The sequence below is a fragment of the Carcharodon carcharias genome, chromosome 2, assembly GCF_017639515.1.
Source record: "Carcharodon carcharias isolate sCarCar2 chromosome 2, sCarCar2.pri, whole genome shotgun sequence".
In the NCBI taxonomy this organism is placed as follows: domain Eukaryota; kingdom Metazoa; phylum Chordata; class Chondrichthyes; order Lamniformes; family Lamnidae; genus Carcharodon; species Carcharodon carcharias.
Genome location: NC_054468.1, coordinates 49738069 through 49882247, shown reverse-complemented (window position 1 = coordinate 49882247; position 144179 = coordinate 49738069). Strand labels below are relative to the sequence as shown.

At 44.0% G+C, this 144179-nt stretch overlaps 2 long non-coding RNA genes across 2 annotated transcripts; one reads left to right on the top strand and one right to left on the bottom strand.

The window, feature by feature from the left end:
• Positions 1–49306: 49306 nt before the first annotated feature.
• Positions 49307–69057, bottom strand: LOC121289723. Its single transcript, XR_005945632.1, has 3 exons — positions 69011–69057; positions 68719–68844; positions 49307–49754 (listed from the first exon to the last, which is right to left on the bottom strand). It is a non-coding gene; the product is annotated as an uncharacterized LOC121289723 (long non-coding RNA).
• Positions 69058–69685: 628 nt separating this feature from the next.
• On the top strand, positions 69686–90929 carry LOC121271980. Its single transcript, XR_005941830.1, has 3 exons — positions 69686–69802; positions 70003–70029; positions 90241–90929. It is a non-coding gene; the product is annotated as an uncharacterized LOC121271980 (long non-coding RNA).
• The last annotated feature ends 53250 nt before the right edge of the window (positions 90930–144179 follow it).

The following is a 144179-nucleotide window of genomic DNA, read 5'->3' as shown; positions in this document are numbered from 1 at the left end:
CGTTTAGATAATATCACCAACTTTAACTTTAACACCTATGTGTTCTATTGTACTATTGTTGTTGACATCTTTTGATGATCTGCTTCTATCACTGCTTGTTTGTCGCTACAACCACACCAACCCCCTCCACCTCTCTGTCTCTCTATCTCTCCGCCCCCCACACACACACCTTAAACCAGCTTATATTTCAGCTCTTTCCTGGACTCGAACTCAAGTTCTGTCGAAGGGTCATGAGGACTCGAAACGTCAACTCTTTTCTTCTCCGCCGATGCTGCCAGACCTGCTGAGTTTTTCCAGGTAATTCTGTTTTTGTTTTGGATTTCCAGCATCCGCAGTTTTTTTGTTTTTATCTCTGTGTTTAATTGACTGCCACTGCTCTTCAAGAAATGCCTACCTCCTTGAAGAAGTTCTGTTCCTCTCTGCGACAAGATTTCCGGATTTCTCTGTTGCCTTGTTCACCTTCATTGCTTTCCATTTCTCTCCTAGTGTTTGACAAGGTGTTTACTAAAACCCGCTTTCACAGCCATATCTCCTTTCTCAGTGACTGTCTCCGTCTCCGACTTACCCCACATGGATTTCAACTGAAATTCCACCCCTCATGTTTCGAACCCACCCAGGATTACAGGTATCTCCGGGACATAAAACGTTTCTCGGACTGCTGTTCCCGTCACATTCTGAAATCCACTCTCAGTGCCATGCGCCGCCATATGAACACACTCGACCTCTCCCTCCAGCAGCACCGCCGTACCCTTTTTCAAAGCTGCGCGTGCCCCCAGTTTTATTTTATCCTTCGGCTCATCCGACGCCTCAACAAGAAACTTTTTCTCTTTCTCTCAAGTGCTAAGGAACGCAAGCTCCAACAACTCATCGACACCAACACCCATCTAGGACCCTCCACCCCTGCCTGTCCCTCCGTCCCCACCCCATCTTCCAATCCCAACCCCAGCCGTGTATTCACTATACCCCCTGACCTTCCCCTCTCCGATGCTGAACGTTCAGTGCTCAGCAAAGGACTTAGTTTCATACCCTTACGCCCTCACCTCAATGAACTTCGGGCTCGGCATGATACTGAACTCTTCTTCCGCCGTCTTCGTCTCCGGGCTCACTTCTTTGGGCAGGAGTCCTCTCCCAGTTCAACGGATCCTTTTACCCATCTTCAATATTCTCCCTCCACCTGGACCCCTCCCTCTGGATTCTTACCTTCTCTCGATCTTTTCATTGAGAACTGTCGGCGCGACATTAGTCGTCTCAATTTCTCTGCTCCTCTCACCCATTCTAACCTGTCTCTCTCTGAACTTACTGCACTCCATTCTCTCAGGTCCAACCCTGACATTGTCATCAAACCCGCTGACAAGGGTGGTGCTGTTGTTGTCTGGCGCACTGACCTCTACCACGCGGAGGCTGAGCGTCAACTCGCAGACACTTCCTCCTACCTCTCCCTGGACCATGACCCCACCACTGAACATCAAGCCATTGTTTCCAGGACTGTCACTGACCTCATCTCCTCTGGGGATCTCCCTCCCACAGCTTCCAACCTGATAGTTGCCCAACCTCGGACGGCCCGCTTCTATCTCCTACCCAAAATCCACAAACAGAACTGCCCCGGTAGACCGATCGTCTCAGCTTGCTCCTGCCCCACAGAACTCATTTCTCGTTATCTTGACTCCCTTCTCTCTCCCCTTGTCCAGTCCCTTCCCACCTACATCCGTGATTCCTCTGACACCTTACGTCACATCAACAATTTCCAGTTCCCTGGCCCCTACCGCTTCCTCTTCACCATGGACGTCCAATCCCTCTACACCTCCATCCCCCACCAGGATGGTCTGAGGGCCCTTAGCTTCTTCCTCGAACAGAGGCCCGAACAATCCCCATCCACCACTACTCTCCTCCGTCTGGCTGAACTTGTTCTCACGCTGAACAATTTCTCCTTCAACTCCTCTCACTTCCTCCAAATAAAAGGTGTGGCTATGGGTACCCGCATGGGCCCCAGCTATGCCTGTCTCTTTATGGGGTATGTGGAACATTCCTTGTTGCAGTCCTACTCCGGCCCCCTTCCACAACTCTTTCTCCGGTACATCGATGATTATTTCGGTGCTGCTTCATGCTCTCGTCAGGACTTGGAAAAATTTATTAATTTTGCTTCCAATCTCCACCCCTCCATCATTTTCACGTGGTCCATCTCTGACACTTCCCTTCCCTTCCTTGACCTCTCTGTCTCAATCTCTGGTGATAGACTGTCCACCAATATCCATTACAAACCCACCGACACCCACAGCTATCTCGACTACAGCTCCTCACACCCCACTTCCTGTAAGGACTCCATCCCATTCTCTCAGTTCCTTCGCCTCCGTCGCATCTGTTCCGATGATGCTACATTCAAAAACAGTTCCTCTGACATGTCCTCCTTCTTCCTTAACCGAGGTTTTCCACCCACGGTCGTTGACAGGGCCCTCAACCGTGTCCGGCCCATCTCCCGCGCATCCGCCCTCACTCCTTCTCCTCCACCCAGAAACATGATAGGGTCCCCCTTGTCCTCACTTATCACCCCACCAGCCTCCGCATTCAAAGGATCATCCTCCGCCATTTCCGCCAACTCCAGCATGATGCCACTACCAAACACATCTTCCCTTCACCCCCCTTATCGGCATTCCGTAGGGATCGCTCCCTCCGGGACACCCTGGTCCACTCCTCCACCACCCCCTACTCCTCAACCCCCTCCTATGGCACAACCCCTTGCCCACGCAAAAGATGCAACACCTGCCCCTTCACTTCCTCTCTCCTCACCGTCCAAGGACCCAAACACTCCTTTCAAGTGAAGCAGCATTTCACTTGCATTTCCCCCAACTTAGTCTACTGCATTCGTTGCTCCCAATGTGGTCTCCTCTACATTGGAGAGACCAAACGTAAACTGGGCGACCGCTTTGCAGAACACCTGCGGTCTGTCCGCAAGAATGACCCAAACCTCCCTGTCGCTTGCCATTTTAACACTCCACCCTGCTCTCTTGCCCACATGTCTGTCCTTGGCTTGCTGCATTGTTCCAGTGAAGCCCAACGCAAACTGGAGGAACAACACCTCATCTTCCGACTAGGGACTTTACAGCCTTCCGGACTGAATATTGAATTCAACAACTTTAGGTCGTGAGTCCCCTCCCCCATCCCCACCCCCTTTCTGTTACCCCCTTCTTTTTTTTTTCCCAATAAATTATAAAGATTTTCCTTTTCCCACCTATTTCCATTATATAAAATATAAAAAAAAAACCCACTAGAGCTATACCTTGAGTGCCCTACCATCCATTCTTAATTAGCACATTCGTTTAGATAATATCACCAACTTTAACTTTAACACCTATGTGTTCTATTGTACTATTGTTGTTGACATCTTTTGATGATCTGCTTCTATCACTGCTTGTTTGTTGCTACAACCACACCAACCCCCTCCACCTCTCTGTCTCTCTATCTCTCCGCCCCCCACACACACACCTTAAACCAGCTTATATTTCAGCTCTTTCCTGGACTCGAACTCAAGTTCTGTCGAAGGGTCATGAGGACTCGAAACGTCAACTCTTTTCTTCTCCGCCGATGCTGCCAGACCTGCTGAGTTTTTCCAGGTAATTCTGTTTTTGTTTTGGATTTCCAGCATCCGCAGTTTTTTTGTTTTTATTTTTTTGTTTTTAACAGAATATTATTGTTAACTTTATGTGACCTAATAATGGTTAAACTATTGAGTATTTCATATTTACCTTAAAAACCCAACTTGCATTACAACTAATTCAAACTCGCGTTACTGTTTTTATATGACCTAGTTTATACACATGACTTCTTGCTGATTATCTTACATATGTGAGTTTCAGAATCTATTCCACACATAAGAGTTAATAAACTGAAATGCTGGCAGTTAAAAATAAAAGTGCTGGCATCCTCAGGAGTATGTGCTAACTGTAACCATAGTAGCTCATGCCCAATAAATGCCATTTGGCTTTATGTTGTGCCAGTACTGCAACAGAAACATTGGGACTATGACCAATACCTGAGGAGCAAATCTGATCAAGATGGCAAGCATAAGAATGGGGTCAGAGCAACAAGAAGCCTGCTGACTGCAGCATTGGGAAAGATTTGCTGGAATTTAGAATCCAAATAATATTGGCATCAAGTTAAAAGTGTGTGTTTCTGATCTCACTGCCTTAATAAGTGAGTATATCAGGTGATTGCAGGATAACACTAGCTGTGAAATTCTCCATGGTTAAAAATACTTGCTAATGCACACTGTCTGGACTCCAGATAAAAATGCCTTTGGGTAGGGCACCTGAAATCTGCAGGGCCTTTGGAACATTATGGCAGTAACAGCTTTTTCAGGAAAAGAGGCAAAAATAAAAAAAAAGGCTTTTGCACATACTTCTCTTACTTAAGTGAAACATTTTCATTAAAAGTTGCAGAGGGCAATTAATGCTGGTGTTTGAAAAACTGTCCATCCTGGAATGTCTTACAGATTCCATGTAGAGCACCAATCAGAAGTGAAATAATAAGGCTGCTCATCCATGGCAAAGAAGACAATTTATATGTAGAGCATGCATCTATGAATGTTATACTGGTCTGGACACTGTTTCAAACTGCTACCAAGCAGTAGCAACACGAGTGGTATTTTCCAATAACAAGATGCTGCCATCATCCCAAAAAGATGTTCTGCCTACCACACAAATGAGTAATGTGGTATATGAATTTCAGTGCTGGTGTGATGCCAGATATGTAGGCTATATATCCCAACGACTGGCAGATCATATCAAACAGCATGTTCCTTCATCTGTTCACCATAGGAAGAGTACTGACTGTACTCAACCAGCCCATGCTTGCAAAACTCGAACATAATTTCTAACATTAGATGTGATTCTGTGATTGGATAGCACTTGCTGAATAATCCCATGTGTGCTAAGAATTACACTAAAAACCAATTTAAGGTTATCAGTTAGGCTTGCAATGTGGCTTACTTGCTAGAAGCTTCATATATTCATCTCTAGGGCCGTGGCTTCTGCAGGAAAAAGGAACATGTTCAGGCATTGCACCTTTTTTGAATTAAACAAAAGCGTGGGGGCAATATTTCCCTGGTGCATTCTCCATGGCAACATCTTGACCAATCAAAGCTGACTTGCCAACCAATCAGCACACTTTTCTCATGCAGCGTAAATTGTTGCTCCCTTCGAAATTTGGCATTCTTGCATCTCTCCCGGTGAGCGCAAGATGAGAAGCTTCAACAGCATTTCTCTTTTTTCAGCAATACTCAAGTTCTGTACTACCAAGCGACAATTAAAAAGGAAGTGATTTATTTTGTAACAAAATTTAATGATAAATTTTATGAATCAAAAGTTTACAGAACTGAAGAATCTCCATCTTTTTGATTGAAACCATATTTCTCTTTTGATTTTCTACGTAGTCATTTCCGGAATGAATTTTCTATTGGCTTATATATTACATTTTTTCCATAGTTTATGTCCATAGATCTGCTATTAATCAGTTATAAATTACCCCCTAAGTAAAAATTTACATTTAACTTTAATAGGAAGGACTTTTAAAAGCTAAAACTTGCATTATAAAACTTAACCTTCAGGGAGAGAGAAATGACAACAATTTGATTCTAAATAGAAATAAATGGATAGATCAATTGAAACAAATTGACAAAATAATTACCAAGAAAGAATGCATTTTGGAAGCTAAACTAAAATCAGTAGTCATTTACCTTGTCAATTACCTTGAGAACTTTTCCAGGAAAAATATAAAACCCAAAGACCTGTAGCCCAGTTGATAAGATGAGAATAATTTCCATTGCCAGAATCCAACCTTTACAATGTCCAAGAGATATGGGGCTGAATCTTCGGCTCGGCAAGTGGGGGCGGGGCCCGCTTGCCGAGGCATAAAATGACGCGTGGTAACATTGGGTATGCGTCCTGACATCACGGCACGTCATTCAGACTTTCAGTTTGTTGGGTGCGCACACGAGTCGGCTGCACACCTGCTGCGCTGACAACTGCCTATTAAGACCATTTAACTCTCAATTAAAATAATTAATGGAGCTGCCCATTCAACCTTAAGGTTGGCAGGCAGGCAAAGAGCCCAGGCGGCCTTCGCATTTCTCATGGACCCTCATCCACGGGCAGAATGAGGTTTCATGAATGATTTTAAATTTTGACAAAAATTTTTATTGAAATTAATGCATGTGTCCCTGCTCGTGTGACAGTTTCACATGAGGGGCATGTCATAAAAATTTTCTTGCCACTTTATTAAACTTTTTGGACTTAAAACTAATCTCCCTGAGGCACAGAGGTGCATCAGGGAGATTTCTGCATTCTTGCGCGCACATGCACACAAAAGAGCGCACTCCCGACTCAGGCAACCCCCACCACCCGCACAGGGAGCGCTTAGCACTTCCGGATGCGCGTCACGCTGGACAGGCCTTAATTCTGAAAATTCTGCCCATGATTGGGCTGTCGGGACCTTCCGTGTAGATCAGCAGCACAAGGAATTGCTTAAACTTTGTTTATGCCAGGAACAGATAATCTGCACTTGCATCACTTGTTTTTTATTGAGCCAACCACATAACACAAGATTTGACCTACTGAGGAAATCTTTCCCGATAGTGTCAGCTGGAGTTCTCTTGTTATCCAAAGTGCAGATTTAACATCAACTGTTACACAGAGATTGGTGTTAATGTGAAACTCGCTGTCACATGGAATGGCTGGAGCAGATAATATAGATGGATTTAAGGAGAGCCTTGAAGCACGCATTTGGGAGAAAGGAACAGAGGGATAAAGGGTGGGGAGGTAATTGGAATGGGAGGAAGCTAATGTGAAGTATTAACACCAATTTGGCCAGTTCTAGTGCTGTAAATTCTATGTAGTTCTGTGTAACTTGGTGAACCAGGATGCTGAAGACTGTACTGGTCCCTTGCAGATTTGTCCCTGTCACCAATAGACAAGATCAATTTCAGTAATTATTCAATGTGTTATAGTTACTGTATGTTTATCAGCCGCAGCCACGTGTTTCCTTTTGGTGTGAATGGTAGTTGCACATTTTTCTTCTGTCATCTAATATAAATGGTCTTTATCTAGAATCTTGTTCAATTTGAAATAAAGACTTGCATTTATATAGCATCTTTCATAATCACCAGATGTCACCAAACACTTTACAGCTGCTTTTGGAGGAGTTGTAATTAGGAAAGGCAGCAGCCAATTTGCTCACAGCAAACTCACACAAACAGCGATGTGATAATGATCAGATAATCTGTTTTTTTGTTACATTGATTGAACAATAAGTATTTGCCAGGACACTGAAGATAACTCCCCTAAGCTTCTTTGAAATTATGCCAATGGACCTTTTATGTCCACCTGAGAGTGCAGACAGGGCCTTGGTTTAACAACTCACCTGAAAGAGGGCACTTCCAACAGTTCAGCATTCCCTCAGTATGGCACTGGAGTGTCAGTGTTGTGCTCAAGTCCTGGTCTACTCTCCACCTTCAGTGCCATTGCAGCCTGACAAACTTAGCTGAGGAACATCTCACAGGGCACACCCAAGTCGCAGCCCTTAAGCCGCAAGGCACTCAGTCCCAGCAGCCAGGTCCCACCCCCTTGGCTAGCTCTGGGGTCACTGACAGTTGGCACTCAGATTCTAGCACCCCTGAGGTCCACGGCGAGGGCGGAGGGGAATGGCCACACCTTAACATTTCTGCACACTGACCCATGCCAACACGGTACTCACCCTTCCTGAGCGCAGCAGGTCATTGAACCTCTTCCGGCACCGCACCCATGTGCGCCGCACCAGGTCATGGCCGCTAACCAGCGCTGTAACTCCTCCCATGGCCTCTTTGTGAGGTGTGGTGGCCTCCTCCTCCCAACTCTGGGGACAAGGGTGTCTCTCCTGGCAGTCAGCTCCTCCAGGAGCACCGTGCGGCACTCATCCAAAAAGCGGGGGGTTGAGTGCCCACCTGACCTGCCCTCCCACCTGGCATCTCCAGCTACACTTGACTCCATAACTTGAATACTGAGAACGCAGAAGAGATGTTCTTCCATGGTAGCCTTCCAGAGGCTGCCTTTGCCATTTTTAAACCAGCTGTGCGGTCGCCATTGGACTTGGCGGCCAACAGGCACCTGAGCCCACCCACCTCTTCCCGACCATTAAGGAGCCGTGTTTCACACTTGGCTGGCCTTAATTGGCCCACCAGCATGAACAGGCAGTGGCCTGTTTCCTGACCGATCCCGGGCCCAATGATCACGCCCACCCGCTGACCTGAAAATTCTGCCCCTGGAGTGGGACTTAAACCCAATACCTTGTGACTTGGAGGCAAGAATGCTAACAACTGAGACATGGCTCTTAATGGGAGTGCTTTTACTTAACACTCAGGTTTTGTCATTAGTGCCATTATAGTACTGTCAACATGGTGCCTTTTCCTCATCAACTTGAGTCAAAGTCCATTTATGCCGATTTCTCTCTCCAGAATAGTGAGTCGTGCTGGTGCAAACAGCTCTCCAATATTTTACCCAATTGGTTTTCCTTCATATGTGAGCACCTGAGCTTGGAAAGCAACGTTGCCTTGCCAAATGCTGTCATTGCCTTGCCCAATGCTGTCATTGCCTTGCCCAATGCTGTCATTGCCTATTATCCACACAAGTTGTACTCTCCATTTTTCGTCATTGAAATGATAGCCATTTGCCGTGGATGATAAAAAAGCAATAAAGGGAAAAGATTTCAGCCTCTCATTAATGACACTAATTAAAATAGCTGGGCCTTAGATTCCAAAAGAGTTAGTATCATTATTTTTCGTTTTTTATTGAAATTCAAGACTGACAACCTATTTTACCAAAACCTAAGCAGTATTACTACAGAATGCACCTTTTGCAATACCTCAAAGCAAAACAACATGATTGCAACTATTTCCATCTAACTGGAGTGTACTTGACACAGACCAGCTTAAGGGCCTTTTATTGCTTATTAAGGTCTGATAAAATTTGAAGCCAGCAGCTACAAGGTAAATTCAGTACTCCTGAGAAGTCATGTTCATTGAGGACATAAGTCAGGAATAGCATGAAGTAAGATACATTGTCCAGTGAGTAAAGGCGCCATACACCGAACCAAGTGAAATAGAAAGGACCCAGGGTTGATCCTTGAGGCTATTTTGGTATAGCTGGGATGGTGATGGTCAGCATTAAAATTGGACTTCCCATCCCCGACTATGAGGGGAAAACTGGCCATAATTTCTACTTGTGATTATTATCCAGTGCCCCACCAGGAAGTGCAGAGTTGAACTTGGCTGTGATGACAAATGGCCCACTGACACTCACATTATGTCAAAAATAGGTGCTGGAGGGTCACCAGCATGCACGGAACATACTCCAACACGAGTTACTGCCTTCAGGAGAGGAGGGGTAAAAGGAACAAAAAATTGCAGGGAAAGTTTCCTGGAACATTTGTTTATAGCACAATACTAAACAAAAATAGGCAATAAGAATATTAACTATGGTATGATATGATTATGATCAGTGAATACAAAAATTCCTTGTCAATTTTTAAAGGGTACTTGTTTCACCACTAGAGGATGGCAGAGTGTAGGAAACGGAAAGATACTCTCTGTTAATGGTCCTCGTGTATAGGGGAAACAATTGGCTAAAACATCAGTCTGACTGTTAAAATTTATTAGTAAGTATGTGGCTTTGTAAATAATCATTTTCCTAGAATGCAGTAGAAGAACATTCCTTCTGCAAGATATTGCTACCTAGGTCTTTTAAAAGCTATATATGAACAATTTGTCCTGAATTTTTAATCAGTTACTCATGTTTGCTTTTAAGAAAATATATACACATGACTATTATTGTTGTTGAAAAATAACCATTGGCAGATCTAGGCTATTACCAAACTCCATCTCCTGATGACAACCCTCTTCCTGACCACACTCTTGTTCACATTCAATACAGTCAAATGTATGAATTTGAAGTTTACAATTCTGCTACTCTGAGGGTAGGTTGGGCTGGAAGGTTGGCCAAATATAGGGAGCTAAATTACAAAATTCAGCTTTTTAAAATGTGAATTATGTGACTTAAATTTTAATACAGTCCGATGAATGATTGAATCATTGATTCAATGGGAAACGGCTTTGAGCGATTAAGGCAGAAACTGGAACCAGAATTTTACCTGCACACAACCGGGACCAAATGCGGGTCCTAAGCCTGCACGGGTGAATGGCAGGGCTACAGAGGAGACTTTGTTGGGTTCCACAAGGACCACTGTCCAATTAAGGATGGCAGCCTGCCTTTTTGAGCTGCCAGGCCAATTAGAGGACTGGCAGCTTACTTGCATCCTTAACAGCGCCACTGATAAGGATGGCCAATGGTGAGGCTGCAGAGAGGAGAGGGTAACTCTATATTGAGGTGCCTTCAAAAGGCTTGTGAGAAACTTTTTTAATGTGCAGCGGTCAAGCAGGAAGGCCCCAGCGATCAGAGGAGTGAACGCTCCAGCGGCAGCATTGGAGCCATGGGTTGGCCATTGTCACTGGGTAGCCCTCCATGGAACATAGTGCCTGGGGAAAGGAAGGACAACATGGGAAGCTGCTGGGAAGCTGCCTAAATGTACCCGGCGGACTCCATTCCAACACTGGTAAAATGCCAGTGGGGGTATATAATGGCCATTAATAGGCCACTCAATTGGATTAATTGCCCACCCACCTCTGGTCGGTGGGCTGCGAGCTGCTGCTGTTCCTGCCTTTTGAAGTATCCTGGTGGCGGGGAAATGTTGGGCTTCCCTCCCCACTCCTTCTGTTGCCATTTTACCAATCCTTCCACCTTCCAGTCCGGTTCCAAAGAGTTGATAAAATCTAGGCTTGGATATTGTTAGGGTTACAGATTAACAACGTTTAAAGTGGCTCAATTAGAGGTATTTTAGTCAGATTTTCCAGATAAATGCAAATTTATTAGCTTGAGAAATGTGAAAACTGCATCATCTCAAATAAGTTATGATTGGCCAGTTTATTGATGTTTTCCAATTCAGTTCATATTTCACAAATTTGAAGGGAGAAAATGTTGGCAGTCCCCATTTCAATTGGTAGGCGTTAAAATGTCTAAATGGAATCTAACTGGACTAATATCCAATAAAAAAAATCTAAATAGAATACTTTTCTTGCTAATAGGACATTATGCATTTGTGCATTTATAAGTTATGATGCCGAATTGATATTTTTATTTACTCAAAGTGACATTGTATACTGTGACTAAATTTGCATACAATAATCCATATGGGACAAGATGATATCACAAACGTACTGCATATGTGTAAATGAAATTTGAAATATATTCATGGTTGATCCAGGAACCACAAAGAATATTTGAGGATAGACTAATTTGATATACATCCTTACATTCAGCCTATTCCCATTATTTTCTTGCATGTGAGGTACAACTACAGAGATTACACCAGCTATCAAGACTGTAAATTGTAGGAACTTCTTTTAATTAAGTCTCACTTAGGATATACAAGCGGCAGAATCATCCCAGATTTGTACCAAGTTCGGTGGCAAGCGGGAAAAATGTCGCTTTACCCGTCGGCCACAAAGGCAGCTTCTAACGCCATATCATCCCAAACCCATCGCATTAGTTATGCATTCCCGGGAAACACGCTGTTTCGATGGTGGGCATGCTCTCATTCGGCAGCAGCTCGCTGCTTCATCATGCCGGGCGCCACATTTAAAGTGCAGCCACCCGCACACCTCTCAGGGCTTCCAGCCCAGGACTGCTGGAGTTAAAGGACTTGCGATTTCTGGAATGCTTTTTTTGAATGCTGCACAGAAGACAGGATGGCCCCGAAAGGTTAAAAGACTGCAGCCCCCCGGTTTAGTGCCACATCCCTCGAGCGCCTTTTGGATGCCATGGAGGCCTGCTCTGGCTGCAGGATGGGCAGCAGCATCATCAATCCAGTATGGGAGGTGGTGGCAGTGGTGGTCAGTGCCAATGCCCTGCAAAAGAGGACAGCCACCCAGTGGCGCAACAGGATGAATGGCCTCATATGTTCCGCCAGGATAAGTCACTCTTCTCATCACACTCAACTCACACACTCACAAACCCATCACACATCCACAGGGATCTCACACCTCAAGGGCAACACAACTAATTTTCATACACACCCTCGCATCCCCATTAAACTCATATCCTCTAGAGCTCATGTCCTCATCCCGGGCTAGCCACACAAACATTCTATTCAGTGCCATGTGTCCTGCTCACACACTGTCCATCTGTTCCCATGTAGGAGAAGCTGGCTCACAACAGCAGGGAGAGGTCCCAGACCGGGGGGTGGAGTGGCCCACATTAGGCCCCTCACTCACTTTGAGGAGTATGTAATTATGCTAGCTGGTGAGGACGTGGACTCTGTGGCAACAGTGAGGTTGGTGGTGAACACCCTTGTCAGGAGCCTGCACCATGTCAACCCTCTCTTAATGCAAATCTCTCTTTCCTGCTTTTGACTCTGCTGCCATGCACTAATTATCTCTACTTTGGTTCACAGGGAGCTCTACCAAGTGACCGACACGCTCAGCCAGCCAGTCCCTCAACTCCATCCAGCTCCGCACCTCCAGCCAAGAGGACACCTCCTTCACTGAAGAGTTTGAAATAAGCAGCCTGGAAAACCCATCACAGTGCTTACCCATCCTCTGCACCAGCATAGAGACATACACCTCAGTGGGACCTAGATCTAGAGCAGGCTTGGGTTCACAATCTGGTGGTCACTGCATGGGCACATGTCCACAGCAGGAGGAGGCAGGTTGAGCGGAACTCCTCAGCACTCAGAAGACTGCTGAGGTCCGAGTCAGATGACGAACCTCTGGATTTGGCCTTTCAACTCTTTGTGAGGAGTCAGCAGGCAGTGGGGGAACATTACACAGAGCTGTTGGAAGCCCTCACAGACTGGCTCACGAGCCAAAGGGTGCATCGGAGGGAAGCAATCTCCCACACGCACGGATCCTTCCCATCCTTAATGTCCTGAGCACTTTCAATGCTGCTTGCTAGGATTCACTTTCAGTTGTCCACCTGAGCTGACCTGCACCTCAGCTCACCCAATGATCACACTCCCATGCAGCACCTGATCTCGCCCACCACAACTCTTGTTTTACTTTTGATTTAGACAGCATGGTAGTGATACAGTATTTTATTCACTCCCCCATCCTTTTCCCTTTCCCAGTCACTGTTGAACCCCTGGCATCACCTTCCACCTCCCCTCCAAGACCTACCAGGTAGAACTCTTTTCTCTCGGTGATGTCCAAGTGAATGTGCACATTCCCTTCCTTCCAAAAATCCCACCCCCATCCACTTTAACTTCCCTGACCTCCTCGTTCCCACCCCCAGGGCCCTCCGAATCCCCACCAACCACCCTCACTGTCCCTTCTACCGATACCGTTCAACCCTCACTCTCCCACCCTACCGCCTCACTCTGACAATGGTCATTCACCATTCACTCGTACCACGCCCACCCTCAGTTCGCTACCCAGGAGGCAGTCATGGACGGAACAGGGCCCTCCCTTGCACGTTCATTTTACTATCCCCTCTTCTGGATGCTTACCCTCCTTGGAACCTCTCCCCCCTTGCAACTCCTTCACCCCCAGAACCCTTCCCCTCACCCCGACTGGACTCCTCCCCTCCCTAGTCCTTCCACAACAGCCCCCCGCCCCACCCCCACAGATTACTCCCACCCCGCTTAGTCTTTCTCTTTCCTGATTCTTTCAGACACCCTTACTTTTTCTGCCACCCATAGTCCTTCTCCCTTTCTAACTCCTTCCTCCAGCCTTACTTCTTCCTCCAGCCTTACCCCCTCCTCTCTCTGCACTCCTTCCTCCCCCTGGATTCCCTCCCCTCTTCACACTCCTTCTTTCCCTGGACTCCCTCTCTAACCACACTCCTTCCCCCCTCCAAACTCCTTCTCTTATATCTTTCACACCCCCTTACGCCTACCTCCCCAGTTGTAGTCTTCTCCCCTGTTACAGTCTCCTCACCTGTACTCCCTCTCCCTCCCCCTCCCGCCAAAACATTTGTTTCCCCCCTCCCTCCCCCCAACACCTTTGTTCCCCCCTCCCAACCTCACCGCCAGCACCTCTTCCTCTCCCAGTCATTCCTAGACCCTCCTCTCTCACCACACCCCCAGCCCCCAGTATATCTTCCTCTTCCAAAATTAGCTGGACCTTCTTCTCCATCCCCTCAACCATCATCTGTTATGAACAGACCCTCAACAGTGACTTTCCACCTTCCGCAAGCTGACAAAATATCGGTAGAAGCTAAAGTAATGAATGGGGTGAAAATAGATAGACATGATGTATTTAGAGTGGATAGGTTGCCAGGTCCAGATGCTTTGCATGTCAGATTGCTAAGGGAAGTGTGTGGAGATAGTGGAAGGGCTTACCATAATCTCCCAATCTCCCATGGGGGAGATGCCAGAAAATTGGAAAATGGCAAATGTGACTTCATTGTTCAAGAAAGGGGAAGAAGATTCCTAGTAACTACAGGCCAGTCAATGGTGGGTGAGGTTTTAGAAACTATAATCAGGGAAAAAATTAACAGGCACATGAGAGCTATGAGTAAATGAAGGAGACCCAGCGTGGATTTGTAAAAGGCAGAGCTTGTTTATGTAGTCCAGTTGAATTTTTCATTGAAGCAGCAAAGAATTGGTAGGTGAAGGGAATGCAGTGGATGTTGTCTATATGAACTTTAAGAAAGCGTTTGACAAAGCGCCACATAAAAAGCTGGTTCACAAAATTGATCCGTTGGAATAGGACAGTCAATGTGAACTTGGATAAAAAATTGGCTTAAGGACAGAAAACAGCGAGTTGTGATAAATGGTTGTTATTCAGACTGGAGGATGGCAGACTTTGGTGTTTTCCAAAGATTAGTGCTAGGACCCCCCACTATGTTTTTTGGATATATATAAATGACTGGAGAGTCAAGTTTCAACAGTTGCTGATGATACTAAACTTGGGGGTGTGGCAAACAATAAGGATGATATCAGTAGACTGCAACAGGACACAGAAAGGCTAGCAGAATGGGCAGACAAGTGATGGATGAATTTAGTTCAGTAAAATGTGAGGTCTTGCATTTTGGCAGAAGGGATAGGGAAAGAGAATATAGACTTAATGGCACAGTTGTAATGAGTGTGCAGGATTGGAGACACCTGGGGGAGGGGGTGATGGGTTTCATATGATGAGATTGTTGAGGGTGACAAGGCATATAGAGAAATTAGTTGTCTATGCAAATGGGATCTTGGGCATTATCAAGAGAGCTATTGAGTACAAAAGTGGGGAGATTATGCTGAAATTTTATTAAGGTCTAGATAGGTTACATCTAGTGAGGCTGCAGATTAGATTTGCCAGATGGTTCCAGGTATGGGGTATTTTAGCTACAAGGTTAGGTTGGAAAAGCTGGGGTTGTTCTCTTTGGAGTAAAGGTGAGATTAGATAGAGGCTTTAAAGATTATGACAGATTTAGAACAGACAGACAAAGAAAAGCTGTTCCCATTCATTGATAGAACAAGGACAAGGGGAAACAGTTCTTAGGTTTTGGGCAAGGGATGCAAGGGGGATCTGAGAAAGAACCTTTTTACACATCAACGGCTAATAACCTGGAACTCGCTGCCTATGAGGGTGGTGGAAGCAGAGACAATCAATGACTTCAAAAAGGAAAGTCGATAGGTACTTGGAAATAAACTTGCAGGCCTACAGGGACATGGTGCTCTACAGAGAACCCACATGGACTTGATGGGATGAATGGCATCCTTGTGCCATAATGATGCTATAAGCTGAATTTTATAGCCCCATCCCCGAAGACAGGATGGTAGGTGGTAGAGGGGGGGAGGGTAGGGGGCATTGGGTGGCCTGACCACCCATGGGGTAATTGAGGCCCTTAAGGACATCCTTCCACCATTGTTGGGATTTTTCTCACAGCGGGATAGGCCCACGCTGACTATCAGGTTTTACAGGAACGCTGTGCCAATCAGAGGCCCCCTAAGATCCCACATTTCCCCACCCCCCACCCTGTAGATCCACACCCCACATGCTTGTCTGACATAACCCTGGACATACATGAATGTCTAGGCTCCATTGAAGTATCTTCTTCAGGAGTGCATGCAGTCTCAGCAGTGGCTAGTGCTCCCAGTGGTGCTGCTGGGACAAGGAAGCATCTGGCCATTTGATTGAGCTGCCAGCTCTTGGAGATGGAACTTCCACTCCGATGGGGGCAAAAGTCCCGTCTCAAGCCAACTCAAGGCTTGGTAACCATTAAATGGCTGCAGGACGAGCTGTCCAAGCCCAGACATCCCCAACTTTTACGCTGGCAGCGGTGCTCTCCCAGTTTGTAAATTTCAGCCTTATGGCTCTATGACCAAATGAGAAGTGATAGATGAGAGTTGAGAAATGTAAAAAAAGGTGTAAGAAGCAATGCGCAGTGAAACAGAGATTAAGGTCAAGTGAGAAATGAAGCTGGAAACTAAAGAAAGGAGGAGTAGAGGAGGAGAGCAGGAAGTGATGCATCACTCCTGCACAGCCCATAAAACTGACCTTTCCAATAAGGTAACATTTGAGTGACCATGAGCTATGGCACAGGTCCAGGACCACAATTTGCATATTTAAACAGTCTCCCATCTATTTTGGATGGGCATGCTATGCATTCTTTACAGACATGCTTGAAAATTGTATCAGGTGGGCCTTGGGCATCCAAAGGATGGTCAAATTGGCAACTCAGGCTTTCACTACTAGCCATCCATTTTTCAGGATTGAACTGCCTGAAAACCACTTTCATATAGCAGTCATGTCATTCATTGGGGATTTTAAAACTTATTTTTCCAAGGCCAGGATTTTATGGCCCCTCCCGCCTGGTGGGATATTATGGTCCTGCTGAACTGAATGGAGATTTAAATGGCTTGCCGCATCCGCCAGGGGGAAACATGCCATGGCGGGGCTGGAAAATGCTTATGATAGGTAAATGAAGCTTTAGTCACCTCTTTACTTAAGGGACTGATGAATTATGAAACACGCATATGTATCAACAATGAGGTGAGATGGAATAGTGTGTGTGTGTGTGTGTGCGTGTGCGTATGTATGTGTGTGTGTGTGTGTGTGTGTGTGTGCGAGCGCGCATGTGTAACTCAGTCATAGTCTGAAAGCGCAATAATATTTTTAGTATTTTAATATAGAAACTACTAAATATATTTGGTAATATAGTTTAAAAAACATATACAAGCCCAAGACACCATCTGGCAGAAATGACCTACAATCTTATTTTTTGTACGGGAATGTGTGAATTTAATTTTGGTAAATAATTTTTGCATTAGATTTAATCAGCGTAGCATAACATGATCTGATATCACAGTGAGCTAAAATGAGAACATAAGAAATAGGAACCTAAGTCGGCCATATGGCCCTTCCAGCTTGCTCCCCATTCAAATATTGAAAAAAAAACAAGTCTGATCTTTGGCCTCAACTCTACTTTTCTCCCTGATCGCTTATCCCTTGATTCCCTTAGATCTCAAAAGTCTGTCAACCTCAGCTTTTAATATATTCAATGTATGAGAATCCATAGCCCTTTGGGGTTGAAAATTCTAAAGATTCACATCATCCTGAGTGAAGAAATTCTCCTCATCTCAGTCCAACATGGTCGACCCCTTTATCCTGAAACTATGCCAGAGTTTAGACTCTCCAGCCAGGGAAACAAGCTCTCAGTATCTGCACTGCCAAGCTCTCTGAGAATCTTATATATTGTTTCGTGTTCAAGAGCAATTTCTCTTTTTCAAATGTGTTTTTTTTATATGGTTAGCAAATTAAGGATGTGCTGAAGAATGGGGCAATTTTTAAATTCAGTTATCCAGTATTCATTCTCATTCTTCTGAACTCCAAAGAGTATAGGCACCTTCTGCTCAATCGCTCCAGAAAGGAATCATCCTAGGAGTCAGTCTAGCGAATGACTGTTGCATTGCCTCACAGGCAAGTATATCCTTTCCTAGGCATGGTGACCAAAGCTGTACACAGTACTCCAGGTGCACTGTGTATAAGCACAGACTCCAAAGTAATTATTAAAAATAACTAATAAGTTATAAGCTGAGAGACCAAGTACAACTATTTCATCTTTGGTTCACTGACATGGAAAAGTCACAATGATACAGTATGAGTGCTTTTTTGAGACTAGGGCAGAGTAACTAGTTTGATTATAATACTGGATAACTGAATTTAAAAATTACCCCCTTCTTCAGCACACCCTTAACTTGCTAACCACATAAAAAGAACACGTTTGAAAAAGAGAAATTGCTCTTGAACATGAGTTGCTACTTCCTTCATTAATAGGACATATGACCTAACTGTTGTGGTACAATTCTCTCTTCAGCTGCAATCAAAAGGAAACAGATGCAGTTCTGTTTATTCATAGCCCATGTGTATATCAGAATGATCACCAACAAAAGACTTCCACTGTTCAGACATCAAAACAGGATCTTTTGTGAATTTTTTCTCTCACAATCAAAAATTCTGATCACTTCCTTCAGTTTAGCAATACATTAAATCATGGTTAAAATAAGCTTAAAAGGAAACTTTCACCCTGCACTTGATGTCAAGATAGCCAAGTGAGTAGCAGAGTTTTACTTTTACCACAAAAAGTAATCTGATTTCTTTCATGTGAGATAATTAAGTAGTTTTCACATGCTAACACAGGTAGCATGCAATTCTAGCCAACATTCAAATCTTATGGATAATTGCTCCAGAGTGAAGGCTTGTGTGGCAAACTTGATTAAAAATGCTTTCTGAACAAAGCTCTCAAATCATTCGAGCCTGATTATCATGTGGGTAATTTGCCAGTGCTGCCTGCTGTTCATCTTTTATGGCCTTTATATCTTTCAGTTGCTATTGGGTGCCTACGTTTGTAGCTAGCAGCAGGGCTTTTGTGGCACCATTTGAATTTGGAGTTACTTCAAGGTAAAAGTACTACTGTCTGCTTGTGCCAACTGCACAGTTGCATGCTGTGCCCCATTAAGTGGGCCACTAATGCCTTATTTGCCAGAACTAAGCAATACATCACCTTTCCCATTGTTCTCTACAGTCAACATGATAGCTTGGGGATTTGCAAAAGTGTTTAGCTCCCCAAGGCATTATTGACTGCACATATATTATGGGGCACCAGCCAGCACCATTCACAAATGAAAGTGGCTTCTACTCTAGGAATGTGTAGTTAGTGGATAATTATTGAAGCAGGATCTTGCATATTTCTTCAAGGCACCCAGACAGTTGTCAGAATGCATTTGTTCTGCACTAGCTACCATGCCCCGAAATATTTGTCATATTAGCAGCTGGGGGTCAAAGGATAGTCACTGCAGACATGGCTCATGACACAATCGACAACACTGCCACTCCCAAGGAACACAGATACAATCAAAACCAGGGAACCACCAGAATCAATACTGAAGCAAAGGTCCAGTTGTCTCAAATGTACAGGGGACTCCTAAGCTATATCCCACAAAGCCTTCCACATTGTGCAGAATGCCACTACAATCTTGATGTACAGGGAGGCCTTCATTTTGAGGAAACACAACAACAGCTGTCCACATTAGACAAGGAAAACCAGGTGGAAGACAAGGAAGTAGCAAAAGCAGGAGAGTCACCTAAACACCTTTCAGCAAGAGATGTGAGGGAGCAGCTAATTGTTAAGTGATGCTGCTGACATGTTTGTTCCCCTGCCCTGAGAATTTACATGGAGGTCCCCTGCATAACATTCCTGGTAACCGTCTTCACCCAGGATTAATGAACATTGAAACCATTCAGGTAACTTCTATATCAACAATGGAAAATGCAGACACAGAAATTACTATGAAAATACACTGCAGATCAAAGTACCAAAAGTGATAAAGGTGATTTATTTTAATGCCAAACATAAGTAATTACTTTCATTCATTTCTCACATGAGTCTCAATCCATAGCCTTTTCTTTGGAGACAATTTCCTAACTCAACTATTCCTCCTAAGAGGTGTTTCCCCATTACCCTTCACCAAGTTGGCGGAAGGCTGCTGTATCTTACATTGGGAGTCTTGAAATGCTTGCAGCCAGTGATCTTGGAGTGTCCCAAGCTCTGTGCTGCACCATGGCTGCTGCTAGGACAGTCTGGCCCAGCTGCGCATAGCAGATGTTGTTTGAAGGGGCGGCGAAGGAGCAGACGTGCGGACATCTTGAGAGAAGGTAACACATACTGTTGACATCATGCAGTTGCCACTCCTCTGGGACTGGGTCTCATCACTTCTAAGGCAGAATCATCCCAGATTTGCACTAAGAGCGGAGGCGGGTGGGAAAAAGAACGCTTTTCCCACCAGCCGCAGTGGCGGGCTTTTGTGCCATAGCATCCCAATCCCGCATTAATCATGCATTCCTGGGAAACACGCCATTTTGATGGCATCAGGCTCTCATTTGCCTGCCATGCCATCACCTCGCTGCTTCATTACGCCAAGCACCATATTTAAAGTGCACCTCTCAGTGCTTCCAGCCCAGGTCCAAAGTGGATGTCTGCGATTTCAAGCTGGAGTCTAGAACTTGCAATAGCAATTGTTTCAGCTTCTACAAAGCTGCAAAGTGAATATGGATTCCTGCTTTGTGAGATTGGCTGCAACATTCCAGGAAGTAACCACACTCACCAGAATCCACTGATACCACGCAAGTTGATGTCATACAGACCGGAAGTAGATTCCTCTATACTTTCAGCCACAGTGATGAAGCATTTTGGCAGGTCTTCCAATATCTTGTACATCTGCTTCTATAATGCCAGTTTTCTTTACATGGCTCTGCATTGACATCTTGTTGCTGTAAGCTGCCAAGCTTGCCTTTCCAGATGCTCATGGCGCTCCCTGGGCTCTTGATCTCTATGATGTCCTGCTTGGATAAGGCTGGTGATATTGCTGACTTCTCCCCCAATTTTGTTCCTCTGCTTCACATTATGAGCTGTGATCTCCTGCAGAAAAAGAGGGTAACATTGAGTGGTGGTTGAAAAGATAAGTGGAGATAGGGCTTGTGCATATAGTGATTGTTTTAAAAGATGGCGAAGAAGAAAAATAGACTGAGAATGGGGAGGTGATGGGAAGTGTGTGTATTATGAAGTGAGGAAATAATGTTTGGAGCAGTTGGTAGTTGCAAGTGGTAGCATATGAGAAGAGAATGGTGTAAGTGTGTAGGGTGAAGAAAGAAGAGGAAGATGTGAGTGTGTTTGCAAAGAGAAAGTCTGTGTGTTTACATACCTTTCCAACCTTCCTGAATTAGCTGCTCCACCACAGCCTTCTGTGCAACCCTAACTGATACTATCTGAGAAGAGTGCACCTCATAATCAAAAATGGCAAAGCTCTTTGTAATATTTGCATAAGCTTACTCCTGTGTTCTGTCCAAAAAGTGTGCTATCCTTCTCCTATTTGCGCATTTGCATTCTTCTGGATCATCCTGTGAAATATGCTACAAGTTACGAAAGCAAGCAAGAAAAGCATTCTACTTTGTCAGCAGCCCACATTGGTTTATGAATGTATTGATTTTCAAATCACAGCTTGACAATGGAGACACTCAGTAGACGGAGAGTAAACTCAGAGGCACAGTGTTCTTGTGCACCTATTGGAAGTAATCGGAGATGCAGAACAGACATTCCTCCTAGAAGCTCCATCAGCGACCTATTAACAATATTTTGACGTGCACCAGGTGCACGTATGATAGAATAACAGAAACCCTACACGGTGGGAAGAAATGAAAGTTTATCGCCACAGTGCTATTGACTTTTTTTTGTGAATGTGTTTATGTAAATTATAATTTGGTATAATAAACAACAACTTGCATTTGTTTAGCAATTTACCTTTCAACAAACAAATAGATCATTTTGTGAACAGAATGATAATGTTAGAATATGAAATCAAGGTATCTCTTACACCCTACAATGCAAAAAAAGTTATCAGTAGCTTCTGAAATGCATGTTAGTTGTTCTAATTGGACAATATAAAAATAGTCTATTGGAATATTATATCAAACAGAAGTAAAAGGTTCAATTCTTCTGGTTTTAAGAAAGGAAGAAAAATTTTACCATACTCTAAATCATATCTTAAATCTGGGCAACAGATCTTAAATGAGCAAATATGCCCTTATAACCACAATAATCATTGTAATATTTTTGTAATAACTATTAATGAACTCAGAGCCAAAAAGCAAGATAGCACACAATTACAATTTTCTACACCTAACAAGAGCAATCAATTTATGGGCTATTGGGATAATAAAATGCTTTACATAGCACATTAAACTTTGTTTTCCTTTAATTTCTTATGGCTATGTTTTGGTATGGAAGAAGAGATTCAAGGGTCCCTGGTAAAATTATGTGAGTGAATAATTTATATGTTAGATTTTTTGTAGTTTAGAAGGCATTGAAGATTCCATTAAGTTTTATTGAAGTACTCAATGCGCTTTTATAAAACCATGATATTTCATATTGAAAATGACTTTATTTATTGAGTGGGCTGAAACCACCAGATAAGCTTAAAAAGACTGAACAACAGCATTTTAAGTGATTTAATCAGTAGCTACTAAGATGGCCGGACATTTACCTAGCTGTACCCTACAAATTACAAAGCCATCAGAAAGGATGGGCTGTCTAGAAGTAGCACACCAGAGACAACTTAGATGAGTGTGAATGACCCATCTCCTGTGTATTCAGTTGGGTGTGGACCAAACATTTGGATTCAATCACTTTGGACCCTGGCTGAGAAAGGAACTCCCATAATCAAATCATTTTTAAACAATGGACCTGGACCTGGAATCAGCTTGCTATGACCATGTTTTTGGTAACTGGCCAGTTTGTGAGAGGAGGTCATGTTATAAGCAAGCTAACCCTTTTTGTGTTTTATGAAACTGTTTCCAGGCCAATTAGAGTGAGACCAGAAAGACTCTCTGGGTTGGCACTCTGTCTCTCCAGCCATCTTGCAAGTTTGTGGCCGAATTTTTGACCAGCCACATGCCGCAGACAGTGTTTAAAATATCAACCCAGCAGGTGCTAACTCCAGATGAAAAGACAGAAATTATCTAACAACAGTTTTAAGTTGTCTGGACGCAGAATCCAGAAAGACCATCGAGCCCACTTTGAAACCATACTAGTCATCAAGCACCAGGATCTGTATATAATTGATTTTTTTTTTGGACTCAAACAATTTAACCTACGCTCCCACTTTGTAATTTATTTCTGTGTATGACCTCTTGAATGAATATATTAGTGAGAGTGAAGAATTTTATTATTTTATTTCAACTGGGTGTTAAGTAACATAAATACTATTCCCTTTCTTTAAAAGATTCAAAAATACCTGCCTATAGGCAGAATCATCCTGGATTTCCATTACATGCGGTAGTGGGTGGGAAAAACAATGTTTTACCCGCTGGCCACAATGGCAGCTTTTCACGCCATTGCACCCCAAACTTGCGGCATTAATTAGACATTCCCAGGATACATGCCGTTTCGATGGTGGGCGGGCTCCAATTTTCCTGCCACACCATCACCTCACCGTTTCATGACACCAGGCACCACATTTAAAGTACAGCCGCGTTCAAGGTTTCCAGCCCAGGACTGCAGCAAAGAAGACATGGTCCCGAAAGGCAAGAAGACTGCAGTTCTCAAGCACCTTTTGGATGCCATGGAGGCCCCGTTGTGATGTCCTCTACCCCTGGTCTGGCCGCAGGAAGGGCAGTAACATTACCACTCCAGCTTGGTAGGTGATGGCTGTGCTGATCAGTGCCAATGCTGCACAGAAGAGGTTGGCCATACAATGCAGGTAGAAGATGAATGATCTCATCTGTGCAGCCAGGGTAAGGCAAGCATCTCATCAGTCTAAAGTCACACACTCAAACCCATCACACATTCACTGGCATCTCGCTCATTGCCAGCTCAAGGGACATCACCACCTATTATCACACACATACCCTTACATGTCAATCTGGCCTCATCTCTTCTGGAGACAGCCTCCTCAGCCATCACCATCTTGGAGCCACTTGCACAGATCAACATGTGCCCCCACACACACCTTGGGTTACCCTCCTTCCCCAGTACTGCAGCCTCTTCCCTTGCCTGAGGCCACTTCTCTCCCTTCCCCAAGCAAGCCCTAGCCCTGCAGCCATTGAAAAGCCACCCACATGTTGCTGATCTGGTAGTTAGAAACTTGCCTGTGAGCCTCACTAAAAGTGATGTGGTGCTGTAAAGCCTGATGAAGCCTGGCACTGATGACTGCGACCAAAGCAAAGCAGGCAAACAAACCTTGAAGTCCCAAGTGAAGTGCAGCCCGCAAAAGTACACGCCTTATATATGCTGCTGTGAAACACATTGGTGTGTGGCAGACGATCCAGCCGGAGGGCAGGGTTGGGGGATGAAACTGGCAGGCTGGCCTTAGAATGATATGCATATGTATTACAATAAGGTTCCTGAAATCTGGTGGTGGGAAACACAGCCCAGCATCGACGGGCTGAGTGGATGATTGCAAACTGGTTTCACGATATCAAGAAACTGATTATTGGCCTTCTCGCCATATTGTCTGCTCACCCTACCCACTGAACACGCCCGATGCCAGCGGGCATGAAAAATCCCTGCCTATGTCTGTCTTTTACAGTCACTGCACTTAAACAGTTAAACAATTATTGACTTAGCATGTAAATCATTAAAACAAAAACACATGTTACGGTCAACCAAGGGCTGGAAAGAGAGGGGAGCCATTCTACCACCTCTCACCTGGACATAACAGTGTAAAAACCATGGGGATCCGTAGAGTTTCTCCCACTCGTCTGCTTTTGTTATTTTTTTCTAGAACTTCTGCAGCTCTTCCACACAGGTGAAAGGAGATTTGTCACGTTTTCTCACACAGAGGGATATTAGAATTTACAATGTATTGGCAGAATGGATTTCAATGCAGGCAAGTGTGAAGCCACCCATTTTGGACCTAGCAAGGATAGAATTGGGTAGTTTCTAATTGCTGAAAAGCTAGAAGCAGTGGAGGTCCAAAGAGTCCATGTACATAGATCATTAAAATGTTGTGGACAGGTACAAAAAAAAAATCAAAAAGGCTAATGGAATGCTGGCTGTTATATCTAGAGAACCAGATTAGAAGGGGTAGAAATCATGCTGCAGTTTATACAAGGATCTGCTCAGAGCACACCTGGAGTATTGTAAGCAGTTCCAGGCACCACAGCTTAGGAGTGATAGAGAGTCTTTGGAGACAGTGCAGTGTAGAGTTGCCAGAATATAATAGTCATGCCAAGAATTAACTTACATGGAGAGATTGCACAAACCAAGTTTGTATTCCCTGAGGTTTAGAAGATTAAGTGGTGATTTGTTAGAAGTTTTTAAGATATTAAGGGGAACTAATAGGGTAGATAGAGAGAAACCATTTCCGTTGGTTGGGAAACAGAGCTGGAATATTAGAAACAAAAACAGAAAATGCTCAAAAAACTCAGCAGGTCTAGCAGCATCTGTGGAGAGAGAAACAGGGTTAACATTTCGAGGCCATATGACTCTTCTTCAGACATATGGATTCGTCATGTGGACTCGAAACGTTAACTCTGTTTCTGTCTCCACTGATGCTGCTAGACCTGCTGAGTTTTTCCAGCATTTTCTGTTTTTGTTTCCGATTTCCAGCATCTGCAGTACTTTGCTTTTATTGCTGGAATATTAGAGTTAGGCCCCTCAGGAGTGGAGTTAGGAAATGCATCTACATGAAAAGGATAATAGAAGTTTGTAATTATTTTTTGCAAATAACTGTGATGCTGGGTCAGTTGTTAATTTTAAATCTGAGATTGATAGATTTTTGTTAACTAAAGGCATTGAGGGATTTGTGGCAAAGGTTGGGTGGGTCACAGATCATCTATTGTTTCACTGAATGGCAGAACAGGCCCGAGGATCTAAATGGCCTACTCCTGTTCCTATGTCCCTAAATGACTATTGAGCAAAAACCTATAACATAATTTAAACAGAATTACCTGGAAAAACTCAGCAGGTCTGGCAGCATCGGTGGAGAAGAAAAGAGTTGACATTTCGAGTCCTCGTGACCCTTCTACAGAACTCAAAGGGTCATGAGGACTCAAAATGTCAACTCTTTTCTTCTCCGCCAATGCTGCCAGACCTGCTGAGTTTTTTCAGGTAATTCTGTTTTTGTTTTGAATTTCCAGCATCCGCAGTTTTTTGTTTTTATAACATAATTTAGGTAAGTATTGGACAAATATTTGAAGAAAGAATATTTAAGGAAAAGGGAAGGAAATGGAAGCAGTGCAGCTGAAGACCAAGCTCCAGCATTGACCAGGAGCCCACTTGCTTCCTCAGTGCACAAGGAGGTAAATCAATTTCAGTGGAGACACAAAATGAGCAGTAGTGAATTGGCTGCTTGTTATATACTAAGCCTAAGATTCATTTCCATTGACTTCAATGGAAAGTAAAATTGGACAGGGTTTAAAAGAGGCAGCCAATCTGATCCTGTTAGAATCTTGCCTGGTGGTTTGAATAAATTTATCCCCATAGATAGGTTAATAGATTGGGCAGATAGATGTTGAATGAAATTTAAGCATGATGAGTAAGGAGATGCCATATACATGAATGGTTAGAACTTTGAAAGAAGAGAAGCAGTGAGTTTTTGGGAGGAAAAAGTTGCTAAAGTTTTTAAAAATAGAGTCAGATCTCAGAGTTTATAAATCGAGGCAATGAGAACAAAAGCAAAAAGGCATCCAAGTAATTGCTTAAAGTCTAAATAAAATATTATGGCTGTAGAATTTGTCTCTGTAAGGCTGTCAGTTTTGGTTACAGGTGTTGGTTCGGTGGAAAAATGGCATCTGTGCCATTTCTCTGATCAGTTCCAGCGTGGCCTGTGCTGAACATGACTTTGATGAGGGCAAGAGCTACATGCGGTGGAAGAATGCAGAATAGATAGATTGTGATGTCAGTCAACGTTTAATACTGATTTGATGCCAGAGCCGCCACTCTAGTTAATGCCCTCATTTAAACATGTACAGTCGAATATATGTGCAGCAGCATGAAGGAAACTTCCAAAAACACTTTTAAAAGAATCTTCAACTTTCTAGTTAGTTCTGATTACTTTCTACTGCGTCTATTTGATTTTGTGGAAATGCTGGGTATTTGGAAGATTTGATGACAGTTGGTAGAGTCTGTGGGGAATGGTGCTACATGTGGGGAAAGCTTGCTTGTTACTGCAAGAGCTCTGAGCACACTGCTTGTTTGCAGTCATGGCAACAACGGTTGCAGTTCCCCTTGGGGTGCAGCATGTAAGGAAGATGGAGCAGAGGCAGCAAAGAAAAGCTGCTTGGAGAGGGAGGGGAAAGGGCTTTTATCAAGAAGCCTTACCTCACTAGGACCTTCTGGGAGCTCTTCTCCTATGTCCACTGGTGCCTGATGCAATGTGTTCAGTGTCCGTGCTTCACAAAGGTAAGTGGTCACAAGAGATCTATCACATCTTGGATTCAGACCTGCAGCCACAGAGCAGGAGGGTGCTGCCAGTGGACATGAAGGTGGTTGTAGTCCTCAATTTCTTTGATACCAGATCCTTCTGGATGAAACAAGGTGGAACAGGCAACATATTTCACATCTCACAGTTTGCCTTCCACCCAGGAAGTGACAGAGGCTCTGCAGGCACAGAGAGGGGACTTTGTTGTCTTCTCTTTGAACAGAGAAGTAGGAGAAATACATACGTGGGTTTGCCAGAATAGTGGGCTCCTCATGGTGTAGGACACCATCGACTGCATACATGTGCAGATGCTGCATCTTAATAGTGAGATGTACTGCAACTGCAAAGGTTACTTGCTACTCATCAGTGTGCAGCTTGTGTGTCATCATGCCTAGCACATTAAGTCACTCTCCTGGCAACAGTCATGATGTAAAAATCCTGCATCAGTCTGCAGTTCCAGAAATCTGCCAGCCACCATGCCTAACAAAAGCATGGCTGCTTGGCAACAAGGGTGATCCACTCTACACCTGGCCAATGATTCTCCTACACAATCCAAAAACATTTGGTTAGCATTCATACAATGCAAAGCATGCTGTCACCAAGCAAATTCCTAAAACAATTTGGCCGCTGTGCTAGTGCCTGGCTGACTCGGTTCTACACAAGAATCATCAGCTCAAACTCACTCCGTGGTGTATGGCAAGAATCATTTCCATTCCAAAATCTGGAAAAGATCTCTCATTGGCAGCCAGCTATTGATCGATTTTGCTACTTTGTGTGCTTTAAGATCTTTGAGCATCTTATCCTGCAACGCATATCTCTGGAAGTCGAGACCATCCTTAATGTCGATGAAGTTGGTTTCGGTAAGGGGCGCAGAGCATATGATAAAGTTCTGGCTCTCTCCACCTATATCGAAAATGGCTTCCAAAAGAACCAGAAGACAGGTTTGGTACTACAAGACCTAACAGCCACATATGATAGAGTGTGGCATGTTAGCATCTAATAGATTCTGTTGATGGGTGTTAAATACCTTGTAGTTTAAGTTAATAAGATGAACAGGGGTTGGGTATTGATGTGTATATAAAGAGTCAGCCAGCACTGGCGGAGATTGTGTTAGAGTGGGGAAGTAAGCTTTGTGGTGAGCAATAAACATTCTCTAACAAAAATATAGGGTAGGATTTTCAGGCTATTGGGTGGGTGTGGTGGGTGGGTGTGGTGGGTGGGCCCGTGAATGGCCCCGAAATGGGCCGTCACCCATGATCGACCCCTGACCACAATTTCACACTGGCTGGCCAATTAACTGTCAGCCAGCATGAAAGGCGTGCTGAAACGCTCAGTGCTGCTGGGGTGGGGGGCGGGAAGAGGGCGAGCGCTGAAGTCAGCGCAGGCACAGGGGAGGGCACAATGAAAGCTCCCTGAAGGCAGAGAGCTGCCTCAGGGAGCTGAAGAATTTTAAATCCAAAAGTAAACATTTTGAAATTCAAAAAAAAATTTCCACCCATAAGAATTACTCATAAGCATATTGATAATAAAAATTCTGCCCAAACATTTTTTTTTAAATTAATATCAGAAATCTCATCCCACCCTTGGATGAGGTTTTCTCAAAAATCCAAAGGCCACTTGGCTGAAGCGTCTGCCCACCAACCAGGAAGTTGGACTGGCAGCAAAAAATCCAGGTATATTACTACACTTAATGGGCCACTTGATTGTCGTTGGGTTCAACTGAGAGAGTCTTAATTGACTTTGGCATGCACCCACCAACTGAAATATTGCGTGAGTGTGCAATGATGTCTGGACACTTGCCCAACATCATCATGCACTATTTTACATCTGTCTGGGCCTGGCGTGCGCCCGCCTGTGAGATCCAAAATTCTGCCCATAGTCTCGGTGTCTTCTTTACCACCAGGCTTGGGACTTGGTAGCAAGGATGGTTGCCTGAAAGTGAAAATTGGAGACTAATATCCGCTTCTAGGCAGAAGGATGGAATTAGGTTTTTTTTTGAAAGAAGACTACAGGTGGAGATCCTTTGAAGAGAGATGACTTAAACCAGGTGTAGGGTGCCAGGCTACTATTTTCCACCACTGCTTTGCAAAACGGAACCCTATGGTCAATGGAAAAATACAGTCGATGTATGGACACAGGTTACGTTTCTATTGAAATGAAAGCAGGGGATGGCTCTGGCAGTTTCGCTTCCTGCCAGGAGCAAGATCCACTCCTAAGTGTTCTCGGAACTGTACGCTCAGGAACTGGACAGTGGAAAAGATTTGGGCATTCTCTTAAGATTCATGGATAAAATTCATATGAAAAATGACTTATTGAATGCCTATAAGGCTTGGTGGGACTTTGATAAATTTAGAAAAATGGATGATTCTTCCATAGATGAATACATCATGGAGTTTAACCAACTATATACGAGATTGCAGCGATTCCACATGGAAATTCCAAAATCAGTACTTGCCTTTAAATTACTGGACAGTGCTATGATATCAAACATGGATAGGCGCTTGGTTTTAACTGGAGTTAGATTCAAAGAGAGAGAAATGCTTTTGGATCAACCGTCCTAAGCCTTAAAGAATTTTCTGGGAAAACATTCATTTCCAGCTGCTTTTATGGCACAAATGGGCTCTTCAGCAGTGACACCAAAGATCGTGGGTACAATGTTAGCAGGATGTTGAGACCATTCGAATACAGGGCCCAAATGTCTGTATGAAAGAAGAATTACAATCGAAAAGTATGAGGACAGAGACCCTTTTGGGAGCTTTAACTGGCAGCAGAAGTTGGGCAATTATGGAAGGAGGATGAACCCCAGGAATAACCAAGGGGTGGTCAACAAGTGCTTCAGATACAACTCTATATATCATTACGTGTTGAATTGCCCAAAAATGAAAAACACAGGGTTTGAGACAACACATGACATGGAAGGTATGGAAGGCATGGAGGATGATACCGATCTATCAGAAGGAGTCATATTGGTCCCTTCAGAAGCTTCAGTCTGCATGCGATGAGTATCCTAGTTGCAGATTCATTCAATTGTGCAGTTTTAGATAATGGATGTAGAGCATGGTATGTAGAGTGGTCTGGCTAAACTGTTACATTGATTCTTTAAAGATGACTGAAATAAGTCAAAGAATATGACAGCTCTGCTTATTTCATGTTTGGTGATAGTAACACATTGGAATCACTAAAAAGAATAGTAATTCCATGTAAGATAGCAGGGGTAAATCGCTTTATCAGTATCGATGTATTGAGTGAAATATCTTTATTGTTAAGTAAGCTTTCATGAAAAAGGCCAAAATGAAGTTGGATGTAGAGCATGATAAAGTGATTGTGTAAATTGCAAATCTACAAATCACAGTCAGGACATTACTGTATTCCTTTAAGACCTATCATCTCTAGACAAAATGTTAAAGAGATATTAATGGCAGCTGTGGATAAGGATTTAAGGGAGAGGAAGCAAATTACTATAAAGCTACATCAACAATTTGCGCATCCCTCTGGCCAAGGGCAGGATTTTCTGCTTATCGGGCAGGCAGGTCCTACCCAGTCTCTGGCGGGCGGGGAGCCGATCCCCGCTGGAAAAGCGGGCCCCACCGCCCAGTGTGATGCCCAGCAGGGGGGAGTGGGGGGATTCCCCAAATGCGAGAGTGCGCTCTTTTGTGCGCCTGAGGCTAAGTGCTGCCTCAGAGAGATCGCCTGCACTTGTTCAAATATTAAAAATAGAAAAATAAAAAAATCCTTGACATGTACCGCTCATGTGACAATGTCACACGAGATGGGACATGTTAATAAATTTCATCAAAACTTTATTAAAGTTTTTTAAGCTCTACATGAAACCTCATCCCGCTGGTGGATGAGTTTTCATGTTTTTTCAGGAGCCCGCTGGGGCTCCTGGCCTGTCCGCCAACCTTAAGGTTGGACAGGCAGGGCCTTTAATTGTTTTAATTATCCTGTCAATGGCCTCAGTTGGCCATTGACAGGTCGGCGGGCACACAACTGATTTCGCTGAGCCCCCGCCTTCCTGAAAATTTAAATGGGCGCGGTGATGCCAGGAGTTCCCCCCAACGTCATTCCGCATCATTTTGCAAGTCGGCAAGCGGGTCCCGCCCCTGCTTGCCAACGGCAAAATCCAGCCCCATAGGTTGAAGCTTCTGTTAAAGGATGCAGGAGTACTGTATGAGGAATACACTAGACTTATCAAGGATATTAGTGAAAAATGTGATATTTGTAAAAAGTACAGGAGAATGCCATCGTGACCAGAACAAAGTTTTGCATTGGCGTGAAACTTTAATGAAACCGTAGTGATGGACCAGAGCATGGGATAAAGAAAAAAAAAAATTCTTCTACATTTTGTCGGCATAGCAATTAGATTTAGTCTGGCAGTGGTAATTTATAATAAAGACAAAAGTTAATTATTGTTAAGATAATAGAAAGATGGATAGGGATGGGGCTGGCAGCACCAGCTAAATTCTTAATGGACAATGGAGGAGCTTTTGCCAATGATGAACTCAGGAGTATGTGTGAAAATCTGAATATTGTGACAATGCATACAGCAGAAGAAAGTGCTTTAAGCAATGGGATGTGAGAGAAATCACGCTGTGATTGATGAAATGCTCTGAAATATTTTAACTGACCAAGTGAATTGTAAATTGACAACTGCTCTCGTATTACATACAAAAACCACATTTCAATGGTTGGGGGCCGCAGCCCCTACCAATTAGTTCATGGCAGGCATCCAAAGATACCTTCAATAATGTGGGACTATCCCCCTAGCTTTGGAGAGGACAATCATTAGTTCAATTTTTGGGGAACATTAGAATGCCATCCATGCAGGGAGGAGAGCATTTATTAAGGCAGAAGTTACAGAAAAAATCAGGAGAGCTTTAAGGTATTGAATAAGACCATCAGAAATGAATTTTAAGCCCAGGGACATGGTGTATTATAAAAGAAAAAGGGAGAAAGAATGGAGAGGTAAAAGCAAAATACTGCGGATGCTGGAGATCTGAAACAAAAACAAAAATAGCTGGAAAAACTCAACAGGTCTGACAGCATCTGCGGAGAGGAATACAGTTAACGTTTCGTATGACTCTTCATCTGAAGAATGGAGAGGCCCTGTTCTTGTACCAACTGCCATTTCCAGTCAGCAATGCAAGTATCCCACATGGGCCTGAAAGACATCCAGGCCAACATGGTGGACTGAGTGTGGGAAGAGAAGTGGAGCATGATTGTTCAAAGAAGGGATTCTCCCCTCGCCTCACCCTGCCCCACAATTGCTGTGCTCACTGATCATCCCCTGGTGGCCCCTCCAGGATCATGGCCAGGCAGCTGTGACTTTTTAAATACTGAAATAAACCGACCTGCCCTTGTCCCTCGCTGTCTGCATCCTCATATGTCAGCAGCTCCCAGCTTGACTAGAGTGGTTGCTGATCTTTAAGTGCTGGAGGGTTTCCCATTGGCCCTCCAACATTTTGACCCACCTGCCTTCCCTGATTGGATGATGATCCCTCTCCCTTTGGTTGAATCTTTAAGGTGGGCCTGTCTAAAGCAGATTGTGCAGGGTCAGGACCCAGAACTAGACCCCATGTTCTGTTCCTGACCTCAGTTAAAAATTCAGGCTCAAAGCTCTGGGGTCAATCTTAACACAGAAGCAGGATCTGAGTGAGGGTGGAAGGAAATTTAGAGGATAGAAGATTGGTGGAAAATCAGCTGCTGATTTGTTACTAGCCTGTCTTATGATGCTGCCATAGGCCAATTTCACCCCCATTGTTTCCTTTAGCTTAACATTTCATATAAATCCTTTAAACTGCTGAATTATTTCTACAAAAACCTGCAGTAATGAAGACATGCTTTTTTGTGAACTTATTTGAGTTGTCAAATAATTCTGAAATTCAGGACAGAATTAAGAAGTGGAATGTTAGCCCAGGCAAGAATAACCAACTTTATTAACAAAATATCACCTAGTATATTTTCCAAAAATTACTAGAAGAAGATAGAGAAATTCTAGGCTGCAATCTCTTATCAGGATTCAGATAATATTCATAAACCTCTCGACCTCTCTTGTGTTTCTGGACACTCTTACAAGCCTCAGTCATATTACAGGATGTATAGTTCACTGCCTATTATCTGTTTCTAGACCTGAAATTGGCTCTGCAATTACTGAACATTTATAAACTGTGATGTCAAATTTTGGAATTTTATCATTAAGTTGAGCAATGTATTTCATCTTCATTGAAACTAGGCAACTAGCAGTTTTACTTTTAGAAGTTAAATAAAGGTACCTTGTGTCAGCTCTTTTTCCATATTTCTAAAAATGTGTGGGGGATGAGGCAGGGAGGAGAAGAGGAACTCTGTCTTATTAAAGAACATTTAGTGTAGGTTGTGAATTGGAGAAGGAAAATGTGCTGCTATTAAATCAGGAGTGGAATAAGAACAGAACACCAAGTTTAATGTGCTGTTGCCCGATAATGAATGAGAAGGTGAAGGAGGGGAAAGGGCAGAATATGGAAAATGCAATGGACTCTTTGTGAAGGGAAATCCTCAGCTTCAGAAGAAGGAAGGCGTTTCAGAAGCTTTGGAGTGGAAGGTGGTATTATCAGAGCAGATCCGATGGAGATGAAAAAACTGGAAATGGGGAATAGAGTGCGTTCAGGAAGCGGAATGGGAAGACATAAAATTACTTAAATTTTCTAGGTAAAGGAGAACAGGCTTCCTTGCTGGGAGGGCACTGGGGAGTCTGGGATGCTTTATCAACCCCTTTAATCACATTTTGATTTGATGTTTGTAAGTTTCCTTTAAGATTTTGTTTTCTCGCTTTGCAGTACCCCTTTGAGGGGCTGCCTTTTAATTTGTCCGTTAATTTGTTGATTTAGTCTATTTGGTTTTCAATAAGAGTCATCAAAACAGTGTAAAGGAGAGCAGAACACAACATTATCAGGTTTTAGCTCTTAACGGTGAACCCCACTCTCTTTATGTGCACCGTAGCATAGCAGTAATGTTACTGGACTGGTAATCCAGAGGCCGGGATTGATGGCTCAGAGACATAAATTTAAATATCACCATAACAGTTGGTGGAATTTAAATTCAATTAATAAAAATAATCTGGAGTAAAATGCCAGTCTCATTAACAATGATCTTGAAACTGCCTGATTGTTGTAAAAACCAGTGTGGTTCACCTGTCCTTACCTATTCTAGCCTACATGTGACTCCAGACTTTTAATAATATGGTTGATTCTTAACTGTTCTCTGAAATGGCCAAGTAAGGTGTTCAGTTCAAGGGCAATTAAGGATGGACAATAAAAACTGGTCTTGCCAGCAATGCTCACATCGCAAGAACAAAAAAAAACCTTCTACTTTTACTTCCCCTTCCTGGACTTCTCACTTTCTATCTCAGGAGATGGGCTATTCATTACTAGCTAATACAAGAGCTCAGATTTCCACAACTGCTCAGATTATACTTCTTGGCAATAGATCCCGTTTACAGTTTGTACAAACAAATATTACTTGTTCTCTAACATATGCTCTAAACTCAGATTACAAGGATTCACATTTTAAATTTTTCTTCTTCAATCCATCCTTTAAAATGTAGTTTCTGGATCAACTACATAACCAGTGTTACATTTCCCTTCATCTCACCTCAGATTACCTAGTTTTTGTGCATCATTAGACTTCTCTGTGAGAGGAAAGCTGTGTGATTCACACCACTGGCTCCTGCCACAGATGTTTTAGTGCTGGGCTTCTGTTTGTACAGTTGACAAAAAGCCTTTTCATAAACATTAGCTGGATAAAATTGTAAAATCCCACCAAGTCTGGAATTTGTGCCAACCATTCACTGTTATTGTACTCAAGCGTTTTTTTTTCTAATATATTATTCAGGGTTTGAGCTAATACTCCAGTGCAGTACGGAAGAAGTGATTGTTAGACGTGCAATTTTTCAGATAACATGTTAAACCGAGGCTCCACGTGCCCATGTCCCACTTCCTGTGTTTTAGTTGGATGTTAAAGATCAAATGACACTGTTTGAAGAGAAGAAGGGAGTTTCCCAGGGTCCTAAACTACATTCCTTCCTAAACCAATAGCAACAAAAATACACATTTTAGTTTGCCATTCACAGAATCATGGAATCTTACAGCACAAAAGCTCTTTGAAAGAGCTGTCTAATTTAGTCTCACACCCTGCTGTTTTCCAGTAACCCTTCAGTTTTGGAGTGATTCGATTCTCTATTAATAACCCCACACCAAACTAAAGAAAATGTAAAATAAGAGGTGTAGTTTATTTTACACAGGCACGCAAAACAAGAGACGGGGTTTCGCAACGTTCGTCTCTTTTGCATTCATGCAATAAACGAGGGATGAGGGGAAGAAAGGGGTTCAGGGCAAAGACCATGATAAAAATAAGAATTATGGGCCAGAATTTTTCCGTCGGCGTGCGGAGGCGGACCTGATACGCCAACACGTAAAATGACACGTAGTGAGGTCGGGCATGCGTCCCGGCGTCACTGTGCGCCATCGTGATAGTTCGGTGGGCGGGGGTGGGGTGCTAGGAGCTCTGATGCATGCCTGCCATTAATTAACAGGCCGCTTAAGGCCCTTGAGGCATTAATGGATGGAGATTTTTCAGAGCCAGTGGGATCTTCAGAGCGTCGCATGGGCACAACAGACAGGCAGGTAGGCCACATTCTTAAGAACCTCATCTGCAGGCGGGCTAAGAGGGGTGAGTGGGCTCGCGAGTGGTATTTGTTAGACATTTAATTTTAAACTTGCTGCCACTTGCTTGTGTGAGCAGGAGAACTTCAAATGTCTTCACAGCTGCTTGTACAGGAATAACAGGCTTCAGTTCAGGACTCTGGAACAAACATCATTCTTGGGGCCTTGCTGGTTTCAGGCAGCCTTCCCTTACCATGGGAATGGGAGTTGTGCTCTCCATTGGAGGCATCTCCTCTGAGGAGGAAGAGAGGGCCATAAGGGGGAGGAGTCCAGGTGTCCATATTCAGCCTCCAAAAGGAGCCACCTTTGGGGGGGATAGATGCAGGCACAAGGGGCGCAGGGTCAACAGGAAGTGCAAGGCAGAAGGGGCAGCAGAAGTCACCACTATCCTGCTGTCAGTGTTTACAGGTGGCAGAGCAGCTACCTCAGTATGTCTGAGGTGCATTGCCAAAGGAGGCTCCGTCTCTCAAAGGAGACAGTGACCTCCATTTGTCAGATGATTGATCCTGAGATCTGTGCCAATTGTGTGGGTGGGGACTCCATGCCAGTGGCAATGAAGGTGACGGCTGCTCTCAACCTCTATGCCTCTGGATCTTTCCAGGCGTCGGTGGGTGATCTTTGCAGTGTCTCCCAATCAACTGTCCGCAGTTGTGTCAAGCAGGTGACAGATGCTCTGTTCAGGCGTGCATTGACTTTCATTCATTATGGTTGGGACGAGGCCAGCCAGATACAGCGAGCCAGAAGCTTTGCAGTGATTATTGGGTTCCCCCACATCCAGAGTGCAATCGACTGCACACAAGTGGCTATCAAGGCACCAGCAGGTGAGCCCGGTGCCTTCGTCAACAGGAAGGCCTTCCACTCCATGAACGTTCAGATAGTGTGTGATCACGGGATGCAGATTCTGCAAGTCTGTGCAAGGTATTCAGGCAGCTCCCATGATTCATGCATCCTCAGACCTTCCCAGGTTCCAGGGCTCTTCAGCGCTCCAGCCTGGTTGGAAGGACGGCTGCTGGATGACAAGGGCTATCCCCTCAAAAGGTGGCTCATGACGACTCTCCACCTTCCAAGAACAGATGAGCAGCGGTACAATAGGAGCCACGGCTCCACAAGGGCTGTGGTAGAGAGAACCATCGGTCTTCTCAAGATGCGCTTCCAATACCTGGACCGTTCAGGGGGCGCATTGCAATACCCACCAGATCGTGTGTCACTGATAGTGGTTGCATGTTGTGCTCTCCACAATCTGGTGCTGGAAAGGGGGGACACATTGGAGGAAGATGATGTAGACGCAGATGTTCTGGCTGCACATGATGAGTCCAGTAGTGAGTCTGAGAACAAGCTCACTCAGGAGAACGTGGGGGAGATAAACAATGACCCGGGAAACCTCCAGGGAGGCAGGGATGCCCAGGAGGCTTTAATCCAACGAACCTTCAGCTAGCCCACCACAGATGGATCTCCAACACACTACAGGGCTGCAGGCTCCATACTCGATACCTGAGAGCAATATCTGCATGGATAGGAACATTAACTATGTGCCTTGTCAATAAAGCTCATTGACAAACAAGTCACTCACAACATCATGGGTTCCTGTGCACCTGCAGAAGTAAGGAAACACCCTGAGCCTTGTTCACAACTGAAACATTTAATGATTTCACAAAACAAAACAGAAAAGAAACTTCATTCACAGGTGTTGAGCTGCACACCGACTAATAATCAACTAATACCAGGGCAACAGAAAACCACCAGGGGTAAGCCCGTGGTGTGCCTCAGGTGCCTTAGGCTTACGTTTTCGGATGCTACATCTAGGTGCTCCCCACTCGGTGACACTGGCATTGGAGACAGCCTGCTGACTCTGCTGTCCTGTTGGCCTTGATGACCTTGGCGGGCGTCCTCTGGCCTGTGGAGCCTGCGATGGCCTCGCCTAGGACGGAGCGATTAGTGGCATAGCTGGCATCTCCCCAGTCGCCGCAGCCTCATCAGATCCCACAGTCACTGGCAGAGGGGCAGAGGAGCTACTGCCCGCATCCAGAGCACCCAGGCGAGCCCGCAGAGATGACAGGCAGCTCGTGTGCCAATGTAAGGTCACTTTGGACCTCTCTGCTCACCATTAATGGATGGGTACCTAGCTGGGATCCTGGGTGCCCAATCCATCTCCCACACTGACACTGACTGACTGAGGCCAATGCCACTGTATTGATTTTTTTGAGTTGTCTTTTTGTATTATGAATTTATTAATGCACTTTCTTGTGTAACCATTTTCATTGAGCAATTATATTTTGAATCTAGAGATTATTCCACTCTAATCCAAATTTTTCTAGTTAAATGCGAATTAGCTTCTAACTTGCAGGAGGATTTAATTTGTTAAAATTTTTCTAACTCTTTTGTAATTGCTAGTAAATATAATTAAGAATATTTAATGACATAGTTTGCATAGTTTGTGAGGGTTTGCAGGACCAAATGCATCCCCAGGAAGCCCTGATTGTTCTCCTGGAGGAGCCTCTCCATGAGAGTTGCCATTCTCTCCTTGGAGGAAGCATAGCGCTCGGCCATGAGGTTCAATGCATTGCTGTTGCACCGAATGGACTCCTCCATCACGGAGGCCACAGCACACATTGCCTCATGTATCTCCGCCGGATCCTCCCGCAGACTCTGCTGGACTTTCAGCATCTGCTTCCTCAGGGACGACTCCAGCCACTGACTGAGCATGTTCCTGGTCCCCTGCAGTCCTCCGACTGCTGATGCCATGAGCATCCTCTGTCTCCACCTGCACCTCAAGCGAGTGTGAAGTGCTCTCACCACTGTTCCCCAGGACACTAGCCGATGATCTAATCCCCACCAAGGTACTCGTATCTGCGCTAGTGTCTGCCTGGCTGAGATGATGTGATACTGGTGTTTGTAAATCGTCAGGGCCCTCAGGTGTTAGTGGCGGGTCCTCTGCCTCCTCGTTCCGGGCCTGCTCCAGTGAGGCTGAAAGGAAGAACAAGGACATTTGATTCGTTGAAGTGGAGACAATGTCAATGTGCATGCCTGGCCCCCGGAGCAGGATGCGCTTCTCCTTCCATTAGCAATGGGAAACTCATGTTGGTTGCTGAATTCACTAAACTGTCAACAGTGGAATGGTTGCAAGACAGACATTGTAACCTCAGTGCACTGTGCTTTTACCTCCCCCGGCACCCCAACCTCACCGGTAGTGGTTGACCTGGGCGCATGGTGCCTCTCCAGCTCGAGAGCTTCCTGCTCGAATCTGATGAGAATTGGCAACTGTGCCTGGCCTCCGCCAGTCTGCATCCGCTCAGAGTTATTGTGTGCAGTCTTCTCCTGAAAAGGAGAGAGGAGCATTGATTAATCCACCCTGTACCTGGATTGCCATTGCAGCCCTGCCACCCCCACATGAGTGAAACATTGCATGGCTCATGTGACCCTGGTGCAGCTGTACACTCACACCAAACAGCCAGGGCTGACCCCCTTGCCCAGATGCTGCCTCCATCACATTTATCACCCACACTGTATGACCTTCCAAAGCAAGGAAAGCCAAGGGCAGCAGATGGATGGGTGCCCCACCGCCTGGAAGTTCCCCTCCAGTCAGTCATCATCCTGACTTTGAAATGTTTCAGAGTTCCAGCACTGCACCTGATACAGATCCTTGGGGTCGCCCCCAAAGCAGTACTGTGGGTGTAAGTGTACCACATGCAGTGGATACAGAAGCCAGCTAAGCACCACCCTCTCGGGGTGAACTAGGCATCGGCAATAAAGCTGGCCCACCCAGTGAAGCCCAAATGCCGTGAATGGTTCAATGCAGTAACTATATTCAGAGTTTGGGTGGTGGGGGGTGTGGGAGGGTGTGGGGGTGGGGTGGGGGGTGGGGGGAGGTGGAGCAGGGTGGCCAACCTAACTGTGGTGCTAAGTGACCCTTCAAATTGCAACAGGTCATTGAAGCACTTGCAGCACTGAACCCAGGTGCGTCGCACTACATTGTGTGCACTGACCCTTTCTGCCACCTCCTCCCAGGCACATTTCATCATGTGGGAGGGCCTCCTCCTCCTGTCCCTCGACACAAGGATTTCACGCCGTGCTGCCACCTTCTCGAGTAGGGCAGCAAGGCACTTATCTGAGAATAGAGGGGAACAGTGCCTCACCGCCTTGCCCAGCCTGCTCTCTAACAGCGCTCTTAAGAGCCCTTTTGCTGGCCTTTGGAAGGTTGCCTGCGCACTCTTTAAACCGGCCACTGGGTTGCCATTGGACCTGGCAGTCATTGCAGTCCCGCTGCAGTCTGCCTTCTCCTACTGTCCTTGGGAGCTGCAAATCACACTGGGCAAGCCTTAATTGGCCCACCCGCATAAAATGATGGTGCGGAGCCAATCGTGGGCGGTGATCGGCTCCACACCCGCCTGCGTCCACTCCCGACCGGCCCCTCCGACATGCAGGAAATTCTCCCCATGGTTTCACGTGAGTCCAGAGTGCAGAGTCAAAGTCCAAGGAAGGTTCTTTCAGGTGGCTTTATCTGGCAGAATTCCTGATCTTGGTCCTAGGAACTCGGCAGCAAGTATTCTTGTATCCTGGGTATTAGTTCACCCTGTTGGCGAAATGCAGGATTCTTTCTGGAAATCGGAGTTGGAGAGAGATGGAGGTCAAGGGCAGGCTGCTCTGGAGTCTAGTTCCGTTCAGAGGTTAAACTGCAATTGAGGATAAAATTCAAAAGCTGTATAATTAAAGGAATTCAAATGGCTCAAGTCTCGGTCATGTGGCAGGATGGATTTTGGTTCAGCTATTCAATTAATTCTTGTTACAACTATGGACTGAATGTTTTGTTGATTGGGTGGGCACACGACTGACCCGATTGGGCGTGAAATCGCGCGAGACGACTTCGGGCGAGCATCCTGACATTATAGCATACTCGCGTGATATTTTGCTTGGCTGGCAAGTGCAAAAGTCGGAAGCACACCTGCCGACAATTAAGAGGACAATTAAGCCCATTAACAGCGCAATTGTCTGCTATTTTTCATCGCCCGTCCAACCTTACGGCTGGCAGATGGGTGAATTGGCCAGGCGGCCTTTACGTTTTTCATGAAACCTCATTCAGGGGTGGGATGAGGTTTCCGCTCTGAAATAAAATAAGAATAAAAATCTGTGGGCGGCCTTTTTATCGTCTATATTTTCAGGTGCCTATTGTGATGCTCAGACATTTTTTTTCTGCTTTTTAAAACGTTATTGGGATATTTTTGGGTTTGCAGCTCCCTGAGGCAACTCTCTGCCTTCAGGGAGCTTTCTCTCAGCACCTACCTGTGCCCACGTTGACGTCATTGCCCATCCTCCTCCCGTCTACATCCCGGCAGGGCTGAGCTTTTCAGTGCACGCTTTGTGCTGGCTGGCTGTTAATTGGCCAGCCAGCGTGAAATCGTGGTTGGCGGTTCATTTCCCGGTGATCCCGGGCCCGCCAATTGTGCACCAGTTATGGTCGGCGGTCCCTTTCCCGGTGATCCCAGTTCTGCCAATTGTGCCCAATCGGGGACCCCAATAGCTCTACCTTTGTCCAGCACTGGCTAGTGCAGATGCCTTGTCTACTAGCCCCATGTGTTGGCTTGGCTGGACTGTTTATACAATGCAAGAAGTGTTACATTCCAGGAGTTTGATGAGTTAGCCTTTGTCCATGTTTAAACTGCTCAGAAGCTTCCAGAACTAGCATCATGTGGTCAGCTGCGGCCATTTTATCAGTCCAGCCATTTGTCCATTTTTAAAAAAGTAATAAAGTTTATAAAATAGCCAGGACATATATATTTTCCTTCCTGTCTTCTGATCATGGCACAAGATACATGTTGCCGAAGATTTTTGTCTTGCACTCATTAGGACAAAATCAAGAATGGCAAATTTCAAATGATCGCACCAATTTATACTATAGGAGAAAAGGTGCTGATTGGTTGGCAAGTTGACTACAATTGGCTGAGGCATTGCCCTGGAGAAAGAAACGGGGAACTATAGACTTCCCCAAGCTCCCAGATCATAAAAATCGGCATAAGGCTTGAACTGATTCATTTTGTTTGCGGAGATAGGGTCCCTGTGTGTGAAGATATATCGCTTCTAGCAAGCATAAACAAGCCATGTATTATTGTGTTCAACACCCTTATTTACAAAGCCATGTATTCCATACACTTTATTACCCACCTTATTAGCTTGCCCTGTCACCTTCTAAGATTTGTGAATATTCACTCCCAGGTTCTTCTGATCTTGCACCCTCCTCAAAATATCTATATTTGTCGTTGCTGTTTGTGGGTCATTTCCACTGTCACAAACCAACTAAAAAATGGCTGCCACATTACCCACAAAACAACACTCACTATTTTAGTAATTATCATTGTATTTAGTGTGTAATGCACCTTTAAGCATAATACTTGTTAGAAGAGATCAAATTATCTGTATTAACCAATAGGAGAGTCGCGCGGGCTACCTCTGCAGTCAGTGTAGAGAGAGAGTTGGAGTTGAAAGCACACGTGTAATTGCTGCTGAGTATATTGTAAATAAACTTAATGTTTCTACCCAAGAAGTGATCTCCAGATCAACTCTATCACTAAAAGCACAACTTGGCCACCGTATAGTAAATTGGCAATGAGGATAAAATAGGATTGAACAGAAGAAACCAAGTTAGAAAGAAATCGGCACTGTACCTTGACCAGCGATTGTAAGTAGCAAGCTCCGTTAGAATTGAACAAGTTATCCCCTCTCAAAATGCCACAATTTGGGAGAATTGATCCTTTTGAACCAACCACAGATGATTGGTCTCAATACATAGAACGCCTCACGTTCTTTTTTCAAACAAACAAGATTACGGGGGAAGAGAAGAGGCTGGTGATCCTCTTGAGTATTTGTGAGAGCAAAACCTACAGTCTGATTCAAAGTTTGACAGCACAGAGTGCCCCAGATTTGAAGAATTTTGATGAATTAGTGGACCTCGTGAAAGGTCATTTTCAACCAAAGCCCTCAGTCATGATGCAGATGTTCAGGTTTAATTCTCAAAATATAAGCCCGGGTGAGACAATTGCATGCTACATGGCAAATTTGAAGCAGTTAATGGAGTTCGGTATGGCTCTGAACGACATGCTCAGAGATTGTTTAGTGTGTGGTGTGAAAGGGGACACTATTCAGAAAAGATTATTGGCTGAAGTGAATCTGGATTTCAAGAAGGCGCTAGAGATAGCGCCGGCCATGGAAAACGCTGTAAGAGATTCAAAAGCAATACAGGGTGCGCAAAATGGCACTGTACTCCACATTGGGCCGAAAACCTCAGCCGAGACTGGCGCAAGAAAGCAAGACTCTGCTGAGAAGCAGGAAACAGCCCTGCTAGCCGAAGAATACAGAAAAATAACTTAGTAATGAAATTGAAGAATAATTTTAATAGAGGTGGGAACAACCAGTCTTTTAGTGATTGGCAGTTTAAAAAAATCTAATGCAACTATTGTCACAGAAATGGACATATGATGAGGCAATGCAGGGAAAGATACAAACAGGTTTGTAAACAAAAGAAGCCCAATGAAATCTAGAATGTAGAAGAACCTGAAACAACAAATTCTAACATTTACTCGTTTAATCTGAAAGTTGGAAATACAGAACGAATATTTGTCACAGTGAAAGTAAATGGCAAAATTGTTAAAATGGAAGTAGACATGGGAGCTTCCACTACAGTAATTGGGGAACATACCTTCAGATATCTGAATAATGTTAAATATCAATTAAGTTTAGAACAAACAGTTGCCAAGCTAAAAACATATACTGGTGAAGACATCCAGTAAAAGGCATAAGCAGAGTAACTGTCCATTATGGAAGCCAATCGGCACAGCTACCCATGATGGTGGTAGCAGGTGAAGGGCCAATCCTTCTGGCGTCGAATTGGTTAAAGGAGATTAAGTTAGAATGGTCTGAAATCTTTCAGTTGAGAGCAAGTGGGCTACCAGAGCTACTTAGAAAGTACGCCACTGTCTTCCAGGACAAACTGGGAAAAATCCAAAGCCTGCAGGCCAAGATTTATGTGGATCCGGAAGCAACACCTCGCTTCATGTAGGCAAGACCTGTGCCATACGCCCTGTAGGAAAAAAATCGATGCTGAACTGAACAGACTAGAGAAACTGGAGGTTATACAAGCTGTGCAGTTTTCAGATTGGGCAGCACCCATAGTCCCCATCCTTAAACTGGACCAAAGTGCCTGACTTTGTGGGGACTACAAATTGACGGTTAACAAAGTAGCCAAACTGGACAGGTAACCTATTTCAAAAATTGAAGACCTGTATGCCAAGCTGGCAGGATAGACAATGTACACAAAGCTTGACATGTACCATGCTTGTCAACAACTAGAATTGGATAATGCCTCCAAGGAATTTGTCACAATTAATACCCACAAAGGATTGTACCAATATACATGATTACCTTTTGGTGTCTTCTCAGCTTGTGCCATCTTTCAGAGAACAATAGAAAGCTTGCTGCAGGGACTGCCCCAGGTTGTAGCCTATTTAGACAATGTATTGGTGACAGGATTCACTGAAAAATAGCATTTGGCAAACTTAGAAGAAGTCTTAAAACGGTTCTTGCAAGCTGAAGTGTGTCCAAAAAAAGGTAAGTGCAAGTTCCAAGCGAGGGAGGTAATCTATTTGGGTCACTGGGTAGGTTCACAGGGCCTCCACCCAGTTGAGGAGAAAGTCAGAGCCATAATGGAGGCACCTGCACCAAAGAACGCCTCGGGGCTCAAATAATTCCTAGGAATGATCAAATATTATGGGCAGTTCTTACCCAATTTGTCCACAGTGCTGGCCCCCCCCTGCATTCTCTACTCAAAAAGAACCAACCTTGGTCTTGGGAAATGCCCCAGAAAGAAGCTTTCATAAAGGTGAAACAAACATTGCACCCATCCAACTTCCGGAAGAAAGAATTGACTTTGACATCTGACGTACCTCCGTACTGAGTGGGAGCAGTGCTATCTCAACGGATGGACGACGGCATGGGACGGCCAATAGGTTACATATCAAGGATGCTCAGCGCAGCGGAAAAGGGATACTTGCAGATGGAGAAAGAAGGTCTGTTCATCACCTTTGGTGTCAAGAAATTTCATCAGTACGTACATGACCACCATTTTACAATCATTTCAGACCACAAACCATTGTTTGGATTGTTTAGTGAGGACAAGGCTATACCCCCCATAGCCTCAGTAAGAATACAACAATGGGCTTTAATTCTGGCAGCGTACAAATACATTTTTGTACATAGGCCTGGCAATCAAATCACAAATGCCGATGCCTTTAGTTGTTTGCCTTTACAAGAAAATGATAAGTATGACCCAGTCCCAGTAACTTGTTTTCCTGTTAAATTTCTTAGATTCCTGGTATGTGCTCAACAAGTTGGGACCCAGCCCTATCTCAAGGACAAGAACAAGTGCTGCATGGCTGGTGTCAGGAGCCCGTCTCTGATGAAAATAAACCGTATTTCAACAGGAGACATGAAATAATTAGTCAGGGTGGCATCCTATTGTGGGGAGTACGAGTGATAGTTCCTCCAAAGGGAAGGGAGCCACTTTTAATTGAACTACACAGTGCCCATCCAGGAATTTCCGAACGAAGACCATAACACACAGCTATCTATGGTGCCCAGGGATGGATGGCAAAATAAACAGTATGGTAAAGCACTGTGCAATATCAGCAACTGCAAAAGTTGCCAGTGACAGTTCCATTACACCCATGGGAGTGGCCGGATAGACCCTGGGTGCGGATACACATTGACTACATTGGGCCTTTACTGGAAACAAAGTTTCTGCTCATTATCGATGCCCATTCAAAATGGTTGGACGCATATGAGATGAAGTCAACAACATTGGGTATTATAATTGAGAAACTACGCCAGAGTTTAGCCATTCGCGGACTACCAGAAGTAGTTGTTTCCAATAATGGCACGGCATTTACGAGTACTGAGTTTCAGCAGTTTCAGCCTCAATGGTTCCCTCATATGAAAATTTCACTGTACCACCCTTCCTCAAATGGACTGGCTGAAAGGGCAGTTCAAATGTTCAAGGCAAGCATGAGAAAGCTAACTGGTGATTCCTTGGCAACCAAGCTAGCACACTTTCTTTTTCATTACATGACAACAACAGGTGTCACGCCTGCGGAGTTATTGTTTAAATGCCGCCTCAGGATGGGATTGAGCTTAATAATGCCGAATTTAGAGGGGAAGGTGGAAAGGATTCAGGAAAGCCAGAAAACTAGACATGACTGGCATAGTCATGAGAGGAAATTTACCTTGGGAGAGCCGGTATCCGTGAAGAACTTCGGGGAAGGATCAAAGTAGTTACCGGGTGAAATATGTGCGTTGACTGGACCTCTATCTTACCACATGGAGGGGGAAGGCCAGATCATCCATGTGGACCATTTAAGGAAGAGAGAGACAAATCACCTGGATTTGTTTCCATCAGTGATCATGACCGGGTCTGCATTTCCTGTTGAGGATACTCAATCGAAGATTGATATGTCTGATGTTCCTGTAGGAGTTGAGGGTACAGAACTACAACTGCCCACCAAAGCACCTGATGTTCAGGCAACTCCGGAAAAGGAGGTTCCTGACAAAGAATCTGAACTTATGGAGCTGCTATGTTCCACACGTACCAGGATATCACCTGAAAGACTGAACTTGTACATTCCTTATCCAGTGTAAACATTATGTTGTCTTGAAAAATATGTCTTTGTAAATATATTATGTAAAGCTGAGTTCGGAATGTATTAATTATACTTTTATTTAGTGTGTAATGTATCTTTAAGCATAATACTTGTTGGGATAGAACAGATGGGGCAGAATTTTTGCCCGGTCGGGGGGGAAGTTCAGGAGTGAGTGCGTGCGGGCACATGCGCATGAAAGAGTGCACTCATCTCCCTGAGGCTAAGTGCTGCCTCACGGAGATCGGCGCCAAATTTAAAAATGTTAAATGTAGAAAAATAAAATTTCCCTGACATGTCCCCTCATGTGACAGTCACATGAGTTTGGACATGTCCATCACTTTTAATTAAACTTTTATTAAATTTTTAAAAACCTACGTGAGACCTCACCCTGCCCATGGATGAGGTTTCATGCTTTATCTGAAGCCCACCAGGGCTCCCGGCCTGCCCGCCAACCTTAAGGTTGGATGGGCAGGTCCTTTAACTAGCTCAATTAGTTTTCAAATGGCCTCAATTGGCCGTTGACAGGTTGGCGGGCGCACAACTGATTTGGCTGCACCCCCGCCAACCTGAAAGTTGAAATGATGCGGGGTGATGTCTGGAATTTTGCCCGGCATCATCCCGCATCATTTTACGCTTTGGCGAGCGAGTCCCACCCCCCCCCCACCGTTCGCCGACCTCAATATCCTGCCCATGATCTGTAGTAACCAATAGGAGAGTAGTGCGGGCTACCTCCGCAGTCAGTGTAGAGATAGAGTTGGGGTTGAAAGCACGCATGCAGTTGCTGCTGAGTATATTGTAACTAAACTGATGTCAGAATTTAGCCCTTGTTGGGCGGGCTTGGCAGGGGTGGGCGGGGGTAGTCAGGAAGCCAACCGCCACCCGTCATCGAAGCCGGAAAGCAATTTCACATTGGCGGGCCAATTAAGGCCTGCCCAGCGTGAAATGCGAGCGACAGTGCTCAGCGCTGCCTGTGTGGATGAGGGTGGAGGAGAGAGTGCGAACGCGGCATGCGTGAACTTCGCACGAGTTCGCACTTGAGAATCTCCCTGAGGCACAGAGCTGCTGCCTCAGGGAAATGAAGAGTTTAAAAAGAAATGAAGATCAGAAAAATGTTATAAACATGTCCCCTCGTGTGACTGTCACATGAGTAGGGACATGTTGTGAGTGAAATTTGAAAAATTTTATTTAATTTTTATTTGATGTTGGAAACCTCATCCCACCCCTGGATGAGGTTTCCAAAAAAAAAATGCAAAGGTCGCTTGACCTTTTTTGCCTGCCCGCCAACCATCTGGTTGGATGGGCAGCGAAAAATTTATTTCAATTATTACTTGAATGGCTTTAATAGGCCTTTTAATTGTCAGCGGGCATGCTCCCAACTCTGGTGTGCGCCCGCTGACTGAAATATCGCAAGACTGCGCATTGACTTTGGGATGCTCGCCCAACATCAACTTGCATCATTTTACGCTCGAGCAGGTTGGGTGCACGCCCGCCCACCGAGGTAAAAATTTTGCCCTTAATGTTTCCTCACAAGAAGTGATCTGCAGATCAACTCTAAGACTAATAGTACAATTTGGCCACCCTACAACAACTATTGTTACGGCTAAGAGGGGAGGGGTGCAATGACTTCTCTCTTTTACTATTCCTCTAGTTGTAGCAGAGGTTTTGAATTTTAAAAGGATGTTTTATTGCCAATTCAGTATGTATTTGACTGTGTGCAGTTTGTAAGAACTAAGCCAGACAGGGATTCTTGAGTTAAACACACTAGTGGATGGTTTTATTGTACTAAAATCATCCCGGATTAAGATATTAAAAATGTTAAAAATGTACCAATACATTCCTACTTCCCAGTAACACGCACAAACACACTCTCAAACCCCAAGCATGCAGAGAAGAATACAACTTTACAGAGTATTACTTGACCAAGTAGATTGCAGATAAAAAGGTAAAGCCAATAAAGTTCACTGATGAAGAGTCATATGGACTCAAAGCGTTAACTGTATTGCTCTCCGCAGATGTTGCCAGACATGCTGAGTTTTTGCAGCTATTTTTGTCTTTGTTTCAAAAGTTCACTGATTGTGTCCAGACCCTGGTTCTTCACCGAAATAGTTGTTTTTCAGACCCTGGTTCTTCACCGAAATAGTTGTTTTTCAGTCATGGCTGGTAGGACCTTTTATCCTGGAAACACTGTTGTAAAAAACCTACAGGCCTTTTAGTATTGTCTCTGTTTGCTGTAGGTTGTAGAAACTTTTCACAGCAAAACGGGTGCAGACTTGGGTGAAATTTTGTAGAGAAAGAGGGAAACCCCTGTTGTAATATTTCATTAAGGGATAGCAGCATGTTATCATTAGAAGGGAAATTTGTCATGTGATCCAGTCTTAGTTTTGCTTTTGCTTTGAGCAGAGCAGACACACAGTTCTGATGTCTTCAAGCTTTATACCTGTGTATAAATGTTCTCATAAACTTAATCTTAAATGAACCCACAAGGTGTTTACCCTATCCCTTATGAGTGATTGGTGTCTTGCGCCTTGTACAATAAATAAGCCCAAGGATTATACCATTTTAATGACATGACAACACCTGCTCCCTGTGGCAGCCTGTGTGTTCTCTGCTTAGATCCCAATTCTAGCATCCAGGCCAAAGGTTGTATCACATGATTTTTCTCCATGTCAGTTGTGTTGTCTCACATAGGTTCCCTTTAGCCATTGTTTCATAGCCAAGGTGATTAATATTTAATATTCCAGCCATTAACTCCTGAATGATCCATCCTCCATCTTGATGAGATAGGAAGGAGCTGTTCACATGTCCAGGGGATGCCATTGTTGGGGTATCTGTAGACTTTGCGTCTCCATGGAATGGATGTGACTTCACAGCTGCAAATTAGCAGCTACTTCAGGTCAGTGTCCTTAGTTTAGCAAAAAAAAAGGCCCAGTATGACCAGCTGATGAAATTACAAATTAACATACCGTATAGCACATCTTAGTAACACTATTTTAAAAGTAAATTGCCAGTACAACATTGAAGCGTCAGCCTGGCTTATGTGTTCACTTCCCTGGGGTGTGGCAGCACTGAGCCACAGCTGACATCTAAGCTATTTGTAAGATACCTAAAACATTCAGGTTATCATGTACTGTGCTTAGAGTTGCTATTTAATATTATCATTCTTACAAGAAAAATATTTTAAAGTAGAGCTTTTTTTCTTAAGATTACCCTTCCCATGACATGAAATTGCTGTTGTGTTAAAATAAAGATTATTCCAATACACTTGAGTATTAAAAACCAGTTAATCTGTGCTGAAAAATTACAGGGGGAAATCACAAACCAGTGAGCAAAATTCTAATAAAGCTTTCCAATTCTAATAAAGCTTTCCAGTTTCAGTCAACAATATGTGTTCCTTAGAACTATTATAAATCCTATTTACAAAGAAAATGGAGAGGCAACCTTTAGCTAATAATACACAAATCCCTACTCATGAATTCTCTTTATTAGATAGGAAGTAGACTGCTGTTTATCAGAGCCAAATTTGCATCTTCTAACTATAATATATTTGTATTGGTACTTAATAGACTTCCTTTTAAATCTCTTTGCCTAAGGCATTTTATTAGTGTACATGAATCCATCCTTAATGGACCACTGAGCACAAATTGCCAGCAGCTAAGACCCCATTAAAAAATTACCTTCGCCCTAACCACAAACAGATTTCAGTAACACTGCACTTACATAACGGCTCTTCAGAACAGAATATATATTGCATGTCTTTCTGAATATTGATTGTAAAATTGTTTTTAATGGATACCATTCCCTACTTAAAATTGACATCTTTCTCTGCCCCCATGTTGGATACAAACACAATAATTCCCTAACGGTTACAAAGGAACACAATAGCAGTGAGATAATTACTGGTTAAGGGAATGCCCTTTAGATTTTGCATGTGTTACAGAAATGTAATCATATGCATGAATTTAGTTTACTTATAAGTAAGATGGCTCTCCAGTCTTAGTAGAAAAGTTTTCCTCACAAAAAAAAATTAGTGAGTTAGAAATTTGTCGGGGTGCATTTTAGTAATAAAATGTTTTCTGTTACAAAACCTAGTTCAACTTTCTTTCTTCAGCCATCCAAATAACCATGAGTGTAGTGGTAACAACCAACAGGCACCCAGACAACGAGCTTTACAACAACAAACTTTATAGCTTAAATCCTTTGAAGACTATTCTCTTCCAGCTTCCAGAGTGCAGAGATAATTTTTTTTAATTTGTTCATGGGATTTTGCTGTCAACGCGTGGCCAGTATTTATTGTCCATCTCTAATCACCCTTGAGAAGCTGGTGGTGAGTCACCACATTGAACTGCTTCAGTCTGTGTGATGTAGGTTTGTCCACAGTGCTGTTAAAGGACTTCTAGGATTTTGACCCAGTGACAATGAAGGAATGGCGATATTTTTTGAAGTCAGGATGGCATGTGACTTAGAAGGGAACTTGTAGGTGGTAGGGATCACAAGTTTAGAAGGTGTTGTTAGAGAAGCCTTGGCGAGTTGTTGCAGTGGATCTTATAGATGGTACACACTGCAGCTACAGCATGCTGGTAGTGGAGGAATTGAATGTGTAACGTGGTGGGTGGGTTGCAAAATAAACAGGCTGCTTTGCCCTGGATGGTGTCGAGCTTGAGTGTTGTTAATGCAGCACTCATTCTGGCAAGTGGAGAGTATTCCATTACACTTGCAACTTGTGCCTTGTACATAGTGGACAGGCTTTGGGGAGTCAGGAGATGAGCTACCCACTGCAGAATACCCAGCCTCTGATCTTCTCTTTTAGCCACAGTATGTGTATGAATGGTACAATTAATATTCTGGTCAATGGTGACCCCTCAGGATGTTGAGGACTCCCAGGTCCCACTGGCTGTTAATCGGCTGGTGAATTTATCATTTTTGGGATCACAGAAAGGCAACACCGAGATAGGGTCATCCATTTTTATAGAGTAGTGGCTTCATAAGGCCAGGTGCAATCAATGGCATCCATAATGCTTTGCGGACTCCCACAGAAAAGTCCTTCAATAATTTCAACAGGAAGGGCTTCCACTCCCTCAATGTGTGTGACAATATGCAGTGGAATCCACATTGCCAGCTGTTAACTAGGTCTTGCTGTGCAGGTGATCCTTAAATTTATATGGAAAGAAACAATCTACTTGGCCTGTGTCAGTTGTCGCACTTTCTGAAGATAGACACCACATTAGCCTGTGTGCAAAGACAACATTATAATGATTTTCAGCGCTTCCCTAATCTGGATCTCACATGAATTTACCAAAGATCTATCCTCAACCCCTCCTATTTCTCATCAATTTATTACTTCTCAGTGACATTATCTCAAACACAACCTCAGATTCTACCTGAACTCTGACAACACCCAGCTATACCACACAACCACCACTTGTAACTTCTTCAATGTCTGATTTATCATAGTGCTTGTCCAGCATGCAGTGTTGGATGTACAGAAATTTCCTTCAGTTAAGTTATAGGAAGACTGGTGTCTCTTGGACCTCACTAGAGACTCTGTGCCCTAGACAGTGACTCCAGATACCTTCCTGGCAGCTCGCTGAGACTGAGCCTGAGTGTTCAGAATTTCAGTGTCTTATATGACCCTGAACCAAGCTTCTAACCCAATATCCTCTTCATGCTTGTGTTCGTATTTCTCCATTGCTTCATCCCTCCCTATCTCTGCAACCTTCTCCATTGTCCAAATCTCTCAGATTTCTTTGCTCCTCCAATCCTGACCTCTTGCGGATCCCTGATTTCCTTCTTCCCACTATTGGTGGTCATGCCTTCAGCTAGTCTAGACAATAAGCTTTAAAATTCCCTCCCTAAACCTCTCCACCTCTCTACTTCTCTCTCCTACTTCTAAGTTGCTCCTTAAAACTACCTCATTGACAAAGCTTTTGGTCAGCTGTCCTAATATCTCATGTGGCTTGGTGTTAAATTTTGCCTCACTGGAAAGTGTCATGTTTTAGCACATTAAAAGCACTATATACATGAAAATTGTTATTGTAATCTCTTCGTTGGCCTCTTACAGCCATTATAGGATTGATATCTTCTATTTATGGGGAGTTTATTTGTTCTGAGGTCAGTTAGCCTGTTCATGAATTCCAATTATTCATTTATAACAAAAACATTGATTTGATTTGGAATATCTTTGTTTAGAGAGTACATGTTGCACATTTTTCTCCTTGTGAATACTTGGAGATAGAATTTTTTTTACAATATTTACTATCTTCTGCTTGTCTTCAGCTTTAAGCCCTTTGCATCATCATGGTTCTCACCTCTCCTCTGCCAGCCATTTTGCAACTGACTAAGCTTTCTTCGATAGCATCTTCTAAACCCATGACCTCTACCACCAAGAAGCACCAGCGGAGCAGATGCATGGTGTAGTAATTATGGTTTTATTTAGTGCAATGTACCTTTAAGAATAATATGTTAGGCAAGATCACATGATCAGTAGCAACCAATAGGAGAGATGCGTGGACTACCTCAGGAGCCAGTGTAGACATAGAGTTGGAATTGAAAGCCCAAGTGTAGTTGCTACTGAGTATATTGTAAATAAGCTTAATGTTACCACCCAAGAAGTGTCTGAAGATCACCTCCATCATTAATAGTACAGCTCAGCCATCCTACAACAAACTGGCGATGACAATAAAACAGGATTGAACAGAAGAAATCAAGTTAGAAAGAAATCGGCACTGTACCTCGCCCAGTGATTGTAAGTGACAAACTCTGTTAGAATTAAACAAGTTATCCCCTCTCAAAGTGCCACAATTTGGGAGAATTGATCCTTTTGAACCTGCCACAGGTGATTGATCTCAATATATAGAATGCCTCATGTTCTATTTTTCAAACAAACTAGATTATGTGAGAAGAGAGGAGGTGAAGTGGTCCTCTTGAGTAATTGTGGGAGCAAAACCTACACTCTGATTCAAAGTTTGATGGCACCCAGTGCCCAAATTCGGTGAATTGGTAGACCTCATGAAGGGTCACTTTCAACCAAAGCCCTCAGTCATGATGCAGAGGTTCAGGTTTAATTTGCAAAATAAAGGCCTGGGTGAGATAATTGTGTGCTACGTAGCAAATTTGATGCAGTTAATAGAACATTGTGAGTTCAGTATGACTCTGAAAGACATGCTCAGAGATTGTTTAGTGTGTGGTGTGAAAGAAGACACCATTTAGAAAAGATTATTGCCTGAAGTGAATCTGGATTTTAGGAAGGCGCTTGGATAGCGCTGGCCATGGAAAGCATAGTAAGAAATTCAAAAGCAACACAGGGTGAGCAAAATGGCGCAGTTCTCCACATCAGGCAGGAAACCTCAACTGAAAGAGACGCAGAAAAGTGAGATTCTGCCGAGAAGCGGGAAACAGCCCCTGCTAGCAGAAGAATAAAGAAACATAACTGCGAAATCGAAGAATAATTTTAATAGAGGTGGGAAAAAATCAGTCTTTTCGTGATTGGCAGTTTAAAAAGAATCAAATACTACTATTGTCATAGAAATGGACACACGATGAAGCAATGCAAGGGAAGATTCAAGTTGACTTGTAAACAAAAGAAGGAGTCCAATGAAATCTACAATGTAGATGAGCCTGAAACAACAAATTCAGACATTTACTCATTGTTTAATCTAAAAGTTGGAAAGACAGAACCAATATTTACCACTGTGAAAGTAAATGGCAAACCTGTTAGAATGGAAGTGGACAAAGGAGCTTCTGCCACAGTCATTGGGGAACATACCTCGTATATTTGAATAATGGTGAACATCAATTTAGTTTAGAAGAAACAGCTGCCAAGCTAAAAATATATACGGGTGAGGACATTCAAGTAAAAGGTATTAACATAGTAATTGTCCATTATGGAAGTCAATTGGCAAAGCTACCAGTGTTAGTATTGAGAGGCAGAGGACCAAGCCTTCTAGGGCAAAATTGGCTAAGGGAAATCAACCTTGATTGGCCACTGAGATTCCAAAAGGAAGCTAGGACCGTTCCTGTTTTGAAAAAAGGTGTGTTTAAGGACTCAACAACCAGAAGAAATGAAGAGAAAAAAACAAAAACAGAATTACCTGGAAAAACTCAGCAGGTCTGGCAGCATCGGCGGAGAAGAAGAGTTGACGTTTCAAGTCCTCATGACCCTTCGACAGAACTTGAGTTCGAGTCCAAGAAAGAGTTGAAATATAAGAAGAGATGAAGGTTGTCTGAAGCTAAAACCTGGAAGAATAGCAAAAGGATCTTGAAGAGACCCTTCTTGATGATACAGTTCGAGACAAGGTGAGTAATCTTTGAAGGGAAAAAGAAAATCTGTTGAAATATTTTCACACATTATAAGATTCCCTCAGGTCAAAGTTTGTACCTCTGGAAAAGTATGAAGAGAAACAAAAAGAATTCAGCATTTCTCTGAACAAACTGAAGAATGAGTTGGCAGAGAAGACACAACAATATTTAATTTTCCAGGGGACAGCAAACAAATACAAAAAAGAGACAGAAGAGCTGAAGAATCAGCTAAATGAAACCAAAGAAGCTTTGGAAACAAAAGTTGCAGAATTTTGCAAGAAGCAGACAGAAAGTGACGTTTTGGGAGATTTAGCCACCGAGCTCAGACAAATTGAGCTTGTATCTGAGAGAAGTCTGGCCAATAGTGAAATCAAAAAGAAGGTCGAGATTAAAGTCTGCACTAGAAAGAAGAAGGCACGTAGAGAAAAGATACAGAAATACTAATAGGGCCTTAATCCTGGCACCATATGAATACACTTTTTTACATAGGCCTGGCAATCAAATCGCAAACGCCGATGCCCTTAGTCGTTTGCCTTTACAAGAAAATGTTGAGCACATCCTAGTTCCACAGGAACTTGTTTTATTGTTAAATTTCTAACATTTCCTGCCAGTATGTACTCGATAGATCAGAGACGGGACAAGTTGGGACCCAGTCCTATCTCAGGTATGAGAACAAATGCTACATGGTTGGTCACAGGAGCCCGTATCCGATGAAATAAAACCGTACTTAAACAGAAGACATGAAATAACCAGCCAGGATGACATCTTATTGTGGGGAGCCTGAGTGATAGTTCCTCCAAAGGGAAGAGAGCTACTTTTAATTGAACTACACAGTGCCCATCCAGGAATTTCTCGAATGAAAACCATGGGCAGAATAGTACCCTTGGTGTGCGGGCTCGGCGGGGGCAGTTGGGAAGCTGATCGCCGCCCACAATGGGCGGCACACCGGGATTTTACACAGGCGAGCCAATTAAGGCCCACACAGCGTGAGACATGGCCTTTCAATGAGCGCGAAGGGCCGGGCAGGGGCAGGGGCTTAATGTCTGCTGGGTCGAATGACGACCCAGAGGTCGATTCAAGTGTGGCCTCAGCAGCCCCTGGAAGGCTGCCACCGAAGGACATGGAAGTTGTGTGCATGGATGCCGCAGCGGGTGGACATGCAGGCAGGAGGGCAGGCCGGTGAGGCAATTGGCCTCGCATTTTTCGGACAAGTGCTTCGGTGCCCTCCTGGAGGAGGTGGCAGCTAAGAGACAAACTCTTGTCCCCAGGCACAGGAAGAGGAGGCCCCCACGCCTCACCATAATGACCTGGGATGAGGAGGCATCCATGGTCAGCAGCCACGACATGATGAGGTGCACATGGGTGCAGTGCCGCAAGCACTTTAGCAATCCCCTGCGATCAGGAAGGGTGAGTACTATGTTGGCATGGGTCAATTTGCAGAATAGGTAAAAGGTGCCCATAGACCTCAGAGGTATTACAGTGTGAATGGCAAATGTCAATGAGGCAGGATCTGGCCAAGGGAGTGAGCCCTGGCTGCTTCGACTGAGTGCCTTGTGACTCCAGGGTCACGAATCGGCTGAACCCTACGAGGTGTTCTTCAAGTGGGATTGGCCAATGGTGCTGCAGGTACAGGGTGGACTAATCAATGCTCCTCTATCCTTCCAGGAGAAAACATCCCATAACAATGCTGAGTGGTCACGGACTGGCAGGGGGACCCCACACTTCCTCATCCTCAGTTGATATGAGCAGGAGACCCTGAAGCTGGAGAGACACCATGCACCTCGGTCAAGCAGCCACAGTGAGGTTGGGGTGCCAGAGGGAGGTAAGAGTGCAGTGCACTGAGGTGAGAATGTGGTGTTTTGCAACCATTGCAGTGTAGTCTGTATATTGATGTGAGCCTCGAACCTGGAATCCCATTGACAATTGAAAGATGAGGGCACCATGCTGCAGATCTCTGTCTCATCAGTGTGCCAGGCATGCACCATGACAGTGTAATGTCTCAAACTAATGACGTGACCTTCTCCCTTTTATGCTCACCAGCAGCCCCTTATTATGAGGAGCCTGAAGGCCCATTCCTAACCCCTGAGAACCAGCATGTTGATCGCGCACCAGCGTCACACCCTCTCTGTCAAGCATATACCAGCAGCTCGGTGGGCATTAGATCGACGTCTAATATCTCGGTGCATAGTGATGAGGGCAAGTCGCACTCGCTTGCAGTGCAGGTGGAAGCAGAGAGTGCCCAGGGCCCCGGCAGTCAGAGGACTGCTGGGGAACAGGACAATGTTCAGTTGATGGCTGATGATCTGTCTCTGGAGTCGTCCCTGAGACCGCAGGTGCTGGATGTCCAGCAGGGTGTGCAGGAGGATCTGGCGAAGATACATGAGGGAATGCGTGCCATGGTGTCCATTGTGGAGAAGTTCTTGTGGAGCATAAGCACTGTGTTGACCCTCATGGCTGAGTGCAATGCCTCCTCCATGGAGAGAGTGGCGACTCTCTTGGAGAGGCTCCTCAGGGACTCAATCAAGGGTTCCTGGGGTTGCGCTCGGACCTGCAAGCCCACACACAGGCACTGACCTCAGCTGGTCAGTGTCAGTGTGGAAGATGGATTGGGCACCCAGTATCCCAGCTAACTGCCCATCCATCAATGGTGAGCGGGGAGGTCCAGAGTGGCCTGATGTTGGCATACGAGATGCCTATCGTTTCAGTGGGCTCCTCTCAGGGCGCTGTGGATGATGGCAGCAGCTCCTCCACCCCTCTGCCAGTGACTGTGGCATCTGATGAGGCTGTGGCGACTGGGGAGATTCCAGCTGTGGCACTGGCCGCTCCCTCCCAGGCGGGGCCAGCATAGGCTCCACAGGCCAGAGGACGACCGCCAAGATCATCAAGGCCAACAAGACAACAGACTGTCTCCAATGCCTATGCCAGTGAGAGGGGAGCACCTAGGTGGATCACGGGTGATTTTTGTTTTCATGATTTTTCTGTGTTTTTTTAACGGTGTGATGTAAAATACCAGTGAATGTTAATTTCTGATATGTTTGTCACTCATAAGTAAATGAGATTTTTTTTGCAACTGGCCTCTGGATGCTTCATTTGCTCTGTGGTGCGGGGTAGGCCGTGATGTTATGATAGATGTTTGACTCCTTACACTATGAACCATTGCAATAAAGTTTGTCGTTGACCAAGGAACTGGTCCTATCAGGGATCGAATAAGCAGCCTGCAACCCTGCATGTGTTGGTGTTCTTATTTGGTATATTTGGTAAGCTGGTTGAAGGACCGTTGGATCAAAACGTCCCAGGTTTCCTAGCCTCCCTGGAGGTTACCCAGGTCAGCATCTATGCCCTCAGTGTTCTCCTGAGTGTGCTCGTCCTCGGACTCACTACAGGACTCATCATCTGCTTCCTGTGCAGCTGAGTCAAGATATTCTTCCTCCACTGGGTCCCCCCTTTCCAGTGCCAGATTGTGTAGAGCCCAGCATGCAACCACTATCAGTGACACACAATATGGGGGGTATTGCAGTGCTCAGCCTCTGATCTTGGATGGTGGAGAGGCATCATGAGCCACCTTCTGAGGTGATAACCCTTGTCACCCAGCAGTCATCCATCCAGCCGGGCTGGAGCACTGAAGAGCCCCAGAACCTGGGAGTGTCTCCGGATGTAAGCGTCATGGGAGCAGCCAAGGTACCTTGCACAGACTTGCAGAATCTTCATCCTGTGATCACACACTATCTGCACGTTCATGGAGTGGAAGCCCTTCCTGTTGACAAAGGCACCGGGCTCACCTGCTGATGCCTTGGTGGCCACATGTGTGCAGTCTATTGCACCCTGGATGCGGGGGAACTCAGCAATCGCTGCAAGGCCTCTGGATCGCTCTGCCTGTCTGGTCTCAGCTGTACGATAATGAATGAAAGTCAATACACGCCTGAACAGAGCTTCTGCCACCAGTTTGACGCAACTGTGGACAGCTGATTGGGAGACTCCATACAGATTCCCCACCGACCCCTGGAAAGAGACGGAGGCATAGAATTTTAGGACCACCGTGACCTTCAGGACAACTGGCATGGGGTGTCCATTCACACAGTCGGAGCTGATCTCAGGGCCCATCCTTTGACAGATGGAGGTCACTGCCTCCCTTGAGAGATGGACCCTCCTCCAGCACTGCACATCAGACATATTGAGGTAGCTGCATCGTAGCCTATAAACCCTGGCAGCAGGATGGTGGCGTCTTCTGCGGTCTGTTCTGCCTTGGCCTTCCTGTTAGCCTGTGCCCTGTGCCTCCCACAGGTCGGTCCCCTGGAACCTGGTCACCTCCCGCTTCTGGCCCTCCCTTCCTCAGGAAGAGGTGCACCGGAGAGCACAATCCCCATTACCAGGGTAAGGGAATGCTGCCTGATACCTGGAAGGCCCCAAAGTGTTATGACTCCTCCGGGGCCTGGAAGACAACACTGAATCCTGAACTGAAGCTACTAAATGCTCTGAATGCAGTGCTGAAACGAAATGAAGCTGTTCTGTTTACAGAAGCAAGTAGCAGCAAGTGATATCCCAAACTACTCACTATTCGCTTTGTGAAGCCCATTGTCCTCTCTTATCCCACTCATGGTTGAGGTTTTGCAAATTGTGGCCTGCCTGCCTGCCCGATTTGTCCATGCGATGGCCTGAAAATCGCACAGGCTACGTAAACTCGGAGTCAATTGGTTTCTCAAGGGCCTTAACCGGCCACTTAATTAATGGCGGGCGCACCTCCGTCTTCATCATGTGCCTGCCTAGCAAAATTTCGTGAGAGTGCACGTTGATGTCGGGATACTCATCCGATGCCAATGAGCTTTATTTCACACACGGGCTTGTTGGGCGCATGCCCGCACGCCAAGGGTAAAATTCTGCCGCATAGCACGCAGCTACCTATGGTGGCCAGGGATGGATGGTGAAATAGAGAGTTTAGTAAAGCCCTATGTGCAATTTCAGCAACTGCAGAAATTGCCAGTGACAGCTCCATTACACCCGTTGGACTGGCCAGGTAGATCTTGGGTGCAGTTACACATTGACTACATTGGACCTTTCCTGGGAGCAATGTTTCTGCTCATTGTCGATGCCCATTCAAAATGGTTGGGTGTATATGAGGTGAAGTCACCAACGTCAGGCACTACAATTGAGAAACTACGTCAGAGTTTTGCCATTCACGGACTACCACAAGTAGTCATTTCCGATAATGGCATGGCATTTACGAGTGCTGAGTTTCAATGGTTTACCAGCCTCAATGGTATCACTCATGTAAAAACTTCACTGTATCACCCTTCCTCAAATGGACTGGCTGAAAGGGTGGTTCAAACATTCAAATCAGGCATGAAAAAGCTAACTGGTGATTCCTTGGCAACCAAGTTAGCATGCTTTCTTTTTCATTACAGGACTATACCTCACACAACAACAGATGTCACACCTGCAGAGTTATTGTTTAAACGTTGTCTCAGGATGAGATTGAGCTTAATAATACCGAATTTAGAGGGGAAGGTGGAAAGGAGTTAGAAAAGCCAGAAAACCAGACATGACTGGCATAGTCGCAAGAGGAAATTTACCGTGGGAGAGCTGGTATATGTGAAAAACTTTGGGGAAGGATCAAATTAGTTATCGGGTGAAATAAGTGCAGTGACTGAGCCTCTATCTACGTGGAGGGGGAAGGCCGGATCATCCATAAATATGTGGACCATTTAAGGAAGAGACGGTCAAATCATCTAGATTTGTTTTCACCAGTGATCTTGACCAGGCCTGCATTTCCTGTTGAGTATACCCAACCCAGTACTGACATGTCTGATGTTCCTGTAAGAGCTGAGGGTACAGAACTGCAAGGGCCCACAAAGCCCCTGATGTTTAGGCAACTCCGGAAAAAGGAGGTACCTGACAAATAATCTGAAGTTATGGAGCTGCTATGTTCCACATATACCAGGAAATCACCTGAAAGACTGAACTTGTACATTCCTTATCCAGTGTAAATATTATGTTGCCTTGAAAAATATGTACTTGTAAATATATGTATAGCCAAGTTAAAGAGGGTGTATTAATTATGGTTTTATTTAGTGTGTAATGTACCTTTAAGAATAATACATGTTAAGCAAGATCACATGATCAGTAGTAACCAATAGGAAAGTAGCACGGGCTACCACAGGAGTCTGTATAGAGATAAAGTTGGAGTTGAAAGCACAGGTGTAGTTGCTGCTGAGTACATCATAAATAAACTTAATGCTTCCGCCCAAGAAGTGTCTGCAGTTCAACTCTATCATTAATAGTACAACTTGGCCACCCTACAACACATGGGAACATCACCAGCTGCAAGTTCCCTTCCAAGCTACATGCAATCCTGACTTGGAACTATATCGCCATTCCTTCTCTGTCTCTTCCTAACAGCTCTATTTGTGTACCTACACTATTTGGACTGCAGCAGTTCAAGAAGGCAGCTCACCATCACCTTCTCAAAGGCAATTAGGGATGCTTAATAAATATTGGCCTTGCCAGCAAAGCTCACATCCCATGAAATAATTAAAAAAAACCTTGCTTTTCCAGTACTGAAAAAGATTCCTAAGTGCTAAGCTTAGTCTCAGCTGCCACATATTTTTATAGTTCATATTTATTTTAACTTTGATCATCTTTTTAACAGTTTGCTGTAAGTTCTTGCATTCATCCCAGGAAGGTTCTTTTTCTTTGCAGGGCTTGCAAATACCATTGAATTGCACTTTTTTTCTATTTGCAAATCCATTTAAGGTCATGTTTATTTAGGTTGTGTTTGTTGATTTTCGGAATGTACTGATCCTGCATTCTCAGCACTATACCTTTTAAGAATGTTGCAATCGTCTTCTACTGAAGTGTTGTTGATCACCTCCCAAGAGTGGGTCCAAGACTAGCATTTTAAACTTAAGTAATGGCAATTATGAGGGCATGAAAGCAGAGCTAGCTAAAATGAACTGGCAAATGAGGTTAAGTGATAGGTGATTAGAAATGCAGGGGCAGACATTTAAAGGGATATTTCAGAATATACAGAATAGATACGTTCCGATGAGAAGAGAAAATTCCAAGGAGTGATCCCACCATCCACGGTTAACTAAAAAAGTTAAAGGTAGTGGCTGGGGTTTTCTGCCCCCGTTGTGGCGGGATCCACCGCGGCGGGTGTGGCAGGCCAACCAAGTGGGGGACCGGATGATCCTGGCGGTGGGTGAAGCTGGCAAGTCCCATCCAGTATCAAACTTAAAGATAAAGCATATAATTGCACAAAGACGGGTGGCAGATCAGAAGATTGGACAGAATATAAAGAACAGCAAAGAATAACAAAAGATTAATAAGGAGAGAAAATTAGAGTACGAGAGAAAGCTAACGAGAAATATAAAGATGGGTAAGAGTTTCTATAGATATTTAAATAAGAAAAAAGTTAACAAAGTTAGCATTGGTCTTACAGAAAGTGAGTCTGGGGAATTAATAATGGAAAATAAGGAGATGGCAGATGCATTGAACAGGTAAACTAGGGTTCACTGTTTAAAAATAAGGTGTCACCCATTTAAGACAGAGATGAGGAGAACTTTTTTCTCTCAGGGTAGTGAGTCTTTGGAACTCCCTTCCTCAAAAGGAAGTGGAAGCAGAGCCTTTGAATATTTTTAAGGCAGAGGTAGATAGATCCTTGATAAACAAGGGGGTGAAAGGTTATCAGGGCTAGGTGGAAGGTTACAATCATATCAGCCATGATCTTATTGAATGGCGGAGCAGGCTTGAGTGGCCAAGCGGCTTATTCTGGCTCCTAATCCACATGTTTGTATGTTCTTAATCTATTTGCTTTTGTTATTCCTTCATTTCCTTGAATGTAGCTGCCTTAAAATTCTGAAACTCACTGTCTAGGGCCAGGATTTGAGTAATGGAAACTCCCATCCTCATCCAAAATGGCAGCAGGACCCTGGATCCGGGAGACCTGCCCCCATTTCCTACAGATCCTATTTTTTCCGGGAGGGGAAAGGGGACGGGAAGTGGTTCACTTATGAAGGAATCCCGAACCCATCAGGACCATTTGAACTCAGTGCTGATTTCAAATAGACCCCATTTTTACTGGAGTGAGGTTCGTTTCCCGCAGTGTGTTACTTACGATTTTTAAGAGTAGATGTGAATGCTCATAAAGGTGGATAAGGACTATGTGGGACTATGAAGCTGTCAAGTTATTTAAATCCCCTGCCCTTTCGATTACGATAAAAATTGTCTACTGTGTCTCTGAGTTGAAAAATATTGGTGCTTTCAGTTTCAATAGTTGTTTGTTTACAAAACCCTAAGGTTTATTATTATAGTATTATTACTGCTCGACAGCTTCCACAACCTATCATTATCACAGCGGAGGTCAATCAAAGTTCACAATTTGAATGACAACTCCTTTTTAATAAAATATTTTTTCAGGGGAGGTAGACCAGCATTTATTGACCATCCCTGATTTCCACTGAGAAGGTGGTGGTGAGGCAACTTCTTGAAACAATGCAGTCCATGTGGTTAGCTACACTCATGGTGCTATTAGGGAGGGAGTTCCAGGATTTTGACCCACCGACAGTGAAGGAACAGTGATATAGTTCCAAGTCAGGATGGTGTGTGGCTTGAAGGGGAACTTGTGGTGTTCCCTTGCAGCTGCTTCCCTTGTTCTTTTAGATGGTATAGGTCACGAGTTTGGAAGGAGCTGTCAAAGGAGCCTAAATGAATTGTTGCAGTGCATCTTGTAGATAATTGGCACTGCTTCCACTGTGTGTGGAAGGTGTGAATGTTGCAGGTGATGGATGGGATGCCAATAAAAGGTTATTAAAGGATCAGGTGTTTTTGATGTGGGGCTATGAATACAAATGTTTATTTTTTTTATAAGGAATGAAATACTTGAGGGGATTAAAATGTGTTGAATGGGCTTTTATCAATAAGGTTTTTATGCAAAGATACCAGTAATAGATACTGAGAACTTTATTTTATTTGATCTTAGCATTGCTCCTGAGGTCTCCCCATGGTGGATACTGGGTGAGTTGGCATGGAGGGTGTAAGGGCAAAGGTTGGTAGGTGGGGTGCTTGAGTTGGCATGCTTTGGCACTGATTTGGCATAGGGGCTATAAGGGCCATGAGGATGAGTGGAGTTCATGACTTGGTATGAGTTGGCACTGTTAGCATAGGCGCTATAAGGGGTCATGGAATGCGTGCGGGACATAGGTTTGCATGGAGTGTGCTAGGGGCCATGGGAAGTGAGGGGTGACTAGAGGGGCTTGAGTTGGGATGATTTGGCATGGATAGAACATGGGGAGCGGGTAGGGGGAGTGAGAGAGTGTGAGGGATGATGGCTAGAGATCTTAGTATTCAACCACACAATTGGGACAAGGTCCTAGAGGACTGAGGTGGGTCTTTTAACCAGCCAGCCTTGGTACTTAGCTGCCCCTGTGGCTGATTCCAAACTGTTTCCAGTAGCAATGTGGCCGACTCCAGCATACACCTGCGCCCCCCAGAATAAAATGCCATTAATCGGGGCACTTTTTTCCCCAAAGTATTGCAGTGAGCTGGAAAATTTCCAAACCCTGCACACCCGCCCCAGGAGTGAAAATCCAGGCCTAGGTATTCCTAATTCCCTGATCATGTTCAACTTTATCATTCTGGATGAGGTGAGCATTGCCTCTTGTGGCTTCCTTTGTGGACAGTCTCAAGGAGTAGTCAAACACTGCATAGACTAAGATCAAAGCAAAATACTGTGGATGCTGGAAATCTGAAACAAAAACAGAAAATGCTGGAAAAACTCAGCAGGTCTAACAGCATCTGTGGAGAGAAAAACAGAGTTAATGTTTCGAGTCTGTATGACTCTTCTTCAGAGCTGTACATAGACTAAATTGGGCTCTGTAGTGCACATTTTTAGGTGCTTTATGGCAGCCCAATGCTCAAAAGTGGAGCCTAAGAAACTGGCTTCAGACTGAAGTGTGCAGGGTGCCATCTCAATAAAGGGCTTTGCATGCATTTGCCTAGCGATTACCAGCAGCAGGTAGTTTATGATGTCAATCAGTGTGCAATGCTGATTTGACCCCAATGCTGCCATTTGCAAACTTCACCCAGTGCTCTGTCTTAAACTCACAATTGAACACGATAATAAGCAGAATGAAACATCCTGCTACCAGACCTATTTAAAGGAATCACTTACAAGTTAGTTACTGGATTATTTCTTCTGGCTGCTGGAATGATTTTACATGATTTTGGTGAATTCCTATACTTGGCCAAAGTGTGAATATGCTTCAGAGTGTTTTGGATGGTCCCAAAGTATTTTTCTGTTCATTTACATGTTTGTCCTGAAACAAGGTCCTTCCAGACATCGGTAGCTTGGTAGACCTTCGGTTGGGAATTGAACATGAATGGGAGAATGAAGAGAGGCCACATAGAGCAGGACAGGTTGCTGGAGAGGGAGAAGGAGGTCTCAGCAGGTGGTCATATCTGCCCAGGATCTTTAGGGAGGAGGTTACTTGCCTCAACCTCATTGAAGATAAATACATGAAATGTCTTCATTTCACAACAGAGATCATGACTGCAATTTCTACCTGCTGTAGCCAGAACTGCAACCTCAAATTAGGGTAAGGACAATGCTGGATGTAACTATATAGTTGAACACCTGCCAGTATATGCAAGCTGTGAGTCCTAGGTATGAAACTTGCAACAGTGCAAATATGAGGGTGAGGTAAAACAGATAAATTAAAGGCTTGAGTACTTATTAATAGAGATCGTTTTTAGGTAGGTAATGGGGTTGTAGGGAACTGACCAGAGTACAAGGCTAGTGGTGCAGATGGTAGGACCTGTCATTTGAAGATGAACTCACACACCTTGACAACTTATATCAGATTGTTAAACTTCTTCATGCCCTGTGTCCATGTGCTTGGAGCAATAATCCTGGCATTGGCCTCCACTGTTACTTCTTCCCACTACTTCCTGAGCATACGTCTTGAGGGGGTCCTATACTGCTGCAGTTACTGGAGATCTCTCCTCTCCATATCTTGCACCAAGACCTCAGTGCAATGTCAGAAAACGTTGACACTTGCTCTCTCACATGTTAAGCTGTTCCTCAAAGTATCACAGCACAGGCACACTTTTGAAAAAGACTTCCACAACTTCTTTCAGCCACAATGCACCTCCCCTTTAAAGGTGCAGGTTGCTTTTAAGTAGTTCTCAAGAAGAGTTATACGGACTCAAAACGTTAACTCTGTCTTTCTCTCCACAGGTACTGTCAGACCTGCTGAGTTTTTCCAGCAATTTTTGTTTTTGTTTCAGATTTCCCCATCTGTAGTATTTTGCTTTTAGCTTTTAAGTAGTGCTAGTTACTCACGATATAGGGCCCTCTCTGATGCATGCAGCCAATCAACATCGCCTGTCATGCTGGCTCGATGCAAAAATCATTTAAAGCAGTTGGTGATACAAATTTAATCTATTAGCTGTGACACAATGAACAACTTCAGTTTAATTGCCACACCTGTTTTCAGGGATTAGCTAATTTAATCCCTTAAATCAACCACATCTAACTCTAATCAACTTAGATTTTCCCAGTTAATGTTTGGTTAATTGAAGTCTTCATTAAATTTACTTTCCTTTTCTCATATACCCTCCCTAAGTCTTCAAAGAGCAAATTGTTCCTCCTTCTTATGCTCACCTGGTGGTCTATAACATGCCATGGGGTGTTAGCTTTCAAGTGTATCACACCAATTAGTTTACCAGATGTGCCCAGTTAAAAAGATTAGGCTGCAGGGCACAGAAAAATGAATCTGCATTGCTCAGAGTGAGCATGAATGCACTTGCTGTGATTTAAAAACAAATAAGTTTGTAGGTAGTGGAAGTAAAAGCAAAAGTTTATTTTATAGGTCATTAGTGGCAGATTTACACGAACATAGTATACTTGTTTTGGCACAAAGGGGCATAACAGATTGAGTTGTGGAAGACTGCTATATTAGTGACTTAATCCGATCAGAGTTTATGGACTTACAAAATTGGTGAACTAAAAGTTAATTTATAAACAAATCAAAATTTCTGTCTTTAATACGTATTTATGGTGTACTTTTGTAATCATGAAAGGTAAAAGCTGGTGAGAAAATCCACTTCTGGTATTGTAGAGCAGATTTTATAAATATGTGTAGTCTGTGGGCAAGGCAGTTCACCAAGGTAGTGTGCATTTGTTAAATAGTGCTCTGAAATTAAGCTTGAAGCTGAGTACAACTCTCTCTAATCTAGTGTCAGATTGTAGGGAAGGGGAATCATTTTGCAGGCACACATATTGTTTGACAGCACACGTATATGTATTGCAGACATTCACCAGCAAGCAGTGAATGCAATTGGGCCATAAAAAGTATGGCTGTTCTGCGGGGAGGGGGGGAGCTGGTGTTCACTGTGGGCAATTTACCTTAAACTAAAGAAATCATGACTGCTACCTGGAAAGTGGGCATTCACCCATATGATTTTGTGCAGTTGCTCAAAGGTCAGCTGCAGGTTGATGGAGTGAATGCCTGGGAGCGCTTTCCATACGTGATTTCCATCTAGACTTTGGAAAATCCTGCAACTGCCAATACCAATTAACCACAGCACAGGAAGAGACAATGATAGATATTTGGATGGTCTCAGTTTCTAGGAAAAAACATTTCACTCAATACTTTTCATACCAGTCTGCCATTATTCTCTTCGGGGACTTATCAACTTTCTCCTGAAGTTGCTGATATCATCAGCCTCACTTCCTCTCTTGGTAGTTCACCCTATACATTCATCACCCTTTGCATGAAGCACTTGAATCTGAGGGGCTTTTCACTGACCTTCTTCCAATTTTAAGGCAATCCCCTCTTGTAATAGAATTTGTGTCCAAAAATCCAGGATGCTTCCCAAACAATTCCAACATAATTGTAGCAGAAGTGTGCTAGAGAGACATAAGTTCGGTCTGGACTTGCATGTGGTGAGCTCAGCCTTATTTCAGGGATTCCACAGACCTTGGAAGGTGTAAAGTCACCTTCCAATCTCTTACAAGGTCAGTGAGGGAAGATTCTCTTATGGGTAGGAGGGGGCATTGGGGAGCCATACTCCCACTGGAACTGACAAATTAAGCTATAAATTGTGATGCAAGGGAAAGTGGGCACATGCAACTAGAGGGATCACAGGTCAGTAGCATAGTTCCTGGGTGGGAGTACCTCAGCATTTACATTAAGATGTGCCACCTAACCGATTCTTAAACTTGTTGATATTTATCTTGCCTGTACCCTATATTGACTACTTCCATAAATCCACTCCCAAGCCTGCTTTTCACCAGTGGAAATATTTCAGCTCTTGGAATACATCTTCAGAACTAGGTTGGGTAATCCCAATGCGCAATTTAATTACTCCTTTCCCTATGCCTGGATGTCTTTCTCCTGGTGTAATAATCAGAACTGCTCTAGTGTTCTAGTTGGGGCTGAACCAGACCATACCTAAATGTAAAGTATTACCAGAGTACAGCACAGAGAAAATTGGGTTTGGAGGATTTCATGCCCACAATGAAGCCTATCTGATTTTCCTTCTATTAATTTAAATAGACACGTTATCCCTCCTACCTGACTCTTGTCTCTATGTTGTGTTCACATGTTGTCCTCCCCAAATGAAAGAAAACAGTCTGCCTAATGCTGTTCCTCTGACAATCCAGCTTCCGTCATTCCTCTGAGATTTCTACAGCCCTCCTGCTGGAAAAGTGGAAAAACCACTGTGGAAATTCATCCCCTTAAGGTATTCACTTATACATGGTTAACCTTTTTCAAAAATATAACAAAACATTAATAAAGTTAAAAATGAAACAAATACGAAATGCCCTCTGATGTGTATCAACATAAGGCATGAATAGCTAATTACATCCAACAAGAGACATCTTTTGTACTGCAATAAGTGGTGAAACTGTTTGACCATTTTGACGGAAGGTATATGAGTAAAAGAATTCCCATAATTCCATAACAGTTGTGTAATGCTTTCAAGGTGTGTCAACATATATACACACACACACACAAACATACACACACATCTATGTTCATAAAACTTTATCAGTGCCATTCAGGCTGAGGATTAAGCCACATAACATTAACTTGTTACTTCTGATTTTTACTATTTCATTGGTTGTATTTTTCTGTCAAGTTTTCCATTAGAAAACATAAACTTTAAAATAAAATGATTCTCTTCCTTCCTAAGAATCAGTCTGGCACAAATCCTGAGTAATACTGATGGAGTGTACCACGAGCAACTATTTTTGGGGTGGAAGATGGGTGGTTCTCTAAGTCATCCAACTGTGGTGTTACTCTTTTAAGATTTAAGAACTGAGAAATTCCACTGATTCTTAGCCATGCTGTGATTTTTAAATATTAACCGATTCAAAAATTGAAATGATTTGGTCTCAATGTTTATTGTTTTGTAATGTAATCATTTTATGATCAGTCAGAAAGGTATTTTTATTAAATGAATGTACTGTAGCTTTTGGTATAGTCCTTGAAAAAAGTTGCAGTCTTGAAAGTTATCTGGCAAACTTTCAGAGCCTTCAGACTAAGAGACGACAGCCAGCAGTGCAAAAAATAAACTGAAGGGAAAATTTTGAGCTCACAGCACAGAAGGACTAAACCCACAGAATGGGAAATGCATTTCTTTGAAAATCTGGAGGTAGGAATCACTGATGCCATTTGGAATACATTTTTGTTTAAACTGATAAAATGTGGATTGGTGGTAAGTAGACAAAGACAAACTGAATAGTCAATAATAAAATTAAAATACTTTTATTCATCTAAAATTAATGATCTGAAAGCAATGGACACAATCTTTCTGGTCACTCTCCTACATTTTTTCAGTTTGTGTATCAGCAGGTGATGTCTGGGACCATCTGCTGACCTGTGAGTGTTTTATGCTAATTATTTTACAATATCTTTCAATAAAATTAGTTAAATAATAAATTATGGACAATTTTGATTTGACAAACAGAATGTAGCAATTATAAGAACTGAAACTTCATAATTTTAGAACAAAAAATGGAAAAGAGGATTGTTATATCTTGCATTGTATTTTTAAAAAAAATATTCTGTATCAAAATTTATAACTGGAAATTAATGATGGAGTGAATAACTGATTGTTTAACCATAAGCAATGGTCTTGTTAATTTATATAATAAACTCCATATAGTTACCCCATATGAGCACTGATGTCAGAAATTTAACCTATTTAAATCTCGGCCTCAAGAGTAACTGTTTATTAAAGTAAATCACTGTGTATCTGTCTTGTACAAATTTAGTAGTCCTAAATTTGAGACTTGCCTTTATGATATAAAAACAGACTATATATGTAGAAAATAATTTAAGAATTAGAGTTAAAAGAGTTGATGGTACAAACCCCTAAATGTAATATTTTTTGTTTGTACAATGTGTAAAACACAAAATTAAGGCAGTTTTGTAGCTAGCTTTTGCTATTGTAAATGTGTACAATGTAATATTAGGAAATACGGTAGGTAGTTCTAAGTAACACAACTGTTCAGTGCTTCTTCATGTCTTTATGATTATGTGTTTGTAGCTTTGTTGCAGCCTGACACACAAAGCTAAAAGCCAGATATGTGTTGACTTTCACCACAGTTGCCCTAGATGTCAGGTGGATAGCCTCAGGCAAATGCTTTACTTTGGGAGAAAAAGCCATTACTGCCCATCGTGAACAACAGCTAGGGGGAACCAATAGGCTGACAAAAAGCATCCTGTTCTCCTAGCTAAAGAATGATGCGTGGGGTCCAGGACTGACATGGGCTAAAGGATTGGAAAAGAGAGATCAAATGATGTGTAAATAATAATAAAGAATTTATTGCTGAAATTAAAATTCAAGAGTCAGACCAAAAAGTCACCATAATGTTTCTAAGCATGGTGTTACATAGAATTATATAGAGTTTAGAACATCTGGTGTTTATGCTTCATATGAACCTTCTCCCATTTTATTTAATCTCCCTATATCAACATAACTTTCTATTCTTTTCTGTCCCATATAATTATCTAAATTTCCCCTTAAATACATCTATAGTATTCATCTCAAACTTTCCATGTAGTAGCGAGTTCCATATTCTTACCTTTGTCTGGGTTGTAACAACCAGATGAGGAGAGGTTGAATGGCCCCCCTCTTTGTCCTCTTCTTATTTGACCACATCAGGTTTTTTTGTTTGAAAAAGATACACTTGCCAATTCAGTGAGCACTTAACTATTTAAATCCTGTGATCATGAAAGAACCAATCGGACAGGTTTTCTTGAATTTAATAAAGAAAGAGATTAGAGCTATACTTAAACCAATCTGACTAAAACAATAAAACGTGCACCAACTTTCACACACACACACGTTCGAATTTCCCACATTCACAAATACAGATTACAGAGTGGGGAAGGATAGGCTGGTCAAATTAGAGTTCATAAAGAAACTAAAAGAGTATACAGTCTGTAGTTTGGTGACTGGGCTGGCTTCCAGCTGAATTTTATGGTCTTGATGCTCCAGATTTAAAGATGAAGATGATTGAGTTGGTTGTTCTCTGGGAAATTATAGTCCTGGGTTCTTTTAAGAAATATCTCCCTGCAACAGGGCATCCCTGGGTGATCATCATCAGCAAACAGGGCTCAAAGCTTACCAGGTGGGTTGGAGAAAGGAGGAGGCCAGTGGGATCCCACTTAGGTCTTCTCCCTAAGCTGCTTGTCCTCAGTTCTGCTGAGAAAACACGTGCTTAAGACATACAAAGGGTTGGCTTGTCATGTGACCGTCCTTCTCCAACTTCCAGGGGGATTAAAAAATTGTCAGTATATTCCAAAGGTGACTTGATTAGCTCATGTCTGGTAACTAACTTAGTTAGACTATGTTCCAGTGAAGCTGACGCAAACTGGAGGAACAGCATCTCATCTTCCGACTAGGCACTTTACAGCCTTCCAGACATAATATTGAGATCAACAATTTCAGATCATAAATTCTCTCCTCCATCCCCACCCCCTTTCCGATCTCCCCTTTTCCAATAATTTATAATTTTTTATTTTTTTATTTTTTTTTATATATTTTTCTTTTCCCACCTATTTCCATTATTTTTAAATGTATTTCCTTCCATTGTTTTATCTCTACCTTTTAGCTTCCCCCCACCCCACCCCCACTAGGGCTATCTGTCACTTGCTCATCCTGCTTTCTACCCTTAATGTCATCATTAGCACATTCCTCAGCTAATATCACCACCGTCAACACCCCTTTGTCCTTTTGTATGACATCTTTGGCAATCTCTTCTTTGCCTCCACCTATCACTGGCCTTCTATCCAGCTCTACCTGTCCCACCCCCCCTCAACCAGCTTATATTTCACCTCATTTCTATATTTCTTAGTTCTGCTGAAGAGTCATATGGACTCGAAACATTAACTGTATTCCTCTCCACAGATGCTGTCAGACCTGCTGAGTTTTTCCAGCTATTTTTGTTTTTGTTTTGGATTTCCAGCATTCACAATATTTTGCTTTTATCTTAGTTAGAGTCCCATTGTCCAAGCGATTAGTCTCAGTGGCCTGTCTCCAACAGTTGAATGCCTCAGGCGATTGCCTTAGATGCCTTGCTAGTGAGACAGGAGATCTGAGTCCTTCACACTCCCCTGAAGACATTGTCTTTGATGGGTTTTGCGGGCAGATAGGCTCCAATGAACTGGAATGCTGAATGTGTACTAATGAAAATTTGGTCTATTTGCCTTGGGCTGTGAGTTCAAGTCACTTCAGTCTCTGTGTTTTTAAAAAGTCTGTTTTTAAAAGTTCGATTCAGGTTTCCAGCAGGTGGATTAAAAATCATTGTCTGGCATAAAACACATCTTCATGACAGGGCAAAGAAGTTTCTCCTGAATTTCTTCTTGGATTTTTTAGTGACTGTCTTGTATTTACAGCTCCCAAGTAGAAACATCTCTATGTTGACTCTATTGAATCCTTCATATTTTTAAAGACCTCTAATAGGTCACCTGTCAGTCTTCCTTTCTCTAGAGAAAAATACCCTAGCCTATTCAGTATATCCTGATAGTGAGACACTCTCAGTTCTGGTATCATCCTTGTAAATCTTTTTTTGTACCACCTCCAGTGCCTCTATATCATTTTGTAATATGGAGACAATGTGATGTACAGTATGGTCTAACCAAGGTTCTACATAAGTTTAACACAACTTCTCTGCTTTTGAATTCTGTTCCTTTAGAAATAAACCTCTGTGCTTTGCACTTTTTATGACGTTGTTACCCTTGTTGCTACTTTAAATGGTATGTGTACTCTACCCCTAGAACCCTCTGCTCCTTTACTCTATTTCCCATGGGGCAGAATATTATGCTCAGCATGCAGGTGCACACCTGACACGCCCAAACGTAAAATGATACATGATGACGTTGGGCGAGTGTTCCAATATCATTGCGCAGTCTCGTAATATTTTGTTTGGCAGGCGCACGCCGGGGCCAAGGCCATTAAGAAGCTAACTAAATTTATGCTGCCCATCCAACCTAACAGTTGGTGGGCAGGCGAGAAGGCCAAGCGACCTTTACATTTTTAAGAAAACCTCATCCATGGGCGGGATGAAGTTTCCTAAAGCGAGTGAACATCAAATAAAAGTTTTATTTTTGAATTAAAAGCATGTCCCAGCTCATGTGACAGAGTCACATGATGGAGTCACATGAGGGGACATGTCTTATGACATTTTTATTTTCTTTAGTTTTTTTTTTTAAACAGCACATGTACGAACTGCATGCTAGGCCTGCTGTCCCTCCTCCCCCACCCCGCACAGGCAGCGCTGAGTGCTGATCACGGATGGTAGTCGGCAACCCGACCGCCCTCGCCAGCTCCTGCCAAGCATGCCAGCCAAGGGCAAAATCCTGCCCATGGAGTTGATGGCCTCCTTAGCCTCCTACCAAAATGCACCACTGCATATTTATCTGTATTGAAATTAATTTTTAATACATTCTCATTCTGCAAGTTTGTTAATGTCTTCTTGTATCTTGTCACAGTTCTTCTCAGTATTAATATATCTACTAATTTGGTGTCATTAACAAATTTTGATAGTATTCTTCAGAACCCTGGTCCAAATGATTTATGTAAATAGTGAAGAATAGTAGTTCCAGCACTGTCCCTGTGGAGCACCACTTCCACCTTCTATCAATCTGTGTAACTAATTCCCTAATCCCAGCTTTATCTTTTGTAGCCAGCTTGCTGTCCATTCTGCTACTTGTCCCTTGACTCCACATGCACCATACTTAGTGCTGAGGGAATCAGTCAGTCTCACCTTTGATCAACCTGTTGTACCACAGTGTGTAATAATGAACTCTAGCATCTGAACTGTACTATATACTGTTTAGAATGTGGCTCAAGCTGCAAATTAATGTGAAGATTTGCCATGGTAGCCCTAGTGTAGTGATATGAGGGTTATGTAAACTTGGTTTTTATAAACTTAAATTTTGTAAACTTTCACAATTTTGTATTGAACTACTTGCTGGTGTTAGAATCACAGTATCCGAAATGATGGTGGCTGGGCTGGACAGAAAAGGTTAGTCACCCAGCACGGTGTTGGCAGGATTTCGGGTGGAATCTGGGTCGAGTGGATTTCCACTTCATGTAAATCCAGGCCCAAATTCTGGTCAGATGTAGAAGCTGGGACTTCCATTCTTATGTCGTATAGGCATGTTTGGGGAATTTCTAGGCTAACTGAGGAATTCTCCTCATTGGGGGAATAATGCAGCAAGTGATAAAATGTGGAATCAAGGAGCCCTAGAAAAACTGAAGTTAATAGGAATTGGAGGGAAAGCTCTCCACTGTTTGGAGTCACAGCTACAGAGGGGAAGATGGTGATAGTTGTTGGAGACCCATCATCTCAGTTCCAGGACATTGCTGCAGGAGTTCCTGAGAGTAGTGTCCTAGGCCCAAATATCTTCAATTGCTTTGTCAATGACCTTCCCTTCATCAATAGGTAAGAAGTGGGGATGTTCAGTGATGATTGAACAATGTTCAGCACCATTCACAACACCTCAGATACTACAGCGTTCCATATCCATTTGCAGCAAGACCTGGACAACATTTAAGTTTGGGCTGAAAAATGGCAATAGCAGTCAAACCATGCAAGTGCCAGACAATGACAATCTCCAACAAGAGAGAATCTAAGTATCTCTCTTTGAAGTTCAATTGCATTACCATTGCTGAATCCCCAACATTCAACATCTGGGGGTTCCCATTGACAAGAAAGTTAATTGAACCGATCATATATACACCATGGCCACCAGAGCAGGTGAGAGACTGGGAATTCTGTGGTGAATGACTCATCTCCTGACTTCCCAAAGCCTGTCCATCATCTACACGGCACAACAGGAGTGTGATGGATTAGTCTCCACTTGCCTGGATGAGTACAGCTCCAACCGTGAAGAAACTTGACACCAGCCAGGACAAAGCAGCCTGCTTGATGAGCACCCCATCCACCACCTTAAATTTTCACTCCCTCCGCCACTAGTGCATAGTAGCAGCAGTGTGTGCTATCTACCAGGTGCACTGTAACAACTTGCCAAGGTTCCTTCAACAGTACCTTCCGAGCCCATGACCTCTACCAGAAGAACAAGGGCAGCAGATACATTACCAGCAAGTTCTTCTCAAAGTCTCACACCATCCTGACTTAGCAATATATCTCTTTTCCTTCACTGTTGCTGAGTTAAAATCCTGGAACTCTGTCCCTAACAACACTGTGGGTGTATCACATGGACTGCAGCGGTTCAAGAAGATGGCTCACCATCACCTTCTCAATGACAATTAGGGATGGGCAATAAATGCTGGCTTAGCCAGCAACTCTCACATTCCATGCACAGAGAGGATCTTTGCCCATTTCATCCCTGTAGGGATGATAATTTAAATAGCTTTGATATAAGGACTTATTCTAGAATCACCAGATCAACGTTCACTGGTCTGATTTTCCAGATTATTGATGCAGTAGGCACCTCAGATGTGTACTTAAATCCTTACAACATACATCAATGGCAGGTGTTAAGAGCTGGAGAGATTCCTGGTCAGTCATGTGATGGAAAGAAATTGGAGCCTCTACCATCACCATCCATAGCTTCAGATTACAACATGCATGCATGTAAAAGGGTATGTAAAGCAGACATGCATATAAAAGTGTATGTTGTCACAGCAACTCAGACTCCTTGACGGGGGTGGGGGGTGGGGGGGCAGTTGTCTAGACAGCCATTGTGGACCAGAGTGGTGACAACAGCACAGGGTTCGATCTCCATTTCAGCTGGGGTGGATTCAGGACCTGCATCGCTGCCCTACTTGTGGTGGAAGTCGTGGTGTTGTGGGTTGGACCTGTCTTTGGCAATAGAATTGAAGAAGAATGACTGCATGGCTGAAACTTGGGACAAGGCCTACATTCCTGACTGTGGGCAGACAAGAACACCACTTCCAGAGTTTGAGTTCATATGACCATCATTTAATTAGTGAGTTGCATTAATGAAAGATGATATGTGATATAAATAACAAAATCAGAAAAATACCTCATGCTGACAGCAGTGACAGTTCATCAGAGAAAACTACAAGTACAAAAAGCTTTGCTTTCCCTGCATGATTTACCTGAGCAACGTAAACTTCAGTAGGAAGTCTGCCAGGTTTTATTCAGTTATGCAATGAGGATAAATTACCAGAAGGTTGCCTTATACTTAAAATGCATTTATAGTAGAGTTCAGATAGGTCAGTGTCATGGCATTTATATGTAGCTTCCTTCTTGCAAATGATTAAAACTTTGATTTTATTTCACATTTCAATAGTTCATTTACAGGCAAAGTCACCTGTCAATTGTTTTGAGCCACATGCTGCTGTATTATGGAAAAGATTCCCAAGTGCAACATTGCACGCTTTCACCACAAGAGGGATTCCAACACTTCTGGTAGTAGTCAGCAGTTAAACACGATTATGGAAAGTATAGTTACATTTTGTAGCTTCAAAGAAAAACATAAGGGCAAAAAAGAACATACATTACAGTAAACATAGGGTAGAATTTCCCGAGCCTGCTGGCAGCGGGTGTGATAGATGGCGTGTGCGGCAAATATGGCGGGACCTGCTTCACGATGGCGTGAAGGCAGGTCGTGATCTTCCACTCAGCCCGCCAACAGCGGGCCACGTTTCCCGCCATCAGTCGGCAGAGAGCTAATTGTAATACATTAGCATATAATTAAAAGGCCATCCCATCAGGCAATTGGAACCCCGTCATATCATCCGTCCACGTTGGCGGGAAAGCACGCCGACGTTTTTCACAACAGCACACAGGGAACGTGCACTTGGTGGCCTTCACTTTGGGGGAACTGAAGTGAGTGAACAGCAGAGTTCTTCACAGTGCGCCTGTAGTTTACAGGCCTCAGTGGTGCCGGGGTGCCTGGCCCTGAAGGCGACTGCTGAGGGGTGGGGTGTGTTTGGGGTCAAGGGCTAGCCTGTCTCGAAGGCAACTGCTGAAGGTTGGGGGGGTGGGTGGGGCGGTTTGTCTGGGGGCAAGTGCTGGCCAGCGTCAGAGGTGACTGCTAAGGGGAGGTGGGGAGGTGGGGGGGGGGTGGGGGGTCAAGTGCTGCCCTGGTAATTGAGGTGGGGGGCAGGGCAAGCGAGGGGAGTGGCCATGCATTAGGGACACCTGTATAAACTGACCATGTCTCTGCAACTAAGACAGATCAGGCGCAGCCACTGTGATGTGATTGGGGTCGGGCTCCTAGCCTGACCACCCATGTAAGCACTATGGAGGCACCAAAGGGCCACCAAGTCCTCCATACCTAACCACCGCCCCCTCATCCACCTGGCACACACCTCGAGTCCGCCACCACTTTATTGGACCACGGAGCAATTGGGCTGCACAAGTTGTACAATCTCCTCGCCAACGCTGGCCATGTAGCAGTCACTGCTGGAGGCGCTCACAGCCCTTTGCAATCTCAGCATCCTGGTTTGGACCAGTGACCCCATGTTGCAGGTTGACAGGGCAGCCATGCAGCGCACTCATCTCTGGCCATCCAAGGGGTGACGAGCATTCTCCGGGAAGCATTAAGGGGTGGTTACATAGGGCCAGGAAAGGTGCTAGGTACAGCCATGATAACCACATCTCTCTCTCTCTCTCTTTCATGCTGCAGGAGGACCACACCAGGATCATGAATCCTGGTGACCTAGCTGTACGCCTGAAGGCCTACAGAGAGCGTAGAAGATGGAGGAGAGAGCGAGTGAAGAACCTGGTTGTGCAAAGGCAGGAGCAGCAACCTCATGAAGAAGGGGCAGCAGGGACTCTCGCACACGCTGTCCAAGAGTGACAGCGAGTCATGGCTGGGCAGTGCCTAGCAACACCCAGGATCTATAGACACCACCTGCCATTCCTGCAGATGACTGAAAATCAGTGTCGTCGATGACCACTCACAACTAGGGACCTGGTGGCTCACATCTTCCACTTACTGCATGACTTGGCACCAAGGGGACAAGGAGGGCATCCATTGCCAGTAGTTGTGAAAATGACTGTTGTGCTCAATTTCTATGCCAGTGGCTCCCTTCATGGCTCCGCAGGTGACCTCTGTAGGATTTCACAATCTGCCACCCACAAATGTGTCCATGAGGTCACGGATGCCATTTTCTCCATGGCACACAGCTTTGTACATTTCTCCTGGGACAGGGACAGCCAGGGTGCAGGGGCCATTGGATGCGCCCTGTTCTCAGGATTCTCACGGGTGCAGGGTGCGATTGACTGCACTCATGTGGCACTCAGGTCTCCATCGCTACACTCAGTGGACTTCATCAACCGCAAGGGCTTCCACTCAATGAACATGCAGCTGGTATGTGACCACCTGAAATGCATCCTGCAGGTGTGCACAACGTTTCCAAGGAGTGTGCACATCGCCTACATCCTGAGCCGCTCGCAGATCCCTGCAATCTTCCAGGGCCCACAGAGGCTACAGGGTTGGCTTCTTGGAGACAAGGGCAAAGGCCGTGGCTGATGACACCCATGAAGCAGCCTCAGACTGCAGCAGAGCAATGCTATAATGAGGCTCATGCTGCAGCTCGCAACTTGGTGGAGCAGACCATGGGGATGCTGATGATGCCGTTCCGGTGCCTGGACCGATCTGGTGGAGCCCTGCAATACAATCCATAGAGAGTGTCACACATCATCGTTGTCTGCTGCCTTCACAACCTGGCGCTCCAATGGGGAGAGGAGCTGGCTGAGGAGGAGATTGAGGAGCTGCACGTCTCCTTCGATGAGGAGGACGCTGATGGGAATGAGGGTGAGGGGGCCCTCGGTGATGACAACAACAGGGATAGAGCTCTCACACTGGCTAGACAAGGCAGGCGCATTCGGGAGGCCCTCATAGCTGCCAGATTTGTGGAGGATGATAACGACATGCAGTGAGGTGTCCCCATAGATTCTCACATAGACTCTGAGAATGTCTGACTCCTGTCTGGCCGAGGACACATCACTCATGGCATGGTTGCCTGATAGATGTTGCACTGCTGGATTCTCACTTGGCAGAGCAGTACCGACCTCACTGTCAGCACAGGACTGGTCCCAGTCATTGCCGGCCAGCTGGATGGCTCTGTTTCTGAATTCTGTCAGTGCTGCAGAGTGACAATATTCTCAAATTGTGAAGGATGGCTTGTCTGCTGCGTTTGGTATTGAAAATTCCATCAACACCCCCATGGTCTCCATTTTCAATTATATCTGACCACAAGCCTCTGTTGGGATTGTTTGGAGAGGATAAGGCGATACCCCCCATTGCATCTGCTCGTATCCAGTGGTGGACACTGATTTTGGCTGCTTATGAAGACACTTTTATTCACCAATCAGGAAGCCAGATTGAACTGAGCTGCCTCCCCCTGTCAGGTAACAACGTGAAGATTCCAATTCCCCAGGAACTTGTCGTAGTGCTAAATTTTTTGGATCCTCCCTTGTCCACGCCAAGCTGAGATCCACTTCTACCTCACGTCCGGGAGCAGGTCTTGAATGGATGGTCAGGTGAGCCAAAGTCTGATGACATGAAGCCTTATTTCAATTGCAGATACGATCTCACCTGCCAGGATGGCATATTGCTCTGGGAAACAAGTGTTATCGTGCCCTCAAGAGGGCGAAGGCCATTACTGGCCGAATTACATAGCGCTCACCCTGGCATTAGTAGGATGAAGATGCTCATGCGCAGCTACTTGTGGTGGCCAGGGATGGACATGGACATCAAAACCGTAATCAAAAGTTGCCAGCAGGTGCAAAAGCTACCCCCCTTAGCTCCATTGCACCACTCGGAATGGCCGGGAAAGCCATGGGTGTGCCTCTGCATCAACTACGTGGGGTCCTTCTTGGGCACAATGTTCCTTTTACTAATAGACACCCATTCCAAGTGGATGGGTGTCTACGAAGTCCGGTCACCCATGTGTGCTGCCAGCATTGACCATTTGCGACAGGGTTTTGCAGTGCACGGGTTTCCAGAGGTGCTTGTGTCAGATAACGGGTTTGTATTTACCAGCGGGCAGTTCCACAGTTTTACAACCCTCAGCGGAATAACTCATATCAAAACCTTGCTTTACCACCCCGCCCCTAATGGTTTGGCTGAGTGGGAGGTCCAAACTTTACTAATGAAGAGACATCTCCACAACCATCTAACTTTTATCAGGCCAAATTTAGGGGTGAGGGTGAAGAGAAGCCAGGAGTCCCAGAAGACCAGACATGATGGCCATAATCATGAAAGAAATTTCACGGTGGGAGACACAGTTCTCGCGAAGAACTTTGGGGATGGGCCCAGTTGGCTATTAGGCGAAGTGAGTGCAGTGACAGGACCTCACTCCTATAATGTGTTGATAAACGGCTGAATAATTAGATGACACATAGATCATCTCTGGAGAAGAGAGACAGTCCCACAAGAAGGAATGCCGTCATCATTTGCATTTGAGTCTGCATCGCATGTGGAATAACTTTCACATGATTTGGAAGTACCGGTGGGGCCTGTTGGACCCAAGAGGGTCGAAGACACAAACTTTCCTGCTTCCACCGAAGAGCCTGGTGGAAAGTTGACCCATGAGATGGGGGTCTCGGAAAAACCAGCTGAGGCCATTGAGCTACAATGCTTGCCATGTCTAAGGAAACCTCCTGAGAGACTTGACTTGTAAATGGTTATTCATGTAAATAATTGGGGTGTTGTAATTTTTGTCAAATGTACTTTCAAGTAAAGAGGAAGGGATGTGGTAAAGTGCAACGCTATGTACCTTTGAAAGAATGTAGTTAGTTGACCATGTGACTGTATTGACCAATCGCTACACGGTGCAAGCTTCTTGGGCAACTATAGGCCTAGAGCTGGAGGTGATTGAAGAAGCACATGGTGTTAGTGCTCTGCCCTTAGTTCCAATAAACCACCAGCATTTGTTCAGTTAATTGGTCTCTCTGCCTATATTGTTTCAAGCACCAGCTAATGTGTTAATGTCAACAGCGCATCCAGAGTTTGCTGGACAAAGCGAACCTGATAACCAACAACTTAAAAATATGAAAATGAGCAAATGTTGATGTATGATAGCTGTGCAGTGTTTATTAGTTGTAGAATGCATTTGTGGCATTTATACACTGCAGACTTAAATTCCACATCATTCATGCATGGATGAAAGTTCACACAGCCGCTATAAATATTGGAATGAGTCAGGGCAAGCTGCTTTAGTTGATCATAAGGACAATCAAGCTATCAGTGAAATATGAACACTTATTATCCTGAACATACTCAACTCAGTGAGATGTCTCCCTTGTGATAAGGTTACAAATATTTTCATATTAAGGTGGAGGTTGCAGAGAAGAGCAGGCTATGAGCAATGATTTTTGTTGGGGGAAGTAGACATGTTTCAGCAGATCTTGGCAGGCATCAAGGAGCTCAAAGAGAAGAAAACTTTAGTAGATTAGTGTTACAGCCAAGACTACATAACTGGCAGAAAGAAAATGTCTGTAAACTGTTGTTTTTAACTGGTTTCAGGAAGCAAGTCATTATTAGGATATGGATAGAAACCAGTCATTAGCTGCTATCCTTGAGAGTTAATGCTACAGTGTTTAGAAGTGCATTGAATTCCTTTGTAGTTTATTGACTCAGTGGCAGGCCCACATTGATGACCTGATGCCAGAACATGAACCCAACTACATTTCTGATCATCTGAGCTTTATCCCTTAGCAGATTGGAGCAGTTCTGAGTTTGAGCAGTAAGCCAGGTCTCCAGCTTAAACCAGTTTTCCATTGAAGTTGCTCTTGTAGTGGTCAATAAGTATAGGTATTTATCAAGCTTGTATTCTCATCAAAAGGTTAAAAGTGAATCAGGGCAGGATATTGAGTTCAGCGAGGGGGAGGCGTGGCCTGCTCGCCGATGCGTAAAATGATGCGGGATGACGTCAGGCGGAACTCCTGAAGTCACCCTGCGTCATTTCAATTTTCAGGTCGGCGGGAGCGCAGCAAAATCAGCTGTGCATCCGCCAACCTGTCAACGGCCAATTGAGGCCATTTGAAAACTAATTGAAGTACTTAAAGGGCCTGCCTGTCCAACCTTAAGGTTGGTGGGCAGGCTGGGAGCCCTGGAGGGCCTCAGAAAAAGCATGAAACCTCATCCATGGGCGGGATGATGTTTCATGTAGGTTTTTAAAAGTTTAATAAAAGTTTAATGAAAAGTGATGGACACGTCCCAACTCACGAGACATTGTCACATGAGAGGACATGTCAGGCAATTTTTATTTTTCTATATTTCACACTTTTGAAGTTGCCGCCGATCTCCCTGAGGCAACACTTAGCCTCAGGGAGACGAATGCGCTCTTTTGGGCGCATGCGCGAAAGAGCATACTCTCGGCTTAGGGAATCCACCCCCCCAAGCACCCCCCCCCCCCCCCCGCCCGCACAAGAAGCGCCTAGCGCTTCCTGGCAGATGTCACGATGGGTGGGCCTTAATGGGCCGGCCCACATAAAATGGCGGCGCGCCCGCTCCTAAACTTCCTCCCCAACAGGGGGAAAGTTTTCCCCCAGGATTTCAATCCTCCTGACAGTGCTTCACCCAAAAGGAAACAATTGCCAAAGAATACACCGATTGACATTTCTGAATCCCCTGCACATAAACCAGACTACCACTGTTCAGTTTTGCAAAAGCTTTCCAATCAATCGCTTACATAGGCAGCAGTTAAATAGAAATTTGCATAATCTTTAATAATACCCTCTAAACATTGGTACAGTATTGGTTTATTCTTTCATTCTCCTTGCATGAATACAGAGACAAAGTTGTTGTACACCACTCCTCCTGTACAGTGTTTTAGGGCAATCTTTTAGGCAAAAAGTGCTATCTCACACTCTTTTATGTTGTCCAATATATAAAATATTACATTGTAGAAATTATTATTGCTAATAATTAACTCATGGCAAATGCTTAGCATACTTAGATCAAATTCCTCTCTCCACTCATTCTGTGTGGCAATGAAGACCTGGAGGAACTTACATCTAAATGTTTGCTGAAGTTAGGGCCATCTTTACATTAATATGTTTTATTGGTTATGCTAATTTATCTGCCTTGTCCGTAATTAATATTCTTGAATATTTACTGTCAAAAATAAGACGATGGTAAAGTTAAGCATTACGGACAGGGGAGAGAGGCAAAACTGAACTCCATTATTCTCTCGCCGTCTTTCTGTAAGGAGAGGCATTTTTGTTTTAGAATTAGGCTGTGGTGCTTATTCCAAAAGCCCATGGTTTGTGCAGTCAATCTTTAAATGAACTCACAGCAAACTCTCAAGTTTAAATCGGAAGTTTAGGTTATTCACACATTCAAACCCAGGGAATGATCATAACTCCACACACACAGCATTATGACCAGTCCCCAGGCAAGGTTCCCCAGTTTATTATGGTCCTGTTTGAGATATCCCAAATTGTTATGCTCCCGGCTGAGGAGCAATGAGCTGGCTCCCTTTCTTTATTCAACCCCCTTGGTTGGTCACAACCAGGTTAATTTAAAAAGGATCCCTACCCTTGTGGATATCTTTTCCTAGTCCAACTGTATTTATGTTTTAGAAGGATCCAATTTAACCAGGCTTTCTAGAGTCAAAGCCAGTAAGCTTATTAGTTACTAAAACATGAGAAAATAATCATAAAAACACAACACACATATACAGAGATCAGAAATGAGAAGTTGAGTCCAAAAATAAAAGCTAAAAATAAAATATAAATCAGTCTTTGGCTTGTCCTTGAGGAGGAAATGGTGAGGCGTTACAGCCATTAATTTGGGTGATTCTGGTAGAGCTGACTTTACCAGTTAGGCAGTTGGTTTGGAGACAATTGGCTCTGCAGGTTAGCTGAAGAAGCTGCCCTGTTTCCTTTTTGACTGTGGCTTTACTGACTTGTGACTTGCCTCCAGCAACAGAGAGAGAGAGAGACAGAGACAGAGACTTTTACCTGCAAGAGATGCAGGGATGCCTATTTGATGTTCTTCTGCTGTGACCCTCACAGCACACACTAGCACACCAGAACTAGAACACACAGATCAGGTTTGCAGCTGACTTTTTAACCCCTTTCCTTGTGTATTCCTGGAAGGAAAAAACAAACATGTCTTTTGCCCAAAATTTGCTTTCTTTCAACTCAGACCCTTTCCATATTCTGAGATATAACTGAACAGGAGATGGTTTTTGCTGAGATGTGGTAATCAGTCTCCATTGTCTCTGCAACTACAGGAGATTAAAGTTCAATCTTTTGCATTGCATCTCTCCCTTTCAAGTCTCTCTGTCTGAAGTAGGCCTTGACACCTTTTTTAGGTGCAATTCCATGTTCTCTTTGGACTACTCAGTCAAGTATAATCCACATAGGAATTTTGCAGAAAGTGGTTACTTTACATTCTCAGCCAGCTTTTGCTTGTATGTCTTTAAAAAAAAATACGCCTTCCATAAAAAATTCAATATGCCTGTAAGTAATTTGGGGCTGTGATCTGCTGTCATGACAATACACACAAGTTTACAGTAAGGGGGAATAGAAAAGAAGGTGTTTTTACAACCATGAATAACTTAACAATAAAAAGAACCACAGAAATAGATAGCAACTCACATAATTTTCAAAGTCCGGAAAGTCCAAATCCAGAGGGGGTTCCCTCATGGAGAAGTTCCAGTTCAGGCAGGTTCCTGGCTGAAGGCAGAAGTGTAGAATTCCTTTAAGATGATTGTGCCACAGAGAGATAGGGTTGACTTATCCATATTATCATATTCAAAGACTTGGTCAGCTTGACAAGCAGTGGCCATTGGCTTCCAGATAAATAGGCTTTGAGGAGGGCTGTTGCAGGCTGCTTGTTCAGCCTGGAGTCCTGCTTTTGGATTTTGGCAGGTTGGAGATAAATCAGCAGGCTGGCCTGCTTCTGAGTTCTCAACTGTATAAAGAGATTTCAAAATGGTCACTTGACTGGTGTGACTTCCTTCCTTCTCAATGATTTCATAAAGGGATGTTTATCTAGTGTCTGGATCTGGCTTTTGTTTTGTGGCTTATAATGTCTCAGTCATTAGCCTCTGAAAGAGTCACCATCCATATCAATGACCCTGTCCCTGGGTAGCTATTGTCTTGGTAGACCCTTGGACTCTGATAAAGTGGTAAGTTTATACAAATATGCAAATTACATCCATATCCTTTCCATAGCTCCTTTTTGAAATGGACTTTGACAGTCCCAGCTATGAGATTCCATAAGCAACATGACAGGGCATGTCTCCAGTGTAATCCATGTAATGCCTTAGTGGTCACCTTACAATTCCAGACATCAGCTGATTTGAGTCAGCCACCTTTTGTTTCAGCAAAGTTCATTTTTAAATAAGCAAAAAAGAATAAAGTTTGGTTTACATAGTTAATGATTTCTTTCACGTCTTACGGTCATGTCATAAGCAACAGTGAAGCATAAATTTGACTAGCAGAATATCACTGAGAGCAAATTGCCAGCCCATTTTACACATTGTTCAACAATGGAACAAATCAAAAAAGTAAACTTTCAAAAATACATATGGCATTTCATTGTTGCTGAAAAGAATTCCAAATGAAAAGGAAGCATTTGCATCCCTGCTTTTATCTCCAATTCCTTTAATTGTCCACGTAAGCTCCTTACCCATCTCATTACCTATCCTTCAAAATAATACTTAATTTTATCAATAGCAAAACTTACCCATCCCATCTTCTAAGAGTTTCAACAACATCTTCTGTTAACGTCTCCCTCTCTCTCTCTGTTCATCTTGGCCTTGCATCTCAGTATGTTCAGATTGTTGTGTACTCACCCCTCAGTGCCAATTGCCTATGCTTGTGCAGTTTGTTCTTGGAGATGATACTTTCAACTTCTCTCCAATCCTGTATAATGACAAGAAACCAATAGTTCCACATTTAAGAGCAACTAATTCTAACACAAAAGGATAACAGAAAAGAAAGTGAGGTGAGGATGTGGAACAAAATGGTGGAAATGTGGAACTTGCAAACACATGGAATGATTGTGGTGAATAGCAACCAGGTAAGTATACAAGGAAGGAAGAAATAGAAGTAAATGCTGATTGGATGAACTGAAGTAAGTTGGGGTGTGCATAAATACTGACATAAACCTGATGGGCTGAATGGTCTGTTTCTGCTGTACGCTAAATGTAATTCTACGAAAACAAAATAAAACTAAGTACAAATGAATTAGGAGTAGGAGTAGGTCACTCTGCCTCTCGAGCCTGTTGTGTCATTCAATAAGATCATGGCTGATTTGATTGCAAACTCAACTCCACATTCCTGCCTACCTCTGATAATCTTTAGCAAAAAAGAAAGAGTGAAAGGTTGAATAAAGCCAACAAGGTATAAAATGTAGCTATAGAAGATCAAAGAAGAAAAGCTTGCAATTATATTGCATCATTTACAATTACTGGATGTTTTAAAGTGCTTTACAGCCAACAAAGTGTAGCCACTATTGTAATGTAGGAAACATGGCAGCCAATTTCTGCACAGCAAGCTCCCACAAATAGTAATGACCAAAGGTAAGAATACTACACGCTGAGTCACAGTTGCCCTAAAAAACAACTGAATGAAACAAAAGAAAGAAAGATTGAAATAGAACAAGGTAAGTAGTAAATAATAATTGATAAAGGAAGAGACAAAAACCGATTTGATTTTACATGACATTAGCACATCTCTCTAAAACATCTTGAAATATTTGCAATGGAAACAAAAATTGGCAACTTAAAGTAGTCAATTCAATATTGCATGTTTTACCCCCAGCTGAAAGTACTGGCCAATGCCTTTCTAGATGGAGGCTAAACTAACTGTTAAAAATATTTAACAGGATCTGGTTCAAAGTACATTGCAACAAGTTTTATCTGTGATGTACAGTATTATCTTCAGTCCCTTCTGAAATAAATCTGCACATTGCTAACACAATTCTTTTAGGAACACCAATAGTTATGACAACCTTTAACCTTTTGAAGTTTCACACACCAACATTCTGTGAAAGTTTGAGGGACAGTGAAAACTGGACTGTTGCAGTCCATTATAGGATTTAGCCATAAAAAGACATCTGTGAACATTCCTGAGAAAGTACTACTTTCCATCCATTAAAATTATTGATTTCTGCATCCGAATTCCCAATATGTGCTCTCCATATGTGAAGTTTGATGAAGGAATAGAAAATTCTTAAAGTGTACGCTTAAGTATTAGTAGACAAGGTTTTGTGGAAGGCATCATGCTAGAGCTTGATCTTCTCCTCAATCAATGGCCAAGTACACAAACCTCTAGCAGGGCTGTTGAACATTGATAACCCAGGCTAACTTTCCCCATCCTAAATAATCTAAGGCTACCTAGGGTGATCGTAGCACCTCTGTGTGATCAGTTAATTTAGCAAGGATCAGGGCTCAAAATTGGAACATTCATAGGGGAGAATTTTCTCTTCAGCGTGCAGGGATAGGCCCCGCATGGCAACACGTAAAATGATGCTTGGTGACGTCGGGCATACGTCTCAATGTCACCGTGCATCATTCTGATCTACCGTTTGGTGGGCATGCACTGGAGTTGGTTGCACACCCACCAAACTGTCAAAGGCCTGTTGAGGCTATTAATCAACCAATCAAACAAATTGACAGGCTGCCCGTCCAACTTTAATATTGGTGGGCAGGCGAAGAGCCCAAGCGGCCTTTGCATTTTGCATGAAACCTCATCCACAGGTGGGATGAGGTTTCATGAAGTTTTTATTAATTAAATTAAAAAATTTATGAAAATTCATAAACATGCTCCAGCTCATGTGACACTGTCACATGAGGGGACATGTATGAATAATTTTATTTTTCCCTTTTTTCCCAACTTTACAATTGCACTTAATCTCCCTGAGGCACAGAGCTGCCTCAGAGAGGTTTCTGCACCCTTTTGTGCGCATGCACGAAAGAGCGCAGGCCCTAACTCTCCCTTCTTCCCCCAGCCACACAGATAGCACTGAGCGCTACCGGGCGCGGGTCACGCTGGCCGGGTCTTAATTGGTCCGCCCACGTAAAATGGTGCTTCGCAGCTGATCGTGGACGGTGATCAGCTCTGCACCCGCCCAGCCCGGCTGACGGGGAGAAAATTCTCCCCATAGAATTTATTGCTCAGTTAATCACTGCATAGCGAAATGCATTTTTTAAACTGTGATCACAAAATTAAAGGAGATGAGTTCTGAAATGTGTTAGGCCTTAAATGAGTTGATTTGCCCTACCTTACACTTGGCAAGCATCTAGTCTCGATTGGCTCTTTGCCTGCCAGTGCAGTATGTAAAACTTGGATGCAAATCCATGACCTACCTTTCTGTGCAGCATTGGTTCTCCATGGCGCTGTACTTCTACACATATTCTTTCCTGACTGTTCCATTTACTGTTGCCGTATGAATCAAGAATAACTATATATACTACAAATCAGTTGGGAAACTTCAATTGAACAAATTGCATATCAGGATATAAGCTTATTTTTGGAACAGTAAAATGCCATTTGGCCCAACCAGCCTTTTCCTTTAAACCTCTGCTTTCAATACATTTCTGCTATGTACAGTATGTTGCCATACATGAATAAACACTCCCTTTTGAAACAAGCCAGAAGCAAGAAGGAGAAGTTTCTGTTGATCAACAAAAAGCTTTTTAAAATTACATTTATAATGATTGAAACAAAGAATCAAAACGCCAGTTCTTACAGTGACGAAGCATTGACCTCTCATCCAGTAGCCTCTACCGCATGCATACACCTTCACCTTGTGCTCCTTCTGTAAAATTCTAAGGTTCTGATTCCAAATATTTTGAACATATAATGGACTGTGAATTCCTTTGTTCCCTAGAATGCCAACAACCATGGATCACTGGCATTACTTTTGTTTCATTCACTCCAGCTATTAAGCAAAATAATATTGTGAGGAAAATATTGCCCTCAGTGCAATACATAAATTTTAATGACCTCACAAGGGGAACAAGTGTGAATTCCACTCCTTATCTCTCCAGATCTCCCAACAGGACCCCATACCACTCTTTCCATCCCCTCCCCAATCATTATCAACAATTCCCTCCCCTCAACACTTTTTCTCCTTCCAATCATGCTCACCTATTCTTTTCTTCTCTTTATATGACACACTAATACCATTCACTTCTTGCAAACTATCTGCACATCCACCAACTCTTCACAGCACTTTTTTCTCACTTCACATTACACACTTGTCTTTACACTCCTCACCTCCACTTGCTCATTCTATCTTGTTTCTTCTCCTGGTAACACATGCATTATATGCACAAGCCCAGCCAATTTCCACTCATCATATCAACAACCTGCTGTCTTTCTGCAGGAGATAACATTCAGAATGTGATGGAAAAAAATGAGGGAGAAAGCTGGCTCCATTATCACCTGCAACAAAGAGAGCAGAAAGTCATGAAGATTAGTATAGCCAAGTAGAACAATCAGTATTAGGGAAGGCCTGGGGTTTTACCTCAGCAGGGTGTCTGTATATTGCTTGTAATCTTTCCTTCATCTCTACAAATATGTAGCAAGCTACAATAGACAGGCTGACAGGCTGAAAATGCCCAACTTCTATCTTTTACCCTAACTCTTGCGTCTTTTCTCTTTCTTCTAGGTCCTCCTTGTCAGCAAGAACCTCCTGCATAAGGGAACAGTTTAAAGGAGGACAATCCTCCTGATTAAGCACCATCATGGTCCCATTCCTCCCAGGCACCAGCTTGGACATTAGCTCTCACCATCAATAGTAAGGCAGAGGTTTGCACATGGTAAAACATACTGCATGAATGAGCAACTGCAGGTTCTAGTGGCCAAGGCAGCACAGTAGACAGGTAACCACATGATAAGATCCTCTCCAAACTCTGCAGAGGAGGACAGAGATGAGGACTTCAGGAATTCAGTTATGAGGATAATATTTCTGGTATCATACATACAATAGTGCTAGGTACTGGAAAGCCTGTCAATGTATTCAGCACTATGGTTGAAAGCATGGAGGAGTCCACTTTCTGCACACTTGGCATCTCTCGCATGGTATCAGCCCTCTGCAGGATGGGCACTTCCTACAGCTGAACCGCCCAATAGGAATTCCCGCTTGCAAGCTTCACAGCATCTGTGGAAGCTCAAAGATGACAGGCACTCCTCCCTACACCTCCCCCTGCCATTTTTCCAGCCCTCTCCCCTCCCAGCTCATCCAATGATCTCAATATGCCAGGAAAATTCAGCCCCAGATTTTATGTTCTTGTATTAGGTGTTCAGCATCTGTTACCTTTTTGTGCTTTTGTTTATACAGTATAATCTAATCTTGGTTTTATGACATCATTTAAATTTCTTGATAAGAATGCTACCCTGTAATTATTCTCAAGTATTCCCTATATAAAATAATTTTAATTGCTGGCTGTCCTGTTGAATCTGCCACTGTTTGTTTTCAGCTAGTCAATGAATTACAGCTATTGTTGCTATCTACTGACTATATAAAAAACAAACATTAATGATTTTAGGTGTATCACAATATGTGATTACAGAGTGTCAGTGTAACTAGGCCAATTCAAAATATGTGAAGCATTGGAACATTAACTCAAATGTAAATGTATATTTAAATCTTAAGACTGGAAAAGTTCTCAGTCATACAAATAATGTTCTCTGAAACTCAAGAGACAATTGTGTAAGTTGCATGCAGTGCACTGGATTGGAAAACTGAGGGCAGGATTTTGCTTACAGGTTCTTGAACCCCACTGCCAGGCTCAAATGTGAGTCTGAAGCTTGTACTGTGTGGAAGGCAGTCACTTAATGTGATTTCCATCAGTAAAATAAATGGTATTTTTCAGAATATTATAGGACTGCATTTTCCGGTCAGTGAGCGGGTGCGCCGGCTCAACGATGTGTAAAATGACGTGGGGTGACGTCGTGCGTACATCCTGACGTCAACGCGCATCATTCCGATCTTTAGGTCGGCGGGCGCGCACTGGAGTTGGCTGCACGCCCGCCGAATTGTCAACGCTCACTTAAGCCCTTTAAAAAAGTAATTAACCCAATTAATTGACCTGCCCGGCCAGCCTTAAGGTTGGTGGACAGGCTAAGGGCCCTGGCAGCCTTCAAAAAAAACATCAAACCTCATCCATGGGCGAGAGTTGAGGTTTCATGAGAGATTTAAAATGTGTATAAAATTTTTAAAAGAAAGTAATTGACATGTCCCAGCCCATGTGACAATGTCACATGAGGGGCCATGTCATGAATATTTTTTTCTCCCTTTAATAAAGTTTTAAAACTTGAGCCGAGCTCCCTGAGGTAGCACTTTGCCTCAGGGAGATCTGTGTGCTCTTTCGCACGCATGAACAAAAGGACAAAGGGGTGTTAATGGTAGTGGTGCTGGCTAAAGGAGGTGCTGATGGTAGCATTAAGGTCATAAAGCAGAATATGATAATAGCAGAACAAGGATAAGCACTCTGGAAAGAACATGAACAAGTGACAGATGGCCCTTGTGGGGGTGGGGTGGGGGGAGGGGACAGCGGCAAGACATGCTGAGTTTTCCCAGCAGTCAGAAACTGAGGGAAAACAATGATAATGAACAAGAAGAATGATGTCTCTAAGGAGGTCCTATAAGGGCCACTCAACACTGGAGACATTCCTATACTAAGAGCAGGGAATCATGTGGTGCCTTGTGTACCTCTTATCTACACAAGTGTCTGGCAGGAGTTAACAAATGGCACCCAGCATGAGATAAGATAAACGATGTCCTTGAGCCAAAGTGATAGAACAGAAGTGACACCTTGGATACTTGTCCTTTGGTCATTGGCCAGATGGACTTGAACAAATGATTAACAGAAGCTAAACAACCAGAGCCTAGAAATAAAGTATGTTAATGGCTGCTTGGGGGATGAGGGGCAGTCCTCACCAGGCAAAGCAAGACCGGGAAAGAGCTTCCTAACATCTTGGCCAAAGAGAAGAAGACTGCTGCAAACATAATCAACAAGAGATTGCCAGTTCCAGCTGCAGAGATCGGCTCCATCCACTTATCCATTCTCCAGGATCAGTAAACCATTCTCACCTGTCATGGGTCATATGCCTTTTCTGTCTATTTAGCTTCTGCATTGTATTTAAACTGTCGCTTCTTAATAAACCACTTAATAAATTCCTTTAAGATCTCTTTAAAATCCATTTTTGAGTCATCTGTGACTACCGAACCAGGGGTACCAGAGGATGGACTTGCCATTCAATTAAGGATGGTGGGAAGGCTCTCAAAGCAGGAGAGTCAAACAGAAGTTTACAGCTTCAAAGCAGCAGCAGGAGATGATGGAAGGTAAGTGAGGGAGTGGGCACTTCAAAATGGAGGTGTCGCCTATATAATTTCTTAAAATGTAAAATAAATAATGGTTGGGGAGTGGGGTAGGGGATTGCCCTGCCCTTCTGCAGGGTGGCCTGCAGCTACTTCTGCACCGAGGAAGGCAGAAAGGGCTTCTTCTAGGCCTACCTGGAGTGCTGATGGCCCCCTAGATGGCCCTCTAATTCGCCTGCCCTGGAGGCTAACTGGAAAATCCCAGTTTGCCTCCATTACTAGGCCTAAATAGGCCCTTAATTACTTGGATTGGCCACCCTCCCTCTACCAGCCTCTGAAAAATGGTCTGGGGGTGGGATGAAGGCTGGGAACTGGCTTGCTGGCCAGTGGCCCTATTCTTAGTGCTTTCCCACTGCCAATCCGGAACCCAGCAGGGCCTAAAAATCAAGCCACTATTTTCCGAACTCATTCCTGATTTGTAGGACATTTGATTTTCCAATGGGTAAGCGCTTATATAATGATCCACATATGTCTAGGTTACCAAACCTCCCATAATGTTCCAGAGACTCCTAGACACTGATGGGTGAAAAATCAGCAGTAAGTTGTGAGAAACTCTCACTTTGACTCCACTTGGCCTCAGTCTCTAATTGGCAGCCATATCCTCCAATCCCACCCACCTTTCTGCCTCCATTATTATTAATCAATCTGACATCACAAAGTCAGGATTATCCCTGACAAGGGATTAAATAAAATAATTTTTATCTTTATCTTTACTTGAAATATCTTTCTCAAAAAGCATTTTAAAATAAACAATTTAAAAAGTAAAAAACAGTTGTCCGGCAGTTCTAATGGTATTAAATCAGGCCATACTCTTGCATTGATTGACAATAATATTGTCCAATCAGACCACACCTCTATTTGATTGACAATAGTTTTGTCCAATCAGTGATAGCTCTTTATGTTTGTTAACGAATCAAGCAGAAACTTGAGGGAAGGGTATTTGGAGACAGGAAGCCATCTGATTACCTCCCAGACCATGTCCAGCCACAGTTGGCATTATTAGCTGTGGTTTCATGTGCAACTCCATTAAATTATTTACATTTTGAGATAGATTCATGAGAATTCCAGTGATGAAAAACTTCATTTATGCAGATAGATTGAGAAGCTGGGCCTGTTGTCCTTAGAGAAGAGAAGGTTGACAGGAGATTTGATAGAGGTGTTCAAAAATCATGAGAGGTATAGACAGGGTAGGTACAGAGAAACTGTTCCCAATTGTGAATGAATTCAGAACAAGAGGGCACTGATTTAGAATGATTAGCAAAAAGGCAATGGCGACATGAGGAAAATCTTTTTTAATGCAGCGAGTGGTTAGGATCTGGAAGGCACTACCTGAGACTGTGCCAGAGGCAGATTCAATCATGGCTTCCAAAAGGGAATTGGATCATTATCTGAAGAGAAAAAAAAATCACAGCTATGGGGAAAACTGGTGTGACGCTAGTTAAATCTCTCTTGCAGAGAGCTGGCACAGAAAAGGCAGGTCTCCTGTGTTGTAACCATTCTATCAATCTATATCTTTGGATGATAGCAGGAGCCCTGCCCAAAATAAACCCAACACAATGTATCTCAAGGTGGTTAAAAAAAGACTGACATTTATATAACAGTTTTCTTGACCCTGGATGCCTCAAAGCCCTTTACAAACAGTGAAGTAGTTTTTGAAGTGTAGTCCTGCTCGAAAGAGAGGAAGTGATGCTTGAATTGTACAGAACCTTAGTCAGACCCAATTGTGAATGCTGCATTCAGTTTTAGGTACCGTACCTTAGGAAAAGTATACAAGCCTTTAGAACAGTGCAGACGCACCAGAATTATGCAAGGGATGAATTATGAGGACAGACTTGTGTTCCCTTGGTTTGCACTCATTCAGTTTAGAAATTTGGTGGGTGAACTAACTGATGTATATAAAGGGATTTGATGGGGTTCAGAATGAGACACTATTTCATATAGCCTTTCTGACTTACATGACTATTGAAACAATATGCATGTCCATGGCTGTTTTCCATGAAGTAACCATGATGACTCCACTGTGCAGCAGTCTATAGTCCGCATACTAATTGAATGGAAATAAATACTCGGTGGAAGGCTTTTGGGAGAATAGAGCTATTCTCTTTGTCCATGGCTTCTGATCTCACAGAAGCCTTCCTAACAACCAAAAAGTGCCTTGTCCTGAACATTTCAACAACTGTTTGTTATTCCTTGGCTGCCAACTTCACCGTCAAGAAAAGTGTATCATGCAGTTCGTGCGCACAATGGAAGCGCATATACAGAAGGACAATGGCTAAATAGAATGTTTGAAATGGTTGGTGCACCAGAGTTCCCTACTTAGGTTTATGTCAAGCTTTGATCCACCCCACAATTAAAGTGTCCAAAAATGAACAGTTTTCAATTTTCCCTTTGGTCCTGATACAAGTACATTTTTGCGACATTTTCAACTAAGTGCAAGGGAATTGGATGATTTTATCAGCCTGATCAGTAATCTCTTCATGCAGATGGTGAAAAATAGGGGCACCTTCCTCATTGCACACCTTCAGTATCAAAGATAGCAATGTTGTCCATATCTCTGCTGCGCCTGTCTGAACAAGTAGTCCATTTTTTGACATCAGCAAACTCCCCCTTTTACAGTGAGCTGCAGTCATTTAAGAGCTACTTGCTAATTGCATTCTGTACTCACCCAGTCATGTGTGCTACAGGTTAAACTCTTTGGGAAATCATTTTCTGCACATATCAGGCCAAGGACTAGGCAGCAAACTGTGGCTATAAGAGCAGGTCAGAGGCTAGGGATCATACGACGAGTAACCCACCTCCTGACTCCCCAAAGCCTGTCCACCATCCAAAAGGCACAAGTCAGGAGTGTGATGGAATGTTCCCTACTTGCCTGGATCAGTATAGCTTCCACAACACTCAAGAAGCTTGACACCATCGAGGACAAAGCAGCCCACTTGATTGGCACCACAGCCACAAACATTCACTCCCTCCACCATCGACGCACAGTAGCAGCAGTGTGTACCATCTACAAGACGCACTGCAGGCATTCACCAAGGCTCCTTCGACACCCACAAATCACTCCCATTTAGAAGGACAAGGGCAGCAGATAGATGGGAACGCCACCACCTGGAAGTTTCCCTCCAAGTCACTCACCACCCTGACTTGGAAATATATTACCGTTCCTTCACTGCCGCTGGGTCAAAATTCTGGAACTCCCTTCCTAACAGCACTGTAGGTGTACCTACACCACATCGACCACAGTGGTTCAAGAAAGCAGCTCACCACCACCTTCTCAAGGGCAATTAGGGATGGGCAATAAATGCTGGCCCAGCCAGCAAAGCCCACATCCTGTGAATGAATATAAATGTTCTTTTTGAAATTCAGCAGACTGCCCCGTGCACAGGTATTCCTGTGTATTTGACCAACACAACTCCATTTTTGACTTTGCTTATGAACATTAAAAAAATGCAACTGAAAAATGAGTAATGCACAAAACCTTAAATTAACATTCCACTATTGATACAGTAGCCACGTTAGAAAAAGTAATGAAATTTTCCCACAAGTTTAAGTTAAGTATTTTTTTAGAAATACTGCCTACTGTGCTGTCAATCATGATTTGTAAGTAGCACAATGGTGCCTTGTTGAAACATTTGATTTTCTTCAAATATAATTATAGAGTTGTAACTCGACACTATCAGTGAATCATTTCATTGTCATGGCCTCTGTACACATTGTCACCACTAGCTTATGTGTAACACCCATAACACTTAAACAGCTATCAATAGATGTTTTTACATGATATTGATCCAAAGGATTTGTTGTAGAATCCCAGTCATTAAGAAGGATAGTCACTAATCCTTTGAAAACTCTGCAATATTCATAGGGTCAAATATGTCTTAAGAGATTACTGTTGCTGTAAATCACCTGTCATCACCCTCAATAATGCACCAGTGTGCAACTTTCATAAACCAGCCAATACTGTGATACTTATGGAGAAACAGCTGTTACACCAATAAGATATACTGGCAGCAGAAACAACTTTTAACCTGATTGAATTATTTTGATCTAAACGTTTCCACAATATATGCAAAATTTCTTTTCCATCTAGCCTTCCGGCAGAGGTGAGGAGCCACAACAGAAGGCTGTCCAAGCTGCAGGAGTCCTTTCTTGCACCATTGGGGGCCTTGGTGGAGTGTGTTGCATGGAGCAGTCCTATCAAATAGGTTTTAATGTTATTTTACTAACTTTCCAGGCTGCTGGAAACTTTAGCAGTATGGATGGATCTGTGTTCCATATTTTGTTTGAAGCGAGTGCCCCTTTTTAAATATTTGAAGGGGCTACTCCTTAATTTCTGACATCAGTCTCATTCATTTGTCCTGGTCTTTGACTACCCACTACACAAGAGTGTGGGTGAGCCACAAGACGTTCTACTCCTACACCTAGCCAAGATGATCACCTGCAGGTTCAGGATGCAGCTCATGAGGTGGAGGCGATTAGTCTGGCTGACTGCCTCTTCTCAGTGATTTGTTCCATAACTGGGTGACCCTGGAGAGTGAGCATATACTGTCCATCGATATTCTTGAGGCCTTTCGCAGCCGATGGGCACAGCGAGGATGGATAATCTAGTGGACAACCAGAGCAATATTATCATTTAGATTTAAAAATATCCTTTATTATGGTTATGTTCTTTATTAGTTGTGCCCCTGAACAAAAAGGGCACATTTAAAAATAATGGTTTTCAGTTGATTGTACTGGTTCTGGAGACTGACAAGGCATTGTCTCTGAATTCCTTTGAAGAAGGTATATTCAACCTATCTGTCATTACACCCATACATCAGAGAGAGGAATAAAAGCAGAAAATGCTGGAAAACCTAGCAGGTCTGGCAGCAGCTCTGTAGAGAGAAAACAGAGTTAACGTTCCAAGTCCATACGACTCTTCTTTGGAGCTCTGAAGAAGGGTGTTGAAGAAGAGTCATATGGGCTTGAAATGTTAACTCTGTTTCTCTCTCTACAGATGCTGCCAGGCCTGTGGAGCTTTTTCAGCATGTTCTGTTTTTATTACAGGTTTCCAGCATCTGCAGTATTTTGCTTAGCAGAGAGAGGAAATTTGCATTTTGCAAAGAGAATGTTAGGATTGTAGAATATTTTTCATTATGTTCTCTTTTTATGTTTTCATATGCATTCATTTTCACGTTGCATCTAGTCTAGCCAGAATAGTCACTAGATTATTTATTGGCTGTCCACACAATTTCCAAGAATAGCATGTTTCTCTCAGCAATATGCATTTATCCATGAATTGAGACAAATTCTGACATCCAAAATAGCCCTTCATAGAATCATAGACTGGTTAGAGTACACAAGATAGTCATTCGCCATATCTAGGATTCTGATGTGTATTGTTTATATTTTGCAACAATAGGTCATATAATTTTATTTTACTCCTGCACTGAATTCAGATTGGATTTACTTGGAGAGACAGGGAGGCTATAATTGTGACAGTCACATATTCAAATTTATTTAAGAGTTAATTATCATCTGACTATATGATTTAACACATGGATTATTGAGTCTGTATTCACAATGAGGAAGGAGTTGGCTAGGTGTGTTTTCTGGCATAGAATAGAGGCTGCAATTAAAGTGTGGCTTAACCATGTGGATGCAACTAAAATCCCAAATTGGTTGCCCTGCTTCAATTAAATTGAATAGGGAGCTTGCCAGCACTGCGTGTGCCATTCATTGGTTGCTTGTCTAATGAGATGGTTAATATTATGTGTTGTTGATACCATTTGAAGACAGCCCGCACCTTTCAAAGGGGAGGTGTATTTTGGCTGCAGGAAACTGTGACTGAAGCTTTCTGACAACTGTACGCAGAGCAGAAATATCAAGGGTTTCCTGTTTTACTAACATTACATTGGAGGAATTGGTGGAAGCAGGTCAGTAGGAAGAGGACCATTGTTTCCACCAATGGCAGGAAGATACCCAGATAAGCTGCTGGCATGGTTAGGCAGAGCTAGTTGAGTAGGTGAGTGCCAGAAGCATCACCCCCAAGAAATGGCTGCAATGAGGAAAAGTTTTAGTCACCTCCTAAGATAAGCTGAGCCTCATGGGGCATGATTTCCTTGATGGCAAAGAAACTTTACTTTCTGGACCTTGAGCAGGATTTTAGATTTTGTGTCAGGATCCTGAGGTCGGTGTCAAATGGGGGTCTTGACACTCTACTGATTCGGGAGCAGTCAACTAGCAGTGATTTTCTCTGAATTAATCAATTAGCGGCAAGAGTGTATGCTCATCATCCAATTAAGGATACTGGTAGACTCTCAAAACTGGAAGGCCGAAAGGAAGCCTTCTATCAGAGAAGGAGTTGCAGTCTACCATTGCAGATAGGTACGCTATAACTTCTGCCGCCACACAGGCACATCCACTTGGTACCTATTCCATCTGTTAGTGCATGTGTGTTTTCTCCATTGGCGACATAATTGTAATTCGCTCGTTGTCTGCTTCCGCAATGCCACCCTTAACCCCTTACCTTCTGTTTGCCACTCCACCAACCCTTTGCCACTGCCCCGACACCTTGGCTCCTCTAGTTACTCCCCGACCATCGCCTTCTCCAGCTCAGCACTTCCCCGACTTCTCATCTCCTCCCGCTCACATCACTCCTGACCTTTGCCTCCTCTAGCTCACCACATCCAGGCTCCTTGCTGCTTTCCCAATCCTTTGCCGCTCCCCTTGTCCCCTCACCTCCCCCCCAGCTCATTGTTCTCCTGAACACCCGCCCACCTCCCGAGCTCTCCCCATAGCCCTTCTCTTGAAACCCTTGCCACCTCGCTCACTGCCTCATCATCCCTCTCCTGACTGCTGCTGCCCTCCTCCAGAGCGTGTCCTGCTCCCTGCCCCCTCCTGAACCCTCATCACCCCCTCACCATCCTTCGCCGCTCTTACCCAACTCTTCGCTACCACTACCCTTCCCTCGACCCCTCACTGTCTCGTTCCTCACCTCACTTGCTGCTCCTTACCCAATAACTTGCCACTCTGTTTAGCACACTCACTCGTGGTGAGCAAGGGGTCATGAAGGAGATGGTAAAGGGTCAGGAGAGGGACAACAAAGGGTCAGGGGAGGGTCAGCAAGGGTTCAGGAGGGGGTGGCGAGGGTTCGGGAAAGGTGCAACGAGTGAGGCAGTGTGGGGTCACTTACCCACATAGTAGATGTCAGGATTTGTCCATTTCCGATTTTAATCTGCTTTACTGAGCAGGAGGCAAGGACAGGTTTCCAAAGCTGGCGGGTGCTTCTTTAGATATGTGTGTTGGGTCTCAATGACATAATTGGGATGTGACTGCAATTTTAGTTCAAATCTAAGTGAATTATCCACCAGCTCAACCTGGGACAGAAAAGGATCAAGCCCAGACGAGAAAAAAAACTTTTTGTTTTCTTGATGTCAGGAGGAGCAGGAATGTTTCTTGGAGCTCCACAAAGAAAACATAGACTTCCTTTTCCCCAGACTCCTCTCCCACATACTGAAAGTGAAGCTCTTTCCCAACCTCAAAACAAACGTGGATCTTGTGTCAGCAGGTGACCCCAGGCTGCACAATTTTCTGCTGTTTTTCCACCTCTTTCAAGCCTTGAGGTCAGCCAGTGCGATTTAAATGAGGCCAGTGAGAAAGTGATCTGCCAGTGTAGTCAGCAGTAGTTACAATCCAAGCCAAGGTTTTAAACAAAATTAAAACATTCAAAACCGAGTTACTTCACAATACTACTGAATTGTTATTTGTTTCCTTGACTGGTTTCATTTGAGTCATGCTACTTCAAAGTGTCATTATGTCATTAAAGTAGCAAATGGGGGAATATTGTAAAAACACATTTGGCGTCAGCCACTAACTTTACCAATAGTAATATCTGACTTTAAATTTCTACTATGTTAATTCAGCTCCCATCACACTTTCATGTTCAATAATTGCTCCAAAGTAGTATTGCCAGCGAAATTATCAATCTCCTTGATTGGACGAAAACATATAATTGACTTTTCCAAATGAGCCCTGAAAGTGATTGTTCATCTTTAATAGAATTACTTCTATTTTGGATAAAATGATTTTTGGCTTAGTCATAGCATTCCCAGCACTGAATCAGAAGATGAAGAGTGTTTCAATTATGAAGATTGTAAGATGATTATGCTTTGAATTGTGCCTTTAAACTTAGGTTAAAATGAAGGGGGGGGTCATGTGACTCTACCAAACTTTGCCTGATAACAAGCCTGGTTAAAAGTCAAGGGACTGGCTGAGCAAAGTGTGAAGTTCATATAACAAAAACAAAAATACCTGGAAAAACTCAGCAGGTCTGACAGCATCTGTGGAGAGGAATATAGTTAACGTTTCGAGTCCGAATGACTCTTCATGACTCTTAAGAAGTTCATACACCTGGAACAAAGGGCAAGAGCAGCTGTGTGAACAGTAAATAGACTTGCCAGCTCCAAGCTTTTGGTGGCAGAAGGAATAAGAGAGTGAGGAAAAGAACAGCAGTTGGTGCGTTCAGCAGAGAGTCAAGGCTGCAGACTCTTTGCGAGCTATCAGAATTGGATACAGAAGGGAGGTGGTCTCTAGTTGAAGAGACACATTCCATAACCATCTAAGGAAACTGGCAGATTAATTCTGGTATATGTGGAGGAGCAAGAAGAATCATGCAGCTGGCTTTAATATTTGCATTGGATGTGGAAAACGCTATGAAAACTGAGGGAAGCACCTGGATGGGATCACTCAAAATTACTATTTGTAACAAAAATAGTGTTTAGGTAATTCTGTTTTTGTTACAGTAAAAATCTTTAAAAGTGAAATCCTGTTGTGTCATCCTTTTCAGCTATTAACTGGAGGTTTGAATATTTTTTAAAAATGTTATTGGTCTCCACGGGAATTGTAACAAGGGTTCAAACCCTGCTACTGATATCTTGATGAACCGACACCGGAAAGTGGTCTTTAAATGCCATGTTGACATAATTAAATGTAGTGACCACTTGCTCAGTGTTAATATTGATGTCTCAGAGCCAGATGGTTTGAGTTTGGCCCCCTCCCCACTCCAGACAGCCCCTGTGAGTGAAGACTAGAACTCTGGCTGTGAATACTTGGCTAGTGTCCAGTATGGGTACTTGCATGGATGGGAATGCCCCTCCTTTCACAAAGGGTAGGTGGGGCTTTTTAGCCTTGTTTGAAATTACCTAGAAGGTACTCAGGGACAAAAGTCATGAGGAAGACAATGGGAAATCACCTTGGCAGCTCTTTTGTTGTAAGTGGCTCAGGAAACCACATGTGAGATGTGAAGGGTCATACGGGCTTGAAACGTCAACTGTATCCCTCTCCGCAGATGCTGTCAGACCTGCTGAGTTTTTCCAGGTATTTTTGTTTTTGTGAGATTTGAGTTGAGACCTGCCCTAGGTCATACCACAATGTATTAACTGACTTCCATTCTGTAAATGTGAGAGGTATGCAGTGCTAAGAATATCATTGTCGATATGTGTGAATTATTCTGCAGCATCTTCATTGCTGATCTCACATAGTCCCTGGTTTGAAAGTCAGCTTCATGAAAGAAAATTAACTGTTAGAAAACCTTTTACTAGGAAAGACAAAACCTACATAGTTAGAATCTTTCTACTTCAAACAAAATTAACAGAATTCTTTCTTGTCAGGTGACAGAGGTTTACTGGAATACACATTATCAGGATAGTGACCAGTCTTAGTTGCTTGCATTCGACAGACCCTGGACAAAGAACTTTAAATCAGCTTTACATTTGGAAAGGGGTCCAGTATGGCTGGAGGACCTGATTCTTTTAAGAAAAGGTATGCAAGTAGAATGGTGACTTGATACATAAGTACTTTACTTGTATCCAGTAATTTCTTCAAATGTTCTTTTGGCCCTAAAGGGAGCATGTTTCTATGGCAATTATAATTTTGTCCTTCTCTCAGGATTCTTTATTAGTGAATAAATAATATGAAAGTACATAATTCATAACAGCAGATAATTTAAAATTAACCATGTTGAAGATAACAACTATTGGTCTTTCTCCCAATCTCTGCAGAAAAAAATCTAGAATCCATACATTGTCATTATATTTGATATATCTACAGACAGCTTTAGAAATGTATGCAATCTACTGTCTTGTATGGACATAGCTAATTGAGAAAATATGCTTTGACTTCAATAAAGATTTTTGGCTCCAAGGTGCCATTATGGAAGTAAAATTTATAGCATATGGATAATGGAGAAAATGACATATATATGTGACATGAATCATTTCTCTATATTGTTTTATTACTATGCCTTAATTCCTAGGTGGTTCTGTAAACATCTGATGGCTGATGTCCATAATGAGGACAATGGGCGGAATCGTCCCATATTTGCACTAAGTGCAGTAGTGGGCATGAAAAAAGAAATTTTACCTGCCAGCCGCAATGCCGGATTTTCACACCATATCGTCCTCCTCTTCCAGCCTCATAAATTATGCAGTCACGGGAAACATGCTGGATATCTGGCAGCTGGCCTCCAACTTGCCTGCCACCCTGTTGCCTCGCTTCTTCCTCACTACGGGTGCCATACTTAAACTCCAGTTGTGCGTACAGTTCTCAATGCTTGCTGCCCAGGACTGCTACAGTGAAGACATGGCCCCAAAAGCCATGAAGAGTGCTGCCCCCTAATTCAGTGACTCATCCCTGGGATGTCTTTTGGGCGCTGTGGAGGCCTGCTGTGATGCTCTCTACCCCGGTTCTGGCTGCAGGAGGCCCATCAGTCTCACCACTCTGGCTTGGGAGGTGATGGCAGAGGTGGTCAGTGCCAATGCTGCACACAAGAGGTCGGCCATCCAGTGCAAAAAAAGGATGAATGATCTAATCTGTGCTACCAGGGTAAGTCAACCATCTCATCATTCTGAACTCTTACACTCACAAGGCCATCACATATTCACTGGCATCTCCCTCACTGCCAGCTCAAGGGGCATCACCGCTCATTCACTCACACACACTCTCACATCTCCATCTGGTCTCATCTCCTCTGCAGGTTGCCTCCTCATCCCATCCATGGCTCCACTCAGCACACACACATGCACACCTGGCATCCTTCTCATTTAGCCGGGCATGCATCTTGCGCACACTCTCTCCATCTGTCTTTATGCAGGGCCAAGATCATACACAATCAATGAGAGATGTCCCAGACCAGGGGTGGAGTGCCAGACATCAAGATCCTCACTCCATTTGAGAATTACGCATTGGAGCTGGCCAGGGAGGATGTGGACTGTTCCTGTGGTGACAGTGAGGTCGGCAACAAGCATCCACGTGAGGATCCTGCATCAGATCATCCCTCTGTCAACGCTACTCTGAGTCCACTGTTCTGTCTGTAATGTGGCTGCCAAGCACTGATAATCTCCACTTCCTCTCCTAGGCACTTCTGCCACCTTGCCCTCAGGTGACCTTGACCCCGATCCTAGTGCCAAGAACACCTCAGATGAGGACGCTGAGGGCAGCAGTGTTGAAGATCCGTTGCGGCGCTCACCCATGCCCTCCACCGGTGCAGAGATACACATCTTGGTGGGACCTAGATGTAGAGCAGCCTCAGGATCACAATCTGGTGAGCACAGCACACAATCTGTTCCACAGAAGGTGGTGGCAGGGACATCCGAGGTTATTGACACTCAGAGGACTGATGGAGGCAAGGAATCTGCTGAGTCTGAATTAGATAATGAACCTCTTGACTCAGTCCTCAATCAGTTGTTGGATCTGTAAAGACAATCATAGGAACATCAGGAAGGGATGTTTGGTGCGCTTCTCAGATTGCAAGGCACAATGGAGGAGTCCATTTGCCTTCAGTCTGAGGTGTTAGCGCCAGCATGCCAACGCACTGATTTCAACACTGGTAGGATGGCAGCTGCCATGGAGACCTTGGGGCAGGACATTGGTCCTGCACTGATGCATGTGTTGAACTCCATTGCTGATGACATAGTTGGCCTCCAACAGTGTCAATGCGAGAGGGGTGCAGGGCAGCGAGACTCACTCCTGCTTCCTCTTCTCCTCAAGGAGTGAACCCAGGGCCGTCAGGCATCCAGAGGGAGGATGTCCAGCAATTCGACACCCCGGGGCCATCTTCCCAGGTGACTCTGGGAATGTCCGGCCGATCCAAATCCCCTCTTCATTTGACCCCATCCTCTCCAGCTCCACAGGCCGACGAGGGTGCACCTGGCTCATAGCAGGATACCTAAAGCCCTCCAGATCTCAGCCCTCCAGAAGACTCCTGCTAAAGTCATCACAGGCAACAAGGCGTAACAATCAGCAGGCTGCCTCCACCTCCATTGTGGGTTTTGGGGGAGCACCAAGGTGTAGTGGCAGGGTTAGGAAAGTGAAGAAGATGTAGTTGCACAACGTGGACACAGGCGTTAATCGCTTGTACATACCGTTCACTATTGTAAATAAAGCTGCCAAGAATGTCCACTTGTCTATGGCTCCTTGTTATGATGAGCAATGTTTGTGTCACTCAGATGTGAAACCTTGGTTCCTGCACAAGATAAAGGCAGGTGTCTCAGTCCAGGGCCTCTTCCTTGTGCCGTGTGTAACCTTCAATTGGCTTCACACTCACTGGACACATTATTAATGCCTGCACCTCAGTGGTGCTTGTCACTGCTGCCAGAATGTCATGGCAGGAGTCACAGAGTTCCGTCATTCTCTCTGTGTGCTTTCAACACCTTTGACTTGGGGGGGTGGCCTCCCATCTCTTCAGCATCTGTGTCCAGTGAACACTGTGCTCCTGAAGGGGATGGGTGCTGAAGGCTGCCAAAGGATCAGACGCACTTAAACTTGCACGGCTGCATCTCCATGAAATGACCCTGATCACAGAGCGCAAGTGAGCTCCCCTCAGCCAGACAGGAGTTTGACATTCACGGAGGCAATGTGAAGATCTAAGGAGTGTCCGTACTGCATGTCACCATCATCCTCCTGGAAACTTGCAACTATTCAGGCCTCCGCGGTGTCTCCATGAGATGAGCCTGAGCACTGAGGGTATGTGCGCAGCCATCAGCCACACAGGAGTCAAATGATCACAGATGCAAGGTGAGGATGTCAGGACTGTCTATACAGCATCTCACCATCGTCCTCCATGAATCTTGCGGCTGCTAAGACCTCATATGCGCACCCATCTCGTTTGGCCAGTGCAATCACCTCATCACCAGCATTCTAGACCTCAAGAATCTCATCACCCTCATCCCATCCGACGTCAGGGGAGGTGTGCAACTCCTCCATTTCTTCCTCAGCCAGGTCCTCCCCCATTTGCAGCAACAGGTTGTGTAGCACACAGCAAGCTATGATGATGCGTGACACTCTCTGGGGATTGTATTGTAGTGTTCCACCAGACTTGTCGAGACACCAGAACTTGTAGAAGCCCTTGCGGTTGATATAGCTGACTGCTTGTCGCCACGGAGAACTAAGTGCCATGTGAATGCAGCCGATGGAACCCCGAACCTGTGGAAAATCAGAGATCACCGTAAATCCCAGCGCTCTTGATTCCTGGCTCACCTGATCCCTGTCGAAATGCACAAAGTTTTGTGCCTTCATGAAGATGGTGTCTGTGACCCCTTGGATGCACTTTTGAGTGAAGGCTTATGAGATCCCACATAGGTTACCTGTGGAGCCCTGGAAGGAGCCACTGGTGTAAAAATTGATCACCACAGCCACTTTCATGACCACTGGGAGTGAATGTCTTCCATGTACCCGTAGCGCCAAATCTTGCAGCAGGTGGCAAATGTGACTGATCAGTCCCCTAGACATTTGCAGTCTTCAGTGACACTGATTCTCAGTATTTCTGCAGGAATGACAAGCACATCTATAGACCCTGGGTCTAGCGAGGTGCCTTCGAGCGACAGGTCACTGTGGATCTTCAGCTATGTGCGCAGGAGGCCCTGCCGCACCATCATCTTCACCTCCCACTGGCGAGCAGGTGCCTCTATTACACTTTCCTCCTTCTTCTCTGCTCTCTGTAAGACATGATGCTCACTGCCAAATCACCAGGTTCCAAGATCCCGATGTTCTCCTCCTGCAGGATCAAAATTAGAGAGATGTGTGGGTCAGCATCTGTAGACTAAGAACCTCTCTTGGTTAAGTCTCAAGGCCCTTTAGGTATGCCAGAGAGTATTGGCCACCACTTGGATGGCTAGTGTGTATTGTGCTTTATGGCTGTCTGTAATCCCACCCACCTCTGCCCCACTCCACTTGACCAATTGGTAATAGCTTTGGTCACTGGACTACATGCTGTGCTCTCAGCTCAGGCACAGGCATTTTACTAACCTAAGCTGCAAGGAAACATTGTTAGCTTGAACAATGAGGGATACTGGTCCAAACCTGAATAGATACATTGCAAGGAGCTCTGAGTGCCTCCATCAGTGACTGCTCCATGCCCACCTTTCACAAGGGGATTCTACAACTTTCCCAGTTGTCCAATTGTTCTGCAGCCCCCTGAAATTTATATTACTTTGCAGTCTGCATCCAAGGGGTGAAAAGTTCTGGAGCATTTGGTGGCACTTTCATGCTTTTGTGTTGCTTGAGTGGGCAGAAATGCTTCAGAGGCCCAAATCCAAGCACATCAATGGACCTGCAGCTGAATGGTCTCAGCTCTGGCAGAATGCTCACTTTTAACAAGCTTTTCCAAGTGTGTGGCCACTTTGCTCACCCTCCACCCTACTACTCCCCACCACCCCCACCGGCATGTGCTTGTGTACTTCCTTCAGTCTTTGCAGTCCTGCCCCCATCCTGGCCCTACTCACACTGGAGCTCCTGCACCGGCACTACACTGAAAGCCAGCTGGGAAAAATGATCTGCCAGTGCCACCAACCCCCCCGCCCCCCCACCCTGGTGTTGCTTCATCATTGATGTCCTACGGGTGATCCTCACAAATGCTGCACAAGGTTTTGTGCACCCACCTCCAAGTTCCCCTCGAAGTTCAGCTCACCAGGTGCACGCCTTTTAAAAGCAGTCATGAAGCAAGCTGTCCTGAAGTCATGCTGACATGGGAGTTAAATCTGACATGGGGGATGATTCCAGCATGTGGACACAATGATGAGATGAAAATGCATTAAAATTAACTCCCTGACATTGGACAGCAGGAAATGCGGCCCACCATTGACAGACGGAGTGGACAATCACAAACTGGTTTCACAATGGTGTAAAACTGATTTTTTGCTTTCTTGCCATGGCACCAATGGAAGTGGAAAATTCTGGCCATGATGTCCATTCCATTAATTTCCATCACTGTAAATTGATTGATATACTATTGAAGTCAAATCCAAAATATATAATCATGCATGCATTTACAAAACTGATAGGCAAATTCTGAACATCAATAAGATCTTAATGAAGCCCCAACCTATTTCAGATAAGCCACCATAGCAGTCTTGTTTGGAGTTAATTCACACATTTTCTGTTTGACATGTAATATTCCACCATGCAATATTTGCTAAAATGATAGAGGCATACGCTGCCTTTTTCTGTCATCTGATCTTGTGTGTCCTGTGCAGGTCTCCCTCTAGAATTCAATATTAGGCTACAATAAACTGACCTTTTTTGCCTTACCCAAATAAAACAATGCATTTGAAATCTTCCAGACAACAGAAGGATGACTAGGTTGAAATTTCTTCTTTCAGGTATTATGGTTATATTGTTGACTGTGATGCAGAAAATGTTTCCTTTTTGCAGTGTATTCCTCTACTGAAAGTTTGTCCTTTCCTCTCTCCCTTCTCCTCCTTCTCACAAGAAAAATAACGATCAATAGAACTAACCGATGAAAGATAACTTATTTACTTTTGAAAGATTAACAAAAAAATCATGAAATGGGGAACCAGAGTCCAAAACAGTGCAGCCTGATTATTAGGCAGAATTTGTTACAGCCATTAGATACTTTAAAGCTCCATAAAACCTATTGTTGCTATGCCTGGAACAGCTATGGTTATTTTGATCCAGATAAGTCCATCTACAACTTGAATGTAAGGACAATAAGTAGTTTCCTTTATAGAATGACTTAAAGCAATAAAAAACTCCTTGTCAGACTAATGAAGATATTAAAAGTTAATGTCCGCTACTGCCCATCGGAGAATGAGAGCCTTGTATCCAATAGAGCATTGTAGGAGAAGCAACCTTAATCTCCCACTGCCTTTCTTGCTGAGTTTCCATCCAGCACACCTGCAGGGAGCTAATCTCAGCCAACTCCTTCCCATCCCACTTATACCATCCATTACTGCCTCTCCAGACTCAGCAAACAAGATCAACAATCATCATCTTACTCTGCAGTTCCTTCCAGAATGCTTGTTCACTTGTGAACAGATGACCTTGGTATCCATAACTTTATTCACATTTATTGAAGTTCTCCTGCTCTGAACTATTCTAAAATCATTGAAATAATGGGAAAATTGACTAGGCGCAGCCTAAGGTTGGAAGATTATGAGCCAAAATTTGCTAGAGCAGAGCATCTCATGATGTGCCCAGTTAATTCTTTCCCTTTATCCTTCAACTCATAATTTTGGCATTATAATTTGCTGCAAGTGAATAATGGGACCGACATGGTATCTTCTTAACCAAAGAGATTTAAAGATTGAGTAATAAATAGAAGGAGGACTGAGAAGGAGGGTAAATCAGAGTGGGTGAATTCAAACTGAAATCAGGTAAAGAAAGAGAAATAAGTAGAGGAAAAGAAAGATTAGATTAGAGGGAGGAAAAAGAGATAGAAAGGGAAAGTAATTTTAAAAAAGGACCAAAATGGCGATGCTTCCTTCATTTGAGAAGGCACCGAACGCATTGAGAGACTTCATCGGGAACATGTAAAGGCAAAGTCGAGGCATTGGAGAAAATGCACAAAACTCCAAGCAATTCATCTTCCTGACGCTTTGAGCACCACCTGCCTCACATGTGGCAGAGTCTGCAGATCGCGCATTGGACTTACCAGCCATCTCTGATAACTGACAGTAGCAGATTGTCATCCATAACTTATATACCATGCCCGATTTCCATTAATTTCTTCAGCTACAAAGATGTTGATACCTCCTAGATGGAATAGTTTTATCCTCCTTTTAAAATAGTAGAAAACTTGCTAGAACCTCTTTTTGGTGTGATCGGTACAGCCCATTGGTAGGTTTGTTGATACAAATGATTGTGTCTTGATATATAAGCATTAGTAGGAGTTGAATTACATGGAATGTTTTTAATGTATTTTAGAGTGGTCACAAGGTTGCTCTGGATGGCAAGTTTAACACCACTGCTTTTCCTTTCTAGAATCAAAATAATCACTATCAGCCTCCATGAAGGAACTCTATCTGAGTTGTAATAGATTGTTCATGCCACATTGCTCATGCACAACATTTTCATTACCACTCAACACATTAAATGAAGATTGCTATCCAACATTTAAAATAAAGATTGTTCTGCTGATGTAGGCTTATGCATGTGAAGATGGACTTTCTGCTATATTCACTGATGGCCGGACCGCCAGCTGCTCTCATCCAGCATTGCTCGTGAGCTTCGAGTACGGATGCCATCAGCTGGGAACCATAAATGAAAACCCAAGTGAGGATTAGTGCTTGTAACTATTAAAGCTGAGGGTATTGCATGGGCAAGGCTGCTACTATTATAATAGGGCATCCCATATACACCAATGGGTGTGGCAATGCTAGAACAAAGTAGATGGTGAAATGGGTGCTGAGGTAGATGTTTAATTACATAAATTATGTGAACCCCAGTTATTTTAATATCCCAAAGTTTATGACTGTTTTAATAGATATGAAATGGCCGCTGTCAGGCTTCTATGCTTGGCTAGTGCTACATGAAGATATGAGATTGCCAAAAACTCCCTGAATAGGCCCAGCTGTGCAACTCAAGTTTTTTTAATTAATTCATTGGATGTGGGCGTCGCTGGCTGGGCCAGCATTTATTGCCCATCCCTAGTTGCCCTTGAGAAGGTGGTGGTGAGCTGCCATCTTGAACTTCAGCAGACCAAGTGGTGTAGGTACACCCACAGTGCTGTTAGGGAAGAAGTTCCAGGATTTTGACACAGCGACAGTGAAAGAACAGCGATATATTTCCAAGTCAGGATGGTGAGTGACTTGGAGGGGAATTTCCAGGTGGTGCTGTTCCCATGTATCTGCTGCCCTTGAAGAGGCAATGGTTAAATTCTCTCTTGTTGGAGATGGCCTGGCACTTGTGTGGCACAAATGTTACTTGCCACTTGTCAGCTCAAGCCTGGATATTGTCCAGGCCTGGCTGCACTTGGACTGCTGAGGAGTCACGAATGGTGCTGAACATTGTACAATTGTCAGTGGATGTCCCCACTTCTGACCTTATGATGGAAGGAAAGTCATTGATGAAGCAGCAGAAGATGGTTGGGCTGAGGACACTACCCTGAAGAACTCCTGCAGTGATGTCCTGGAGCTGAGAGGACTGACCTCCAACAACCACAACCATCTTCCTTTGTGCTAGGTATGACTCCAACCAGCAGACAGTTTTCCCCCTGATTCCCATTGATTCTAGTTTTGCTAGAGCTCCTTGATGCCACACTTGGTACAATGCGGCCTTGATGTCAAGGGCAGTCACTCTCACCTCACCTCGGGAGTTCAGCTGTTTTGTCCATGTTTGCAACAAGGCTGTATTGAGGTCAGGAGCTAAGTGGCCCTGGCGGAACCCAGTGAATGTCAGTGAGCAGGTTATTGCTAAGCAAGTGCCGCTTGATAGGACTGTTGATGATCCCTTCCATTACTTTACTGATGACCGAGAGTAGATGGTAATTGCCAGGTTGGCTTTCTCCTGCTTTTTGTGTACAGGACGTACCTGGGCAATTTTCCACATAGCCGGATAGATGCCAGTGTTGTAGCTGCACTGGAACAGCTTGGCTAGGGGCATGGCAAGTTCTGGAGCACAAATCTTCAGTACTATTGCTGGAATATTGTCAGAGCTCATAGCCTTTGCAGTACCCAGTGAGTTCAGCCATTTCTTGATATTACGTGGGGTGAATCAAATTGGAGACTGCATCAGTGATGCTGGGAACCTCCGCAGGAGGCTAAGATGGATCATCCACTTGGCACTTCTGGCTGAAGATTGTAGCAAATGCTTCAGCCTTTTCTTTTGCACTGACATGCTGGGCTCCCCCATCATTGAGGATGGGGATATTTGTGGAGTCTCCTCTTCCAGTGAGTTTTTTTATTGTTCACTACCATTCACAATTGGATGTGGCAGGACTGCAGAGATTAGATCTGATCCATTGGTTGTGGGATCACTTAGCTCTGTCTACCACTTGCTGATTGTGCTGTTTGATGTTCAAGTAGTCCTGTGTTTTAGCTTCACCAGGTTGATCTCATTTTAGGTATGCCTGGTGATTCTCCTGTCATGCCCTCCTGCACTCTTCAGGGTTGATCTCCTGTCTTGATGGTAATGGTAGAGTGGGGGATATGCCGGGCCGTGAGGTTACAGGTTGTGTTTGAGTACAATTCTGCTGCTGCTGGTGGTACACATCCCCTCATGGATGCCCAGTCATGAGTTACTAGATATGTTCGAAATCTATGTAATTTAATACAGTGGCAGTGCCACACAACACAATGGAGGTATCCTCAATGTGAAGACGGGACTTTGTTTCCACAAGGACTGTGCAGTGGTTACTCTTACCGATACTGTCATGGACAGATGCATCTGCAGCAGGCAGGCTGGTGAGGATAAGGTCAGGTATGTGTTTCCCTCTTGTTGGTTCCCTCACCACCTGCTGTAGACCCAGTCCAGCATCTATGTCCTTAAGGACTCAGCCAGCTCAATCATTATTGGTGCTACTGAGCCACTCTTGGTGATGGACATTGAAGTCCCCCAACCAGAGTACATTCTGTGCCCTTGCCACCCTCAATGCTTCCTCCAAGTGGTGTTCAACATGGAGGAGCACTGATTCATCAGCTGAAGGAGGACGGTACATGGTAATCAGCAGGAGGTTTCCTTGCCCATGTTTGATCTGATGCCATGAGACTTCATAGGGTCCAGAGTCAAAGTTGAGGACTCCCAGGGCAACTCCCTCTCTACTGTATACCACTGCCACCTCTGCTGGGATGGCGATGGTGACATTTGGGACATTATCTGTAAGATATGATTCTGTGAGGATGACTATGTAAGGCTGTTGCTTGACTAGTCTGTGAGACAGCTTCTCTCACTTTTGGCACTAGCCCCCAGGTGTTAGTAAGGAGGACTGTGCAGGCTCGAGAGAGCTGAGTTTGTCCTTGTCATTTCTGCTGCCTAGATTGATGCCATGTGGTCTGTCCGGTTTCATTCCTTTTTTGAGACTGTGTAGCGGTTTGATACAACTGATTGGCTTGCTAGGCCATTTCATAGGGCACCTGAGAGTCAACCACATTGCTGTGGGTCTGGAGTCAAATGTAGGCCAGACCAGGTAAGGATGGCAGATTTCCTTCCCTAAAGGACATTAGTGAACCAGATGGGTTTTTATGACAATGGTCATCATTAAACTTTTAATTCCAGATTTTTATTGAATTCAAATTCCACCATCTGCCGTGGCGGGATTCGATCCCAGGTCCCCAGAGCATTACCCGCATTACTAGCCCAACGACAATACCACTATTATTGATGTCTTTGTGTAAATAGAGAAAGGTGGACAGATAGTTAAATAGAAAGAAATGACCCTATTTCTACAGATACAAGAATTAACCATCATGAACACATTTCCTGTTGAATATGTCATCTATCATTAATGGGAAATAATGAGCACTGCAGGCTGTGAAGCACTTTGGGATGTCAGTGCCATGAAACCAGCTAAATAAATGCAAGTTCTTTACATCTGTTGAAATAAGGAACACAAAACAAAACTTCCTAAAGACAAACCATTGTGCTTCAGTAAAGTTTATATCTAAGAATATGCATGATTCTGTACACTGCATGCAGCTAAATGCTATAATTCAAAGTTGATGCATACCAACCTCCAATGCGGGTGCAGTACAAAAAAGGAAAAAGCTAATTTGCGGCTATAAAAACAGATGTTTCAGAGATTTGCCACAGGCTGCCAATGATTTCATATTACTCATAGTTTGCATGTCAGAAAGGAAGTCAACTCTCATTAAAATTGTGAACCATCAGAAAGATCACTTCTTGTCAGGATCAAATTATGTGGCTAGTTCTGGATGGAAGATTGGAATTCTACTTAAATCCAGCAGGGTTATGTTTTTTTAGAGCAGAATATGGCAATATCCATTGACTGCAATGGATCTGAATATCATGGGCTACGTATTAAGGGCAGCCCATATGATACAGCCCCTTTTGCTCAACTGCCTGAAACTGATTTCTCTCTCATTTTATCTACATCGACCTTATTAAATCTTTGCATAATCTTAAAAAACTCCTTTTACTGACCTCTCAGCTTTCACTTTTCTAGAGAAAAGATCTCTAGCCTGTTCAATCCTTCCTGATAGCTATTGCCTCTCAGTCCTGGTTTCATTCTAGTAAATCTTTTGTGCACCTTCTCCAGTGCCACTAAATACCTTTTTGTTAGCTTTCTCCTGTGAAAGACACCGTATCAAAAAAGTCAATCATTTAGCATGCATGTTTAGAGAAGAGGTTATGGAACATATCCGACTTGTAAAAGTAGTATCCTGTGTAAAACGTATGATATAAACAACCAGATACATCTAGATATGTAACATAACAGTACAAACCTTTTTTACTGACAGTCTTGATTGGATAAATTATCCTTTTTATTTATAGCATTTTATAGCATTTATTTCAAAGCTGGAGCACAACGAGATAAATGATATCATAATCTGTTTTAATGATATTGGTTGAGTAATAAATATTGGTCAGAACCCATGAGAACTCCCCTACTCTTTGAGTAGTGTAATGAACTCTTGTGTGTCCACCCAAGAGGGCAAGTGGGCATGTTTAACATTTTGTCAAAAAGATAGCACCATCAAAAGTACAAAGATAGTTCTGATAAATGCAGGACTGTAACTTTAAGAATAATCCTGTGTTGTAAGATCACATGATCTGTGTAAACCTATGAGTTAGCAGCGCGGGGAACCTCTAGGGGAGAATTCTTCTTTAGTTATAGAATTTGATGCACACATATAGCTGCTGCTGCTATCTTGTAAATAAAGTTAAATGTGTCCACCAAGAAAAGTTGCTCAAAAGATTGACTCGAGAACAAACTGGTGGTGAGGATAAATCAGATCCGGTGCTGTACCTCACCCAGTGATTGTAGGTATGTAAGTTCATTAAAAGGAAAAGAAGATATACTCATCTGAAATGTCACAATTTGGCAGAATCAATTCATTTGAGCCAGCCACAGATGACTGATCTCAATATATGGAACATCTTGCATTCTACTTTTAAGCCAATGAAATTATGTGGGAGGAAAAGAGGAGAGCGATTCTCCTGAGTATTTGTGGAAGCGAGACCTACAGTTTAATTCAAAGCTTGATAGTCCCTAATGCTCCAGATTTGAAGACTTTCAGTGAATTAGTAGACCTCATTAAGGGATATTTTTAACCCAAGCCCTCAGTCACAATGCAGAAGTTCAGGTTCAATTCACTGAATAGAACACTGGGGGAGACCATTACTAACTGCATAATGAAATTAAACAACTAACGGAAACATGCCTACATGGTGACCAAGACTGGGAATTGAATGTTCAAGGATATTTGAAGTTTAGGAAGGACAGACAAGAAGGGAAAGGAGGTGAAATTGTGCTGATAATAAGGGATGGGATCAGTGCATTAGTAAGGGAGGATCTCAGATCGGAAGAACAGTGTGTGGAATCTGTTTGGGTGGAGCTAAGGAACAGCAAAGGGCAACAGACATTGGTTGGAGTTGTTCATAGGCCACAAAACAGTAGTGGTAATGTGGGGCATGGTATTAATCAGGAGATGAAAGAAGCATGTTGTATGGGCAATACAGTAATCATGGTTGACTTCAATCTGCATATAGACTGGGTAAACCAATTGTGCAATAATACGGTGGAAGGTGAGTTTCTGGAGTGTATTAGGGACGGTTTTCTAGAGCAATATGTTGAGGAGCCAACTATAGGACAAGTTATTTTAGTATCTAGTATTGTGTAATGAGAAAGTCCTTTTTCATTGTTGTAAAATAATCTTCAGGGATGAGTGACCACAATTTTGTTAAGGGGAGGTCATGTCTGACCAATTTAATTGAATTTTTTGAAGAGGTGACCAGGTGTGTAGACAAGGGCAATGCATTTGACTCCTTGGACTTCAGCAAGGCTTTTGATAAGTTTGATAAGGGAGACTGATAATGAAGGTAAGAGCCCATGGGATCCAAGGCAATTTGGCAAATTGGATCCAGAATTGGCTGAGTGGCAGGACGCAGAGGGTAATGGTTGAGGGGTGTTTTTGTGACTGGATGCCTGTGTCCAGTGGGGTTCCACAGGGATTGGTGTTGGGTCCCTTGCTGTTTGTGGTATATATAAATGATTTAAACTTGAATGTAGGAGGGTTGCTCAGTAAGTTCACGGATGACACGAAAATTGGTGGGGTGGTAAATAGTGAGGAGGATAGCCTTAGATTATAGGAGGATATAGACGGGATTCACAAGCGATTCAAGGGGCGCAAAATGGTGCCGTTCTCATAATTGGCCGGGAACAGGCAGCCGAAAGTGGTGCAAAAGGCTGGGACTCTGCCGCGAAGTGGGAAACAGCCCCCACTGACCAAAAACTTAGAGGGAACAGCTTAGCAGGAAAGTTGAGAACTAATTTTCATCGACATGGAAACAAACTCCTAATGATTGGCAATTTAAAAAGGTAAAGTGTTATTTTTGTTGCAGAATTGGGCACATATTGAAACATTGCAAAATGAGATTTAAACAGATTTCCAGGCAACAATTGAAGTCCAATGAAATATATAATGTAGAAGAGCCAGAAACAATCAATTCTGACATTTATTCATTATTCAACATGAAAGTTGGGAAGACAGCCAATTATTGTCATAGTGCAAGTGAATGGTAAACCATTAAAAATGGAAGTAGACACTGGTGCTTCTACCACTGTAGTAGCAGAACACACTTTCAGATATTTAAATAAAGGTGATCAACAATTTAATTTGGAACAAACATCTGCCAAATTGAAAACATGCACAGGCAAAGAAATCCAGATAAAAGGTATCACCAAGTAACTGTTCATTCTAGACACCAAATGGTACAACCACACTTGATGGTATTAGAAAGTAGAGGACCAAGCCTTCTAGGTCAAAATTGGTTGAAGGAAATTAACCTTGATTGGCCAGTGAGATTTCAAAAGGAAGCAGAAAGAGTTCCTGAGTTGGAAAAGGAACAAGACAAGGTACTTCAGAAAGAACCTGGAGAGTCCAAGGACTGCAATGGGATGAAAAAGGAATGTGTAAACATTCAGCAACCTGAAGAAATGAAGACTGTCTTTCACAATAACAGGGAAGAACAGCGGAAGTAACCCAAGGAGACTCTGCTGAATGACAGAATTCCAAGATGAAGTGAGTGAGCTACACAAAGAAAAGGAAAACCTGTTGAAAGACCTTCACACACTACAAAGATCCCGCAGGTCAAAGGTTGTACCTCTGGGAAATTACGAAGAGAAACAGGAAGAATTTAACATCACTCTGAGCAAACTGATGTTGGCAGAGAAGATGCAGAATTGCTCAAGATTTCATGAGGAAGCCAACAGTTACAAAAAGGAGGCAGAAGAGCCGAAGAATCAGCTAAATGAAGCAAAAGAGGTTTTGAAAGTAAAAGGCTTGGAATTGTCCAAGATGTGAGTAGATAATGAAGTCATGAGTAGCTCAACTACTGAACTAAGACAAGTTGAGATTTCACCTGAGAGAAGTCTAGCCGACAGTGAAGTCAAAAAGAAGGCTGAGATTAAATCTGTGGTAGACAGAAAAAGATACGTAGAAAGAGGATGAAGAAGTACTGATGAGGCACTGTCTTTGAACAAAACTAAACCTGACACTTCCCAGTTTTGAAGGGAAGGTGGAGAAAAGTCAAGGAAACCAAAAAGCGAATCATGATTTGCATAGAGGTGTGACAATTTACTATTGGAGAAGCAGTAAATGTAAGGAATTTTGGTGGAGGACCAGAGTGATTGCCTGGTAAAGTAACCTCTGTGACTGGACCATTGTTGTACCATGTAGGAGTGGAGGGCCGGATCACCCGTAAGCATGGGATCATTTAAGAAGAAGGGAGATATCCCAATAAAATGATGCTCCACCTGTAACTATTGCAGAACCTATGGTTCCTGTTGAAGTTGCTCAACCAAGGACATGAGATAAATATCCTTGAAAATACAAAATATCCTTGTAAATACAAAAGTTAAAGGGGGAGGAATGTAGTAATTATAGTTCTGATAAACGTAGAATTGTGGCTTTAAGAATGTAAGATTATATAATCCGTGTAAACCAATGAGTTAGCAGCACGGGTAACCTCTAATGGAGAGTTCTTCTTTAGTTGCTGTTGTTGTCTTGTAAATAAAATTAAATGTGTCCACCAAGAAAAGTTGCCTGGAAGATCGACTCTATAAGAACAAGACTCCCACAATGGTGCAGTGAAATGTCAGCCAGGAATATGTACCAAAGTCTTTTGAGTAGGGCTTGAACCCACAACCTCCTGGCTCAGAGGCAAGAGTACCACAGGCAGACACATATAAATATGAATGTTTCTTCCTTTCTATAAAAACATAATAAGATTTGCTTTGTGGTACAGAATTTGAATATTGCTGAAAAAGAGACTAGTTGCTGAAGCTTTTCATCTTGCACCAGGACAAACACAAGGATGTTAAATTTCGAACAATCACAGCAATTTATACTCCAAGAGAAAAGGTTGCTGATTGGTTGGCAAGTCAACTTTTGCTGAGGCATTGCCATGGGCAATGCAAGGGCTCCCCAGGCTTCTGTGTAATTAAAAAATAGTACAAGGTTTGAACAGATTCCTCCTGTTTATAGAGAACAGATCCTTTTAAACGTAACCCTACATAAGTGTGCAGTTTTCTGACTGATCAGTGTTGATGCTGATCAGAAGGTTTTTCCCATATTTATGACTTAGACAAAGAGACAGAGAGTGATGTATCTGAGTTTGCTGATGATGTAAAGCTAGGTGGGAATACAAGTTGTGAAGAGGCCACAAAGACTGCAAGAAGATATAGATAGATTAAGTGAGTGGGCAACAAGGTGGCAGGTGGAGTACAATGTGGGAAAGGGTGAGTTTATCCACTTTGGCTGTAAGAATAGAAAAGCAGAATATTTTTTGAAACTTGTAAGAGTTGATGTTCAGATGGACCTGGGTATCCTCATACAAGGAACACAGAAAATTAGCATGCAGATACAGTAAGCAATTAGGAAGGCAAATGGCATATTGGCCTTTACTGCAAAGGGATTAGAGTACAAGATTTTTTTAAAAATTCATTCACGGGATGTGGGCTTCGCTGGCTGGGCCAGTGTTTATTGCCGATCCCTAGTTGCCCTTGACAAGGTGGTAGTGAGCTGCCTTCTTGAAAAGCTGCAGTCTATGTGGTGTAGGTATACTCATCGTGCTGTTAGGAAGTGAGTTCCAGAATTTTGCTTGGTCAAAATCCTGGAACTCCTTTCATAACAGCACTGTAGGTGTACCTACACCACAAGGACTGCAGTGGTTCAAGAAGGCAGCTCACCACCACCTTCTCAAGGGTAACTAGGGATTGGCAATAAATGCTGGCCCAGCCAGTGAAGCCCACATCCCACAAATGAATAAATTTAAAAAAAATCTTGTACACCAATCCCCTAATAATAAAGGCTAATATGCCATTTGCCTTCCTAATTAAAGGAGTCTTGCTACAATAATATGGGTCTTTTATGAGACCATTCCTGAAATGGTGTGTGTAATTTTGGTCTCTGTATTTAAGGAAGGATAAACTTGCATTTAAGGCAATACAGTAAAGGTTCACCAGTTTGGTCCCTGTGATGAATGGGTGAGTAAATGAGGTGTATATTCTCTTGGTGATCCCGTTGAAACATACAAGATTCTGAAGGTGCTTGACAGGATAGGCACTGAGAGGTTGTTCCCCTTGCTTGGGTATCTGGAACTTGGGGGCACAGCCTCAGTGTAAGGGTTGTAAATATTTGGAATTCTCTATCCCAGAGAGTTGTGGATGCTCCATTATTGACTATATTTAAGGCTAGTATAGACAGCTTTTTGGTGTCTCAGGGAAACAAGAGATATGAGGAATTGATGGGCAAGCGGAGTTGAAGCTGAAGATCAGCCAAAATTGTATTGAATGGTGGAGCAGGTTTGACAGGCTGTATGGTCTAGTCCTGCTCCTATTCTTTACATTCCAAACCAAGTTTATAAATCAAACAATGCCATATTGGATACAAAAGTCAACTAATCACTCTTGCCTAGTGTTCCTACACAGTGATACACCAGCCACTGCAGCATGGCTGGTATAAGGTTGCTGACTTCCAGTGGAAGGGATTAGCTATGGACTTGCAGGATGTAGCCTGAGAAGGCCTGGCTTTGGACTGCAACTGTCTGGTCTGGCTCTCTGACTAACAGTGCAGCAATGGTACTGGCAGAGCGGCAATGGTGAGAGAATGAAAATTGTCATCCTGACCCAGGGCAGCAGTTTTACACTCCATGGAGTCACACTTCCCTGAGGCAGGGCTTCAGCGATCCTAGTAATCTATGGGAGGACAGATTGCTGGAAATACATTTAGAAATAACTTGAAAATAGTTGATGACCCCTTTATATAGCATTGATTTGGTGTCCTTCTTGCTGTTGAATGCATTGAACTGTGTGTATTTTAAAAGCATGAAATTTAAGAAACGGGATTCCCTCTGGTTTCCCACCCACTCCATCCTCGCAGTGATTTAATGCTGGGGCGGGCAAGACCTTGGATAGCCTGCCCGCCCTTGCCCCAGTTGAGGCCCTTAACTTGCTAATAATTGGTCATTTAAGGGCTGTTTCCTGCCCAGCTTCAATTTTTAGGCTGGTGGGAGGAGTCACCTGGTATGGGATTAGCCCGAAAATGAATGGGCTTAGGACATGGGCTGGAAGGCTGCATCAGAAGCTCCCTTCCGACTTTGAACTCACCCCCTTTAAGGTCCAGTGGCTGCTGAACCTCCTTCACCCCATGACCTCTCTCCTGACACCATAATCACTCACATTCCAATCATCCTGACCTTCTCTACCCGCCCCGTCCTGGAGCCCCGTAAACTTACCTGGCCGTCCAGTCCTGGGGCTTAGGCTCAGGCTTCTTCCTGAACTTCCACTTCTGTCCACTGCAGATTTTGTCGCTGTAGGAACTAGAGAGCTGTCGGCCAATCAGATTGGCCAGCAACTCTCGAAGGCAAGATTTCCTCCTGAGCGAGGGGCGGAAGTCCCAACTACAGCCAACTTGAGCGTGAAACGTCTGCGGGGCAGTCAGGGTTGGCAGGGATGTGTTCCCCGTCTACTCTTTGGATTGTGGGAAGGGAAATCCCGCCATCCGAGATATTCAGGCCTATGATTTAATTTGTCTACATGCAGTTTTTCCAAATTACCTGTAGGTAGCACTATTTGACACAGCATGGAACGGTTACAGCACTGAAGCAGGTCATTTGGCCCATTTAGCCTGTATTCTTGTTTATAATTGGAAAATGTTAGCTTGTTCACCTGACATTATGGCTGGGATTTTCCGTGCCCGCCGGTGTCGGGCGTGTTCAGTGGCATGAACAGATAATATGGTGCGATCAATTTCACGACGGTGTGAAACCAGTTTGTGATCGTCCGCTCAGCCCTCCAATGGTGGGCTGTGTTCTCCACCATCAGACATCGGAAACTTCATTGTAATACATCAGCATATTATTATTAGGCCTGCCTGCTGGAATCGCTCTCCGCCATTGGATCGTCCACCCACTTCGGCGGGAAAACATGCTGGTGTAGAACACACCTTGACAAATGTGACGTGCAGAAGTCGGGACTTACCTGCCAGGGCCTTGCTCACATCTCAGACATCCGATGAGCAGAAGGTGCTGGAACCCAACAGCAACGGCACACTGGAGGAACGTCCATGGCATGCTGGCTGGATTCTCATGGACATGGCTCCGCTGCGAAGCAGCTCATGGAAGTTGGAAAATCACCATTGATACTCACAATGGATGGCAGTCGAGGGGGTGGGAGAGGAAGGTCTAGGATTGACTAGGAGAGGAAGAAGTGTCGGGGGGGGTGGTTACGTTGTGAGGGGGGATTGAAAGTGTCAGGGGTTGAGGTTGGAAGGGGGAATGAAGGTGTTGGGGCAGTGAAGTTGGGAGGGGCGATTTAAGGTATTGGGTGGGAGTTTGGAACAGGGGAGGGAAAATGGGGCGGGGAGGGGGTAACGGGGGAGAAGATAGCAACTGGGGAGGTGGGTGTAAGGGGGGGTGTAAGGTGTAAGGAGAGGAGTGCAGAGAGGGGAGGGTGTCCGGGGGGAGGAAGGGGTGCGGAGAGGGGAGGGAGTCAGTGGAGGAAAAAGTAAGAGTGGAGGAAGGAGAAAGGGAGAGAAATAGGAGTAAGGCTAGAGGAAGAAGTGAGGCTGGAGGAAGAGGTAAGGTTGGAGGAAGGAGTTGGGGAGGAGGGACTAAGAGTGGTGGAAGAGATAAGGGTGGAGGAAGGAGTCAGGAAGGGGGAGGGACTAATTGAGAGGTGGATTCCAGGAGAGTTGGGAGGACAGAGGTGGGGGACGGGGTTCTGGAGGGGGAAGGAATACGAGGGGGGGGGAAGGGGTGTGAAGGGCAGAATGGGTGCGAAGGGGGGCATGTGCAGGTGAACGTGCATGGGAGGGGTCAAATAGGTCCATGTCTGCCTCCTGGGGAGTGAACTGAAAGTGGATGTGGTTTGGAGGAAGAGTGAGAATGACCAAGGGCAGAATGAAGTGGTAGGGTGGGTGGTTGAGTGTTCAATGGTAGTGATAGAAGGGATGGTGAGGGTGATTGGTGGGACTTGGAGGCAGACACGGAACTTTGGGGGTGGGAAGGAGGAGGTCAGGGAAGTGAATGTGGATGGGGTTTGGATTTTTGGGAAGAAAGGGAACCTGGACACCCCCGAAGGAAAGGGGTGGGGGCTGGTAGGTCACGGAGGGGAGGTGGAAGCTGATGCTGCGGACAGGGGGATTAACTGTGATGGGGGAGAGTAAATGGGTGACTGGGGGAGGGGAAAGATAGGGGGGTGTACAATGCAGTGTTACCAGCCTATGCTGGCTAAATCGAAAGTGAAATGAGAGTTGTGGTGGGCAAGATCAGGTGCTGCATGGGAAAGTGATCATTGGGCAGTGGAGATGCAGGCCAGCTCAGATGGACAACTGAAAGCGAACACCAGCAGGCAGCATTCAAAATGCTCAGGACTATGAAATGAGTGTGAAAGTGGTTGCACGAGGCTCTGAAAGAACCTGCCACACCCACACACACTCCTTCCTCCAGTATCATTCGTGGGCCGGCTGCTCCCTCTGTTTTGACGGAGGATGAGATTGAGGGGGGTCACAGGCAAGAGGACTCAGGGGAAGAGGACAGCCTCTGAGATTCCTGAGTGGGTGAGCCAGGGGTCTCCAGTGTCGCTCTTCCTCCCCTCGGGTACCCAAATGCCCGGCCTGACAGCTTGAGGGGAAAGAGCACCTGGAGGGACTTCGAGGTGCCCCGTTTCCCTCTCGCGTTGTCACTGCAGGAATTCACCCATGGCTACAGCGATGGAGTGCGGGTTTGCACGCATCTCTGCATTCTACTGGACCAGCATCTCCATGGCGCCCGCCATCCTTTCCATGGAGACCTCCATGCGCGCACATGTAGGCACCATTGCATCAGAGAGCAGGCGGATGCACTCCTCCAATTCGCATGCCACTCTGTTGAGGCTTTCAAAAGCTCTGTGTGATGTTACCTCGCTTTCTGCTGACTCTCCAGGATGAGATGAGAGTCAGAAACAGTAGAGAGAACACTCACAGTTACATTGAGGGAGGGATGAAATGGTGCAGGATCCTCATGCGGGTGTTCATCGCTGACCTCATCGTCACCACAGGTACGGGCCACATCCTCACTGGGCAACACAATGGCACACTCCTCAAAGTGAGCGAAGGTCCTAATGTGGGCCGCTCCACCCTCAGTCTGGGACCTCTCCCTGCTGTTGTGAGCCAGCTTCTCCTGCATGAGAACAGATGGAGAGAGTGTGAGCAGGACACATGGCATTGCATAGAATGTTTGTGTGGTGAGTGGCACCATGGACAGGAATGAGGGTGTGAGCTCCAGTGGATATGAGTCTGTTGGAGATGTGAGGGTGTGTATGAGAATTAGTGGTGTTGTCCCTTGAGGTGTGAGTTCCCTGTGGCTGTGTGATATGTGTGTGAGTTGAGAGTGATGAGAAGAATGAGCTACTCTGATGGAATGGATAAGACCATTCATCCTGTAGTTGCACTGGGTGGCTGTCCTTTTTTGCAGGGCGTTGGTGCTGACTACCGCTGCCATGCCTACCATGTTAGATTGTTGACGCTGCTGCCCATCCTACAGCCAGAGCGGGGCTAGAGAACATCACGGCGGGCCTCTACTGCATCCAAACTGCATTCCAGTGACGCGTCATTAAACCTGGGGGCTGCAGTCTTTTTGCCTTTCGTGGATATCTTCCCTGCAGTAGTCCTGGGCTGGAAGCACTGAGAGGTGTGCGTGCAGCTGGGCTTTAAATATGGCACCCGGCGTGTGAAGCGGTGAGGTGATGGTGTGGCAGGCGAACGAGAGCCCGCCTGCCATGGAAACAGCATGTTTCCTAGGAATGCATAACTAATGTGGCGGGTTTGGGATGATATGACATTCAAACCCGCCATAGCTGGTTGTTTTACCCACCCGTTACCACACTTAGTGCAAATCTGGGATGATTCCACCTTATGATTTCAACATTATAATGCTTTCTGCTATAAATTACAATTGAGTAAACATTATTGTAAATGCATACATTACGGCCTGAATTTTACCCTTGGTGGGAGTGTGCAATCTGCAGGCCTGGGAATGGCCAGAAAACCCACTGCCGACAGCGACCGGCCCCTGACCATGATTTCATGCTGGCTGGCCAATTAACAGCCAGGCAGCATGAAACGCTCGCTGGAGAGCTCAGCGCTACCGGAGTGGGGGCAGGAAGAGAGTAGGCGGTGACGTCACCACGGGTGCAGCTGAGCGCTGTCAGAGAGCTCACTAAAGGCAGATGCCTGCCTCAGGGAGCTGCAGACCTGCAAAAAGGTATAAAAGGCTGCAAAAAAAATGTCCATGCGTCACAATCAAGCACCTGAGAGCATACCTCATAAAAATGCTGTCCACAGATATTTATTTTAATTTTATTTCGTAATGGAGATTTCACCCCGTCCCTGGATGAGGTTTGATGAATAATGTAATGGCCACTTGGCTGACTTGCTTGTCCGTCCAACCAAAAGGTTGGATGGGCCATGAAAAAATGCAGACAATTGCACCGTTAATGGGCTCAGTTGCCCACTTAATTGTTGGTGGGTTCGCTGCTGACTTTTGCGCCCACCTACTGAGCGAAATATTGCATGAGTGCGTGATGACATCAGGACGCTCGCCTGACATCATGTCACGTGATTTCATGTCAATTGGGATGGGTGTGCGCCCGCCTGTGGGACTTAAAATTCTGCCTTACATTTTAATTCATCGATTTTCGTTTTTATAAATGACTGAACTTAAATACATCATACTGATAAGTAACTGTCTTAATCTTTGTTTTTTATTCAGTCATGGGATGTGGGCATTGCTGGCAGGGCCAGCAATAATTGCCCATCCTTAGTTGCCCTTGAGAAGGTGGTGGTGAGCTGCCTTCTTGAGCCACTGCAGTCCATGTGGTGTAGGTACACTCACAGTGCTGTTAGGAAGGGAGTTCCAGGATTTTGACCCAACGACAGTGAAGGAACGGCGATCAATATATTTCCAAGTCAGGATGGTGAGTGACTTGGAGGGGAACATCTAGGTGGTGGTGTTCCCATCTATCTGCTGCCCTTGTCCTTCTAGATGGTAGTGGTCATGGGTTTGAAAGGTGCTGTCGAAGGAGCCTTGGTGAATTCCTACAGTATATCTTGTAGATGGTACACACCGCTGCTACTATGTAAATGAATGGGCACCTGCAAACTGTCACCTACAAGTTTGAAGCATCAGTAAGGCAAACCTTCCCTTAAAGTTGGCAAATCTGTCAGTGTTCTGTTGACCCCTGACCCAAAGATGGATGGATTATAGGCAATTATTATCTATTGCTGCAGAGCCATGAGTAAGGAAACAGAACTGATGGGGTTATTGATGCTCTTATTATGCAAGAAATAATCTTTTTATTATGCAGAAGCTTTTGTGCTACATTGATGTAATCAGTATTTAAAACACTTAGTTGTTTTTTCTGCTCGTAATCTCTTCTGAAAGCTAAACAGCATCTTTAAACGTTTTAGAATCGTTATGCTGCCTATTCCTCTTTAGGGGCAGATAGAGAATCCTAGGGTAGAGGAATTCACTTTCATTTCCAAACAAAATAGTTTGGAGAGTGGAACTAGAGAAACTTCTGGAACTAGAGAAACTTCTGGAAGAAGTGCTTACTTTGTTGCCTAAACAATATATTTTTTTATTTTTCTTTTGTGGGATGTGGGCGTCTCTGGCCAGGCCAGCATTTATTGCCCATCCTGAATTTTCCCTTGAGAAGGTGGTGGTGAGCTGCCTTTTTGAACCACTGCAATCCATGTGGTGTAGGTACACCTGTAGTGCTGTTGGAAGGGATCCAGCAACAGTGAAGGAACTGCGATATATTTCTAAGTCAGGATGGTGAGTGGCTTGGAGTGGAACTCCCAGTTGGTGGTGTTCCCATCTATCTGCTGCCCTTGTCCTTCTAGATGGTAGTAGTCGTGGGCTTGGAGGGCACTGTCTAAGGAGGCCTGGTGAGTTCCTGCAGTGCATCCTGTAGATGGTATACACGGCTGCTACTGTTTGTTAGTGATGGAGGGAGTTTGTGGAAAGGGTACTAATCAAGCAGGCTGCTTTGTCCTGGACGGTGTCAAGCTTCTTGAGTGTTGTAGGAACTGCACTCATCCAGGCAGGTGGGGAGTATTCCATCACACTCCCGACTTGTGCTTTGTAGATAGTGGAAAGGTTTTGGTGAGTCATGAGAGGAGTTACTTGTCACAGGATTCCTAGCCTCTGTCCTGCTCTTGTATCAACAGTATTTATATGGTAAGTCCAGTTCAGTTTCTGGTCAATGCTTAACCCCAGGATGTTGTTAGTGGGGGATTCAGTCATGGTAATGCCTCTCTTGTTGGAGATGGTCATTGTCTAGTACCTCTGTGGCATGAGTGTTACTTGCCACTTGTCAGCTCAAGCCTGGACATTGTCCAGGTTTTGCTGCATTTGAATATGAACTGTTTCAGTAAGTGAGGAGTCGCAAATGATACTCAACATTACACAATCATCAGTGAACATTCCCACTTCTGACCTTATGATGGAAGGAAGATCATTAATGGGACAGCTGAAGATGGTTGAGCCTGGGATACTACCCTGAGAAACTCCTGGAACTGAGATGATTGACCTCCAACAACCACAGCCATCTTCCTTTGTAACAGGTATGACTCCAACCAGCGGAGAGTTTTCACCCTGATTCCCATTGACTCCAGTTTTGCTCGGGCTCCTTGATGCCACACTCGGTCAAATGCTGCCTTGAGGTCAAGGGCAGTCACTCTCACCTCACCTTGGGAGTTCAGCTCTTTTGTCCATGTTTAAACCAAAGCTGTTATGGGGCCAAGAGCTGAGTGACCCTGGCGGAACTCAAACTGAGTGCCTGTGAGCAGGGTATTGCTGAGCAAGTGCCACTTGCTAGTACTGTTGATGACCCTTTCCATCACTTTATTGATGATTGAGATTATACTTATGGAGCGGTAATTGATCGGGTTGGATTTGTCCTAATTTTTGAGTACAGTACATACCTGGGCAATTTTCTATATTGTCGGATAGATGCCAGTGTTGTAGCTGTACTGGAACTGCTTGGCTTGAGGCACAATTAGTTCTGGGGCACAAATCTTTAGTACTATTGCCAGAATATTGTCAGGACCCATAGGCTTTGCTGTATCCAATGCCTTCAGCTGTTTATCGATATCACGTGGAGTGAACTGAATTGGCTGAAGACTGGTATCCATGATGCTGGGGTCCTCTGGAGGAGCTGAGATGGACCACGCACTTGGCACTTCTGGCTGAAGATCGTTGCAAATGCTTCAGCCTTATCTTTTGCACTGATGTGCTGGGCTCCTTCATCATTGAGGATGGGAATATTTGTGGAGCCTCCTCCTCTAGTGGGTTTTCAATTGCCCACCACCATGCAAGACTGGATGTGGCAGGACTACAGAGCTTAGATCTGATCTGTTGGTTGTGGAATTGCTTAGCTCTGTCTATCACTTGCTGCTTATGCTGTTTGACATGCAAGTAGTCCTGTGTTATAGCTTCACAGGGTTGACACCTCTTTTTTAGGTATGCCTGGTGCTTCTCCTGGCATGCCCTCCTGCACTCTTCATTGAACCTGGGATGATCCCCTAGCTTGGTAGTAATGGTAGAGTGGGGCATATGCTGGGCTATGAGGTTATAGATTGTCATTGAGTACAATTCTGCTGCTGTTGATGGCCCACAGCACCTCATGGTTGCCCAGTCTTGAGTTGTTAGATCTCTTTGAAATCTATCCTATTTAGCATGCTGGTCGTGCCACACGACAAGATGAAGGGTATCCTCAATGTGAAGACCAGGACTTTGTCTCCTCAGGGGCTGTGCGGTGGTCAAACCTACTGATACTGTCATGGACAGGAGCATCTGCAACAAGCAGATTGGTGAGGATACGATTTTCCCTCTTGTTTCTTCCCTCACCAACTGCCACAGACCCAGAACTTTAGGCCTCAGCCAGCTCAGTCTGTGCTGGTGCTACCAAGCTACTTTTTGTGATGCACATTGAAGTTCCCCACCCCGAGTATATTCTGTGTCCTAGGCACCCTCAGTGCTTTCTCCAAGTGGTGCTCAATATGGAAGAGTATTGATTCATCAGTTGAGGGAGAACAGTATGTGGCAATCAGCAGGAGGTTTCCTTGCCCATGTTTGGCCCGCTGGCATGAGACTTCATGGGGTCCAGAGTCGATATTGAGAACTCTGATTTGTCCTGTCAGTGTGGCAGGACATACCCAGGGATGGTGATGGTGACATCGGGGACATTATCTGTCAGCTTTGATTCCGTGAGTATGACTATATAAGGCTGTTACTTGACTAGTCTGTGAGACAGCTCTCCCAATTTTACCACAAGCCCCTAGATGTTGGTAAGGAGGACTTTGCAGGGTCAACAGGGCTGAGTTTGTCATCATTGTTTCTGGTGCCTAGGTCAATGCCAGGTAATCCTCTGGTTTCATTCCTTTTAACAGTTTTTGATACAGGAGTGGCTTGCTAGGCCATTTCAGAGGCAATCACATTGCTGTGGTTCTGGTATCACGTTTAGGCTGGACCAGATAAGGATAGCAGATTTCCTTCTCTGGAGGGCCTTAGGGAACCAGATGAATTTTAATGACAATCAACAATGGTTTCATGGTCATCATTTCACTTTTAACTCTGGATTTTTAATACTGGTGGGATTCGAACCCCGGTCTCCAGAAAATTACCCTGGGTCTTCTAGATTACTAGTCCAGTGACAATACCACTACACCACCACTTTATTTGGCATAGCTGGTTGATGTTAGATGTACATAAACATTTTTAAATAGCTGAAATAAAATAAAATATAATTGTAAAATTAAATGGTCTTTTTTCAAACTCAAGCTAACTCCGGGTGCAGTTTCAGTTCTTAGCCAAATGGAGGTGCCAGATTTATTATATGACTTGTTACCATGAGTTCACAAGTCAGACAGCAAGTGCTGTAATTACAATCATGTACCCTCCAATTTCATTCTGTTGAAGTTGCAGAATTATTAAATAGTTTTGTTTACTTTTTCTGTTGCTAAAATGATCAAACAGCAAGGTTGTGACTGGAGTTATTGCTATTTGTACTGACCCACATGTTCAACTGCTCTGGGAGATGTTAATTAATAATTTTAAAGCATAGTGTACGCTTATTATAAGGAAAAAGGTGCTGTGATAACAGGTTAAAAATGTTAATGAGTTTAACTTTGATGTTGTTTTGCTGTAGATGTGAATAATGTGCAATTTGTAACACTGACTCAGCAACTTATAACCATCTCATGTTCATTGTGTTGGGATATTTATTATTTGACCATCAACAGAGAGAGAATTTAGGAAAAGGCAGACACCAGCAATTAGCTAAAGTTTCCACTTTGGTCTCAGTTGATGTTCCCAATGAAAATTGTGCCAATAATTGTGGCCTTTTTGAAAAATGTTTTTTGCTGAGCTTCTGCTCAAACTCATTTGCATATCACTGAATGCAAAATCTGCCATGGACTAACACAGTTGGACAGTGTTTTAAAACATAATTCTTTTCGAAATTCATTTTAAAAATATTCCTTGGTATGCAGTATTTCAGTGGTAATTTGACAGTTTGATTAAAACAGCAGAAAATGAGCTTATCTAAAAAAATAAGTATTTTAAGCTATAATACCAATCCACCATCTGTGAGTAACCAGATGTTGTTATCGCGCAGCCAATGGTAAATTCGAGTTGCTCAAATCCCAAAAGGAAACTTGAAACTGCCACAGCTCGTTTTGCAATTTGTATAAATTTTGAGATGTGTGCCTTGAAGTCATAAGAAGTCCACCAAGTCTTATAGGTTTTTACAAAACTAGGTTAAACATTTATTAATAAGAGAAATGATTTTAAATACATACATAGATCTACAAATTACTACTATGATAACTTCTAAATCCTCTAATCAATCTAACTTCCCAGTTACTTTCGTTAAGATAACAGTAAGACACATAAATTTAAAAAAACCCAGGCAAAGAAACATGATACCCTGAACAAATCGACTCCCAAGTGAGTTTTCTCAACTTCAGTCCTTTAAAGGCAGCAGCTTGAGTCATAGATGCTGAAGGCTTTTCACAAAATGCCTACCCTTACACACAGCGTTTGCTCCTTTATACATATTTTCCCCTTTTAATGCAAATTCCCATTGTTTCACTTTGTTTTTAGACTTTATCTTCCTGATAATAAAAACCTCTCATAGCACTAACTTTTACCTTTTATCTTTGGGAAAAATGAACACACTGTTTCTAAACTTCACCTGGCTAGGTGACAAATTTCACTTCTCCTTTGAAAACAAAATAGGCTGGTTTATTTAAAAATGCAAATGTCCTTTTACCTTACATTCTAAATTTTCCCCATGTTTACCATGTTTACATCAAAGCCTTCAGATCAGCTGCCTTTAATCCAATTAAGTCTCTCTCTCTCTGTCTCTCTCTCTCTCTCACACACACACACATAGGCACATCTCACTGTTACTCTATTTTACAGTAAATTCCATATTATATCTTCCTGACAATGTTAATGACTGAAAATGACCTTTTAAAATATGCAAAACTATTTTCTGGTTCAATTGGATTACATGTAGTCAATCCCTTAATCAAATCCTTTTGATTGGTGTCCATGAGCCTAAAAGGTCCAGATTAATTTTGGAGTCTCTTCAATTAGGTTTGCAAAGTAGGAAACATCCAAAGCTAATTAATTCTTCTTTTGTGACCACTTTTGTGGGAAGGGTCAGCTTTTCATGTGATGATTTTTAAACTAGTGCAAAAGATTGTGGAAAGTCAAATCGAGCTGAGGGTAATTTGCGTTTAAAATTTCACAACATTTTGCATCAGTTATGGCGATCTTGGGAGAATTGTACTGATTTTTAAAAAATACAATCGTGCAAAAATTAGAGGCCGAACAGTCAGGCCCAGCCAGTTTGTAAGAAAGCTAGAAAACAGGAAAGTAGTTAGGATTTATTTATCACAGAGAGAATCTATGTATTTTATTAACGCCAGTGATCAATACATTTTGTATGTGAGGGGTGTGTGTTCTCTTACCCTGAGAGTCATTGTTCCAATTTAAATATTTCCAGCAGCAAGCTTTCTGCGAATTTAAAAATAAGGGATGCTATTTATTATTACACACTTTCCCCTAAGGTTTAAAAGCACAACATCTCACTCACTCGACTCATCCACACTATTACTCATACAAAAACTACTTACAGATAAGGAAAAAAACAATGCAGTTAAAATTTATGATTATCTCAGTCTCTTTCATAGCAGGCCTGTAGTTTCTGAGATGAGTTGATGCTTTGGTTGAAGTGAATGTCTAGTAAAGCAGAGGATCTTCAGTAAGCTGTGAAACCTCTTGTTGCATTTTCAGGAACTTAGTTCTCAGGTGAACTTGAAGTTGGAGCAGGTTTTGGGAGAGTCCTCCCACTTTCAATGTATGGCTGTTTATTGCCTTGGCTTCTTAGTTGACTTGCAGCAGGTTTGATGGCTTTCGGATGGATCACTGTCTCCAAGCAACTTCTTTTTATAAGCAGTTATTTTATAAACACAACCACAAAATGGCTTCTTCACCATGTTCAAAGTCCTTTTTCCAAAAAGGGCTTGTGTGTATTGATTACACCTCCTGTTTTGTTTGAAACTTTGAAATTTGCGTAGTCTAGGCTGGATAAGAGACCATCATGATACAATGGAAGGTCAATGGGAATCCATTCACATTTGTGTAATACACATTGAGTTTAATGTTTCTTTTGTCCATAGTGAAGCAAAAAGATGAGCCGGCTGAAACGCTACAGTTCTTTTGTTGACGGTCCATCTTTAAACAAAAATATTTGTGAATTCTCTGGATGGCCGGTAATGTCTATAGTTAGTTAGGTATTTGCTTGAGACTCAGGACTGTCTGGAGCTCAGAAGCCAAAAGATCACATGATTTGCAGTGGCCATTTTGATAGACTGTGTTCAAAATTTTTGAAGTATTGACTGAAAGTTTTAATATACTGGAACATGAGACTTGATTTAAGTGAAATGACCCACTGATGTGAGAGTAGCAGGTTCAGTATTACGAAAAGACATGTTGTATTGCTAAGTGAATTTGAACATAACTCTTGCTCCCTATGTTCACATGCTGCGAAGGAACACAGCTCAATAATTTGCAATTGACCTCAATTCACCAAATGCATGCTTGGTCCACCTTCAGAGAGATTATGGAAGCACACAACCAAATGACATTAATATCCAGTTCAAATCATAAGGTGATACAATTGTACATCCTCAAGATTTGCTATTGTATGGATAGATAGTGGGCAGTAAGGGCACTCCTTTAACCATAAGATACTTAGATCAGTAATAGGAGTGACCAGCGCTGCTGTACTTTGGAGAATATATAAAGCAATATCCTCAACTTGTAGCAAGAATCTAAAGTACATATCGGTAAATGAAATACCTTTCATCCAAAGATTATTAATATTTGGAATGATTTTTTGGGGAAGAGTATTGGATAAAAAATACTGGAATTTTAGGTAGGGAATTAACAAGAGGTCTGTGACCTCTTAGCCATTCCTTCCAGAGAGCTATCACATTATATCTGGCACTACTGGGGTTCCTACCTTTTACAGTCTTTTTGTATTTCTGACAGGATGCACATTTCAGGAGTGTGCAGAAGCAAGCTTTAGGCTCTTGAGCCTAGCCCCTCTCTGTTGATGGAAGAATTATAGAGGAGCTAGCATCAAACAAGTCTCAAGGCTAGGATTTTCTGGCCTCATCCATGATGGGCTTAATGACGGGCAGGACGGGAAAATATTGTGGGAGCTTTCCATTGGCATGAAAAGAGGTTGCAATCGAATGCTGCAGACTTCAATGGCGAAGCACGTTTCCTGATGCCAGGAATGCCATTTTAATCCCTTAGATTATCATGAATATTCATTATCAAAGCAGCTCATGGAAAAATGCTCCTGTGCAGGATCAAAAGGCCACGCCAGCATTTAATTAGCTTGATGTGATTCACGACTGGATGTAAGCAATGTGTTAAAAACAAAAAAACTGCGGATGCTGGAAATCCAAAACAAAAACAGAATTACCTGGAAAAACTCAGCAGGTCTGGCAGCATCGGCGGAGAAGAAAAGAGTTGACGTTTCGAGTCCTCATGACCCTTCGACAGAAGGGTTCTGTCGAAGGGTCATGAGGACTCGAAACGTCAACTCTTTTCTTCTCCGCCGATGCTGCCAGACCTGCTGAGTTTTTCCAGGTAATTCTGTTTTTGTTTTGTAAGCAATGTGTACCTGGCGAACTGCATTTCACTCATGAGTTCAAAGTGTGGTCGCCTACCTGACATTGTGTTGCGCTTGTGGTTCCTCTGACTCTGTGCCAGGTTGTGCACATCGATTTTGGCGGGGGTGCAGTTTCATGAACAAGGCAATACCTATCATGCCAGCGGTAAAGTGGCAACAAGCAGATGAATTGGAAGTGGCTGGAAGGCATAGGCTTGACTAGGAGGGGAAGACAAGACAGAGGCAAGGGAAGGGGCTGGTGGGCAAAGGCTTGACTAGTGTGGGAGAGACTGGGCAAGGGTGCACACAGGCATGTGACAGAGAGGGGAAGACTGGGTAAGGGTGCACACAGGCACATGACTGAGAGGGGAAGACTGGGAAAGGGTGCACACAAGCACACGAAGGGGGGGTGAAGACTAAGGAAGGGTGCACACAGGTTCATGATCGGAGGGGAGTGAACACTGGGGAAGAGTGCATTTAAACTCATGACAGGAGGGTGAAGACTGGGGAATGGTGCACACAGGGAGTAGTGGGGGCAGAAAGAGACGAGAAGAGTCCTTGTGGCCAGAATGGCAAGAGAGCTGAGGATTAAAGCTTCAGTTTAGATAGCTGAGCTTACAAAGACTGTCCTTGTCCCAGTCCAGGGAGGGGCAGGGCATGTCAGTCCAGTGTCAGTCGTGCCCAGCACGGAGTGCCCAGGCGTGGTCATCACCTTAAGCATGTCGATCCAGGGGGTGTCAGTTCAGGCATAATACTGGGTTGCAGATGGCATAGTCACATTCAGGGGAGGTGTCTGCAGCCTATAGATTGGGAACAGGTAGTGTAGGGGTGGGCATTCAATGACCTCAAGGCAGGGTGTCTCTATATGTTACAGTGCAGTGGGTCTCAAGATGGGGAAGGGTAAGGTCTACATGGGGCATGGAAACATCCACCCCAAAGGACTCGGGGGATTTCACAGAGATATCAATCACTATAACAATGGGAGTGGGGGGAGGGAGGGTACACTGTGATACTGCACGAGCTCATTGACTTGCCTAGGAGTGTAATGGCGAGTATGTGCCTAGACTCTAACTACATCCTTGACCCCTCTGTGACTCAATAGTCAGCAATAGAAAGAGGAACTTTGGAGGCTGATGCTCACTCATGTTTTTTTTGCAATGATTCCACAGAGAGGAGAACTAGCAGAAGATGGAGGGTGCATTGAATGTTGCCCACATCATTGCATGCAGGCAGTAACAAAGGCAGAGAAGAGTGTTATGGCAAAGCCAGTCTCACCAAAGTGGGGGACTTCGCCCTGATGAGCAGGGCCTCCTCCGGTCCTAAAGGATAAGGCTCACAGAAATGTTGTGTGTAGGCGGCTCTCAAGACTGACGGTGTACAGAACCTCGCATGTCTTTTCTCCTGGTGAGTGAGAGACTGTGTCACCGATGCTCTGTATGTGCAGGGATCTGGTTTCTCACAATTGCCACGCTCTCCAGGAGTTGACGCCATGTGGCCTGGGAGGACACCCATTTCCACTGGCTCTGAAAACCACCACCACTCATAACTTCTATGTGCGTGGCTCACGTCAGGGCTCCCCTGCAGGAGCTCCTCTGCAGGATCTCTCAGGCATCCACTCACAAGTGCATACAGGAGGTAATAGACTCCCTTTTTGCCACGGCCCACAATTACATGCACTTCGCCAGAGATCAAGCTAACCGGGCAGCCAGAGCAGTGGGCTTCACGGCTATTTCCAGATTCCCACAGGCACAAGGTGCTATCAACTGCACTCGTGTGGCTATAGGAGTTCCCTGGCAACAAGCAGTGCAATACATCAGCAGCAAAGGGTTTCACTCGCTCAACGTACAGCTGGTCTGCGCCACAAGAAACAATTGGTGCAGGTTTGTGCCAGATACCCAGGAACCTGCCTCGCCTCATGCATCTTGAGTAGGTCGCAGATCCCGGACATCTCTGAGGGACCACACAACACCCAGAGCTGGGTCCTCAGTGACAAAGTGTACCCGCAAAGGGCATGGCTGATGACGCCTATTTAGTGGCCACAAGCTCCATCTGAGGGAAGGTACAACAATGCTCATTCTGCCACATGAACATTGGTAGAGCAAACCATTGGCATCTTGAAGGTGCCATTCTGATGCCTGGACAGATCTGGCAGGGCACTCCAGTACACACCCCAGAGGGCCTCATGCATCATTGTAGCTTGCTGGGTGCTGCAAAGTGGGGAGGACTTAGCCGGTGCCGAGGTAAAGGAGCTGCATGTCTTCCTTGATGAGGAGGACATTGAGAGGGCTGAAGCTGATGAGGTCAACGAAGGCGAGGCTGCAGGGGAAGAGGCCACAGCACAGGCCATATGAAGCAGGCATGCACGTGAGACCCTCATACCCATCAGATTCCAGGAGGATGCTGACAAGTAGTAGTGATTATCCTCTCAGAGAAGTGCCCCCCATGAAGGGCCCACATCCCCACCAGCATTGCTAGCTTTCTCATCTCAACCATCCTCTTCAATCTGAGAGTGAATAGTTACACATTAGGCTCACCATGTTTTCATCATTTGAAGGATGATGAAGTCTCAGGCGCATGTGTCCTCACTGAGATGAGGTCCTAACTGCAGAGGGGTGTTCCGGTAGCACACGGCAGAAGGTGGTGCCTCTTCAAGCATCTCCCCAGTGTCGCTATGGCAACCTACAAGAGGCAGGAGTTGCACTGCTGTCCTCAGTGTATTCATGGCAGTGTGCCTTACTTCTGACAAAATGCCGCCAGGAGATTCATACCAAAATCATACTCAACAGTTCCATTGACTGCAACACATCACCATATGGATGTTGCATTGATGAGCTTGACGAGTGTTAGGTGAGTGGATGCTAAGCAGAATATATAGGTCAGCACTGCACCCCTTTTTTGATGATAGCCTTGTGGGTTATATACCTGCGAGGGTCAGGGCACGGGCACATTGAGGAGGGCAGGTGCACACATTTATTGCTGAGCTTAGCAGATGTACACTCATAGAGTCAACAATGTGGAAGGCAGATAGGAGCACACATGAGCACTGAATATAGGCTTTTAAATTACAAAGCCTCATGGATGACAGAGAGTACATGGAGTTCAAGGAAACATTACCCTTCCCCATACTCACCTACATCTCTTCTTTGACACTGCACCTTTCCACAATGCAGACCAATCAGGGGACAACATGAGTCTCCATCTTATACAGCCAAGAATGAACAACAGTTGAACCTGCAAACTGTATCAATGAGACACCTTGCACAAGTACATTTTACATTGAGGATGATACATCACTGATGTCGGGAATGAACTGAGAAGGGACATCGGTAATGAGATGGCTGCACACAACATCGACCAGAGGCAACTGGGTGCCATTCTATTTACAAAGGTGGAAAGTATATACATGTGGTGAACATATGTGCTATCATTGTGCTCCTGGTATTCCTTAATCCTCCTAACCCTACTGCTACATCTTAGTGCATTCCTGACATCCACAGTGGAGGTGGAGGCAGCCTGCTGATTGCTATGCCCTGTTGTCTGTGATGACTTTGGCAGGTGTCCCTTGGAGGGACCAGACTTGGAGGGCCTGGCCTACTTTGGGTCTCCTGCTGTGGGGCAGGTGCACCGTCCTCGGCCTATGGAGCTGGAGGCAATGGGGTCACAGGTAAGAGGGACTAGGATTGTCGGACATTCCCAGAGCCACCTGGAGGGATGGCCACGGGATGTCCATCTGCTGGTCCTGCTCTCTATAGGTGCCTGAGGGGCCCCTGGCTGACTCCTTGAGGAGAAGGGCCAGCTGGAGTGAGATCGAGGTGCCTGACCCCTTCTTACATAGCCACAGATAGATTCCACCAATGCCTACAGCGATGGAGTGCAGCTCCAGGTGGAGTTTAAGACCTAAGTCGTGGACCAAGATCTCCATGGCAGCCGCCATCCTACCAGTGTTGACCTCGGTGCACTGGCATGTTGGTGCTATTACCTCAGGCTGAACGTCGAGGGACTCCTCCATCGTACATTGCAATCTGTGGAATGCATCTGACAACTCTGCCCGATATTCCAGTGGCTGTCATTGCAACTCCAACATTTGCTTTCAGACCGATTCCACAGGCTCATTATCTGACTTGGACCCAGCAGAATCCTGGCCTCCAGCAGTAGCCGAGTGCTGGTAACCTTGGATGTCCCTGCCTCTGCCTGCTGTGGACCAGGATCTGTGCTGTGCTCACCAGATTGTGAGCCTGAGCCTGCTTTAGATCTAGGTCCCACTGAACTGCGTGTCTCTGCGGTGGTGGAAGGTGTGGGTGAGCACTGTGCTGGGTCTTCCATTGTACTTCCAGTGTACTCAGGATTCTCATTCGAGAAGTGGAGGGGACTGGAGAAGAGGGGCTGGCTCTCGGTGTCCCTGTGCGGAGGCGCCAATGAAAGAGATTAGAGATAATTAGTGCATGGCAGCAAAGTACAAAACATCACATTGCACTCAGTCTTGCTGGTGCAGGGTTCTCACTTGGGTGTTGACTGCTGGTCTCACCATCGCCACAGGAATGGTCCAGGTCCTCTTCAGCCAGGTGTACTGTTCACTCCTCATACAGGGTGAGGGCCCTGTTCACTGGCATGCCCCCACTGGTCTGGGACCTCTCCCTTTAATTATTGTTGAGATTGGCCTGCAGAAAGACAGTTGGAGAGAGTGTGAGCAGGAAGTATGCCAAGGCAGATGATAAGGATGTCTGCTTTATTTCTGTGCTGAGTGGAGCCATGCACTGTATGAGGACAGGAGCTGCAGGATGTAAGCCCAGATGGAGATGTCAAGGTGTGTGTAGGAGAGTGTCCCTTGTGCTGGTAGTGCATGAATTCCCTGTGGAGTGTCATCCTGTGAATGTCTGAGGGGCTTGTGAAAACGTGAGGTGCGAGTGAATTGAAGGTTGAATTAACCTGGCTCTGTTAATGAGATCACTCATCCGCTTGTGGCACTGGGTCCCTGTTCTCCTCTGGGCAGAGTTGGAACTCACTGCCACTGACACCTCCTTCCAGGCTGGGTTGGGGACCTAGGTGGACCTCCTCTGGCCATCACGAGGGTAGAGATGGTCATGGCAGTCCTCAATGGTGTCCAGAAGGTGACCCAGCAATGCATCATCAAACTTGGGGCTGCATGGACGAGGCAATGGTGTAGTGGTATTGTCACTGGGCTAGTAATTCAGAGACCCAGGGTAATGCTCTGGGGACCTGGGTTTGAATCCCACCATGGCAGATGGTCGAATTTGAATTCAATAAAAAATCTGGAATTAACAGTCTAATGATGACCATGAAACCATTGTCAATTACTGTAAAAACCCATCTGGTTCACTAATGTCCTTTAGGGAATGAAATCTGCCGTCCTTACCCGGTCTGGCCTACGTGTGACTCCAGACCCACAGTAATGTGGTTGACTCTTAAATGCCCTCTGAAATAGCCTAGCAAGCCACTCAGTTCTCTAGGGCAATTAGGAGGGGCAATAACTGCTGGCCTAGCCAGTGACGCCCCCATCCCATGAATGAATAAAAAAAAATGCTTTTCTGGTTTCGGGGCTATCTCTTACTTGGAGCTGGCCTGGGCTACAGACATTGAGAAAGCTGTGCACAGGTGCAGTTTAACTATGACACCCAGAGGGAGGTTCTGCTGAGGTCACGGTGGGGTGAGTGAATCAGAAGCCACCCACCAGCGATACGATGAGGCAAGATATGGACAATCGGGTGCAGAAACATGCCATTGCGGCCGGTGGGGAGATTGCCGCTTTTCCTGCCCACCACCGCACTTAGTCTGTAGAAGGGAAAATCTCACTCCAAATGTAAGTTCACATGCAATCTAGCAGTTTACTTACAGTTGTTGGCTCAAACCAGTTCTTGCTGTAGGCTGGCAATGAGCTGCTTCATCATCAGAGGAGTTATCAGCCTAAGGCAACCACAATCAAGATCTGCTCACTAATAGCCATACTCACCACTCAGTTTGAGTCCACTGGCTTCAAAAAGCTGCAGATCTTGACACATTTTGACCCAGACAGGGAAAAAGTATTAAAAGCCAAGGAACTTCAAAAGGACATAGGCAAGTTGGTGGAGTGGGCAGATAGGTGGCAGACGAAGTTAAGTGCAGAGAAGAGAGAGGTGATTCATTTTGGTAGAAAGAACATGGAAAGGCAACATAAAGTAAGAGGTACAACTCCAAAGGGTGTGCAGGAGCCGAGAGACCTGAGTGCATATATGCACAAGTCATTAAAGGCGGCAGGACAGGTGGAGAGAGCAGTTAATAAAGCATACAGTATCCTATGCTTCATTAATAGGAGCATAGAGTACGAGAGCAAAGAGGTAATGCTGAACTTGTATAGGGCATGAGTCAGACCTCAGCTGGAGTATTGTGTACAGTTCTGGGTGCCATACTTTAGGAAGAATGTGAATGCACTGTAGAGTGTGCAGAAGAGGTTTACAAAAATGGTCCTGGGATGAGAAACTTCAGTTACGATAGATTGGAGAAGTTGGCACTGTTCTTCTTGGAGAGGTGAAGGCCAGGAGGAGATTTAATAGAGGTGTTCAAAATCATGAGGGGGCTGAATAGGGTAATTAGGGAGAAACTGTTCCTGCTTGTAAGGTGCTCGAGAGTGAGAGGACACAGATTTAAAGTGAATTGCAAAAGAAACAAATGTGATGTGACAAAGAACTTCTTCACACAGCGAATGGTTTGGGTCTGGAATGCACTGCCTGGAATTGTGGTGGAGGCAAGTTAAATCAAGGCATTCAAGAAGGCATTAGATGATTATTTAAATAGAAACAACATGCAGGGTTATGGCGAAAAGGCAGGAGAATGGCACTGAGTCATTCAGAGAGCCAGTGCAGACAAGATGGGCTGAATGGCCATCTTCTGCACCGTAACAATTCTGAGATTCTGTAAGGAGGGATGTGAGTACCTACCCTTAATATCTGGGCAGACTTTGGCTGAATATAGCACCAAGGAGCACTTGCCAAACTGAGATCTGTGAACTGTAAAAATAAAACCCTATAGTGATTGGATTCATGCCCAACAAAAAGGAAGAGGATTGGTGTTTATCCTCCAGAAGCTCTCTCTGATTTCCCATATCCCTTATTCCCCTTTCCTACAATCACTTACTTAAGCTATTCTTAAATTCTGAAATAATCACTGCTTCATCATTTAAGAATATGTTAGAAAGATGGTTGAAGAAAAGTGAGGAAATTTTGAAGTCTGTAATTGCCAATTAATTGACAGAAAGGTTTCCAGCCTGAAAACATGGTCACTTGAGGGAAAGTTTACAACCTAAACACACACACACACACACACACACACACACACGCACACAAACACACACACATGTACTCAATTTAATGGCCAATAATGAATTTACAATATTCCAATCAGAAGCTATCCATTCAGAGGCTATAAGGATGCCAGAAGAAAGGCCAGGTATTTATTTTTCTTGAACTGAGCTACAGTAAGCTAGCAAAGGATAAGTTTTTTTTATTCTTTCACGGGATGTGGATGTTCCTAGCTAGGCTAACATGTATTGTCCATCCCCAATTGCCCTTGAGCAGGTGTTGGTGAGCTGCCTTCTTGAACCACTGCAGTCCATGTGGAATAGATACACCCATATACTGTTAGGGAGGGAATTCCAGGATTTTGACCCAGCATTAGTGAAGGAATGGTGATATATTTCCAAGTCAGGATGGTGTGTGGCTTGGAAGGGAACTTGCATGGTGGTGCTGTTCCCATGCATCTTCTGCCGTTGTCCTTCCAGGTGGTAGAGGTCAGCAATATTTGGTGGTTTCAGCAAAGCTACCCTAAACACTTCCATCTAAGATTGTTGACAGGCCTGCAGACCTACAAATGAGCAGAAATCACATAACAGAGGCTTATATAATAGAGAATATAGCAGAAAATAAAGTTCTGTAAATTTTGAAAGCTACTGCAATGCATTTTTTTATAAAGATTTAATAGCAGAACAGCAACAATAAATTAACTGGAAGATTATGTAAGTAAAGTGAAATGAGATTAGCAGCTTATTTTTAACTTCTAGACAAGATCATGGCAAAGTATTGCCAAATATAGTGCTCCCACAGATAATTGGGCTACTCCAGACACATTATTAGGAGGCGATGGGGATGGCATTGCTGCATTTTGCGTTTCTGTACTGAGTTTGCCAGGTTTAGCGGCAGATTACCAACAATTTTTGATTTTTGTTCTCAGGCATTTCTAAACTCTGCTCACTTTTGACAATGACGATATGGAAACTAATTAGCATTTAGTAGACTTTGTTGTGGATTTGGCCTTGCATCATCAGATATTAGCTTGTGCTAGGAGATCCACTCTGTCCTTCTGGCACTATCCTTGTATGTTACATTTGTCCTTACAGTTAAAATTCAAACTTAAAGGGTGAAAAATATTGTGTATTTCATTATTAAGTAATTGTCTTACAGACTTGATATGAAACTTGGAAGCATTGTGAGCTGGAGGACAGTGTAGAATATCAAAAGGACATATATAAGTTGGCAGAATGGGTGGACAGGTGGCAGATGAAGTTCAATGGGGAGAAATGTGAAGTGATTCATTTTGGCAGGAAGAACACAGAGAGACATGATAAAACTAAGGGTACAATTCTAAATGGAATGCAGGAACAGAGGGACCTTGGTGTATATGTGCATAAGCCATTGAAAGTGATAGGACATGTTGAGAAAGCGGTTAATAAAGCACACAGTATCCTAGGCTTTATTAATAGGAGCTTAGTCGAGTGCAAGAGCAAGGACATTATGTTGAACTTGTATAGGATGCTAGTTTGGCCAGTTCTGGATGCAGTACTTTAGAAATAATGTGAAGGCATTGGAGAGAGTGCAGAAAAGATTCACAATAATGGTTCCAGATGAGGAACTTCAGTTCTAAAAATAGATTGAAGATGTTAGGACTGTTTTCCTTGGAGAAAAGAAGGCTGAGAGGAGATTTGATAGAGGTATGCACAATTGTGAGGGCTCTGGATAGGGTAGATAGGGAGAAACTGTTCCCATTCGTGAAAAGATCGGGAATGAGAGGGCACAGATATAAAGTAATTGGCAAAATAAGCAAAAGTGACATGAGGAAAAGCTTTTTCATGGTTAAGTGGTTAAGCTGTGGAATGCACTCTCTGAGAGTGTGGTGGAGGCAGGTTAATTGAATAAGGAATTAAGACAGTTATCTAAAAAGGAAAAATGCGCAGGGTTACGGAGAGAAAGCAGGAGAATGGTTCTAAGTGAATTGCTCATTTAGGGGGCCAGTGCACACACAATGGGCTGTATTGCCTCCTTCTATGCTGTAACATTTCTGTGATTCTGTGACTTTACTGCAGACTTGCTTTTTCTCTCCTCTAACACTCCCCACCTCCATAGATTGCCTGTCACCTAAACATATGTTTAGAATCCCAAATGTCCGTGTTATGATGGAATGGAAGCTAATATTTCATGAAAACTTTTCCTCCGTCTGAAAAATTAAAATGGCCAGAAGCACTCTTAAGCCTGGCTTCTTCCTGTACCCTTTGGAAGAAAAATAACATGACAGCAAAACCAGCCCAGAGGGTAACATTTCTCCAATGTCCTCCTTTTCAGTATGTTGAACCGTAAAACTGTAGGAGCAAGATCAAAATGTCAGAATGTATGTAGCATGCAAAATTAATAACCACAATCATTGGAGATTTATATTTGACTTTACACATCATTCGTATGTATGTTTGTGTTACCTTAAGCTTGATTTTTCTCCTTTGAAGCACCTTGAGATGTTTTACTAAATTAAATGCAAGTTGTTATTGTTATTTCTGTTGTTATGAAAGTGATTTTGATTCCCTCATATGAACATTTGACCTTAAAGCAATATATGCACAATCAGTTGGTTCCGGATCTTATGGGAACCTACAACTTTGGGAACAATTTATACTGGACGGAGTAATGTTATCTTTGCATGATTTGTTCTAACTAAAGCAATGACTCCATGTAGTACATAGATGATTTAGTAATCTCTGCATTATTCTTTCCAGAGCTTT